This window comes from Ahaetulla prasina, chromosome 1 (assembly GCF_028640845.1).
Source record: "Ahaetulla prasina isolate Xishuangbanna chromosome 1, ASM2864084v1, whole genome shotgun sequence".
NCBI classification, from domain to species: domain Eukaryota; kingdom Metazoa; phylum Chordata; class Lepidosauria; order Squamata; family Colubridae; genus Ahaetulla; species Ahaetulla prasina.
The window spans coordinates 346,683,951-346,807,754 of record NC_080539.1 but is presented as its reverse complement, the minus strand read 5'-3'; the positions used below and the strand labels follow the sequence as shown (position 1 = coordinate 346,807,754).

General features: G+C 39.0%; 3 protein-coding genes across 10 annotated transcripts; 2 read left to right on the top strand and 1 right to left on the bottom strand.

Moving 5' to 3' along the window:
* The first annotated feature begins 7,751 nt into the window (after positions 1–7,751).
* On the top strand, positions 7,752–38,509 carry PCNX4 (pecanex 4). Of its 5 annotated transcripts, none has more exons than XM_058162942.1 (12): positions 7,752–15,207; positions 18,227–18,954; positions 19,144–19,320; positions 20,815–21,326; positions 22,377–22,477; positions 23,435–23,557; positions 24,994–25,357; positions 26,808–26,911; positions 32,484–33,535; positions 33,690–33,755; positions 36,383–36,569; positions 38,244–38,509. In XM_058162942.1, exons 2-12 carry the CDS (start codon positions 18,263–18,265, stop codon positions 38,493–38,495), a joined length of 3,630 nt encoding a protein of 1,209 aa, XP_058018925.1. In that variant the 5' UTR covers positions 7,752–15,207; positions 18,227–18,262; the 3' UTR covers positions 38,496–38,509. The 5 variants fall into 5 exon arrangements, with proteins under 5 accessions (XP_058018925.1, XP_058018926.1, XP_058018924.1 ...); XM_058162943.1 differs by lacking the exon at positions 7,752–15,207 and adding an exon at positions 15,259–15,917 and having other exon boundaries at positions 20,815–21,296; XM_058162941.1 differs by lacking the exon at positions 7,752–15,207 and adding an exon at positions 15,259–15,917.
* Positions 38,510–38,623: 114 nt separating this feature from the next.
* DHRS7 (dehydrogenase/reductase 7) lies at positions 38,624–61,178 on the bottom strand. Its single transcript, XM_058162946.1, has 7 exons — positions 60,950–61,178; positions 48,969–49,121; positions 46,248–46,354; positions 45,630–45,869; positions 42,771–42,893; positions 41,461–41,676; positions 38,624–40,145 (listed from the first exon to the last, which is right to left on the bottom strand). The coding sequence occupies exons 1-7, from the start codon at positions 61,077–61,079 to the stop codon at positions 40,110–40,112; spliced, it is 1,005 nt and encodes a 334-aa protein (XP_058018929.1). The 5' UTR covers positions 61,080–61,178; the 3' UTR covers positions 38,624–40,109.
* Positions 61,179–77,034: 15,856 nt separating this feature from the next.
* PPM1A (protein phosphatase, Mg2+/Mn2+ dependent 1A) lies at positions 77,035–107,659 on the top strand. 4 transcript variants are annotated; one of them, XM_058162938.1, is made up of 7 exons: positions 77,035–77,429; positions 77,854–78,041; positions 93,968–94,818; positions 95,779–95,896; positions 103,235–103,343; positions 104,597–104,654; positions 105,086–107,659. In XM_058162938.1, the coding sequence occupies exons 3-7, from the start codon at positions 93,985–93,987 to the stop codon at positions 105,113–105,115; spliced, it is 1,149 nt and encodes a 382-aa protein (XP_058018921.1). In that variant the 5' UTR covers positions 77,035–77,429; positions 77,854–78,041; positions 93,968–93,984; the 3' UTR covers positions 105,116–107,659. The 4 variants fall into 4 exon arrangements, 3 of the variants coding, with proteins under 3 accessions (XP_058018921.1, XP_058018920.1, XP_058018919.1); XM_058162937.1 differs by lacking the exon at positions 77,854–78,041 and having other exon boundaries at positions 77,037–77,429; XR_009152710.1 differs by lacking the exons at positions 77,035–77,429; positions 77,854–78,041; positions 105,086–107,659 and adding exons at positions 91,952–92,996; positions 97,122–97,159 and having other exon boundaries at positions 104,597–104,636.
* Positions 107,660–123,804: the final 16,145 nt, after the last annotated feature.

The window sequence follows — 123,804 nt, the reverse complement described above, 5'->3', positions numbered from 1 at the left end:
ACCAGATGTCATCCATTCATGCCACATCCTTCGCACATGGTCCTTGAAAGGTTTATTTAAACTGACATCTAGGGGCTGCAATACAGATGTAAGCCCACCTGGAATAACGGCCAAAGTGACTTGAGATGACTTTGCCAATTTTTTTATGTCATCAGATGTGTGGGCTCTGAACATATCCCAAACTAACAGTGATCTTCTAGTCCAGTCCCCACTCCTCAAGCAAGAGATCCTATACTGTTTCAGACAAAGGATTGTCCAGTCTGTTCTTTAAAAACCCTCCAGGAATGAAGTGTCCAATAAGGTTCAAATTGCAAGTACCGGTAGTCCTCAATTTAAGACTGCAATTGAGCCCAAAACATTGTTTTGTTATTTTTCCCTAACCGTGTATGTATCCCCCTGCCCCCCATTTTACGTCAGGCTGCCATCAAAGCGAAGCACGGCTGAATATTATTATTATTATTATTATTATTATTATTATTATTATTATTATTATTATTATTATTATTATTATTATTATTATTATCATTATCATCATCATCATCATCATTATTATTATTATTATTATTATTATCATTATCATTATTATCATTATTATCATCATCATTATTATTATTATTATTATTATCATTATCATTATTATCATTATCATCATCATCATTATTATTATTATTATTATCATTATCATTATTATCATTATCATCATCATTATTATTATTATTATTATTATCATTATCATTATTATCATTATCATCATCATTATTATTATTATTATTATTATCATTATTATTATTATTATTATATGATGATGATGATTTTTTTGCATTGGACAGAGCGAGCTTCAGTTTACCAAACTTTGTATCTTTTAATGAAACGTGTTAGTCTGGAAGGGACTGTTTGAACTCACAAAACACTTGCAACTTTTAGTTCCGTGCTGAGGATTTTTGGAAAGCAGCCCAGCAATATTTATTTATTGCTCGGACTGCTCTTATTTTCACTCCCCCTTTTCTTTTCTTTTCCTTCCCTCCCTCCCTCCTTCTCTGCCTCTCTTTCATCCCCCACCTCCCGGGATCCTTGCGGGTCGAAGGTTCTGCCCTGCCTTACACCAGCCGCCCACCTATGCCAAGGTCTCCCTGGCTCTTCGCTCTCTGTAAGCAGCGGCTCGGCAGCGTCGCCCCCCTCCGCTCCATGGATCGGCTCCTTCCCCAGCACTGAAGGCATCCTTAGGAATACACCTCCACCTCCAGGAAAATAAAAAGAGGCAGAGAAGGTAAATCGCCCGCCCCGTTCGGAAAGGAAGGGGAGAGGACTCCAATGGAAGAAGGAGAGGAGAATTACCAATAACAAACACAAAGCGCTGGGTTAGAGGTGCCTTGTCATGTACAAGGAGATCAGAGAGGGCAACCACCGCGAAACAATAATCACACTCAAACGGGCTGCTTATTTGCCATTTGCTCTGGGTAGAACGGGTTTTTTTAAAAAATTGGTTTGGAGAAGGAAAGCTAATTTGCTGATCTGCGCGAGGGTCGGTTTCTTTTGCCTCCTTCTTCTTCCTCCTCCTTCTTCCCACCCTAGCTTGCAATGCCCCCATCTCCTCCTCCTCCTCCTCCTCCTCTCGGGGAGAAATTGTTTGTTCTTGCCGTATTTCTCCGCTTTCCAAGAGGCTTTTCTTTTCACCTCTTTCTCCCCACCTCCCCAATTTCCATAGGGGAAAAACCCTGGGGAAAACTTGGCAAAAATAAAATAAAATAAAAAGTACTGAGTGCAAATGTTTTTTTTATACTGTAGTTGGAGTTTTCCACGTTTCTTTCACATTCAAGGCAGCATTCTCCCCATCCTCGCTGCTTTTCCAAAACATGCTTTGAAACCTTTGCATTTTATTGGGATGTATTCAGGACAACGCCCCTCCGCCTCCGAGGCGAGAGGAGGCAGTAAGAGGAGGCGAGTGACAAACAAATAAAGAGAGTTCTTCGCTTGAGTCATCACTCTTCCTCGAAAGCCGAAATTGAGTGCGGCGGCAGGGGAGGCCGCCGTGAAGTGCCGGCTGGGGAGCCCGGCTGGCCCCGGAGCCGGCACTTCACGGTGGCCTCCCCACCCACCCACCCCCACTGCCGCTTTGCACTCAATTTCGGAGAGGAGGCGAGGGTGACAACGCCTCACGCCCCCACCGCGGGCAAGAGGAGGACGAGTGAGAGGGGGCGAAATCGCCCTCCGCCTCCGCCATCAAAAGCGGCGGAAGAAACGCCGGAGGCCAGCCGCCGCCAAACGAGCCGGCCGAGCTGGCAAAGCATGCCGGCAGCATTTGCTCGTCCTGCCGGCCCAGCTGTTCCCGAGGGCAAAACCCTCTCCTGGGTCGGTTTCGTAGACTCGAGTATAAGCCGAGGGGGCGTTTTTCAGCACAAAAAACGTGCCGAAAAACTCGGCTTATACTCGAGTATATACGGTATTTGATAAACTTGTTTTTGTTTTATGACTCCTAATTTAATATGGAATTACAATATGTGCTTGTAAATTGATCTATATTTGCTTTTAATCCCAAATTACATATTTGGGAAGTTGCATGTTATTCAGAGTCCACTGACTGGAACAGCCTATAAAACCCTACAAAGATCAAAAAAGCAAATTGAGAAAGGACAAACGCAAGATCACTTTTTATTGCTTGGACAAAAAGTGCAGTATGGTTATAGTTATCAGCACAAAAGGACTAGGGGAGACATGATAGCTGTGTTCCAATATCTCAGGGGCTGCCACAAAGAAGAGGGAGTCGGGCTGTTCTCCAAAGCACCTGAGGGTAGAACAAGAAGCAATGGGTGGAAACTGATCAAAGAAAGAAGCAACTTAGAACTAAGGAGAAATTTCCTGACAGTTAGAACAATTAATAAGTGGAACGACTTGCCTTCAGAAGTTGTGAATGCTCCAACACTGGAAATTTTTAAGAAAATGTTGGATAACCATCTGACTGAGATGGTGTAGGGTTTCCTGCCTGGGCAGGGGGTTGGACTAGAAGGCCTCCAAGGTCCCTTCCAACTCTGATGTTATGTTATGTTAAAAGACTGTATGCTAAAAATTAGAACTATTTTCTATTTTAAAAGTTAGATTTTCTATTACAAGATGGTCCCAAAGCCACCTACATCATTATATGCAGCCACCTGCATATAGACTAATGTAAAATAACTTTCTATTTCATATCTATTATTGCTGCTGACACTGAATGGCTAACACAACCTTTCTGTTGATAAGCTCAATTTTTTTTCAGAGAAAAATATAGCAGAATTGGGTATATTTAATGATCTCAGATACTTTTCTCCAGAATTCCACAAAATTAGCTGCAAAGAACAAGATTGTCTCCATATACAATTCATAATTTTAAAAGTTAAAGAGTGAAAAGTGAAAAACTCTATTGTTTTTGTATTAAAGATGTAACATACATTGTACAGTGGTTTCTCTTCTACATGATGAGCATCAACACCAAAATATTCACATTATAGACGTATGATTCTGTGTGCGTGTGCGCGCTCACATGCACATATTCAACCCTCTTTTCTGTTATTCTTCATCTTTAAAAAAAAACAAGTGTTCTGCTTGGCTTGTAATAACATTATAATGAGGCCACTCTGTACACAAAACTGTCCAATTCTATCCAAGACAATCTTCTAGATTCATCAAGATAGACAATCACCCCTTTCACTCATGCTGTAATAGGAAGAATTTAAGCAATACCTTTTGATTGGAGTTGGACTTAAGAGAGCGGGGAGGGGGGAAAAAACCTGCCATGACTTAGCTGGGAGCCTTATTTGAAATGCAATGAGACTGAGAAAAGGAAAGTGCAATTTCCCTTGTGGGCTTGTGGGAGAAAAGAATGAGGCATTTGTTCCAGTATTCTTAATTGTTTCTGATTGCTGTTTGTGTAGCTCTTTCACTTTTCAAACCTGAAAATCACCTTCAAGTGTTCTACCAGTTCCTTTCATGTGCACTGTCTGTTTTTATATACATACAGCAAATAATTTGCCCATTACAACAGCAGAGGTGTGTTATCTAGCCTTTAAATTTCAGCTTATTTAATTTAAACAGAATTTAAAATAAAAGTGCAAGAGAGTGGGTGGGTGCAAAGTGGTACAGAAAGCACAAGAGGAATTAAGGTGACAGGCTTAACTTGGCAGTAAATGTGCCTTGCCAATTGTTGCCCAGGACTGACTTTGGAGAAGGTAGATGTGAATTTTCCAGTAATGGAGGTACTTAATGATTGCTGCTGAAATTTTAGTTATTGGCCCAGCCTTCCAATGTTCACTGCACAGCAATCATAACCAACATCCAGGATTGTACCCTACATTAAATGGAAGAACAAACCATCAGAGGAGTTGTTCTCATTATATTTAGAACCTGCATATCTGCTTAATATAAGTGCCACACAACCTGACTTTCACTGCTAAAACAAAATACAGTGGGGGGCAATGATGATAGAATCAGACAATTAAAATTAATTAAAATAAATAGAACCCACCAAAAATGTAATTAAAAGAATACATTTTTGTCATTTTCCTGAATACCGGGGAGGAGGGATTATTCTGAAGCCTCAAAGCCACTTACCTGTTCCTATATCCCAAACAAATGACCCTCCAGCAGTTGGGACATCTTCCAAATGTCTAAGTGATCAAGCAACAAACATGGTTAATCTCTCAGGTCCTAAATCATTCAGGGTTTTAAAGACAACAGGCCATCAGTCCATACATTTTGCTATATTTTGCACCAGCTTCACATTCAGGTCACAACCCCATTTTACTTTCTCACTTGCTTTCATATTAGGAGGAGTTTGCCTTACAGGACAAGCAGAAGACTCTGGGTAAGGGAACAGTACCTCTTTTCATTGAAACACACTGCTGAGGAGCACGAATGTAGAGTGAAACATATTCATTGTAATATATAGTAATCAAAGATTGCAAAGAGTTAATCATTTGGCAAGGAATGGTGCAGACTTTTTAAAAGACAAAAGTATAAAGAAAGGAGAATAAATAGACAAAACAGAAAATAACAAGAAATACTGAACTTTAAGAAACATGACAGCAATCCTTATCTTTAATAAGTGTCAAGATTTTAACATAATTTACAAATTCTGTGACAACAATTTAGAGACTCTAATTATCAACTGCAAACCTTACTATTCGCCCCGTGAATTTTCCTCATTTCTTCTAATTGCTGTTTATGTCCCACCACAAGCCTGTGTAAACGAGGCATTACGAACTCTAGCTGACCAAATCATGGAGGCTGAAGCCAAACACCCTGATTCACTGGCCATTGTTTTGGGAGATCTAAACAAGGCAAACTTAAGGAAAGAACTACCAAAATACTTTCAGCATGTCAATTGTCCCACCAGAGGCAAGAATACTCTAGACCACTGCTACACAACACTAAAAGATGCCTATCGGTCTTTACCACGTGCAGCTGTAGGACACTCTGATCATTGCATGATTCACCTTGTACCTGCTTACAGGCAAAGACTTAAAGCCATAAAACCAATAATTAAATCAGTGAAAACCTGGACGGAGGAATCAGAATTAAAGCTACAGGCATGTTTTGACTGCACTGATTGGAATATTTTTAAAGATACCTCTGCAGACCTGGATGAACTCACAGATACTGTAACATCATATGTCAGCTTCTGTGAAGACCTATGTGTACCTACAAGGAACTTGCGAATACACAGTAATAACAAACCTTGGTTTACACCTAAACTTAAGCAGCTACGACATTCCAAAGAGGAAGCCTACAGAAAAGGTGATAAAATGCTGTACAATCAGGCCAGAAATGCACTAACAAGGGAGATAAGAGCAGCAAAAAGAAGCTACTCTGAAAAGCTAAAGAATCAATTTTCAGCAAATGAACCAGCAAACATGTGGAAAACTCTTAAAAATATCACCGGCTATGGCAAACCTCCTTCCCAGGCTGAAGGTAATCAACAACTGGCAGATGACCTGAATGAGTTTTACTGCAGGTTTGAAAGGAAACTACAGCCACCTATCTCCACAACCCCCATCTCAGACACACCAACAACAGCCAAGCCTCCTACAACTGACCCCATTTCATTGGGTTCACAACCCCTAGTGATCACAGAAAAGGAAGTGCAGGACCTATTTCACAGACAAAAGCCAGGAAAAGCTCCAGGCCCAGACAAGATAACTCCTTCTTGCTTAAAAGTCTGTGCTGACCAATTGGCCCCATCTTCACCCATATTTTCAATAAATCACTAGAGATGTGCTATGTTCCTTCTTGCTTCAAACGCTCTACCATCATCCCAGTGCCGAAGAAGCCCACCATCAAGGAACTGAATGACTACAGACCAGTTGCTCTAACATCTGTAGTCATGAAAACCTTTGAAAGGCTAGTGCTTTCCTACCTGAAAACCATCACGAATCCGCTCTTAGACCCCTTGCAATTTGCATACCGAGCAAATAGATCAACAGATGATGCTGTTAATATGGCTCTGCACTACATCCTACAACATCTTGAGTCTCCAAAGACCTATGCAAGGGTCCTTTTTGTAGACTTTAGTTCAGCATTCAATACCATCATTCCAGACATTCTTCTAACTAAGCTAAACCAGCTACAGGTACCGGAACAGACTTGTAAGTGGATCACAAGCTTCCTAACAAACAGGAAGCAGCAGGTGAAGCTAAGCAAGATCACATCAAATACCTGTACAATTAGCACAGGGGCGCCCCAAGGCTGTGTGCTCTCCCCACTTCTCTTCTCTCTGTATACCAATGACTGCATCTCCAATGATCCATTTGTTAAGCTACTGAAGTTCGCAGATGACACAACAGTGATTGGTCTCATTCGAGACAATGACGAATCCGCATATAGGCGAGAGGTCGAGCGACTAGCCTTGTGGTGCAACCAAAACAATCTGGAACTGAACACACTCAAAACCGTAGAAATGGTGGTAGACTTTAGGAAAAACCCTTCCATACTTCCACCTCTCACAATACTTGACAACACAGTATCAACAGTAGAAACCTTCAAATTTCTGGGTTCTATCATATCGCAAGATCTCAAATGGACAGCTAACATCAAAACATCATTAAAAAGGACAACAAAGAATGTTCTTTCTGCGCCAACTCAGTAAGCTCAAACTGCCCAAGGAGCTGCTGATCCAATTCTACAGAGGAATTATTGAGTCTGTCATTTGCACCTCTATAACTGTCTGGTTCGGTTCTGCAACCCAACAAGAAAAACACAGACTTCAGGGGATAATTAGAACTGCAGAAAAATAATTGCTACCAACTTGCCTTCCATTGAGGACCTGTATACTGCACGAATCAAGAAGAGGGCCGTGAAAATATTTGCAGATCCCTCGCATCCTGGACATAAACTGTTTCAACTCCTACCCTCAAAACGACGCTATAGAGCACTGCACACCAGAACAACTAGACACAAGAACAGTTTTTTCCCGAAGGCCATCACTCTGCTAAACAAATAATTCCCTCAACACTGTCAGACTATTTACTGAATCTGCACTACTATTAATCGTTTCATAGTTCCCATCACCAATCTCTTTCTACTTATGACTGTATGACTATAACTTGTTGCTGGCAATCCTTATGATTTATATTGATATATTGATCATCAATTGTGTTGTAAATGTTGTACCTTGATGAACGTATCTTTTCTTTTATGTACACTGAGAGCATATGCACCAAGACAAATTCCTTGTGTGTCCAATCACACTTGGCCAATAAATTCTATTCTATTCTATTCTATTCTATTCTAATGATGCTACTATTAAGCATTAAAATAAGGTATTCTACTAGTAATGCCTACAGGAAGCTTTAATTAAAGGTTGCTAGCTCATGCTAATATATTATATGCAGCTGAATTTATTTGTAATTATTTCTTAAAAGATTCTGCTGTTATAATGCATCCTAAATGAAATGTAGAATAGTGCAAGTTCAGCATTGACCTACAAACTTCTAGACTAGTGTTTCTTGGCCTCAATTACATTAAGTTGAGTGGACTTCAACTTCTAGCAATTCTGGGAGTTAAAGTCCACATTTCTTAAACTACCAGTAAGTAAGGTTGAGAAATGCTGCTCTAGACAAGGAAGTTTAGTTCATAAGAGGGCTATGTCAACAACAGTGTTAAGAATTTAGAACGCCTTCCCAGAAAGCTCTTAAAGCCTTTGGCATTTAATTTTCTATTCAGACAAGCAGTGAATGTTACAGTTTATGCAGTCTCTTTTAGAAACTTGATTTCATCATTTAACTCTTGTTACCTTCTTTTTTAGTTTCTTGAAAATATATTATTGTATTGGTTTTGTAAGCTACCTTCAGTATTTTTATAAGAATAGAATAGAATAGAATAGAATAGAATAGAATAGAATAGAATAGAATAGAATAGAATAGAATTCTTTATTGGCAAGTGTGATTGGCCACACAAAGAATTTGTCTCTGGTCCATAAGCTCTCAGTGTACATACCAAACAAGTGATAAATCATTATCATAATCATAAAATACAATCATAAATCATAAGATACAACACTCAGTTATAGTCATTGGATACTAAATAAGCAATCGACATAAATTGTAAGATACAAACAATATAGTTATAGTCATAAGAAACCAAGAAAATAGGTAATAGAAAGATGAGAAGGATAATAGTGACAGTAGTCCTTGACTTACAACAGTTCATTTAGTGGCCATTCAAAGTTATAACGGCACTGAAAAAAGTCATTTAAGACACAGTAACAACCATTGCAGCATCCCCATGGTCTGTGATCAAAATTCAGACAGTTAGCAACAACAAATATTTCAATTAGCAACAGAAATGTTGGGCTCAATTGTGGTCGTAAGTTGAGGACTATGTGTAATGCAGCCCTGCTAGGTGGTTTGACACCCCAGAGCATAAGACAATGTTGTGGGAAATAGTTGTTTAGCAGAGTGAAGGCATGGGGAGGTGGAACTGTCCTTGAGTCTAATTGTTTTGGTATGCAATGCCCTATAGCATCGTCTTGATGGAGGAAGAAAAACCCAAATATAACTGAAATAATAACTTGCTGTTTGTTATTATTACAGCTTGCAATAAAATTTAAAAAAATATTAAACAAATATATATTAAAAAAGCAAATCCATACAAGTGATACAAAATAATTCCAAAATAAAAAAGATGAGAAGATTTTTAAAACGTTTTTGTTTAGTACCAGAAAACCATCACAGTAAGGACTATCAGCTTCCAAGCGGAGACCTTTTCCAAATTGCTATCCTTCTGATCGCAGGACAACTCAGAAATCAGCTTAGGTATGAAGTATCTATTTTACTCAGTAAAGGCTCTTTTCTAAGTGAAATAGATTCTTCATAACTAAGTTGATTCTTTAGGTAAATACTTACAATGACATAGTCCCAGAGCTTTTGGTCACTAATTGCCATTCAAAATATAAATGGTAACTAGATGGTTAGCCGCATCTTCTTTGTTGCTGGCAAAAAAACTGTATTGTCTACCATACTGAAATGCAAAAAGCTAACATGGGGAAACTAAATAAACCGCATAGTAAACATAGACTCATCCTTTAATGCTTCATTGCCATTGTCCTGTTGTGGTCTCCAGCATCCAAACCAGAATAATATATTCCAAAGGATCTGGCAACTTAAAGTATTACTATGAAAGAACGAATGAATTCTTCATTACAGGTATTCCTTGGTTAATGACAGCAATTGGGATAGGAGTTTCCATCACTACATGAGGTGATTGTAAAGCATGTCATGTGCTTAGTATTTAGTAACAATTATTTGGCATTTCCAGTTGCCATCATTAAGCGAATCCCACACCACTGTTAAATTAGAACCTTACATGGTCGCATTTGGCCACAATCTCCTGCCAGCTTCCCCATTGACTTTGCTTATAGGAAATTGTCAAAAATGTTCCATGCATGGAGTCCTAGGGCAGCACATGGAAAATATTATATCAAACCTGACAGAAGGACTTTGTAGTGTTTGATTAGATTGAAACTCTAGGGCATGACTAAATTCAACTCATTTTGTCTTATTCGGGATTCCTGCTTCAGTAGAATTCAGCTTTCATCACTGCTCATGGATAGATCAGGCTATAAGATCAGCAGTGAAAGAAAGTGAGAAAAGGTGGAACAAGGAGTAATTTGAAAAATATGATTACAGATATTTAATCATTATTCCCATCAGAAACCAAGTGTAAAGGATGTAGGCTAAAGCCATTCACATATAAGAGTTTTGAAAATGGATTTTAAAAGGAGAGAGATAACATTAACCAAACAGAAAAGATTAACAAAATATAGCTATTCTTGCTTTATAAAATCTCTCCTTAAAAGATCATCAGGGTACTGGTAATGAGAGAAAATGAAAATACTGCCAGATTTGCCAGAAAGAAGAAAAAAAGATTGTGGATGAAATGTTAGCATTTGGCCACAAGAGGACACTGGTTTAAATCAAACCTGTAATGGGAAATCTTGCTGAAAAAGAGAACTAACAACAACAAAAAAGAGATTTTGTTACAATAATGATTAAAAATAATCCAGTAACAACAAGCTCTTTTATCAGCTTTCCTTTTGATGAAAACAGCCTTTCCTCCTAATTAAAAAAATCTGCTTTCAGAAATAAAAGATGAGATTAAGACATATTAGTTTGTTGCGTTTTAATACTCTAAGATTACTTCAGTTCTAGTTCTTTTTTTAATTATTTGCTAATGTGGAATGTGGCATTTTGCTGGTTTACTGTGAGTCAAAACAGAAAGATGGGAGAGAGCTGAGAAGAAGCTGAAAACTCCTTTTCAAGTTTGTAAAATAAATGGCAAACTGAAATCAGCATGTGCTATATGAATATTCGTCATAACACAGGGTATATATGAGCCAGTTTGGTATAATGTGAAGGCATCATACTAGTAACTGGGACACTGCAACTTCCAATCCTGCCTTAGGCACAAAGCCAGTTGGGTGACCTTGGACTTTCTCTCAGCCCTAGGAAGGAGGCAATGGCCAATTACTTCTGAAATCTTGCCAAACTGCAGGGACCTGACCAGGCAGAAGTCAACCAAAGATGCCAAAGATGAGCATGTGCATGCACACACCACACACACAACTTTTACAGCACCAAACATCAGCCTCTGAACAGCATGTTGGGCAGGGAAATGAAGAAATATTTTTAAATGGGTGAGAAATTAAGTTAGACATGCAAACATTCTTAAAATAACATTTTCCCTTCACATCTCAATTCATCTCCAAGTTTAAAATAAATTAAGATGTGAGCTCAAAAACCTGAATGCAAAATCTAATGTTTAAACACAGAGTTTTCAAACTAAGAGAGGGTTGAAGGGTGAGGCAAAGGGAGATGGTGGTGGAAGTAGCAGCAACAGGAGGCTTTGTGGCTGGAGATAACAGAGCTAGGAAGACTCTAGGGACAACAGTTGACTCTCATAGACAGCCTCTAGGCTGTAGATTTACACCTTTATCATAAAATAATGTTTTGATATGTGCGTGAAGGCAACCTCTAGCCCTCCAGTTGAGCATGGGTTCATCTACATGTAAACTAAAGTGAATAAGATGTTATATGCTGCAATTCTGTTGCCAGCTCCAATTATATGCAATCTCATCCCAGTCATATTTGTTCATTCATTGAAAATATTGCAAAATGGGGTACTCCAGCTTGCCAGGTAAGGCTTTTAAAAATAGTAGTAATTTAATACTTGTGTATTCAATCCAACTCTCAATGACACTGGACAGCTCAGAACAATTTAAAAAATTACAATAAAACCAATACAACATAAAAGAAAAAATGATGGCAAGTGTGACACATCAAATAGAATGAAATTAGAGGCCTCCCTCTCTTTTGCCAGGATACTTCATTTGTGTCTTTTTTCCCATCTCAACAATCCACCAATATGCCTTGGTCAGTGAAAAATAAGTTGTACTTGAGCTGGTGATAGATTACCTCTTTCAGATATGGTCTTTTTATGCCATTGTTTATTCAGATTATATTTATTACTTGAAATTCTTCTGTGTTTCATTTAATGACAATCATCAAAAGAAAATGTAACAATAGTACCTGACCATGACAAAGGACAGAAGTCAGTGTCTTGCATCCACAGATCATGCCTACCATGCTCCAAAGTAAAGACTAAATTTGATGGTATGTCCATTTACAGGTAATCTTGAGCAGACCAGAATTTTCACTGTAAGTCAGTGGAAAACCCTGCTCAAAACTCACATTTTTCATATATCATTTGACTGTTTGAAGAGAGCTGTTTTGGACTGTAAGGAGTTCAGGGCAGGGATCTAAGTGTTTTTCCTTCCTTTTCCCCCACATTATTATGTAAAGAAAGTCTTCATTGTCGCTCAAAAGAAAAAACATAACTGGACATGAAACAAAACATTGGATTGTTTCCTTCCTTTTCTGCAATCCTTTAGCATGTGATTGCCTCATTTTTAGAAAATCACTTAAGTGTACCTAAAATTATGTTAGCAATACCCCATATACCATATACTTTTGAAGTCATTCAATATGAAGCTCTAGATTAAAAACAACATAACTCATGCTCTTTGATGCAAATGAGGCCAAATTGGGAGCAAAAAGAGAGACTTTAACATTCAGAAATAGGAGATGAATAGCACATGATTAGATGGACATTGCTTGCTCTATTATTAAAAATAAATCAGTTCTTTTGTTCTGATGAACCTTCTGCTCTATTTGCAAGGAATTACATTAGCAACAGAAACTGTAAGAATCTGTCCAAACAAATTAAATAAAGCTAGGCAATAAAATAATAAAGGCCTATTTAAAACCTCATTTGGACAACAGCAAACAAAATCCTGTATTTTTCAGTTATAAGAAGCAGCTAAAAACTAATCACAGCTTTAAACTGTGATTCAGTGTATTAATCCAATTAAATTTTCTGCAGCAGCTAAATTATTTATAGATTTAGAATATGCATACATAATAATCTGTAAACTGTAATCTTGATACTCAGGTAGAAATCAGTATTTCTCAAATTTCCAATGGCAAAGGAACATTATTTTCCAGAAATAATATATGCACATACATTACAATTCGAAGATTGTTTCATGCACTGCAATAGCATATTTCTGGAAAAAAAGCTATATTAATTTTCAGACCATAATTGCTAATTCTGATTGTCACATTTTAAGAACATGTAAAATTGGAGTGAGCCTAAAGAATAAACTGGGAAAAATGATGCATGGAAATTACATTCTTCAAGAAGCAATAGATAAAAGCGGATATTTTTAGCTTGAAGAGAAAAGGAATGCAATAAATTGTTTTCAAATCTATTCATTGGTGACTATATGGCAAGCCAGAGTTGTAGTTGCAAGTACTCTGCCCGAGGTATTTTCAACCTCTAAAATTTTGTAATTCCAAGTAATACTACCAGATCAGGGATGCAAAGATAGCACCACATTTTTCTTGCTTTGTCTTTTTGTTGTCATCCTGTAATCATCTAGATTTTTGCAGCTGACATTCGATAGCCTAATCATGCCCATTTTGTGAGACATGGCTATAGGTATAGTTCTAATTAGATGGAGGCAGCTATCAACATTGGTTCATTTAGAAAGGCAACTGGAGAAGAGCCATCTAGAAGGACAGATAATTTTGCTGCCTTTTTAATTTAGTTGCAGAAGAATCAGTCAGCTGAGGCTGCAGTACAAGCAGGTCATGCAGAAAGACAAACAACCCAAACCTATCTTAACCACTGCTGTATTTCCCATACAATATCACTTGAAAATCATATTGCAATGTATAATATTAATTTGACACATCTAATAAGTACCCTTTAATGAGAGTTAGTGCCAGAACTATTTCCTGGGATGCAATGCTCCAAACTGACCACAAGATGGTACATTTCGCTATACTCTTATGAACTGCATTTTCTTTTGTATATTTCTTTTAAAAAGCTATTTTATTGCCATCTAGTCTTGGAATTTATCCTCTTCCTCTTTGAGTGTTTGCATTTTGAAACTTACCATTTTTAACTTTAAACTTCTGTAACGTATTTTTTAAAAAGTTTGAGTAGGTTCTAGTAAGATTGGTATATTTCCCATAGAAGAAAAGTTCAACTATCTAACCATAAGGTTCCAGTATTGAAACTATTTTGAACTTTTACTTTTTAATTGCCAGTACAGTAAGGCAGACTCAGGGGGACAGTGGAGGATGGGGTGGGGGCTGGCATGCTGTGGTCCATTGCAGGGCTGTCTCATGCACTGGATTTATGAGGTGGATGTTACGTGAAATATGTCCCAGAAAATAGGTAGTGATAGTGGAACTACTACTCCAAAGAAGAAAGCAGGGTTAGAGTTGTGAAGATCCAGAAAAGATGCTGAGATCTACTACCTTCACCCAGTATGAGTTCACCTGTCCAATTGCAATGTGAGATAAATGTGAGATAAGTTACAGAGTGTTTGAGTTTCATTACTGCAGCTAAAGTTGGTGCCCCAGGGAGAAGCAGAGAAATTAAATAAAACTACTGAATCTAAAGCTGAAGAAGCTTCTTGGATGAGAAGCGAAAGGTCTTCAAAGAAAAACCAGAAAAGGCCAGTTGCCTCTTGAAAAAGACCATCACCTGGATGACTTGAGAATCTCCATAGACCTTTTACTGAATCTAAACGGAGCCTAAACTTTTTCACATTAACACACTACGTGCCGCATGACTTTTGTTTACACCGAACTAAAACAAGCACATAAAAGGTGGTGTTCGTGCAGACCCTCTTTATGTAGATTTCTGATAAGATTCAGCGGACAAAGATCCGCAAAACGTCAGAAAATTCCCCACGGGGCAACCTTGCAGGTTGCCGCTCACTTCCTAGGAGTAGAGGCGGCCGGACTCAAGGCTACATACATTTGAGGCGGCATCTGCAGGACCGCAATGCAAGTAGCCTTCAAAGCGCCACGCACAGCCGTCTTCCCGGGGTTCCGGATTTCTGGAATTTCTCCGGGAGGAAAGCGAGCGCCTAAGACCCGGCGAGCCTAAAGGGGAAGAGGCGGCTGAAGGCAGGCAAAGGAGACATTTCCCTGCTCGGCTCTAACCACGTCCTTTCTCCAACTTCCGAGACAACAGGCCATCAAGCCAAACCTCCCACGCCGCTTTCTCGCTCCTGCAGGGGAAGCGGGCAGGCCGGAGCACGGCTGGCCGCGGATGGGCGAGCGGGGGGCACGGCTGCGTTGAGGGGAGGAGGGGAAAACGCAGGTATGTATGGCGCTCGGGACCTCCTTGTTCCTTTCCCGCTCCTCTCTGCAGCCCCGCTTTTATTCCCGCCAGCAAGTAGGGGTGGAGGGAGGGGGAGAAACATGGCGTCGGCCGTGAGGAGAAGCGGGGCGGGCAAGAGCAGTCGCGGGTGCAGCCCAGCCAACCTCGTGAGGCGGCTGAGAGGAAGAGCGGCGCTCGCTGAGGCGACCTGGCTCGCTTTCCCGTCTCCCTAGCAGAAGCTCGGCCTTCTCATTTCTCTCAGGCCGCGCTCGCCTCGCGCCGCTCCACCGCCTCACAAAGCAGCTAGACCGGGGAGGGGGGAGAATGTATGCATGGAGGTGCTCGCTTGTCCCGTCCCCCCCCCCGGCATTTGGCTCTAGCGCAGCCTTGGCATAATAGGCATTTCCCCTCTAGTCGCCGACACCGACGGTATCTTTTTGTGTGTGCGCGCGCGTGCGTGTGCGCGCATTTCTTCATCTGCGTAATTATGCAGCCTCTAGAAAGGAGGGGGTGGGGAAGGGAAGCCTTTTGTTTGTTGTGACTCCTGCAGTTGCCAAGTGAGGAGGGGCGAACCGAGCTGCTCTTTTTTAGCCGGATCGTAGCTGCTGTGTATTTTTAGGCCACTGGCACTTTTTGACCATTTATTATATGTGCCTGAAAGCCTCAGCCAGCCTGCAAGTCGTTGCAACAACTCTGAAATATAAAGACAGGTAAGGTGATCAGTTAGAGCGGTGGATGTGAAAAAACAGAGCGAAGTGGCATTGTCACTTCTGGAATCGGCTCCTCAGAGTTGTGCTTTTAAGGTAGAGTTTGATGTCCCACTGTATAAGCCAGTGATGAAAACAACGAATCACACTTTCTGCATATCTGAATGGCACTGAGGCACACGTCTTCCTATTTTCTGGTTAACTGGCAACAATAAGGCGAGCTATAAACAAAAAGTTGGTTTTGACCAGTTGCTGTATATATTTAGATCTCCACAAACCTTCATATGTAGATATATCCTGATGTATGCTACCAATCTCATAGATGGAAGATGATCTTTGAAGCCTATGCCAGTAGCCCACTTTCTTACTTCAATATAAGTACAAAAGAATTTCATATGTAACTGATTTTGCTGCCTAGACAGTTAATCGTGTTGGTGTTTTTCTGTTCTATTAGATAAATATTTATTTTATATCCCAGCCTTTTTCTCAAAAATGCCTTTATCTTCACCATAAAGGATGGTTAGATTCTGTAAGGTCCATGGCTGAGTGAAGAACTGAAAATATATTAATAGATGTAGTCTGATCTAACAATAAGAATACTTTCCAGATTACAGTAACTCTAAATTTAGTGAGCCTTCTTGTGCCAATATAATGTGATTCAAAAATTTATCTTAAGAAAGAAAACATAACTTTTTTAGATGCCAGATCATGGCTTCAGGGGCACACTTAATCCCTCTAAAGAGTTTTAATACATAGATCTGTTTACAACGCCACTATACATTATACCCTTAAATGTATATAGGAACTCACATTTTAAAAAGTGTCCTCATGTAAGTCTCCCTTCCTGCTGGTTAGAACAGCTCAGGTTAAAATAGCTTTGTTGCTATTGCTTTTGGAAAAAGGAGTCATTTTCAACTGCTTTCCTGACAGGGAGAGCAAATTGATTTTCTTAGTTGATCAGCAGGACAAATTAAATTGGTTAATGCAGGATACTAAGGTGCATTGCAGTGGAGAGCGAGTCAGGATTAGAGATGTGTAAAACATTTTGGAATATTTTGGGCTTCAAACACTCCATCTTGAAACAATTATTTCCAGGTAGATTGTTCTAGCCTTATCAGAATTCCGATACTATTTCAACCCCGTTCAAAAACGGGCCAAAATAGGACCGGAACATTTCCAATAAAGGCACAACAGCTATTTTCAAGCTTGATGATTTCAAATTTCAAACATTTCACACTTCACAAATCAGGATAAGAAACAAGAACCTGTTGGGTCAGTAAACCTCCTAGAAGGTTTGAAAGGCACATTACATGTCCATGAGTGTCATATTGCTGATCCTTGGATCAAGCAGACCATGGAAAATTCATCAGGGAATGAGGTATGGAGTGGGAGATAAATTGTTAAAAGTATGTGTTCCCTTGAGAGTCAGGTTAATATCATACTGGTTTAAATTTATCGTGTTACATGGTATGAAAACCAGTATTCCGAAGAGCATTTATTAAGAAAGTCTTACATTTCTAGTTTCTCTGGGTTTTATAAGATAAATCATATTAAATATTATAGTAGAAAGCTTGGGAATTGCATTTCACTTTTTTACTAACGGGCAATTAAAAACAGGGCTAGAACAAGGTAATAAATTTTATTGAGTAGCTATCTTGATACTTCTTTATGGCTACAGAAAAGGCAGTTCTTGAGAATATATGACACATAATGTAGATTGAAAAAGTAGGCTAAAACATATGAGAAATGGTTGTGGGAACTGGCTATGTCTAGTCTAATGAAAAGGAGGATTGGGGTGACATGATAGCTGTCTTCCAATATTTGATAGCTGTCACTAAGAGGGGGTGAACAATCTACTCTGCAAAGCATATGGGGGAAAGATAAAAATGGAAACATAGCAAAGAGACTGTCAACCTAGAATCTAAAGAGAAATTTCCTGACAGTGAGAACAATTAATAAATGGAATGGCTTGCCTTCAGAGGTTGTGGATGCTCCATCACTAGATCTTTTTAAGAACATATTGGACAGCCATTTGTCCAGAGTATATAAGCTCTCCTGCTTAGGCAACTGGTTGGACTAGAAGACTGCCAAGATCCCTTCCAATTTTATTATTCTGTATTCTTAGATTCAGGACAAAGCAATATAGTAGAGATCATTGGGTTTTGAAAGAATGAATTAACGGAAGCTCTGATGTTTAAAGTGAGGCATGCATGAGTTTTCTAAAAAAAACCACTGCTTTATTGGCAATATTTGAAAAAGTAAACCTTTGGTAAAATTGCTTTCTTTCTTTTTGTGTTCTCTTTCCTTTTTAGAAAAATGATATTCAGCCAAAATTTGAGAAAATAATTATGGGCCCAGATGTGCCTCTATTGAATGACCACAAGCAAGAATTCCTGTTAAAGCGATTTCCACAGACCATTTTGGGTGGACCTCAATTTAAGTTAGGCTACTGTGCACCTTCTTACATCTATTTGAATCAGATTCTTCTCTTCTTGATACCATGGATTCTAGGTGGAATTGGGACACTTCTATATCAGTTAAATGTTCTGCAAGACTATTGCACAGCTGCACTTTCTGGAGGACTAATGCTTGTTGCAGCTATTATTGTTCAAGGAATAAACTTGTATGCCAGGCAAAAAACTGCACCTGTAGAAAGAATACATGTCCACAATATACTAATAGAGGAAGATGAGTGGGAGTTTTCTAGCTGTATAGGTTTAGAGACAATCAAATTTATTATTCCAGGCAAAAAATATATAATTAATATGTTTTTTCACTCACTTGTTGCTGGAGTACTATGTGGCTTAGGAACTTGGTATTTGCTGCCCAGCAGAATTGCCTCTTTGTACGGAGATAATATTGGAACAACCGTGGTGATCTTCATATTTGGATGGTTGACAGTGTGTATTGGAGAATATTCCTTAATTGTTAATACCGCTTCAGAGACGGCTACTTATCAAGCACTGGATACTTATGAAATTGTTCCTCTTATGAGACCATTCTACATTTTTGTCTTCATAGCAGTGGATCTTGCTCATAGGTAAAAAAATAATACAAATATTGATTTGTGCTCTTAAAAGGATCTCAATCTAGCTTTGTAACTGACTTGTTCGATGCACATGGGCTTATTTATAGATAATAAAAAGTAAATTTGTAATACAGTGAAATGTCAGCACAGCCGTATTGAATTTCCGTTCTAGAAATAATATTCTATTCTACTTCCATTTAGATTTGCTGATGTTGCAGCTTTAAAGTTGGTCAATCAGGTTATGCACATCATATTTTTGTCGTTGCCTCTCTTATGGACTTTGGGGATTCTGCCTCCACTGGATGCACTTTTCCTTTGGGGAATGGAACAAGTGCTGGAACTTGGGCTAGGGGGCTCACCTATGTCAAGTAATGTAAGGTAAACATTATTTTGCATAACTTCAGTATTTCCAGATAGTTAAGCATGTTAGCAACAATTTAAGAACCTTGTAGTATCTCAAATGTGAAGATATTTATTCTGGCATAAGTTTTCATGGAATATGACCAGTTCATAGCAGGGGTGAAATGCTACTGATTCGCTCCGGTTCAGGCAAAACGGTAGTAGCGGCATTGTGCAGTTTGGTGAACCAGTAGCGGTGGCGGCGCAATGTTCCATCCACCTGCCTGGACATCATTACTTCCTGGTTTTAACCAGGAAGTAACCTATTTTTGAGTCTCTGCGCATGTGCAGAGGATCTACAATCGGACCTGATGATGGCGCACACACTTCCGGTAGGGAAGGTAAGATTTCACCCCTGGTTCATAATCATATAATTATTAAGAGGCAGAATAATCCATTAGTGAAATCAGGTGAAATTGCCCACATTTTATTTTCTGGTGATTTCAGTAGTTATACTCCACACATACAAATCATTTAATCTCTTATATAAACAGCAGCCTGAATAAACAAAGCAGTTCATTTGTCCGATGAAATTTCCACAAAATATTATTAAAGGTGCTGAGATTCTGTATAAAGCAAAGTAATTTAGTTAGAGAACTTGTATACCAGGGGTGTCAAACTCGTGGGCTGTGGGCCGGATATGTCACGTGCTGGCCCTGCCCCTGCCCAGTTTAGCAAAGGGGGGAAAAGTCCCGATATGTCACGTGACGCCACTGTGATGGTACGAGTTTGACACCCCTGTTATACCTTCTCAGTTAAATGCAAGTATCCTAGCTTGTCTTGAGTCCTGAGTTCTAGACTTAGATTACTTCCTAATAGAACAGTTGAACAGATAAACCAATTATCATGGGAGGTATAAACTTCATCTGAATTGGTTATGTTCATGCAGAATCTGAAAAGTCTTCTATTGCGGATGTTGTAATTTGGATTCTTGTTTGGATAGAGTTATATAGATTTTTTTCCCAATTGTGTAATTTTATGTAGGCTGCTAAAATGTCTTCTAAATACTTTACATATTAAATCTGCAGGCCTTTGCTTAATCTGTATTTTTAGTACTGTATAACATGATGTTACCATATTATATGGTGTGTGTGTGTGTGTGTGTGTGTGTGTGTGTGTGTGTATATATATGTAGATCTTTGGTTATTCGGGTTTTCTTCCGCGTAAAATTGGAAGTGTCTTGGCGATGTTTCGACGAAGTCTCATTCGTCATCTTCAGGCTTCAGCTTCGTACTTCTGGGAGCTAGATTTTGCTCCCAGAAGTACGAAGCTGAAGCCTGAAGATGACGAATGAGACTTCGTCGAAACATCGCCAAGACACTTCCAATTTTACGCGGGAGAAAACCCGAATAATCTCCCTCAGGGACTGACTCTGGGGGGTGGGTGTTAGTTAAGTGGGAAAAAGTTAGTGAAAATAGATGAACTATTTGTACAAATTCTTTCTTTCATATATATTAATTTTTTTTATTACAGACTGCTAGCAATGTTTATCATTTCTTTGGGAACAGCTATTGCATCTTACTTCATCCCTAACACACTTGGTGTGGTTCTATTCATGACTGGATGTGGATTTATACTAAGTCTTAATCTAAATGAGATTGGATTAACCTTCAAATACACTATGATCAGCTTTTTAGCTTCCAGCAAATTTAAAAACACGTCTTCCTATAAAACACAATTTGTGTGGAAGGAATTAATGTTCTATTTCATTGTATTGACTTTTGCTCTTCTGGAAGCTGGCTTATTGCACTTCTTCCTTGGTTTTCAGACATTTTCCAAGACTAGTCTACAAAGTGTTATTAGTTACATATTGATAGTATTGCTTCTTGCTCTATGGATTCTCAGAGAGATTCAAACAGTGTATTTGTTTGGATTGTTCCAAAATCCCTTTTATCCAAAAGACCTAATGACAATGAATGTATCCGGAAGGAAAGAAAAGAACCTCAAGAAAATTGGTATGTTAAGAAAGATTTTACTCACTTTAGGTAAGAAATCTCAGTTTCTTCTTTTATATAAGTACACAAAAAGTAAAATGCATCTTGTGAAATTATGAAATAGGTTTAGAGCAAGGGGAAGGTGGTGGTGATCAGATCAGAAACTGAGTAAAAGCTTGTTTCCAAACTTTAGTTTCTGAAATTGATTTCTTCTCCCACCTTAAAATTTAATAGTTTTAATTTTAATCTAAAATTAAAAGTGGTTATTAGCCTAGGAAAGATTGAAGGTTTGCCTACAAACTTTGATTTTTGGGGGGGATGAACGGGTTATACACCCAGGATTTATCATATGCAAATAGAAGATGTAAATTCTGAGGTAAATTCTGGGAATTATTGGCCATTAGACAATGCTAGTATTATAGTTCATGCAAAAATACAACATTGTTTGAAATATGTTAGATCATCTGACTTCTCATTCATTAACCATGAAAGGAAAAATTGTTACCAAATATGTAACAATATATTGTTCAATTCCTAAAATGTTCTGGTTTCCTCAATCTACCACTTTTCAAAAGTTAGTGATAGAATAACCGTTTGATGTTGTATCAGGTTTGAAGCTAAAATTTATTTGATTTGATAATTTAGATATTACATTTATATTGTGACTCAGTACTGCTTTCTGAAATTAAAGATCCAAGTACTGAAATGATTATGAGACATCTGATTTCTGCAAAGTCCTCTCACAACACTTTAGAATTCTACATGCCAGAAAAAATTTTCAGTATTCCATTTTCCAAAATACTACATTACAAACACTAGAGAGCATCACTTTTATTTATTTGGCCATTTATACATATTCCACTGTTCTCTCAATAAGTGACATTTGTATAAAAAAAAAAGAACATGAGAAAACTTTATAAATTATTTAGTCGTTGCTTCCCTTTTTACCTTGCCAAAGAATTTGAAAGAGAAATCAGAAACAAAATAAAAATCAGAGGATCATACAAAAACTGAATAGAGCTATTTATGCAGTTGAAGGTTTTATACATAGTTCTTTGTATAAGAAAAACATTCTTGTGTCTTTTTCTTTTATAATTTCAGTTTCACCGTTTGCTATGATAGCATTTCTTTCCATAGACAATTCTCTACATCATCTTTCATCCATATATATTTCCATTGGATTTTCAAGAAGCTTTAGAATGGTAAATTTCAAGTATTTTATGCTTTTTATAAGATAACCCAATATCTTGCAATGTAACCACTGAACCTATTAAATAAAAGACAAGAACTCATTCTAATTAGAAATCAGTACTTGATCCCATGAAATCGAAATTGTAGAGAATTTTTTGTGTGTAAATTAGGACCAGTATTAAATTTAGATATCTCTAGTTAAAGGGTTTTGGATAGCATTGCTCAAACATGGCACTTTTTGGCCTCTGACACTAATACAAAAGTAAGGATATGTTTTTAGAATGATTATGTATAGAATCTTAGGATTTGGTAAATATTGATACAATAATATTCCATTAACAACCAAAACTCATTATACTCAGCGAATTACTGTTTTAATTCAGATGCATACCACAGCAAGCAGCCACACATAGGTGAAACCTGGCTGAATTTGAATTCTAGAAAGGGTCATCCTAATTAGTATTTGCCTAGGGAAACCACCTATGATTTTAATGGCTGTTAGTTAGATGGGGAAATTTAAAAGCATACAGGTACCCTTCAGTTAATGAACATTTGTTCAGAAACAGTTCAAAGTTACAACAGTGTTAAGCAAGTAGGCTTACAGCCAGGGCTCAAAGACATGGCCATCACAGTGTCCCCTCAGTCATGTGTTCGCAATTTGGGTGGTTCAGCAACAAGCTCGCAATTATGAGGGTTGTAGCATCTTGCGGCCATTTGATTGTCATTTTTGACTACCACTGCTGGCTTCTCACAACCAAAATTAATGAGGAAATGGCAGGTGGTTGCAATTAGCATACACATATTCCATTGTTTGCTTTGATGCCTGGACTTGCTTGGGATGCAAGATCGTGGAGAGGCCGGTAGGTTTTAGGCAATATTGTTTTATTGTTCTGATAAAACAGAACAATGAGCTTGATCAGTCATGTAAAGTGTATCTTATATCTGTATGATGAAAATACTTGTTTTAGGTGTGGCAAGATACGGAGCATGCTCTGTTGGATATGGTGGTAGTGTCTGCAGTGCAGTTGCTGGTGTTCCCTACTGATCTCTGGTGGAACAAAAGCATTGATACAGGAATTAGACTCTTGCTGGTAAAATGCCTTTATTTATCATTTTACTTATGTAGGTTGAATCCCCATTTGAGAAACAAACTCGAACCAAAGTGATAGGGAACTACACTTACCGGATAAAAAAGTCTATTTTTTAAAAAAAATACAACAGTGGAATGCAGTCCATTAATAAGAGTTGCCTACAGAAGTTGTGGGTGCTCCAACACTGGAGGTTTGTAACAAGAGATTGGAAAACCATTTGTCTGAAATGGTACAGGTAGTTCTCAACTTACAACTACAATTGAGCCCAAAATTTATGTTGCTAAGTGAGAAATTTGCTAAGTGAGTTTTGCCCCGTTTTACGATTTTTCTTGTCACGTTTGTTAAGTGAATCACTGCAGTTGTTAAATTAGTAACATGGTTGTTAAGTGAATTTGGTTTCCCCATGACTTTGCTTGTCAGAAAGTTGTAAAAGGGGATCACATGACTTATGACTGCAACCATCGTAAATATGAGTCAGTTGTCAAGCATTGAATGTAAATCACATAACCATGGGGATACTGCAACGGTCATAAGTGTGAAAAATGATCATAAGTCGCTATTTTTAGTGCCATTGTAACTTCAAATGGTTACTAAATGAGCTATTGTAAGTTGAGGACTACCTGTATAGGTTTTCCTGCTTGAGCAGGGGGGTGGACCAAAAGACCTCCAAGGTCTCTTCCAACTCTGTTATTCTAATTATTTCATTAGCAAATGTAGATTTTGTTGGCTAAATTGGATGATAGATGATTTTCGTCTAGTATCCAAAATAATTTAGTCTTCTCTGGAACAGACTTTGACCTCACACTGCAGGTTATAGGGATAGAAAGGAAGAACAAATCTTATTGCACTAGCCAAAAGACATTAGTATGATGTTGAACTTCATTCAGATTTGAAATAAACGTGAAATAGTAAAATTTTAAGTTGTTGCTGAGAAAAATAAATCTGCCACTCAGTGACAAGGCTTGAATAGTTCAATATATTTGTAATTATTCTGGTATCAGTGAAACTATCCTGTTCTTCATAATCACTTGAGCAAGGCCTCCAATAGATTATTTTTGAAATTGCGCAGATTCATGTAGGTGTGCATAACTGATACAGTTTTGGTCAAATTTTAGAGTATGACCATTCAGATCTTAATTAAACTCTGACATCTGGCATACATTCCGATTTGCCTACTTCAGTTAATCTGGGAAAAGCCTTCTGGTTTTTCAAAAGCAGCCTCACATCATTCTCTATTGGCAAAGTTAATTTCCTCTTTCTACCTTTCCTTCAAAATCAATTCAGATTCTTCAATTGAAGTTCAGAAAACTTGAGTCTGCTTTACTAATAAAAGTTCAGGGTCTTTCATGAATACTCCAAATGCTTTAGAAAAATGAAATCCCATGAAGAAGCATATAAATGAAGGAAATACATTATTGCTATTTCTCTCTTATTAGGTTGGAATTATTCGGAGTCGGCTGTTTCAATTTGTTTCAAAATTGCAATTTGCCATTACTGTTCTCTTGACATCGTGGACAGAAAAAAAACAACGCCGGAAATCCACAGCTACTCTGATTACACTGAACATTGCTTTCTTTCCAATTGTATTGGCCATTATAGTGCTCTCTTCATTGCTTTCTTCTCCCTTGCTATCACTTTTTAGTCTCCCAATATTTTTGATAGGCTTTCCAAGACCAGTCCGAAGCTGGCCAGGACCTGTGGGCATGATGGCCTGCATAGGTCCTGATGCTGTATATTATCAACAGATGATTCCAAGTTTAAGGACAGCATTGCAGTCAGCATTCTCAACAGGCAGGTTAGGTAAGTTAAAACTTGGCTCATGAGACCAGCTGATCAAGTATCCATGAACTTGCCCTCAACTGCAAAGGAATCTGCTGCAAGTTTCTAGACACAGCAGGACTGATTTACAGGCTCTTGTATGATAATCTCATAGATGTAGGAACAGGGGTGGGATTGAGAAATTTCAGCAACCAGTTAGCTGATTGGTTGCTGGGTGGGTGTGGCCATGGAGGCGTGGCCGACTTGGCGTCCTGCAGGAGGCATTCCTCAAGCCTGGGGAGGGCGAAGACTGCCTCCCCTGGGTACCGGAAGCCCTCTGGATGCTGGAAATGGGCCCGTTTCCTGACTTCTGGTACTTCTAGTCTTCTGGTACTTCTAGTCAGCCCGTTTTTCACCCTCCCCAGGCTCCAGAGGCTTTCCTGGAGGTTCCAGGAGGGTGAAAACAGCTTTCCCCAGGCTCCAGAGGCCAGAAATGGGCCTGTTTCCGAATTTCTGGTACTTCCAGTCAGCCCGTTTTTTGCCCTCCCAGGGCCTCCACGCGCACATTGCACTTAATCTGGCATCCAAAATGGGCCACGTGGAGACTCCTGGGAGGGGCGGGGTCAGCCAGTCCTTAGAACAACCCGTTCGGCGAACCAGATTAAAATTAACATCCGGTTCTCCCGAACCAGTCCGAACCGGCTGAGTCCCACCCCTGTGTAGGAAATTATTTGCTGCTATAATAATCTGAGTGAAATTTCAATATCAAAGTGAATGCACTCTTTTTGCTCAGCAGTCCTAAAAAGGCTATTTAATTTTAATGACATAAAGGCAGGTTTCTTGAATTCATTTTTAGGCTATTCTGAAACTCAAGATTTTCAGCTGTGATAGTTTGGGCATGATTGGAAATTTACTAATGACTGATATATCCCTCAGCCATTCAGTTGCTTCAGATTGTGAGATGAGTGACAAATAAATTTAATAATAATGACTACAGGTATATCAAAGAAGAAATTAATGTAACATTATATTAAACACAATAGTGGGTTTTTACTTTAATATATATTTGTAATTAATATTTTGCAGAAAATTGCAAAACTGTATTAAATTCCAGCAGAAATGCCTGAAAATGATATAGTTATCAAAATTTTAACTAATTCTTTTGTCACTGAGATATTTCAGGAATAGCGTTTTTATCATTATAAGGTTCTATTTCTGTTATAAAACTATCACATTTATTACAATTTCTAAGCAGTAAAATACCTGAAAAAATGCAAGCTCTTCTAGCCATGTATCTAGAATTCATATCTATAATAAGCTTCACATAGTGATTTTAAACTGAATCCATAATGCAGTCTAGTTTGTTCATATACCACTTTTCCAACTTGTGTTATTACATTATATAATCAATTTTTATTAAGATGTGGACAGTGTATATCAAAATATCCTTGAGTAAAAGCTAATCCATATTTGGGGATTCTTGTTTCCAAAGGTTTCTGTTCATCTGGATCCCACTATTTGTGCCGATTTCAAGACAGATTAATATGGATCCTTGTTTTAGAAAGAGGCTATACTTACTGTTGTCTCAATATCAAGGCAAGTAGCATTAAAAGCATGTGTTGTTTTGCTGTAGTTCCTTTACATATTAGTAGAAATCACCATACTTCTTAATAGTACAACATGTATATGAACTAGCTTTCTAATATAACTGAAAAGAGTTGAAAATAAAAGCTTATTTGATTCACTTAAAATCAGTTTAATTTTCTGTTAAGTCAAAAACAACAGCCGTTTTCGCTAGTTTCTATTTAAGAGGTTGTTGTATTTTCTGACTACATATACAATACCCTATTATTCTCTCAAATGTCATGTTTAGAAACTAGCCAAATTTGTGTCACCATTGAGTTAGAGAACAATAGTATACCAAAACAAAAAGCCGAGGGTTGGACTAGAAGCCTTCCAAAGTCCCTTCCAACTCTGTTATTCTATTTGTGGTCTTCCATCAAATAAAGTATACCAAACAAATACAGATGGGGTGGTGGGAGAGGGTATCGAGTAAGACAGAGGTGTCAAACTGGTGACCCACCCGGCCGGATGCGTCATTGCAGGCCACACCAACCCTAGTTCTGCATCACAATACGTCACGTGATGGTAATGTGACATGGGGAGTTTGACACCCATGCAGTAAGAGCTTGGATACATGGATGAAAGTTAATCATAATACTGAGGGGTCCTTGGTGGTCTCTCAGCTTCCTTGTTTTCTTGCAGACGTTTCATTACCCTAACTAGGTAACATCATCAGTGCTAGTAAGGAAAGCTATTTGCTATCAGTTTACATTCTGGTCTGCCTTTCTGTGTGGGTGGGAGTGATCGTAGAGATTCTTTGATAACTGATGGCTCTTTGGCAGTTCCTTAATTGGGATATTGCTTATTTGATTGTTGGTTTGAAATAAACCTTGGAGTTAATCTATGCTGATCTGAGTGCTGATTACTGGTGGAGAGGTGCTGGAGTCTGGTTGATTGTCTCTTTTGCATAGTCTAAAGATATAGTTAGTGTCTATGTGTCTATTGATGGCTGATTTGTCAGAATGCCAGGCTCCTAGAAATTCCCTGGCATTATAACCAATCATAATACTCCATGCTGCAGTCTTTTACACTTTTATTGTTCCTTCCTCCAAATACTTGTTGCTTTCTCACTTTATCTGTAATAATCACAAAGAGGAATTTCTGAGAAAGTAACTGGTCCAATGTGCTTCATAGCTACGAAAGAATTCCTGTCTGAATATTCTCTTATGCTCCAATCATTCCAGTCTGGTAACACTTTATAGCTATGATGTGGTTACAATTGCCTATCTAGCAATTATCACTATATTCCACCGCTCATCTATACTTTTAATTGTTGGTACTATATAATAATATAGAATTGTGGTATATTTTTATTCTTAGAAAGTAAAGGATAATAGATTTAGTTTAGGGGTACAAACTAATTCTGCAATTTCTGACTTCTTTGTGTAGGGTAAGAAAATTCTTATTTAATAACCTTTGTACTATTATCTAACCTTTACTTATTTATTTATTTATTTAATCAAATTTTTATACCGCCCTATCTCCCAAAGGACTCAGGGCGGTTTACAGCCAGATAAAAATACAGAAATCATACACAATAAAAACTAATTAAAAAACTTATTTAAATAGGCCAAAATTTAAAATTACAATTAAAATGATCAAACCCCATTACCTAAAATTAATAATTAACCCCAGTTAAAATTAAATAAAACTTTTTAAACTTTTAGTCCAGTCCCTCTTGGATAAATAAATGCGTTTTCAGCTCACAGCGAAACGTCCGAAGATCAGGCGCTTGGCGTAAACCAGGGGGAAGTTCGTTCCAAAGCGTAGGAGCTCCCACAGAGAAGGCCCTGCCCCTGGGGGCCGCCAGCCGACATTGTTTGGCGGACGGCACCCTGAGAAGACCCTCTCTGTGTGAGCGTACGGGTCGGTGGGAGGCATGAGGTGACAGCAGGCGGTCCCGTAAGTACCCGGGCCCTAAGCCATAGAGCGCTTTAAAGGTGGTAACCAAAATCTTAAAGCGCACCCTAAAGACCACAGGAAGCCAGTGCAGACTGCGTAGTAGTGGTGTTACATGGGAGCAACGAGTGGCTCCCGTTACTACCCGCGCAGCTGCATTCTGGACTAGCTGCAGCCTCCGGGTGCACTTCAAGGGGAGCCCCATGTAGAGAGCATTGCAATAGTCCAAACGAGATGTAACCAGAGCGTGAGTGACCGTGCATAAGGCATCCCGGTCAAGGAAGGGGCGCAACTGGCGGACCAAGCGTACTTGGTAAAAGGCCCTCCTGGAGAAGGCCGCCAGATGATCATCGAACGACAGCCGCCCATCCAGGAGGACACCCAAGTTGTGCACCCTTTCCATTGGGGCCAATAACTCGCCCCCAACAGTCAGCCGCGGTTGCAGCTGACTGTACTGGGGTGCCGGCATCCACAGCCACTCCGTCTTGGAGGGATTGAGCTTGAGTCTGTTTCTCCCCATCCAGACCCGTACGGCTTCCAAGCACCGGGACAGCACTTCGACGGCTTCATTGGGGTGGTCCGGGGTGGAAAAGTACAGCTGAGTGTCATCAGTGTACAGATGGTAACTCACCCCGAAACCATTGATGACCTCACCCAGCGGCTTCATATAGATGTTGAACAGGAGAGGTGAGAGAATCGACCCCTGAGGCACCCCACACGTAAGGCGCCTCGCGGACGATCTCTGCCCCCCTGTCAACACCATCTGTGACTGGTCAGAGAGATAGGAGGAGAACCACCGATAAACGGTGCCTCCCACTCCCAAACTCTCCAACCGGTGCAGCAAGATACCATGGTCGATGGTATCGAAAGCCGCTGAGAGATCTAATAGGACCAGGGCAGAGGAACAACCCCTATCCCTGGCCCTCCAGAGGTCATCCACCAACGCGACCAAAGCTGTCTCCGTACTATGACCGGGCCGGAAGCCGGACTGGAATGGGTCTAGATAGATAGCTTCATCCAGGTACTGGGGAAGCTGCCATGCAACTACACTCTCTACAACCTTCGCGACAAAGCGAAGGTTGGAGACTGGACGGTAATTCCCCAAAATAGCTGGGTCCAGGGAGGGCTTCTTGAGGAGGGGTCTCACCACCGCCTCTTTCAAGGCAGCGGGGAAAACCCCTTCCATCAATGAAGCATTTATAATTCCCCGGAGCCAGCCTCGTGTCACCTCCTGAGTAGCCAGTACTAACCAGGAGGGACACGGGTCCAGTAAACATGTAGTTGCATGTAACCTCCCCAGCAGCCTGTCCACATCCTCGAGAGCCACAGAATCAAACTCATCCCAAACAACCTCAACAAGACACGACTCCGTCATCTCGCCTGGAACATCGCAATTTTGGTCCAGACTATCCCGAAGCTGAACGATTTTATCGTATAGATAACTGTTAAACTCCTCAGCACATCCCTGTAAGGGGTCATCCCGTCCCTCCTGATGAAGGAGGGAACGGGCCACCCGAAACAAGGCGGCCGGGCGGTTATCTGCCGATGCAATGAGGGTGGAAACGTAAGAACGTTTCGCCTCCCTCATTGCCACTAGGTAGGTCTTAGTAAAAGACCTCACTAGTGTCCAATCAGCCTCGGAACGGCTAGACCTCCAGGTGCTCTCTAGGCGTTTTCTCTTGCGTTTCATCTCCCTCAGCTCGTCGGAAAACCAAGGAGCCAATTGAATCTACGCTGGGTCAGAGGCCGCAAAGGCACGACATGGTCCAGAGCCCCAGCCGCGGCCCGTTCCCAGGCCGCAACTAGTTCTTCAGCTGTGCCGTGGGCAAGATCCTCGGGAAACGGCCCAAGCTCCGTCCGGAACCTCTCAGGGTCTATCAGGCGCCTGGGACGGAACCAACGCATTGGCTCCGTCTCCCTGCAGTGGTGAGCAGCGGTCCGAAAGTCTAGGCGAAGGAGAAAATGATCTGACCATGACACCGGTTCCATCACTAAATCTCCTAATTCCAGATCATTAAACCATTGTCCAGAGATAAAAATCAAGTCTAGTGCGCCTCCCCCAGTATGTGTAGGGCCATCATTTACTTGAACCAGGTCCAAGGCCGTCATGGAAGCCTGGAACTCCTGAACCACCGTTGATGACAAGCCGGCCGATGGCAAGTTGAAATCCCCCATGACCAAAAGTCTGGGGATCTCAACCGCCATCCCGGCAAGCACCTCTAGTAGCTTAGGCAGGGCTGTAGTCACGCAGCAAGGAGCCAGGTACGCGATCAACAGACCCATCTGATTCCTATGGCCCCACTTCACAAGGAGGGATTCACAACCAGCTATCTGAGGCACAGTGGACTCCCTCGGCTCTAGGCTCTCTTTAATCACAACCGCCACCCCCCCACCCCTACCTTGGGCCCTCGGCTGATGGAATGCATGGAAACCTGGAGGGCACAGCTCAACCAGGGGTACACCCCCCTCTGTGCCCAACCAGGTCTCCGTAATGCCCGCAAAGTCCGCGGACTCCCTCTGAATAAGATCACAAATCAAGGGAGCCTTATTAGCCATGGACCGGGCATTGCACAACATCAGTCGAAGACCCAAGCCCTGAGGATCCTGACCATCCGGGGAACGAGTAAGGACTTGGAGAAATGGAGGAAAGCAAGATAAAAAAGAGGGGGGGGAATTTTTTTTATTTTTCCTTCTCCACTACTTCCAGCTTGACTTTCCTTCTGTGTTATATAAAATGAAGGAATTGGATATGGGGCTAATTACAAAATGTCATTGTTTGTTTTTAGCACTTTTAATTCCATTTCTCTAGTAAAAATGTCACAGATACAATTAATCAAACGCATCTTGAAAGTCATCTCGGGTAACAAAAGCAAGAATATTATCTAACATTAAAGATTCTCATAATTGTCCCGTGTAAGTTGATACTGAGGTATTTTGTAAAGTTGTACACACTCTGAAAATGATTAAGTATCATTTAAACTTCACTTTATTTTTAATTCTAAGCAAATTCCGTAGAACAGCGGCACCTTTTTGCAAGTTTAAACCAAATCCTAAAAAGGTTGGACGATTTTAATCACTAGCACAGAGGAACTGTTTTTGTACAAGGTTGGAATGCTTTTTTTTAATTGTTTTTAAATTATGCACCACCTTAGGTATCACCATGTGATAATCATAGTACAAATCTAAACCCTTGCTCTGGGTTTAAATGGGAAACAAAGAAAGAAATAGAAAAGGAGCATCATGTTTTAATATGGCTTATATTATGTCAAACTTGCCGCCCATGGGCCGAATGTGTCATGCATTGTCCACACCCATGCCCGGTTTAGCAAACGGGGAAAAAGTCTCGATATATCACGTGATGCCACCATGACGACACGAGTTTGACACCCCTGGTTTATATGGTTAGCATTGATGATCTTTTCTCCTCCCTCTTCTTCCACGTTGTTTTCATTCTTCTAATTCCAGATTGTTTTACTAACCAAATCAAGAAGTGTTGTAAATAGTATTATCCTCAACATTATGATTTGGTATGGGTCAGTAAATTGGTATGCATTCAACCTATATCTGAAGCATTGTGCTGCTAGGTGTCTATAAAAGTATTTGAAACATCTTGGGTGTTGGTGTGTTTTTTTCCCTTTTAATCCAGGGTTTAGAGTTGCAGGAAACCTCCTGTCATACTGCTGAAGCTCACAGAGTTGATGATATCTTTGCGACGGCCTTTGAACATCAGGAACATAAGATGTTCTCCTTCAACCCTCATTTTGGAAATATTTTAACACCTTGTGCTGTTCTTCCTGTAAAACTCTACTCAGATGCCAGAAATACCTTATCTGGAATAATTGATTCCCCTGAAAATCGGAAGCAGTTGAAAGAAGACTTCCTAAAAGTACTCTTATGGATGCTAATCCAGTATTGTTATAAGAAATCAAAAACACCTAGACCTCTTGAAAAGATATCTAAACCACAACAGGAGTATTCTTCAGCAGGACCGTCTGAAGTTTTAAATAAGGCAGTAGAAAGACCAGATTCATGGAAAGATGAAGATGGACTCAGTGTGGAATCTACAGAAGAGTGGACTGATGACAGCAATCTCTTTGATGATGAACCTAGCAAAAAAACATTAAAAACAAATGTCCCAGTACCACAAGATGGTTCCCCAAGACCTTTCTATTCTCTTCCAGGCTCAGTAGAAATACATACCACAAATGATGAAGTACTTGAAGTAGCCAGTGTGAATAAACTCTATAAAACTGTTGTTCTTGGTCTTCCTGTTGTAGATGTTGGAAAACACTGGGGAAATATGGGTTCATCCCCTATTAAATTCAGTAACTTCTATTCTGAGTTGTTAAGCATTCCTGAAGAATGGAGAACTGCACCATTATCAGCTGCCAAATTAAATCAGATGAAGCAGAAGTTTCCAATAGAGTGGTATCATTTTTTACTTGGCCAGCTAGACCTATTTCATTTGAAAGAAAATCCTTCGAATTTACTCAAAGATCTTTTTAAAGACACTGCTTTGAAGGATTTGTATGTCCAGAGTGCCTTATCCTGTTATATTGCAATGTTTGGATTAGATGATACTATTGTTTCTCCTGGTCATATTTTCAGAGCCTACAATGGAAACCTTCCATGGTCAATCTGTTTGGACTGGTTAATAGGAAAACAAGAGTTATATCAATTAACACTAAAAACATTCAGGTAATTAATTTTTTTGCCATGTATGTGTATACATTTGAACTAGACTGTGTTGTTTCTGTTTGTCACATAATATATGTGAGTATATATATATAATATTTATTTATTTATTTTGTCATGTTTATTTTTTTTATTTTTATTTTTTTTATTGGCCAAGTGTGATTGGACACACAAAGAATTTGTCTTGGTGCATATGCTCTCAAGAAAAGATACGTTCATCAAGGTACAACATTTACAACACAATTGATGGTCAATATATCAATATAAATCATAAGGATTGCCAGCAACAAGTTATAGTCATACAGTCATAAATGGAAAGAGATTGGTGATGGGAACTATGAGAAGATTAATAGTAGTGCAGATTCAGTAAATAGTTTGACAGTGTTGATGGAATTATTTGTTTAGCAGAGTGATGGCCTTCGGGAAAAAACTGTTCTTGTGTCTAGTTGTTCTGGTGTGCAGTGCTCTATAGCGTCGTTTTGAGGGTAGGAGTTGAAACAGTTTATGTCCAGGATGCGAGGGGTCTGTAAATATTTTCACGGCCCTCTTGATTCGTGCAGTATACAGGTCCTCAATGGAAGGCAGGTTGGTAGCAATTATTTTTTCTGCAGTTCTAATTATCCTCTGAAGTCTGTGTTTTTCTTGTTGGGTTGCAGAACCGAACCAGACAGTTATAGAGGTGCAAATGACAGACTCAATAATTCCTCTGTAGAACTGAATCAGCAGCTCCTTGGGCAGTTTGAGCTTACTGAGTTGGCGCAGAAAGAACATTCTTTGTTGTCCTTTTTTAATGATGTTTTTGATGTTAGCTGTCCATTTTAGATCTTGCGATATGATAGAACCTAGAAATTTGAAGGTTTCTACTGTTGATACTGTGTTGTCTAGTATTGTGAGAGGTGGAAGTATGGAAGGGTTTCTTATGTTGTGTATATTGGAGGTGGTGACCCTTTGAGAGCTGTATGCAACAAAATTTCATTTTAATGTATGCCGATTAGTGTACATTTAAAGTGACAAAGTAGTTATTCTAAGTCTAAAATATGAATAATATTCTGGATACAAATATTCTGAATATAAATATTATTCTAATTTAAGATACGAATAATATTCTGGCTATAAAACAAATATGTGCGTTATATATATAGTCATATAAAAGCAACACAAGTCAAATTTGTCTCTCAGTGCCTTCATGGACACAACTATGCCATTTACAGTTTCTCACTCCTAGTATTCTTGGATGTCCCCCATCCACATGCTAATCAAAATCATTCTCATCCCTGGTAAGCATCTAAGCCTAGGCAAGGCCAGCTAGATCATGCCAGCTGAAGAAACATATATCCTACATATGATTTGGGAGCGAGGTGTTTCTGAATCATGGTCTGAAGCTGTCCCTGTTAGTTTGTCAGAGGCCAAAGGGGTAAAGATGAGAAGGCACATCCCAAAAAGTGTCCATGTGTATACATAGCATTTCTGTGCTAATAAAGTCTCCCAGGCAAGATTTTGATTTTGAAGGATGTACTTTTTAATACAGCAGCCTTGTGGGATGGACGGTGTAGTATTTCAGGTACATATTCTTTGTAAAAGCCCTACAGGTAGAATAGAAAGGGGCATTCTGAAAATGCTATTGTTCATTAAGTCAAAGAAAGTAAACTCTCAAAAACTTCAGAACAGGAGAGAGAGCAGTATCACATACTAAAAATAGTATTGGTGAATTTTTAAAATAACTACTCTAAGGGATTCATTTTTATAATACTGTAGCAGAAGTGCTATTGCTTTGTAATGAAATCTCACTAATGTGTTCCTGAAATTCTCAGTGACAAAGCTTTCTTATATTCTTGTGGCAAGAAAATAAATGTATTGCATAAGAGTCAAGTCGTTTCTTATGCACAAACACAGTTAGGAGGCAGATCATTGTGTTATGTGACACCCAGTGCAATATATAAACATCAGCAGATGCATAGATGTGGATTGTTTGCCCAGTGAAATTCAACGAAAGATTATAAAATATAACTTTTAAATTATGCGCAAGAATCACTTGGCAATTGACTGCTTTACTCATCTACTCCAGAGGCTATTGCTGTCCAGACCACTTGGTTTGAAATAATGGTAGATGTATGTACCTCCTGACAACATTCACTTTGTGCAAGTGTTCAATGACAGAGGAATTGTTGAGATGTCTTTTCGGTGTGAAATTGCTAGAAAATTGTTCATGTTCAAAGCAATTTTAAATTTTGCTTTGATTAGCAAATAAGATGCCATGCCCAACCAGATGAATATGTGCTGCCTGATAAATGCTTAATGAAAATGTAGAGCTAAGTCAACATATTAGAAGGATATCTGATTCACATATTGCACTAAGTTATGGCAGTCAGCTAAGCTGTAATTAGTGAGCTTCCATATCATGCTAATCCATGCGCTATAATTTACAAACCTCTGTACCTTCAATTTGCTAAAGGCAAATCAACAAATCTGATTCTAGCTTAGTCTGAAGTTATCAGCATTTGAAATTACTGGCCAAATAAAGACAAACATTTATCATTATAAGACTAAAAATAGGAATTCTTGGGAAGTTATGATCTTAATATTGAGAAATTGGATTTGAATTAACTGAGTAATAGATTGGAGGCTGTATGACTGCCTTCATAATGCTTGCAATGTATGCTCCGAAACATATACCAGTAAGATAGAGATGTTATCTGTCAGATTGATGAATTATCTATCAAGTTGGTAGCTAAACCTAATACTGTAGGTCTGGCAACCACTTATATATTGTTACAGCGGCTATTCTCCTCTATCTCTAGAATTATTCTCATTTTTTTCGTTATATATTTCTTTGTGTTGTGTATTTATCAGATATACAGTGAAGCTTATGGTTGATAAAGCAAGCCTGGGTCCAGTTGAAGACTTTCAAGAGCTGCTAAACTACCTTGAAGAATATGAAAATGACTGGTATATTGGTTTAGTGTCCGAAAAGGAATGGCCACAAGCTGTTTTACAAGAAATGCCGTACCTTTTTTCTTTGGGGCATGACCCAAATATGGTAAGAGATTCCTAACTTTTAAGTGGATTTTTCACTAATATGCCACTTATTCCATTCTTAAATTTAATGGCAATACTTACGTATGTTTTCTTTTGTTCTTTGTCAAGTAATTGTCAAGCTGGTGTTGTGATCCTAGCCCTTGTATTAGTATAGCACAAGGAAGCCTTCAGGGAACGGTGGCACAGTTTATTAATTAATGTTTTAATTATGGATTTAGATGGCAAAGCTAAATATTAATGAAGAATTTGTTTCTGGAAAAGTCTGCAAAAAATTAGTTTATTAATATCAGTGCCTTAACAAAACAGTTTAAGACCTGTTTCATTAAACATTTATCTAGTAATTAAGATATCCACAGCTGATTGTGACATTCCTTCCAGTGGGAATCCTGTTAGAGAAAACCTGTACTTTTGTGTCACTTCCAGACTTTGGAATTTGTCTTCCAAACTTTGGAATTTGTCTTCCAAATTTGTCTTTGTAGTTGATATCCACTTGCTTTGATTTCAGAAAATATATTATGTTTTAGATGCCTTTTTAGGGTTTAAGGTTTCATTGTATGAATATTTTCCAGTCAATTCCTGTACTTGATCTTTTAAAAGAGAGATGCACATTTTTTTTCTTGGCTGAGGACTTTGTATTTTGGAGAGATGTATTTTTGTATTTTATTTTTTAAAGTGGGATCATGACATAATTAAAATTACAACTTGATAACCATTTTTAGAGATCTGTAGGGTGCCCCATTTCTGTGTGTGGTCTGGAGCTTCAGACTGATTATCTCTTTGATAAAAGCATGTAACAATAATTTGAGAGCAAAGAATAAAATGACTGACATAGTAGGTATGCATCCAAAGGGGAAAAAAGTTTGAAGAGTAACACAAAATCTTACAGAGGCTCACCAGCTTCCCTACTGAAGACTTAGACAATACCCAGTTTTAGTGCCTTTTAGAACATCATCAGGGTAGGAGCCATGCAGATTTCCAAGGGGATGCAATACAGGTAGTCCTCAACTTATGACCACAATTGAGCCCAAAATTTATGCTGCTAAGTGAGAAATTTGTTAAGTGAATTTTGCCCCATTTTACAACTTTTCCTGCCACATTTGTTAAGAGAAACACTGCTGTTGTTAAATTAGTAACACAGTTGTTAAGTGAATCTGGCTTCCCCATTGATTTTGCTTGTCAGGTCACAAAAGATGATCACATGACCTTGGGACATAGCAACGGTCATAAATATGAACTAAGCATGTGAATTTTTATCATGTTTATCATGGGGATGCTGCAATGCGTGTGAAAAATGGTCGTTAAATCATTTTTTCAGTGCTGTTGTAACTTTGAATGGTCACTAAGCAAACTGTTGTAAGTCAAGGACTACTCTGTACTGTGACCTAGAAAACACACATCCAAGGTGTCACTAGATGACTGTTTTTTTAATAGAAGCATCAACTGAGTGCTGAATTGTACTGGGTGGAATTCAGGGTGTTTTTCCATCAACTCATACATTAAAAGAAACGCAATTTAAATTGGTTATATTTTCTGTGGATCTAGACCAACCATATCTTGATCTTGTTATTTCATAATATCCATGGCCCGGATTTTTCTTACTGAAAAAAAATAAAATCTGACTTCTCTGCAGTGTTCAAAGATAAGGTGACTTTTTGTACTTATCTTTATTTTCCAGGGAGTTTATACTGGCAGGATACTCACGCTTCAGGAATTCCTAGTACAAGTGGGAAAACTGAATGATGAAGCTGTCAGAGGACAATGGGGGAACCTCTCCTGGGAGCTGCTATATGCCACAAATGATGATGAGGAACGCTACAGCATCCAAGCACACCCCGTACTCCTGAGGAACCTGACCATACAAGCAGCAGATCCTCCCCTTGGCTATCCTGTTTATACCTCCGAACCTCTTCATCTGACTTTCTTGTAGTTCCCAGAATGAAACCACTTCATTCCTTCACTGAAAACTGGGTGAAATGAGGGCACTTCTTTGGAGAGCGATTTTGAGCACATGCCTTTCAGCATCAGGTGACAATGGGAGAAGACTTAATGCAGGCAATAAGATAATTATGCATTTTAATGTTGTACATTATATACATTTTTATATAAAATCCCCCAAATCATTACCAATACTGTATTGACAAGTCCCTTCCACAGGGGTATAAGTTTATACACCTTAAACAATATGTAAGTATTTTACTATAAGCCAGAGTCTATATCTATTATTGCTTTAGCATGTTTATTTTTTTTTTATTTGCAAAATCATAACATTTATATTATGAAAGGGATACTTGAAAAATATTTAATGTCTGTTCAATTTTGAAAAAAAACATAGGTTAAGAATTACAAATTGAATATTAGGGGAAAGAAATTTCCTGGTTCAATAAGATGGAAGTTTCCAGCATCATTGGACAGCCACAAACACAGAGACTTGTAACCATGGTCCTACTTATAAACAAATCCTGCCTATTTACTAATGAAAAAAATGGAGGTCAACAGAAGTTGTGAGGATACACAAAAAAGCAGAAAGCCAAGTCACAATGGGAAACAAATATACGACCTGACAGATCAGCCATGAGGTTTGGGGTTGTCAGGGGCCTGACCAAGCAGATTTGCCATCCTAAGGCTATACTGCTTGCAGGAGAGGTACTATAAAATCTGTATTTAGTGTCTTGTCACAGTGACAAAGCATTTTGTTCATCTACAGTTAGTAGAAATGTAAATCATACAGTATAACTCCAAGAATCAACGCTGGCATTTTAGTACTTCACTGCTGAGTTGGAAATTAGCAGATGGAAGTTTTAATTCTCCCAAGTTATGAAGCTATCTTATGAAAAATTGTAATTGAGCATGATTTTGAGAGATTTACTAAAGTAGTATTTTCAAAACTATGGCTCAGCTCATATATTATAAAAAGCTATTTACTAAGAGAGCAGGATCATCATGGTGGTTGACTCAAATGTGGCTGGATCTTATTTGTGTCCCTTTGCCATTCATTTTCCCATCCCATCCCTCTCTTGACTGGCGCCAAAAATGTTGCTGTTTTTGCATTTTGCATGAAAGAGGGGTTTAATTGGATAAAATAAGCACTACAGAGGCTTAAGGCATCCATGGAACTCCTGAAAATGGATCCTGGCCAATTCACTTTAGGAATACAGTCCCTGGCATATTATGAAAAGTGTGTGGATCTGAAGCCAATGAAAGTTGCACATTCCTACAGTAGGTCATATCCAAATCTTGTTATAGGCTAGTGTTATATAAACCCAGCCAGTATTTGAGGAGATAGGTTGGGAGAAAGACAGATTTGAATCATCATCTTGGTATATATTTTGAAAAGCCAACAAGTGAATGAACTTTCTTTGGGTAGCCATCTCATGCTGCAAAGCTAGAAGCTTTATACAGGTACATCCATCTTGTTGCACATTTTTGCATCATTTTTTGCCAAAGGATTTGCAAAAAAAACCCATAAACTTTTCAAGCAGAGGTTCCTCTCTTTTCCTTATGCTGGTTGATGTTTGGAGGAATGCTCAGTTGTTCCTTTTCCTTATGAAGACTTTTTGTAATAAGAAACATCAGCATCCTGTAAGAAACAATACAAGCTACTTAGGGAAGGAATGCTTCGATTACATGCATATAACTTGTATGCAGAAATCAGGAAAAGCAAAAAATAAGTTCCATTAACATACAATTCCCACTCAGCTATTCACTTTAAAACAACATAAAACTGTGATAACGTATAATCCATACTAAACTAGTGACGTTTAGCTACTCCAATACAATACACCGTCTAGGACTACATTTTTTTTAACATTTGAATATGAAATGTTGAATCTGAAGCATTTTAGTAAATAAAACATTTGTGTCTGGAATGAAAGCATGCTAAAAATCCTGTGGTGGAAGGATCACATCTGGTTTTAATGCCCTATTTGACATGATAAGCTATGGACTTGACTTTGGAAATTTCCAGAACACACATTGAGGCAACTAAAAAAAACCCTGGGGAATCTGGTTTGCCTCGATTCTGCAGTTGTATTATAGAAAGCATTCACCTTTTGTTTACATCAGAAAGTGGCAATATTTTCCTTTACACTTTGAAATGCCTCCCCCAATAGAGTTGAAAGGGGGAAAATCACTGAAAATCAGGCAGCAAATTTTAATAAATAACTTCTGGCTGAGTGTTCAACAAACCATAATAATAATTTTAGTTCTTGGGAAGAACTCAGTACAAATAATGGGAAGACTGATGGTCTGACCTGTAATAGAGCTGCTGATTATATTCTCCTGTCTCTCATCCACAGCGAAAAGAAAAGTGAAACCTCACCACTACTGGGAAGTCGGGAAATCTCTGGCTCCATATTAGATAGCCAAAAATGTGGTCTGATCTCTTTTACAGATTTAAGGGGAAAACTGCCTAAGGACACAAGAGGCTAAGTCTACCCCACAAACCCTCAACTATTTCAAAAATTAGATTAACTGAATCCCAGTCCCAAGCATTGTTAAAATGCAGTCCTAAAATGCAGTAGAAACCTTTTGTGTTTGGCTTCCCATTAATGTCCAGCCCAAAGCAAACAGGCAGGTATATTATATCATGCAGGTATTGGAATTGCAGGAACAAATAAAAGTATGAACAAAATAGAAATGGAATTTAAAATCAAGGTAGCAGACACAACTGCAATTAAAGTGCATAGTTTTTAACTATGGGTGTCCATGCTAAAAAATAGAGCTGGAGTCTCCTAAAGGTTATTTAGAGCCAAAATATCAATTTCTTGCAAGGGGACTTAAATCTGGAGATATAAATTTGGCATTTTGCGTAACATGCTACCTTCTCAGATCAGCCAATTTAGTAGGTTTAAATGATACCAGGAGAGGAAAAAGATTCTATTTGAAGAACATACCACTCCACTCTTGAAGTTCTCTATCCGCTTCTTTCCCATGCGGTTCAATAGCCACCATGCCCAGGTGGGCGCATACTGCCACATGTAACATACTGCCAAGTAGGGATGGTCACTGATCCAGGCTTCCTTCACATCATTAGCCATGCTAACCAGGGTTAAGCGAGCACACCGTTCAGTTGTCATTTTGTGAGTTTGGTCCCCAACATTTTCATTAATCTGGTAATGGGGTGGGTACACAATAGAAAATGAGACAAAATCAGAATGTGCAACAAGTGTGGCTTACTAGGCAAATTAATCTCTGTGCCCCTCCTTTAAAAAATTAGCTGCTTGACGTTACAGAACTTCTAATGAGGAATGCCTCCTCCCCTTTGCCATCATAAGGAAAAACTAAAACTCAAAATCAGAACAGGACCAACAAAAAATTTCAAGTTACACATTAGGAGTAGATACTGTATACTGCTAGAGAATGCCAGTGCACCATTGGTTCAATTAAATGCCATGGGCATCCCTTTCCTGTTAAACAGCATTTAACAGTGCACGTGTCTCTAGGCAGATAAAGTAATGGTCTTAGCAAATAATTTCAATCACAAGTTAGGGGCCCAGTCTTGTCTTATCTTGAACTGTCATCAGCAATCACAGAACAGGGCAATAATTTAACCAGAGCACATTTCATTCTTAACTATCAGTCCAGAGTTCATTGTTCTTTTAAGTCATTTCAACCAGTTTGGTCTAGTGCAGGGGTATCAAACTCAAAGCCTGAATCCAGCCTGCAGGGTGCTTAGATCTGGCCCGCGGGCCAACCCTGAAAACATTGAAGGACCGGTCCCCTGTGTCTCTGCCAGCAAAAATGGAACTTGGGAGCCCTCCCGAGCTCTTTTGGCTGTGACAGCCTCCTGCAGCCCCCTGCCAGTAAAAATGGAGCTCGGGAGGACCGCACGCAGACCTCCCGAGTTCCATTTTCACTGGCAGAGGGCTGCAAGAGGCCATCGCAGCCAAAAACAGAGACTCGAGTGACGTTGAGCTGGCCACACCCACCTTGGCCACACCCACCTGCCCACCCCACCCACCCCCCGAGGTCAAACACAACCCTAATGCAGCCCTCAATGAAATCGAGTTTGACACCCCTGGTCTAGTGGTTATGGCTCCAGTCTAGAAACCAGGAGACTGAGAGGTCTAGTCCCACTTTCAGCATGAAACCACACAGGGCCATTGAGGGGAAAATAGGAGAAGGAAGAAGGAGCACTAGGTATGTTCACCACCTTGAATTATTTGTAAAAATAATAAAGGGGAGCTAATAAATAAATTCCTACCTTGGAAATTTCTTCAGTAAAGACATTTTGGATGATCTGTGACTGGACAGGCCCTGGACAGATATTGATTACACTTATCTCAGGATAATCAACAAGCTCAGGCCGAAGAGAGTTGAAGAAACCCTAAGAAAGAAACGCAGTAACTTTATTAGAAGGGTCTCCACAACCACGAACAGAGTAAACTATCATATGCCTCAAAGATTGTTAAGTGCGTACAGATGCAATTATCAACACAACCTACAATATTACAAAGCATTTGTTATCTAGCTTCAAGGTTTCAGTATGGGATCCATAATACCATTTAAGATGGATTGTTATAGAAGCTTATCTCTGTTTTACCTATTTGGCTTCTCCATTTTTGTCTATTTTATTTGCTGGGTAATTAATGACTGTGCTAAAACTGATCTACACATGTAAAAAAAACCCATGTACTTTTCTGAACCCCATGCTGTGGATCTTGATACTAAGTACCAATATCACCCAAGCTAGAAAAAAAAATGAGTGTTGGTTGTACTAGATTTGATGTAGGGTTGCCATAATTAAACTACAAAAATCCAAGTATCCACTAGCAAAACAAAGACAATTTTCTATATTTCTTTGCTGGTACCTCATAGTCATTCAATCCGGTTGCAACTCAGATATAGCAACCCCATTCAGGAACCACCAGTTGCTAATCATTACAGAAACCCACATTATTACAGTCACTGAATTCTGGTCAAATTTAATTGAGAGGGAAACACAACTAGTACTTCAATCTACTCAACCCAGCATTTTAAAAATACGTTGTAGTACCTTTACTGGATTTCTGACACAGATATCCAGACTACAAAGTTATGCTATCAGACCTGTCTCGCTGGGCTTGGGGGCCTCACAGGCATCCTGCCATAAAAAGAAGGGGGGAGGATAAAAGGGTAATATAGCTTTGTGTATACGTGATAGGAAATCTAGAGGGGGAATGACAGGTGAGAAGGACCAGAGCAGCCACATCCCACAGCCAGGCACCCTGAGAAATGCAGATTACACACACACACCCGACACCTCAGAGTTCTCAAAACATCTTGGTGAGCTCTGGTTGGCTGGAAACAGACTGGTCACAGAGGCAGTGATGGGTTGGGGGCAAACCAGGTGCCATACTAGGCCTTAGGTTTCCAGACGCTGCCACCAGGGGTGAAATGCTACCGGATCAGGTGAGTAGGTAGTGAAGACGGGCTGGTTTGCCAAACCGGGAATAATGGCTGGCTGGCCACACCCCCGAACCGATCCATAGCCCACAGTCCTGCCATGCTTGCCTGCCTTCCACACTGTCTTCCTGGTGTCCCGGTGGCCAGCTTGCAAAGGCAGGAAAGCGGAAGCCTGCGTGGAAGGCAGTGGTAAAGCGGTGGTGGTGGGGAGCTTATTCCCTTCCCCAAAGCTTGACTGCCTTACACCCTGCCTTCCCAGCGGTCCCCCTGGCCCCTTGCCTTCCCCTCCACTTTGCGTCCCCCTGCCTGCATCCAGCCCATGACAGGGGACACTTTCTTCCTTCTGCAGCAGCGCTGTTCTGTCCCCTCTCGGCCTCAGCCACACAAGCTGGCTAAATGAGCCAGTAATTGAATTCACGGCTGCTATCAGTCCTGGCAGGGAATCTGCAGCTGCCTGCCAAAGTCTCCCTTTTATCTTGGGATTGCCAGGCAACCAGGAAGTCAGCAGTCCAGGCCGAATGTTCAGCTCAATTCCCCAAGAGTCAAAGAGTTCAGCTCACTTCTCCCCAAGGCAAATAATTCAGCTCAATTTTTGCTTGTCATGGAGCAGAAGAGCAGCCAGTGCTGCTTTTATACTCTGTGGGATGTGGCTCCTTGACTTCCTAGGCCTGCCCCACCCCTGCTTCTGTTCTTCCTGCCTCTCTTGCCTACGAAACCTAGGGTCCAGCCAGGCCTGATTGCCATCAGCCGGGTCTGGGTCTGCCATCAGCCTGGGGGGGAAGAGTCAGGGGACGGAGACCTCATTATCTCCTCTACCTGGCCTGCCTCTGGCTCCTGGAGATAAGCCAGGGAAGCCGGTGCTCCAGAGGTAAGCCCTGATGGCCCTTCCCCCTCACTTTCCGAGTTACTTTCTGGCAGGGGGCCCGGCTTGGGGACGCAGACACAACAGGCGCTGCTCAAACCAGGTAGGTGTGTGTTTGTGTGTATGAGTGAAAGAAAGAAAGACAGACATGAATGACATCATGTTGGCCTCGCCCATCCAGTCACACGCCCACCAGGCCACACCCACAAAACCAGTAGCAAAAAAGGTTAGATTTCACCCCTGGGGCAAACCTACACCATATTTTTTGTATCCAGAGAGTGTGGTAATTTCAGAGCTGGCTTGACTTTACTGCAACTAACACCCTTAGTAAAAGAACCCTCTGCTTTAACTAAATGGAGTCGAAGGTTTTTATTTCCTAAGGGATCAGTTCGGGACAGATTTGACATATACAAAAATAAACAAATGTCACAACTTTTGGTTTCTGTTTGAATTTCATAATACGAACAACTGACCAGATATATTGCTCAAGGTGATATACTTTATTGTTGTTGATTAGCCCACAGGACTAATATGAACTGCCCAGATATAATTGCAACATAGTCCAGGGGAAGCAGAATTAATGCTGGGGTCTCTTTCTTAGCCAAATCTTTGTGGCCTAGCAAGCCTTAATATTAGTACAGGGCCTTTCAAACATCAAGTTCTCTACATAATCGTAAAACAGCCTTCCTTCCTGGCATCCTGCAAATATCATGGAATTGCAGTTTCACGAATGCTAGTTGGGGAACTTCTGGGAGTTGCACTCCCAACACATTCTGGGAACTTCACTTGACCAAAGCAGCTGGAAAAGAGACTTACCTGCAAAGCATGTTTGCTGGCACAATACCCAGTGGCTAAGGGAGCTCCCATGACACCCATGACGCTGCTCATCGTGACAATCTTTCCCTGTTTCCTTTGGATCATGTGATCCAGGACAAATTTAGTTAACGAGACAGTGCCCAGATAGTTGAGTTCCATTATAGCGTTATAAACATTAATACTTGTATCTATGAAAAGAGAACGCTGAGAACGTCCACCGTTGTTCACCAAAACGTCAACCTTTTGTAAGAAAGAAAATGAAGGAGAAATTAGTTATACAATGGCTTCTTGTCAGCATCAAGAACTGAAGTGACTATGGAGTCAGAACGCAGACAGACCTCAAATAACTGTTTGAATTTCTGAAGCACCAGCTCATTATGCACTTTCAACATCATTGTCTGGGATATATTATAGGGCTTCTTACATATATCTGCATTTTCATGCTCCCTCTTGGCTACATTGAATCCTTTTAAAAAGGGTAATTGTATTCCACACAAAAGCAAATGATCCTGCCATGCCAGGTTTCATCCCAATATTCATTCATTCATTCATTCATTCATTCTCTCTCTCCCTCCCTCCCTCCCTCCCTCCCTCCCTCCCTCCCAAAATGAAACTTACCCTCCCAAAATGCTGAAGGACTGTCTTTGTGGCAGATTCATGGAATCCCCTGTCAGTCAAATCAAGTGGCAAAATCAGGATATCTTTATCACTTAGGCTGCTGATCTCTAAAGGGAAAATGGTAAAAACAAAATGTCTTGTAGAAACAATGGATCTTCCCTCCATCCCACCCCGTAAACACAACTCAACATGCAGAAAGGGGCACCCAAAGTCCTCTTCTCCTCCCTCTGCTTTAATATTCAATTTTTCCACACACTTCTGAACCTTCATGATCTGATGGGCATCATTTGGCCAGTAAGTGCTTCTTTGGAATTCTTTTAAGTTTGTCATTCGTGACTCTATTTAGTCCACTTATTTGCTATTGGCTCTGTTTTCCAATTTTATTCTATCTAAATGAACAGTCTCTCCAATGACTTGTCTTGCACAGGGCCCCCAATATTTAAGCTCAAGTTTCAATATTTGTGTTCCAGCGAACACCCCTTTGGTATTGCATGATTTGTACTTCTTGCAACTCAAGATATTCCCACGCGCCTTTATAAAACATCATTCCCTTTGAGCTACTGTTGGCCCCCACCCTCTTGCTTTTCCAAAAGGCCCTATAAGTATGGCTTTGTAAGAGGACCTCCACAAACAGAGACGGAGCCAATCAAGTGGCAGATTTGATTGTATTGTTGCTACCATGGATGGTGGAGATAGTTTTTATTATATGATGGATTTTTTTAAAAAAATGTAACCTTCATGGAATCGCCTATATGTTGAGTTGGACGGTTATATACATTTCTTTAATAAATAACAAATAAGTTTTCTCCAACATCATAGTTTAAAAGTGCAGCTTTCACAGCGTTATGTTGCAACTTGGAAATCATGCCCTTGATAATTTGTACCTTTTTGTTAGTATAATTCTTTCCCCCTAACTAATATGCCAAGTTAGCATAGTACATATTGTTACAGGGGCCCTCGGGGATTTAATTCAAATATATGTTTCAGCCCTTCCGTACATGCTGTCTGTTAAATCAGGATTGAGAAACCTGCATTGCTCAGATTGATTGCATGTGACCCTTGGCCTATTTTTAAAACTACTTTGCAGAAATGGATTCTGAAACACAACAAGGGATTTGTCCCTTCCCTGCTACTTGGGAGGAACTGCCTAGTGTCAGAAAACAGAAAAGATGGCATCTGAGATAGAATATGGGTGTGTGATCACTTTTGGCTCTTGGCCAGGCCCCTGAGGGACGTGCTTCTCTCGGTGAAAAACGTAACTGCTTTCCCTTAAAAAAAATATTCAGAAGGCGAATACAATTTCTGGAGCTGCTTTTCTCACCCTATTTCCCAACAAGGGTCTTGTGAGCTGAGGATAGGAACAACTGCAGTCCCAACATGTCTGAAGGGCATGAGGTTGGGGAAATGTTCCCTTTTCTGCACAGCTTCATATAGCCCCCACTCATCTATGAGCAGAATATAAGAGTAAGGGGAGTTTCTGCAACCTCTTCATATTGTAAATTTAAGCAAGGTAAGGAAAGCAGACAGAACTGGATTTCAGTAATTCTTTACTGGCAGTGCGTGAGCTGTGTCTGTGTGTATGCATGCATGGGAAGCAAAGGGTGTGAATATATAGGTCCACTCTGTAGCATATGCCTGGGAGGGAGGAGGGAGGGGTGGGGTGTCTTAGAATGGAAAAATCGTGAAGGAGCTGCTGCGTGCTCACTTCTCCTATATCAGGGGTCTGCAAACTTGGCTCTTTTAAGACGTTTGGACTTCAATTCCTAGAGTTCAACTCTGGGAGTTGAAGTCCACAAGTCTTAAAAGAGCCAAGTTTGCAGGCCCCTATCCTATATGGATGATCAGAGGATTTGGGTTTTTTTCTCCATAGCCAGATCCATCCCATTTTTGGAACTGAACTGAGTTTCTCCTTACACACCAAATGTCTTCCCATGTTGCTCAGTTTTCAGAGTTATCACATGGGCACACTGAGTTGGGAAAAAAAACCAGAAAGTATTCTCACAAGCTCTTTGGTAAATCTAAGATAGGAAAAGTATCCAGGTCATTCCCTTGGTTTATTATTTGTATACTCCTTTTAATTATTAGGATATCAGCAACATTAGAATTCAAGTCATGGATTACATATGATGGCATCTGTTAATGATTAAATCACCTGCCATAAGTCAAACAAAGGTAATTAATCCGGCGTCTTTCTGGAGCTGAGCAAATTTGTTTTGCGAGAAAGCTTTCCTCTCTGCTCCACTTGGCTATATATCAAGAAAGGGAAGGAAACCTGGATAAGCTATAGAAACCTATGCAACCGCAGCCTAGCTCAACCAGCCTAAGGCCCAAACAATATCGGGATGACAAAACAATCTTATTGACAATTAGCTGTCCATGGATAATTCAATTTTTCCTAATCTTGTCAGCATGATACCTCCTGTAATTGCCAGGTTTAATTAGCACCAGTATCAAAATGGTTTGCTATTGCTTCCTTCCAGAATATTTCTTATTTTCTTTCTTACTGCCTTGGTTTTTGGATAGCATCCCAACCGAATACTAGACCAGTTTATTTAACCAGGCAAGGTCAGGCAGATGCTACAGAAACCTAACTGGAATTAGAACAGCTCTTTATAAATATGCCAAAAGGGGCACACTAATTTTTGTTCTGTAATTTTATTTGCAATTCTTGCAACCTAGTTAAGGAAAAATGGATACACAAACTTCTAGAATCGCCCCTACCAAGGCACTTCTTTTTCACCCTCTCCAATTCGTTTTCTCTTCTTGCTGACAACACAAGCCATGAGCCAATCTTGGCCAGTTGGTAGGCCAACTCTTCTCCAATTCCACTGGAGGCACCAGTCACCCAGACAACTTTCCTAGGTAGCTCCTTTTCTGGGGAAGAAAAAAAAACACCAAAACAGATGATAAGAATAGGTGTCAAGCACAGGACATTAGGAGTCCAGGCAGTACAAGTGAATATAGGTTTATTACATGCTAATGCTCTCCACAAGAATATGAATTACTAATGGTCAAAGCAAATTGGTAGTAGGTAAGAGTCAATGGAATTCAAGGTGGGCTAGACTTGGATCTCTTGCGGGCATGAAGGGACTCAAGACTAATGACATGTTTGACCCCTCCCTCAGGCCCCACAAGGTCATGATGTAGGTCATCTCCTACACCAGGTGTTCAATAGCAACTTTCATGAATATGTACATATCTGCATACAAGACACTATTTACGTATTTAAATCCATATATCTGGCCATCCATTTCACGAATGCAACTCTATTTATTTATTTTATTTATTTATTTATTATATTTGTATACCGCCCTTCTCCCGAAGGACTCAGGGCGGTTCACAGCCAGTAAAAGACAAAATACATATAATACAAATTAAAAACTATATAAAAAACTGATTCGATTAATGGCCTAAAATTTTTTATACAATTAAAACCCCGTTTAAAACCCCTAATTCAAAACCCCGGTTTAAAACTATGTTCAAGCTAGTCCTGCATGTCGAAACAACAGCGTCTTCAGCTCACGGCGAAAGGTCCGGAGGTCGGGGAGTTGATGAAGCCCCGGAGGCAGCTCATTCCAAAGGGCAGGAGCCCCCACAGAGAAGGCCCTCCCCCTGGAGGTCGCCAGCCGACATTGTTTGGCTGACGGTATCCGGAGGAGGCCCTCTCTGTGAGAGTGCACTGGTCGGTGTGAGGCTACTGGTGGCAGTAGGCGGTCCCGTAAATACCCCGGTCCTAAGCCATGGAGCGCTTTGAAGGTGATAACAAGCACCTTGAATTGGACCCGGAAGATCACTGGGAGCCAGTGCAGACTGCGCAGGAGCGGTGTCACACGGGAGCCACGAGGTGCTCCATCTATCACCTGCGCAGCCGCATTCTGGACCAGTTGAAGCCTTCGGGTACCCCTCAAGGGGAGCCCCATGTAGAGAGCGTTGCAGTAGTCTATGTTCCTAACAAAATTTTTAAAATACAATATAAATGTTAGACCAAAGACAGCAGTATCTTCAGACATTTGAAGACTAATAAATGTATTACATCATACTTTTTTCTGATTAAACTCCACAAAACCTCAACCATCATAAATAGATTTCAGTTCAAAGGGTCAACGCTCTTTCTTGTCTTGAACTTACTCAGAGGCTGGCACAACAAGAGGCCAGTTCAATATTAGGCAGCAGAAGAAAGTGTCTTACGCAAACAATCAAACTACAAGGTGGTTTACAGAAAGCAATTCTTCCTAGGGACGTCATTGGCTTTAACGGTGTACCATTGGCCCAAACATAAATCCCCAAGGACTTTGTTGTGTCAACAGAAAGAACCCATTTTCAAAATGAGCAGGCAAACACAGCAAACAAGAAAGTCTGCCAAATATCTATCTACATCTTTAGCTACAGTTTACTAGACATGTATATGCTCTGGAATACATAGCTTTATTCTGAAAACAGAAGGCCTAGCTGGAGTTTTCACAGCACATAACCATGAAAATCTTGTTTTTGCTTTTGCTCTATACAGGATATAATGAAGATAAACTTCGTTTTAAGCAAAGATAGAAACACAAGGAAGGTTATGCTGGATCAAGCCACAGATCTATTCCAAAGTTTCCCACAATGGTGATTAAATGCCAATGGGAAACCCCCATGAATTCCATGAATGAAATAGAATTCTGATATTCGTAATGATCGAGATACCGAAGTTAATATATTACTATTTAACTACAGGTATCATTTATTAATTAAATTTCTATGCACCCATTTCAGTGATACAGCAACTCTGGGAGGCTTACAATAAAATCTAAAAAAAAAAGTGCTAGAATAGAATAGAATAGAATAGAATAGAATAGAATAGAATAGAATAGAATAGAATAGAATAGAATAGAATAGAATAGCCTGATTCCCTTACCTCCCTTGTACTTGGCTTACAACCAGTTGCTTAGTGACCATTTAAAGTTCGGACAGACAAACACACCCCTGCCAAAATGGTATTTATGAATCAGTTTTCCGATGACCACACACAGCCCCTCTCCCCCGTGGTCATATGATACAGTTCAAGTGCTTGGCAACCAGCCTGCATTTATGGCCCTTTGCAGGATCCTGCAATCACATGGCTGCAATTTAACACATTTTCATTGAAAATCCGCATTTACTTCTGTTTTTTGCAAAAATGCTCCATAGTAAAAAATGAGTTCACTTAATGACCATGGCATTTACTTAACAACTGTGGATTCACTTAATAACTACGTATGCTGATTCACAATCACCATAAAAAATGTTATAGAATCAGGTTGATTACATGATGATCCATGACTTATTACCCTAATAGGCAGGCTCCATTATGGTAATAATTCAAGGATTACTTGTAATCTTCTCCTAATCTTTGAAAGGAAGACTACCACAACGTATTTTGGTAAGAAATCCCATGAACTAAATATTAGATGAAATACTTTATTTTGTCTAGAATTCCCACCTTTCAGTTCCTTTGAATAACTCCGCATTCTGGTGTCATGAAATGAATAAATATCTGCTTATTCATTTCAAATTGTGCACCCTTTTTCAAAATTGTGTTAGCTGTTACTTTTTTTTTTTCCTCAATAAAGATCTTTATTCATATTGTACAGGAGTTATTCTAGGCTCTGATCATTCTGCTTCCCCTCTCTTATACTGTTTAGAACCGTAAAAAAATCCCCCTTTTTAGAGAAACTGATCAAAACTGTAAACAGTCTATAAATTGAAGCCTTTTTAGCTATGCCAGGCTGCGAATGTTAAAACCCTGACAGCATGGCCAAACTCCAATACATCTGGAAAACACCACATTGAAGACGATTGCTGTATAAAAGTGTATAAATCCATTTTTTGTTGTTGTTGCTCAGTACAGCTAACAGATGGAAATAGTTTACATAAGAGCAAAATATATTGGGCATCTGTTCTAGCATTTTGTGACACATGGGGTTAATTGAATGCATTTGGAAACTCACTGGGGGGTGGTAACTCCTTTCCACTATCGCCTGTCAGCAACCAGTGTGGAATGGTATCTTTGACACAGAAGATAATACAGTACACAGTCATTAATACAGCAACCACTGATAATCTGAAGCTCCAGGAAAGTACTGTTTTCAGTCTCCTTTTCACCTCAATCTAAAGTGACTGCCATTACTATAACTCTGATAAGGAATTTCACAATTTAACTGCATGCTGGGTAGAAAAAGAAGACAAATGTTCTTCTGCTGACTCTGGATCTCTTTGTGGTCCTTGTTAGTGGTTGAGCACAAGTTCTAGACTCTACAAAACATAAAACTGTAAGGACTGTATTTGTCTTTTATTATGCTGCAATCTGCCATCTTGAATACATTCAGTGCTGAAATCCTAACACAGTGAGAAAACAAATCCTTCCTCTTCATATTATTCATGGTCACACACAACTATTTGTTTATTAGATTTGGTAAGGCTGCCCAACTCCAAAAAGACTCCTTACAATATTTCCAATGCATAAATTACAACACAGCCAAAACCAGAAGGTTGCAGAGACAAAAACAGCACTCTCAGCTTTTACGATTCAAAAAGGGTTCCACCATAGCCACTCTAACCCCAGGCCTGGGAATAAGGCCACGTATTAAGAGACTTCCAGAATGTTGAAGAGTGGGAGCCATGTGTACCTTTGGGATTTGGGTGCTATTCCAGAGGGCCAGAGCAATGACAGACAAGGCATGGTTCCTTGGTCTAACACAGGGGTCTGCAAACTTGGCTCTTTTAAGACTTGTGGACTTCAACTCGCAGAGTTCCTCAGCCAGCAAAGCTCTGTGAGTTGCAGTCCACAAGTCTTAAAAGAGCCAAGTTTGCAGACCCCTGGTCTAATAGAAAGACTTTAATTAAGCAGACCTGGAGTGCACCCTTCTCTACTTAAATGCAATGGATAGGCAGAAACAATGGGAGAATCTCAATTCCCAAATCAGAGCCAACCAAAGCAGAATTAAGTGGGATAATTTCTTCTCATGATCTCCAAAGTAGATTTGATTTGGTGTACCTTAGATCTGCTTGTTATTTCTCTGCAATCATATCATACTCCTGGTTCATATTCGGTTTGCTTTCAGTTACTATTTCAAGATCTTTATCACAAGTACTATATCAAGCTAGGTACAGTAAAAGGTGAAGGTAAAGATTCCCTTCGCACATATGTGCCAGTCGTTCCCGACTCTAGGGGGCGGTGCTCATCTCCGTTTCAAAGCCGAAGAGTCAGCACTGTGATTCTTTATACCTATTTCTCCAACTTATACAGACATTTCTGAATATTACTCCTGTCTTATAGCTACCCTACCTAATATTGCAATGTTAATAATTATCCTTCCATTTTTTTCATCCAAAACATTAATGAAAATATTTATTATACAGTAGGGAATTTGAACTGACTCTCCTTTAAATTTCCCAGAAAATTATGTTTATTCACTTATTTCAGCTCTTTCTTTGCTTCAAATGTTTTAGCAATGTTAAGATCAACACTGTGATACAGTTCTTGGTATTGACAACTCAGCATTTTATATAACACACAGCACTATTTAATTAATAACAGGAGGAAATGAGTTGTACTTCTCTTCCTGGAATTTGATCACAGAAATCTCTGGTAGTTTGTTGTGATGGTGTTAGTTATATTTTTCTAGATAAAATCCCTAGCATTTGACCCAGTGTGCACCACCTCAGGTGCATATTTAGCTGTGGCTAAATAACTCTCCTTGTATTGTTAAAAGTAATGATACCTTCTAGTTCAATTAGATTTCTGTGGCTACATTCTTCCAGTTTTCTTGGCAGAGTTACAGCAAGTTTATTTATCAAATTTATATGGTCTGTCACATCATAAAAAATTACTCTGGGCTGCGTACAGCACCGAATAACAATCTATAAATATATCAAGTAGTATGAAGATTAAGTAGTTTAATTGTCTTCCAGGTGATTTGATTAATGTGGCCTTTAACCATCAATTAGGAGTTTCAATCATTAGCATTAGTGACTTTTGTTATTCTTGCCATGTTTTATTCTTTTATTAGTTATTATAATTTCTTTGTTTTGATTGTTGTGAGTCACCCAGATCATCCTTACTTGAAGGAAGATATTATTAGACTGCCCTCTTACAAAAAAAAAATGTTCCTCCTGAAGCCAAGCCAGCAGCGTTCTTAGAGCTTTCCAAAAGTTAATTTTAAAAAATGAATTGTTCTGGAGGCGTTTGGGGATCGATGAGTGAAGTCCTTCTGTTCCTTGTATTTCTGGTATTGATTGGGTTTTTCTAGCATCTGTTCCATTGGCTGCAAGGTCTCCTAGGATTGCCTGCTTCGTACAGCAAAGTTTGTCAATGCATGGTGAGATCGGGGATTTTGTTTTTCAGCTACCTTGTCACAAGACTGGGCATGATTTGGGTTGATCCAAGATCCCACAGCTTGCTTTTGTGTCTAATGGAAAGAATCTGAGCCTTTTCCACTGTTTTGATTTTAATTCTTCTTTTTTTTTTTTTACTATTTTTACTGTTATAAACCATCAGGAGTCAATAGATGTACTGTACATATCATGATATTTAAAGAAAATATATAATATGATATATAAATAGAATAAAATGCCAATTAATTGTTTCTTGGGTCCAGGTTACCTGAGAGAATGTCTCCTTGTATATGATTCCCTCTTGTTTACTGAACTAATCTGTGTTTGCTCATATTTGCCCCATCTAGCCATCTCTGCGGAGCTTAATGAAAATGATGACTACTGCTTTTAGGGGGGGGGAAAATATTTTGAATGTTTTAGTTGAAGATTATAAATGTAATTCTTATCTTAATAATTCCAGTTCCAACATCACTTTTGTCTTTTTTGAGATAATAGGTGAAATTATTTTTTAAAGATCTACTGAGGGCCCCTTTCATTTGTTATAGCTTACCTACAGTTTTACATGTTAAAATAATCTTGAAACCTGCCATAGAATATTTTAATGGAAGGTAATATGCAAAATGTTAATAAATCAAATGCTGATTTCAGCTTATCGGCTTTATGGATTGTACAGATGTTTTTCTCATCCATGAGGGTTTATTTTTTTCCATTTGTATGTTACAGCACTGAATTCATTTATCAATGTTAACAGCTTTCCATGAAGGACTGGATAGACGGTTAATATGGCCGACAGGTATCAATCCATCCACCATATTCTGCCAATCAGAACAATAAGCTTGTCCTCATAAGATATCAACACCAGTCACACTGACTGATGACATTCTGACTCTGACATTCTCCTCAAGTGTTGCATCACTTGAGGAAAATGTTTCTAAGGCAATAATTCTTGTGCTATGCAGGTAAGAGTAACAAAGCATATGATTCAATTGCAGAGACATGTGCAATTGCAAATAAAGGAAGAGTAAACCACAACTTAATGGAAATTGTTTCTTCATCTTGAAAGTATTCCTTGTGATCAGCAGGGCAGTCTCATATTATTTCAGTATAACCATTTAATATTCACTTTAGAGCATCATCTTTTAAATAAATAAAACAGCGGTGTATCAACACAATACTGAAAACAAGAAAAGTATAGGAAATAACAAGGAAAGCAAAACCTAACCGGAAAAAAAAATTCAGAAATTAATATACAGTATCTAACCAAACTATAAATACATCTCTAAGAAAATATAGATTTTTCAAAATAGCCATTCTTAATATTTCTATTAAAAAAGAGTTTTCTATAGATACTGATATCCTAGAAGGAATTATTGTGTTAATGAAACTAAGAATTTATTTATTAAATTTATATATCACCTATCTCACTGTCAAGGGACTCTGATATAAAAGCCTTTCTCTTTCTAAAATCCTAAAGGAAAGGGAAAAGTAATAAGATTGCTCATTTATCAACAAAGCCACTATGGGACATTTTTTTGGTTTGGTTTGAAGTGTTCCATGAATTCAACCAATTCTTATTGTTGAGCAAACAAAGCTCAATGAATTGAAATATTATTGCTAATCTTAAAGCAGACATGTGTTTGAAATCCTTGATGAATAGAATAGAATAGAATTTTTTATTGGCCAAGTGTGATTGGACACACAAGGAATTTGTCTTGGTGCATATGCTCTCAGTGTACATAAAAGAAAAGATACGTTCATCAAGGTACAACATTTACAACACAATTGATGGTCAATATATCAATATAAATCATAAGGATTGCCAGCAACAAATTATAGTCATACAGTCATAAATGGAAAGAGATTGGTGATGGGAACTATGAGAAGATTAATAGTAGTGCAGATTCAGTAAATAGTTTGACAGTGTTGATGGAATTATTTGTTTAGCAGAGTGATGGCCTTCGGGAAAAAACTGTTCTTGTGTCTAGTTGTTCTGGTGTGCAGTGCTTTATAGCGTCGTTTTGAGGGTAGGAGTTGAAACAGTTTATGTCCAGGATGCGAGGGGTCTGTAAATATTTTCACGGCCCTCTTCTTGATTTGTGCAGTATACAGGTCCTCAATGGAAGGCAGGTTGGTAGCAATTATTTTTTCTGCAGTTCTAATTATCCTCTGAAGTCTGTGTTTTTCTTGTTGGGTTGCAGAACCGAACCAGACAGTTATAGAGGTGCAAATGACAGACTCAATAATTCCTCTGTAGCACTGAATCAGCAGCTCCTTGGTGTTGTGTCTCGTCCGATCTCACCACCACAGCCGGGGTCTGCTTATCTGCTTCCGAATGCTGAAGAATGTCCTAGCATGCCTCCCGGCCCCAGCCCTGGCTCCATGCCTAGACAGGCTGAAGAAGAGCAAGTATCTCCAGCCCCCAGCTCTGGCTCCATGCCCAGGCAAACGGAGCAACTAGACCCCTCCCCCTCCTCCACAGCATGTGAGCCTGAGGAAGGTCAATTACCAACAGCTGCCAATTGGAGTGACCCTCGCTTCAGAAGAATTGATAGGTGGCGGCGTCAGAAGGAAGGGAGGGGCAGGCCTGGATAAGTGCTGAGTCATGGAGCCACACCCCATGGCCTATATAAAGGATCTGCTTTCTGGCAGTCTCTGAGTCAGGCAAAGTCTAAACATATCTTGCTGAAGTCACTTTCTGGTCTCCTGCCTGCCTTGAGGACTTTGCTAGGACTTTGGCAGAGCTGCAGAGGCACACCTGATTCGGATTTCCCTGACCCGGCCATCAGCGGAGGAGTGGGACACGACACTTGGGCAGTTTGAGCTTACTGAGTTGGCGCAGAAAGAACATTCTTTGTTGTCCTTTTTTAATGATGTTTTTGATGTTAGCTGTCCATTTTAGATCTTGCGATATGATAGAACCTAGAAATTTGAAGGTTTCTACTGTTGATACTGTGTTGTCTAGTATTGTGAGAGGTGGAAGTATGGAAGGGTTTCTCCTAAAGTCTACCACCATTTCTACGGTTTTGAGTGTGTTCAGTTCCAGATTGTTTTGGTTGCACCACAAGGCTAGTCGTTCGACCTCTCATCTATATGCGGATTCGTCATTGTCTCGAATGAGACCAATCACTGTTGTGTCATCTGCGAACTTCAGTAGCTTAACAGATGGATCATTGGAGATGCAGTCATTGGTATACAGAGAGAAGAGAAGTGGGGAGAGCACACAGCCTTGGGGGGCCCCTGTGCTAATTGTACAGGTATTTGATGTGATCTTGCTTAGCTTCACCTGCTGCTTCCTGTTTGTTAGGAAGCTTGTGATCCACTTACAAGTCTGTTCCGGTACCTGTAGCTGGTTTAGCTTAGTTAGAAGAATGTCTGGAATGATGGTATTGAATGCTGAACTAAAGTCTACAAAAAGGACCCTTGCATAGGTCTTTGGAGACTCAAGATGCTGTAGGATGTAGTGCAGAGCCATATTAACAGCAGCATCTGTTGATCTGTTTGCTCGGTATGCAAATTGCAAGGGGTCTAACCCTACATCATCATCATCATCATTATATACTTTATTCATTAAATATGAAACTCAGTCAACTGAAACTCATTATTATTATTATTATTATTACTACTACTACTATTACTACTATACTACATTACTATATTACTATTACTACTACTACTATACTACTATATTACTATAGCCTCTGGGCAGCTTACAGTTTAAAACAAAGCAATGGTACAAAAAAGATGCTGTACAATATAAAATACACAAAATTTAGCATCTGTTTGAAGAACATACAATCTGTCTATATGAAACAATTTCAAATCTACCCTTAACATTAACACCCACACAAAGATTTTGTCTTTCAAATGCTTCGGGCAAAAACTCATAATTGCACTAAGAATAACTGCTTCTAGATTCCTGCCTTTAATCAGCAATTTGTTCATGCACACAACTATATACAGAATAAATAGCAATGCAATTATTTAATCTTTTTAGAAAATAAAAAAAAATATCCAATTACTGCTCAGTTTCTTTACTATATAATCAAACAATTAAGATACAATTGTGCAAACTTTTTATATTTTTTCAGTATCAGGGTATGGATTTTAATTTGGCTGGGAATTCAGTTAAATAACTTGAGAGTCCAGAAACTGAAGTAGGATAAGCTTAGAAACTTTGTTATAAATTTAGGTGGTTTAGAAAGACAGTGCTGGGCAGACAGCAGTCTTTCAGTATCTGTCACACAGAACAAGAGGTGGACTTATTCCCTACAACTAGAAGAGATTCAGGTTACACATCAGGAAGAACTTCCTGATAATAAAAGCTGTCAACCAGTGGAACAGGCTGCCAACTGAAATGTTAAGTTCTCCTTTGCTCAAGATCCTCAAGTACTGTATATAATTGGCCAGAGATGGTCTAATGAATCATTCACCGAGCAAGAATTAAACAATATGACTTCCAATATTCCTTCTGATTTTATAATTCTCTTTCAAGAGTTTGGCTTTTTTTTTTTAAATATAATTACTTTAGTAAAAGATCTATATGGTATTAATAAATGTATCAGTAGATCCTGTACTGCAGCTAAATCTAACTAAAGCTTAAACAAACGGATATTAGAAGCAACCCTCCATTTAATCCAATGAAGCTTAATTTACGAACATTACAATCCTCCATTTAATCCAATGAAGCAATATACAAAATCATGTTCACAAGACTTGGCTTTATATAAAAGCTAGTGCCATCATCCTAGAAAATGAACTGTGTATCTGTGAGTGTGTACATTTGTGCTTTAATATCCAATATAAAAGTAGACTCAATCTACCAGATGAATTGTTGGTTCTATTTCTCTTTTGTTAGGTGTTGTTACAGGAAGTAGGTAAACCCTATCAGACTATGTGTAGTGACACTCTGTTCTTAGGTTAACAGAATGTAGGTCTTGTAAACCTGAAATTTTGTACTACCTTGTTTTAAGTAGGTCCCTGCTTAAAATTAGGTACAAAATTCTAGGCTTACAAAACTTCTATTTCCTTTACCTAAAAGCAGAGTATCACTACACATATAGTCTAATGCAAAAGCAACAACAGGCTTGCTTGCTTGAGACTTAAGCTACTGCTTAGCTCTGAACATACACTTAATTCAAGAGTTTGTGAATAGCCTTAAAAAAAATCCTTTCCCACAAACTCCTGGATTTCTCCTTTCCCATGAGTGTTTCCCTGCCTCAAAATGCAGGGGAGAGGTGAGCCCTTTTTATGATTGGTAAATAGATGGATTGTAGAACCTCTGCAATCCACTAGCATCCAGCTGGAAATCAGACATGGGCCTGATCAACCACTTCTGTCCAGTTTCCACAAATAAATGGGTTCAAAGGACAGTTTCAAAATATGGTAAATACAGCTTTGTGTTCTAGCAACCAAGCTAAAAGCCTGGTCATATTTACTTGGGATTAGGAAGCAATGCCTAAAAACATATTCTGATGAGTAATACTACATGGCTTGCACACACCCTAGTCAGAACCTGGAGATCTCCAAGAGTGGTGACTGTAGTTACAGTAGCTTCCATATCTGCAGCCAGCATAGCCAGTGCTCGATTGACTACCAGCTTTGGGCTACAAACTCCAGATGACAGTGAGAGCCTGCAAACATCCTACAGTCTGACATTTTGTAGCCCAGATCTGGCAGCCCCAGGCTTCACTTAGGGTTATTTGAACTGTGTTACTTTTTCGTATCACTTTTTCTCCAGAAAATCCCAGAACAGTTTGGAAGAGAATAAAAAAAAAGTTTGCTCAAATGCTCAAAAGCATAAAACAAAATTCATTTGGAATAGTAAAATAGTTTTTCTTTTTAAAAAAAGTGGGGGGGGGGGGAAGCAGCAAACTAAACTAAACTAAACTAAACTATAATTTGGCCACGTGGTCCGAAAAATGCTTGGGTAAATAAAGCCGTTTTCAAATACTCAGAAACTGTAATCCCAACATCTGGCAGATTCCAAATGCACAACGCTTAAAATTTTAACAAATCTCGCAGCATCCCCGTAATTTCCACGGGCAGTTAACCACCGGCTGTGCGGGAGATCGCGCTGCGCGCTTGTCGGGTTTGCTTGGCGCGGGGAGAACTCTCGCATTTTGTCCGGACTGTGAAGCTGCCGCTTCCTCCTTTGTCCACTTCTTTATTTTTTAAACCCCTTTTGCTAACTGTCGTAATCGAGGGGCCGCGCGCAGCCCCGGAGAACTTGTGCCACGTCCCCGCGCGGGAGAAATTGAGGGAGGAAGCCGCAAACTCCAAGCAGATTGAAGCAAAAAAGTTAGGCGCCTCCGCCACAGAGAGAGAGAGAAGAAATTCCGCTGGTGACTTACCGGGCTTCTTGCCCCACCATTCTGCCCACTGCACGGTGAGATCGCTGTCAGCTCGGATCCAGCGTAGGATCTGCAAGATTAGGTAGGCTATGAAGCTCCCCACCGCAATGCACTGAAGGCAGATCTCCATTTGCGCGCAGAGAAGACGAGACGAGGCTAAGGAGAGCCCCTTCTTATAAGCAGCAGGCTGAGCTCTTCGCCCGCTGTCCCAAGCAGGGAGTGGCCGCTGGGTACAGGCGGGCCCTTTGCCCGGGGTAGAATGGCTTTTGCGGGGGGTGGAGTTTCTTCTCCCCGCCTCCCCTCATCATGTGGCCTTTGCAGTCCCCACCACTTGGTTTGCAAGAGTTTAATCACAATTGTTTGCAAAGTTTTGCAAAAAGAGAGAGGGTAGCCGGCTTGGGCTCTGGAGGGCAGAGAGGTTTAGGGTGGGGACGTTTCTGGCAATGGAGACGGGTTGCTTCCCTGCTAGAAATGGCAACCAGGAGGTCAGCCAGTAGATAGAAAGATGTTCCTGTGAAAACGTGGGAATGAAAGCTGCCAAGGGAGAGGAGTCCCTGATGACAGGCTTTTGTGCCCAGGAACAATGGTGAGCTGAGAATAAGATACAGTAGCCAAATTACAGAGTGAAAGAATGGAGTGGTTTGTTCCTGTGGCAGAGACACACAGCTAAGTTAAAAAGGGTGGATGTGAGCATTCATTAAATATCATCTTGGCCTCCTCTTTTGCCTTTAACTCCTCCTTAAATAGAATAGTTTCCATCACATAAACCACCTGCTCTGAAAAGTGCTGTCTTCTGTACAGCAACTTTTTACATGCATAGGAATTTATTTATTTATTTATTTATTTTATTTACTTGATTTTTATACCGCCCTTCTCCCGAAGGACTCAGGGCGGTGTACAGGCAAAATAAAAACAGACAAGACAATATACAGTATAAAATGCAAGATTAAAAAACTTATTATAATTAGCCTAAAAATTTAAAATGTATAGAAAACTAAAACCCCATTAAAATTAATAATAAAAATTATAAAATCAATAAAATTTAAGCCAGCCCCGCGCGAATGAAAAGATGTGTCTTCAGTTCGCGGCGAAAGGTTCGAAGGTCAGGTATTTGGCGTAAACCTGGGGGAAGTTCGTTCCAGAGTGTGGGAGCCCCCACAGAGAAGGACCTTCCCCTGGGGGCCGCCAGCCGACATTGCTTGGCGGACGGCACCCTGAGAAGTCCCTCTCTGTGAGAGCGTACGGGTTGGTGGGAGGCATGTGGTAACAGCAGGCGGTCCCGTAAGTACCCAGGCCCTAAGCCATGGAGCGCTTTAAAGGTCATAACCAAAACCTTAAAGTGCACCCGAAAGGCCACAGGTAGCCAGTGCAGTCTGCGCAGGAGCGGTGTTACATGGGAGCTACGCGAAGCTCCCTCTATACCCGCGCAGCTGCATTCTGGACTAACTGAAGCCTTCGAGTGCACCTCAAGGGGAGCCCCATGTAGAGAGCATTACAATAATCCAAGCGAGAGGTAACGAGTGCGTGAGTGACTGTGCACAAGGCATCCGGATCAAGGAAGAGGCGCAACTGCTGAACCAGGCGAACCTGGTGGAAGGCACCCCTGGAGACGGCCGTCAAATGGTCTTCAAACGACAGCCGCTCATCCAGGAGGACACCTAAGTTGCGCACCCTATCCTTTGGGGCCAATAACTCGCCTCCAACAGTCAGCTGCAGCTGCAGCTGACTGAATCGAGATGCCGGCATCCACAGCCACTCCGTCTTGGAGGGATTGAGCTTGAGCCTGTTTCTCCCCATCCAGACCCATACGGCTTCCAAACACCGGGACAGCACTTCAACAACTTCATTGGGGTGGCCTGGGGTGGAGAAGTACAGCTGAGTGTCATCAGCGTACTGATGGTACCTCACCCCGAAGCCACTGATGATCTCACCCAACGGCTTCATATAGATGTTGAACAGAAGGGGCGAGAGAATCGACCCCTGCGGCACCCCACAAGTGAGGCCCCTCGCGGCCGACCTCTGCCCCCCTGTCAACACCGTCTGCGACCGGTCGGAGAGATAGGAGGAGAACCACCGATGAACGGTGCCTCCCACTCCCAATCCCCCCAGCCGGCACAGCAAGATACCATGGTTGATGGTATCAAAAGCCACTGAGAGGTCTAATAGGAATAGAATAGAATAGAATGATAAACAGAGTTGTCAATTTTACTGCTACATTTGCCCTCTTACAATTTTTTCACCCTGTTTCTCTTTCTTTTTTCTTTTCTTTCCCAACTTCCCTCTTCTCCTGGCCTTTGTTTTTTTCCCCAGAACGAAAAAAATACTTTGTCCGCATTTCTCTTTCTTTTGTCATGTTTCCATTTCTGGCGCTTCTTCTTATCTTTCCTATGTGTCAACGTTCGTAAAGGCATCTATTTCTCCCAATACCTACTTTTAATTGGTACTGTATTTAGCAGATACACGTAGTCCTCAACTTAAGACCACAATGAAGGCCAAAATTTCTGTTCCTAAGCAAGACAGTTAAGTGAGTTTTGCCACGTTTTATGATCTTTCCTGCCACAGTTCTTAAGTGAATCGCTGCAATTGTGAGTAACATGATTGTTCAGTGAATCTGGCTTCCCCATTGGCTTTGCTTGTCAGGTCACAAAAGGTGATCACATGACTCAGGGACACTGCAACCGCCATAAATATGAGTCAGTTGCCAAGCATCTGAATTTTGATCACGTAACTATGGGGATCCTGCAATGGTCATAAGGGTGAAAAATGGTTATAAGCTGCTGTAACTTCATACAGTGACTAAACGAACTATTGTAAACCAAGGATTACCTATAAACTCAGGAGAGGGACGATCACATATCTGAAGAGAAACTGCACTTATTCTAGCATTACATATTTGTTCACAGAGGCTGCAATCTAATAAAACCCTGATATAGATTCCACTCCTAAATATTTTATAAACTCAACTTGCATATTTACTGCAACAATTACAATGCATGCAAATGTTAAAAAGACTGTACATGTAGTCATAAACTTATGACCAGTTGCTTAACAACTGTTTAAGGTTACAATATTCCCATCCAAAAGTTACTTGTGACCCAGATCAGAAGTTCTGATGCCCCCCCCCCCCCCGGATAGTTATGTGATCACATTTTGAGTGCTCTGCAACCAGGCTGCATTTATGGCTATTTGCAATATCCCATGATCACATGACTGTGACTCATGAGATTTTTTTTTTGCTGGAAACCAGTGTTTATTTCTGGTTCCTGGCAACAAATGGCCATTATCGACAATGGGTTCGCATAATGACTGCAACGTTTGCTTAACAACTACAGTATGTGCTTTACAAACACCACGCTCACTTAAGTGTTTGAAAAGCAGACACTTAATATTGCAAAATTATGCCAGTCATGTGGGTGCTTCAACTTACAACTATAACGGAATGGAAATTCCAGGCTCCATTACAGTCATAAATCAAAGATTATTAAATTTGAGAATAACAAATATAACATATTTGGGAAAAATACAATGTCAAATTTAACTTGGTTGATCATGAGAAGAGTTAAATTAAGTCAATACTGATTGGTACCCAGGAACTCCCCCCAGACATCACTGTAAACCAAAACGAAACCCCTAACCTTCTTGGAAGGAAGCAGTAAATTCTGTAGTGTTGCTAAAATAAATTATTGGGTTCAGTTGACTCAATTCTGAATAGATACACACTGTAAATTATGTTACTTTTTTTCCCCAGATCTGCGATTTGGAAGGAAGTCACCTACATAAGTATAGGAAAAGTTGTTGAAAGTTAATTTATTTCCATCTATTGATTCTTGTTCTTTCTTTGGGAGCTTCGGAAGGTCATTCTACATCATGTTCCATGTTACAGCCCTTCAAATATTGAAGATCACTCATGTCTCCCCTCATCCTTCTCTTTAGACTAAACATATCCCGTTCCTTTAACCATTCTTCAAGCTCCTCACCATCTTTGTTGCTTTCTCTGCACTCCTTCCAGTTCCTCAGCATCCTCCTTGTAATGTGGTGAGCAGAATTGGATACAGTATTCCAGAAGTGGTTTGACCAATGCAGTATGAATCGGACTCATTTCATATGATCTCAGCACTATTACCTCTGCTGACACAGTCCAAGACTATATTAGCTTTTTGGCAGCTATGGTACACAGCTGGGTCATATATAATATCTGGCCTAGTAGGATGCCCAAATTCTTTTCATAAGTGCTCACAAGTATTATTGAGCCAGACACCACCTATATTTTTCCTACCTAAGTACAGAACCCTCCATTTTTTATAACCAAACTGTATTTTGTGGGCTAAGATTCAGTGTTCAAGCTTATAAAGATCTTTCAAACACTGAGACTGTCTTCTGAAGTGGCTTACTCCCACAGCTCCAGCTTTATGTTGTAGGCAAACTTAATGAGCATCTCTTCTACCCCTTCCTCTTAAGTTATTTATGAAAATGTTGAAGAGCATTAATTCATAGCAATAGCACTTAGATTTATATACTGCTTCATAGTGCTTTTACAGCCCTCTCTAAGCTGTTTACAGAGTCAGCATATTGCCCCCAATAGTCTGGGTCCTCATTTTACTGACCTCGGAAGGCTGGAAGGCTGAGTCAACCTTGAGCCGGTGAGATTTGAACTGCCGAACTGCAGCTAGCAGTCAGATGAAGTAGCTTGCAGTGCTGCACTCTAACCACTGCGCCACCTCGGCTCTTATGATAGAACATTCTCATATCCCACTAGATACTTCCCTCTGTTGTTTCTTCAGTTCCTGGCCTTATCATTCCATTGTATTCTGCCAATCCCATGATGGCTCAGTGGTTAGAATGCAGTATTGATGGCTAATTCTGCTGACTGCCAGCAGTTTGATCCTTACTGGCTTAAGTTTGACTTAAGTGTTCCATTCTTCCGAGGTTGGTAAAAAGAGGACCCACATTATTGGAGAAAATATGCTGACTCTGTAAACAACTTAGAGAGGGCTGTAAAAGCACTATGAAGCAGTATATAAATCTAAGTGCTACTGCTGTTGCTGTTGCTAGAATAGGACAGTATCCGATTCAGTCATGCTTACTGTTCTTAAATTTTCTTAAGAACATACACAGTAGCTGGCTAGATCAGATCTGTGTTTGATCTAATCCAGGAGTCTCTTCTGATTCAACCAACTGCACAAGGAGGCCCACTAGTTACTCAACGGTAGCCTTCACAGGTCACACCGACATCAAGTGTAAGAGCAACTGATTCCCTTGACTTGCATGAATTGGTCCAATCCTTTTCTGAAGCCACCCATGCCGGTAGTCAGCATCCACTTCTGATCTTCTTGCTTCTCTGGGTTACATGCTTTCCCTTGTGTCATATATAATATTTTGCAAATAGGTCATGGCTTAATTTAAAGATGGTATGCTGAATACCTTGCTTGTCCTTCAACCTGCCTGTTTAGCTATTATGAACTGTTTATCTACACTGAAATATTTTCTAAAGCAATTAATAAATGCAAAATGTCCAGGGGACATATTTCACAACAAACTAAATGGATCAAAATGTAAATGAAAGAGCCAAAAATAAATAAAGTCTCCTCTTCCAGTGGAGAAAAAGAAGATGAGGCCAGGGTGTGATTTATAACCTCTAAGTTATTACTCTAAAGAGGATTTTAATGCTATCAAGCATTTACTTAAAGAATTTAAATGGGACCTGAAATTGAGATGGAAATTATCTTTTATTGTATTTATTTGTTAAATTTGTTTGCCATCCATCTTGCCACAAGTTTTAGTTCAATAAAAGATTTAGCAAGTATGCCTGAGAAAATCAATAAACAGTTTAAAGCAGGGGTAGTCAACCTTTTTATACCTACCGCCCACTTTTGTATCTCTGTTAGTAGTAAAATTTTCTAACCGCCCACTGGTTCCACAGTAATGTGCTGACTATCATCATCTGCGCATGCCTCTCGCACATCATGAATTAGGTTTGGGGGTGGGGCACCGGCTACCAGCTCTGCTTGTCTGTTACAGCTGGGTGGTGTGGGGGGAGATGCGCAAGCTATTCTGGGACGACGCTCTTTTGTTTGCGGTCGCACTATAGCGCCATTTAGTTTCACTTACGTAACGTGAACTAAACTTATGTGCGGAGATACAAATAGTATATTTTCAGAAATTTAAATTGTCATGGGGAATTTTATGAAAACCTAATGAAAATGTTTTTAAATAATGCTATGAAATTTTTTTCAAAAGTCAATTAAATTAAAAAAAAGGAAAGTGTTTCAGTATCAGACAAAACCCAGACCGCCCACCATGAAAGCTGGAATGCCCACTAGTGGGCGATAGGGACCAAGTTGACTACCACTGGTTTAAAGATTTGTGAAACAGGACTTTGGGGGGAGTATGTCAAACTAAAACTGGCTTAACAAAAGCAAAGTCAATAACTGTAGCTAAGACCAAGAAACCGGCAGGTAGACTAGTTCCTTGGAACCTTTCTGGATGGGAGAAGATGGGAGATTGCCACATGTGCTCCTGATAGCTGCTCCGTGCAAGAGACGGCAGGACAACTGTTTTCTGTCGATTTAAACACAAGAAGGCAAGATTAGCTCATTACCATGGAGATTTTTAAAAGATTAATTTTGGGGGGAAAAACCACACCCTTTTCTAATCACTTTCGGCTCATTAACTACTTCTAAGTTATTAAAGAGAAGACATTTGGAATGATAAGCTTCAAAATGTTGGGTGATCAGCCTTCAATCCTGTCTGAAAAAATGTTTAATCATAAAGTTAAGAATGTAGAGAATCAGAAATAAACAGCAACAAACTAAATAAAATTTGGTCTTAGAAAGTTATACATTGAGTTTATTTGGACATGGAGTGCAAATAAAATTGGAATATTGTAGCTTTTGCAATAGAACTTTAGAATCAATTCTAAATTATAGAGGGCTGTAAAGCACTATGAAGCGGTATGTAAGTAAGTGCTATTGCTAAAGGACAAACAGCTTTTTGTGGGAAATAAGATTTTGTTTTGATTTTTACAAGATATAACAAATATAAGCAATTTCATGATTTCAAAAACTGGACACTAGAGGGGACTAAAGTTTTTAGGTAGAGCAAAGCTTTACCAGTCTGTAATATGTTGCAAAATGTTATGAGCAATAAAAATGCTGAAGGAGACTTTTGAAAATGGGAATCAGGAAATAACCACAATAGCAACTTAGTCAGTAATGATGTCTACTTCTGTGGATAAATTATATCCAAAAGTTGTCATTGAAGAAATGACAGGCATAGAACAAATTTAGGAAGCAGCAGGTGAAGCTAAGCAGAATCACATCAGATACCTGTACAATTAGCACAGCGCCCCCACAAGGCTGTGTGCTCTCCCCACTTCTCTTCTCTCTGTATACCAATGACTGCATCTCTAATATAGATAGAATATAGAATATAGAATTTTATTGGCCAAGTGTGATTGGACACACAAGGAATTTGTCTTGGTGCATATGCTCTCAGTGTACATAAAAGAAAAGATACGTTCATCAAGGTACAACATTTACAACACAATTGATGATCAATATATCAATATAAATCATAAGGATTGTCAGCAACAAGTTATAGTCATACAGTCATAAGTGGAAAGAGATTGGTGATGGGAACTATGAAACGATTAATAGTAGTGCAGATTCAGTAAATAGTCTGACAGTGTTGAGGGAATTATTTGTTTAGCAGAGTGATGGCCTTCGGGAAAAAACTGTTCTTGTGTCTAGTTGTTCTGGTGTGCAGTGCTCTATAGCGTCGTTTTGAGGGTAGGAGTTGAAACAGTTTATGTCCAGGATGCGAGGGATCTGCAAATATTTTCACGGCCCTCTTCTTGATTCGTGCAGTATACAGGTCCTCAATGGAAGGCAAGTTGGTAGCAATTATTTTTTCTGCAGTTCTAATTATCCTCTGAAGTCTGTGTTTTTCTTGTTGGGTTGCAGAACCGAACCAGACAGTTATAGAGGTGCAAATGACAGACTCAATAATTCCTCTGTAGAATTGGATCAGCAGCTCCTTGGGCAGTTTGAGCTTACTGAGTTGGCGCAGAAAGAACATTCTTTGTTGTCCTTTTTAATGATGTTTTGATGTTAGCTGTCCATTTGAGATCTTGCGATATGATAGAACCCAGAAATTTGAAGGTTTCTACTGTTGATACTGTGTTGTCAAGTATTGTGAGAGGTGGAAGTATGGAAGGGTTTTCCTAAAGTCTACCACCATTTCTACGGTTTTGAGTGTGTTCAGTTCCAGATTGTTTTGGTTGCACCACAAGGCTAGTCGTTCGACCTCTCGTCTATATGCGGATTCGTCATTGTCTCGAATGAGACCAATCACTGTTGTGTCATCTGCGAACTTCAGTAGCTTAACTGATGGATCATTGGAGATGCAGTCATTGGTATACAGAGAGAAGAGAAGTGGGGAGAGCACACAGCCTTGGGGGCCCCTGTGCTAATTGTACAGGTATTTGATGTGATCTTGCTTAGCTTCACCTGCTGCTTCCTGTTTGTTAGGAAGCTTGTGATCCACTTACAAGTCTGTTCCGGTACCTGTAGCTGGTTTAGCTTAGTTAGAAGAATGTCTGGAATGATGGTATTGAATGCTGAACTAAAGTCTACAAAAAGGACCCTTGCATAGGTCTTTGGAGACTCAAGATGTTGTAGGATGTAGTGCAGAGCCATATTAACAGCATCATCTGTTGATCTATTTGCTCGGTATGCAAATTGCAAGGGGTCTAAGAGCGGATTCGTGATGGTTTTCAGGTAGGAAAGCACTAGCCTTTCAAAGGTTTTCATGACTACAGATGTTAGAGCAACTGGTCTGTAGTCATTCAGTTCCTTGATGGTGGGCTTCTTCGGCACTGGGATGATGGTAGAGCGTTTGAAGCAAGAAGGAACATAGCACATCTCTAGTGATTTATTGAAAATATGGGTGAAGATGGGGGCCAATTGGTCAGCACAGACTTTTAAGCAAGAAGGAGTTATCTTGTCTGGGCCTGGAGCTTTTCCTGGCTTTTGTCTGTGAAATAGGTCCTGCACTTCCTTTTCTGTGATCACTAGGGGTTGTGAACCCAATGAAATGGGGTCGGTTGTAGGAGGCTTGGCTGTTGTTGGTGTGTCTGAGATGGGGGTTGTGGAGATAGGTGGCTGTAGTTTCCTTTCAAACCTGCAGTAAAACTCATTCAGGTCATCTGCCAGTTGTTGATTACCTTCAGCCTGGGAAGGAGGTTTGCCATAGCCGGTGATATTTTTAAGAGTTTTCCACATGTTTGCTGGTTCATTTGCTGAAAATTGATTCTTTAGCTTTTCAGAGTAGCTTCTTTTTGCTGCTCTTATCTCCCTTGTTAGTGCATTTCTGGCCTGATTGTACAGCATTTTGATCCATCTGTTAAACTACTGAAGTTTGCAGATGATACAACAGTGATCGGTCTCATTTGAGATAATGATGAATCCGCATACAGACGGGAGGTTGAACAACTAGCCTCGTGGTGCAACCGGAACAATCTGGAAATGAACATACTTAAAACCGTAGAAATGGTGGTAGACTTTAGGAGAAACCCTTCCATACTTCCACCTCTTACAATACTAGGCGACACAGTATCAACAGTAGAGACCTTCAAATTTCTAGGTTCTACCATATCGCAAGATCTAAAATGGATAGCTAACATCAAAAACGTCATCAAAAAAGCACAATAAAGAATGTTCTTTCTGCCACCAACTCAGAAAGCTCACAGTGCCCAAGGAGCTGCTGATCCAGTTCTACAGAAGAATTATTGAGTCTGTCATCTGCATCTCTATAACTGTCTGGTTTGGTTCTGCAATCCAACAAGACAGACACAGACTTCAAAGGATAATTAGAACTGCAGAAATAAAAATTGCTACCAATCTGCCTTCCAGGGGCTGTGAAAATATTTACAGACCCCTCACATCCTGGGTATAAACTGTTTCAACTCCTACCCTCAAAATGATGCTATAGAGCACTGCACACCAGAACAACTAGACACAAGAACAGTTTTTTCCTGAACGCCGTCACTGTGCTAAACAACTAATTCCCTCAACACTGTCAAACTATTTACTAAATCTGCACTACTATTAATCTTCTCATCATTCCCATCACCCATCTCTTTCCACTTACGACTGTATGACTGTAACTTTGTTGCTTGTATCCTTATGATTTATATTGATATTGCTTCCTGATTGCTTATTTGTACCCTATGACTATCATTAAGTGTTGTACTTTAGAATTCTTGATGAACGTATCTTTTCTTTTATGTACACTAAGAGCTTATGCACCAAGACAAATTCCTTGTGTGTCCAATCACACATGGCCAATAAAAAAATATATTCTATTCTATTCTAGCTGACAAAATAGTGACGATATTGAAAGTAGATTTACTAGTGACAGGCCAAGTGAACAACTTAAAAAGGGTCACTGATCTACAAAAGAAACCAGCTGAGATTTTACAATTTAAAAAGGAAATACCAATGAAAACACAAAGAGAGTGACCTGGATATTTTTTTTTTCTTATTGGATTTACAAGAAAGGTTATTAAAGCCTTGAAGAGCTTGGAATAAAGGCAGAATGAAGGCAAATCAAATCCTATGATAATATTTGAATTAAATTAAAGTTTGTTAACAAGTAAAGGGAAGGAATATAAAGAGCCAGTTCGGTATAGTGGTTAAGGTATTGGCCTAAAAACCAGGAGATTGTGAGCATGAAGGCTGGTTAGATGACTTTGGGCCAGTCACTCTCTTGCAGCCCAACCCACCTCACAGAGCAGTTGTGGGGAAAGGAGGAGGAGGAAGGAGTATTATGTATGTTTGCCACTTTGAGTTACTTATAAAAGAGGGATGGGTTAAAAGGTTTCGGCTAACCACTTCGGCTAACCTGTTGTACACCTTCTGCTGACACCAGGAATGAAAAGATGTTTTATAGATTTGTTTATGAATAAGATATAGAATAAATGTTAAGAATAAATGTCTATAATATCAAAGGGGACGAAAAGCAATTTAATTTGTTAATACTTGTTGTGATAAAGGTTAGAAGTAACTTCTTTATTTCTTTTCTCTTAATTATATCTTTTTTCCCTTCCTTCTTTTTTCTTGTAATTTTATTTCTTTCTATTCTTTTTATTTCTAAGTTCAGTTTATATTTTTATATGTATTTGTATATGTATATACAAGACTCCTCAAAGAAAATATCAGATATCTGTCACACAGCAAACTAGGCCTACGATTTAAGTCCTAAAAATGCTATGGATATAGGTACTCCTTAACTTACAATCACAATTGAGCCCAAAATTTCCGCTGCTAAGCAAGGCAATTGTGAACTGAATTTTGCCCCATTTTACAACATTTTTTGCAACAGTTGTTGCATGTGAATCATGTGGTTGTAAAGTGAACCTGGCTTCCCACATTGACTTTGATTGTTGGAAGCTGGTTGGGATGGTTATAAATGGTGATCACATGACCCTGGGCCACTGCAGTTGTTATAAATACATGCCTGTTGCCAGGTGCCCAAATGTTTATCATGTGAGCATGGGTATGCTACAATGGTTGTGTGAAAATCAATCATAAGTCGCTTTTTTCAACGCCATTGTAATTTTGAATGGTCACTAAACAAATGGTTGCAAGTCAAGGTCTACCTGCATTAAAATATCTCTGGCAGATATTGAAAATAACAGACAAAGAAACCTCTGCATAAGAACCATCAGTGAAAAGGCCAGGAATGATGACATGATAGATCAGTGATGGTGAACCTTTTCAGCACCAAGTGCCCAAACCAGAATGTGCATGCATGTGCATGCATGTGTGCGCGCTGGAATGTTGGAAACCTGAAAACCAGCTGGAGGGTGCACTGTTCAGCTGGTTTTTGGGTTTCCGCATGAGCATGCACGTTGACACTGGAAACCCAAAGACCAGCTGGAAGGCACTCGCATGCCTGTTTTTTGGCCCGTTTTGGAGCTGTTTCCATTTTCAGGGCTGTTTTCAGGCCTAAAAATGGCCCAAAAACGGCCTGAAAATGGCCCAGAAAAGAGTCGGAAAACAGCCCCAAAATGCCTGGAAATGGCCCCACAAACGGCCTGGGTTTTGGCCATTTTCAGGCCATTTCCTAGTGCTCCAGTGGCCACGAAGAAGAGCTGGCCGCACCAGAAACCAGAAGAGCAGCTGGTGACTGCACACATGCCCACAGAGGGGGCTCTGCGTGCCACCTCTGGCACGCATGCCATAGGTTCGCCATCATGGTGATAAGATTATGAAGTAGTGCAATGAAATTTAATGATCTTTTCCTAGATCTACATCTGTGTGAAACGGACGTGGTTACATGCACATAGAATTCAAATGTAGGCTTGCAGAGTTTAAACCACAAGGAAGTTGCAAGCTGAAGGAAATAAACTGGGCAGGAGACAAGTTTTGTTTTTTTAAGTCATCAGGAAGCTTCAGACAAATGGTTATCCAACATCTTCTTAAAAACTTCCAATGTTGGAGCATTTATTTATTTATTATTTATTTATTTTATTAAATTTTTATACCGCCCTTCTCCCGAAGGACTCAGGGCGGTGTACAGCCAAAGTAAAAACAAAGATATATACAGTTTAAAACAACAATTAAAAAGAGCAAATTTTAAAGGCCGATTATTAAAATTTAAATTAAAAAGTTAATTTACAACTTCTGGAGGCAAGTTGTTCCACTGATTAATTGTTCTGTCAGGAAATTTCTTCTTAGCTCTAAGTTGCTTCTCTCCTTGATTAGTTTACACGCATTGCTCCTTGTCCTGCCCTCAAAACAAAAAATTCAATCCTCTCCAAACCAAGGTTTGCTAGAAATATTTGATGGCCACAATAGGAAATTACAAAGTAAAGCAGCCTTTAAGTTTTACATGCTATATAGCAGCCATATTACTTGTTGTAGAACAGTGGAAAGATCCAGATATTTCAGTACAGTAGATAGATGGCATGGGAAGATCTGGCTTTATGTGAAAATGTCTTTGACAAAATCTACCGCATGACAATTCCAGTAGTGAAGTGTTGCTTTATAAGGAATGATGGAATTTTAAAAACCGATAAATAGTAACCTAAAGATAGTTTGTATCAAACTTTATAGGCCTATTAAAATTCAAATAAAATTTACATACAAAGTATATAATTTGTCTTTGTCTTTAATTTCTTTAGTTTATTATGTGTTACTGCTTTTCTGTGCTTCTTAACATTGCTTGCCATGAAGGGGAAAAGAATGAAGGAAAGTTAAGTATTTAGGTAGGTGGCTATGAAGTCCTGTACATCTGGAGATGGAGAAATTATGTTTTATCTTACTGACTGTTGGCTTCCCTTCTTTAATATGCTCAGATTAGTTTTGAGGATATGCCTCATCAGTTATGTGCCTATACTGGCCTTTCTTTCTGCAAAAAGCCACTGATTTGGTGTGCCATGCAGTTCTAGAGTCATGGCACACTAAAAAACCAGAGGCGTAAGGCAGCAAGCAACTCCAGAACCACAATTCTGGCTCTACTTGCCATGTTTCAGCAATGTACTTCTGAGTGTGCCACAGCTCTGGAACTGCTAGAAACCCAAGCTGTGGCATGTCAAGCAGCACCTGAGTTGCATCTTACTAAGAAGTCCATGAATAGTGGCACAGCAAGCAGCCCTTGAGCCATGGCAGAGCAAGAAATGCCTGCTTAGGAGCCTATATCCTCCCGCACCCCCCTGCTTGGGTGAGTCAATCAATCTCATCTTTGCCTCTGTCACTGCAGGACCAGAGCCTAGAGTCGTTCTTGCACCCTAACCTGATGTCTCTCCCTGCAGAATGTTTCTGCAATGCCTCCTTATGCATGGCCAGGATGGGTGAGCCCAGTGCAGGAGAAAGGCAGGCAAAGATGACAAAAAGCCTGGGACGAGGGAATGATCATAAATATAGGTAGGCTCAATTTTTTATCATTTGACAAGGATGCTGCATGTTAAATTTGAATGACAAGTATTTTTTTAGTACCATCATAAATTTGAAGTCGCTGAATGAACGGACATTAAGCAAAATCTACCTGTATTCCTAACATCCTCCTAGCCCATATGTAGTAATTCAGATGAGAATATATATGTTGTATTTTTTTTTTTTGCAGATTTGTTGACAAGTTCTTTATGCAGTTATAAGAGTGATAGTAAATCACCAGAGTTTAATAAGGATAACAATATTCTGGACCAGGCATGAGATCCAATGCTTGACAGTCCTGTTTTAGATTCAGTGTTGTATTGGCCATTTATCTTGGAGAAGCTACAATGGCCCTAAGAAAATTTGATTGGATGTTTTCTATTTGAATTCCATACTGTACTTAGGGGTGTCAAACTGGCGGCCCATGGGTCGGATGCATCATGTGCAGGCCATGCCCACCCCAGCTCCACAAAGGAAAAATCATCTTGAAATGTCATGTGATGGCAACATGATACCGCAAGTTTGACAGCCGTGCTGTACATGCATCAATTGTGCAATTGCTTTGCCCAGAAAGTGCTTAGGTGCAGTCAGGCAAGTGTCCTGTGTCCTTGGTCCTGTACCAATAAGATGGGCTTGGTGATCCTTTCTGCTTTTGAAACAACATAGCCAGTTTGGGCTGTAATTTTTCTATTATTTTGAAATACAAAGCTATTTATATTGTTTAACTTGTTCAGCTGTGTTATCTTTAATTGACCATTTGTATTTCTGTCTTAAATTTAAGAAAATTAAATTTTTGGTTTTTATCATAATTAATAGTTACTAATCTTTATAATAGCTTGACAGTTTTCAGTCCATGCTTCAGGCCAACTTTGTGTGGGGGAATATTAATACATCATCTACATACACGAACACTGGGAATCTTCTATCAGCTGGTTTAGGGGCACGAATGAAATATTTTAATTAAAGAATGCATATAAATAAATATTGAACCACGATAAGACTAATATATTGTACAACCCTGTTTCACACCTCTGGGGATGTCTTGATGTAATTAGCAAGCTCCCCCTGCTGACTGATCTGATTCTTTTCCTGTTAGCTTCTTGGCCTTTTGGCTAAAATGAAGCGTCAAACATGGACCGTAAAGGTTCCTATCTAAACTCCGCCAGCTTCCAGACCTCCGAACCTTCCGTCGCGAGCTTAAAACACACCTATTTATCTGCGCGGGACTGGACTAGTTTTTTAAATTTTCTAATTTTAAATTTTTAAATTTTATAGGGGTTTTAATTGGTTTTAATATCTATATTATTTTAATAATCAGGCTTTTTGAATATGTTTTCTTAATGGTTTTCTTAATTTGTATATATATGCTGTTTTATTTGCCTGTGAACCGCCCTGAGTCCTTCGGGAGATAGGGCGGTATATAAATTTGAATAAATAAATAAATAAATAAATAAATAAATAAACAGCAAATTCCCGGGCGCTGTTTTCGTTGTGCGAAGCCGGCGTAACAGCTTTAATAATGGAAATGATGAGGCCGATGGCCCCGGATCTCATTCATGCTCTCCCCGACCTACTTTTTCCTCAGTCCTGAAAAGCTGCAGGCCCAGGAAGAAATCGGGGTGACGTCATAGCAATCACTCAAAGATCGCCTCCTCCCAATCCACCCCGCATCAGCTCTTCCTCCTTCCTCCCGTCGACCTCAGCATCCGGGTTCTCAATGCGTTATATCAAAGTAGGCGTAAGAATAAGAGTAAGAATAGTAGAAACGATTAATAGTTGAGTTTTACCCGCCAGAGAGAGAGAGAGAGAGAGAGACAGAGAGAGAGAGAGAGAGACTGAGACTCGACTGCCAGGCGGAGGACGCCTCCTCTACGCTTAGAGGAACATCAAAGAAACGTTACGGCTTCCGCGCGCACCGCCAATTCGAGGGCGTTCGGCCGCCGACGCATGCGCACCAAAACCAAATCCGAGCTCGCTCCCGGTCTCCTCCAAGTCTCTGCACCCCCCCCCGCACCGCCAGCCGCGCGCGCGCGGGAGGGAGGGTGTCTCCGCTGCGCTTGCGCCATCTTCGCTCTCTTGTTAGTCCGCCTGCCTAGAGGAGCTGTAGAGCAGAGCCGAACAGCGCGGGGCGGGTGGGGGAGGGCGGGAGCAGGAGGAGAAGAAGAAGGAGGAAAAAGAAGCGGGGTGTCGTGGGAGGCTGAGCTTGCAGGCAGCCGGGAGGAGGACTCCGCCGCCGCCGCGACAAGGGGAGGCTGCGGGGAGGGGGAGAGAGAAGCTGGAGGAAGAGTGAAGGAGGCGGCCAGGCAGGCAGGAGAGATGAGCGCTCGGTTCCTTAGGAGCAACGAGGAGGAGCAGCAGGAACAGCCCCAGCCTCTGCGGCCGTGGTTGTCGTCGTCGTCGCCGTCTCTGCCGTGCGAATGAACTGAGGCACAGGCGCCTTCGCCGGCTCGGCTCGGCCCGGCCTACTCCAGTGCTATCCTTCCGACCCCACAGACCGCCCCTTCTGATAGCCGCCTCTCCTCCTGCCTCGCCTGGGCTGAAAGGTAAGCCGCTGCGGTGGCAGAGGTCGCGTCAAGGCCTGGCAGAGAGAAGGTAGAGGCCGCCGCCGCCGCCGCCGCCGCCTGGGAACTCGGGGCCTAGAAGCGAGAGAAGCGAGAGCGACGACCTGCTTGTAACATGTGGGGGATAATCCCAGAAAGATCGCCCCTATCTCGTTAACCTAGCTGGCGTTGAGGAGAGAAGGGGGTTGATGGGCGGCTTCACTAAGGGAATTTGATACGTCAGGGCAGCTTACACTGCTTGTGGGGGCGGAGGGGAGATGGTGCCGGCGGCTTCTCTTTCTCCCCTGTAGAATCGTATTATATTATTGTTCACCTTGATTGCGTTGTTGTTGCTCGTTAATCATTGGATTGATACTGTTTGGAACCGCGCGTTGCATTGTCATTGATGATTTATCGCTCTGTGCAGCCTGTAATAAAAGTCATCAACTAAAAGACGCTACCTTCGAGGCCCAGGTAAGGGCAGCCGGCAGGAAAAGATGAAGTTTTAGGGAATAAGTGACAGAGGTGGAACATGCGTGCCTTCAGTTTTGGGTGGCTTTCTGCTTCGGTCCCACCCCTTCCTGCCTGCATTTGAAAGAGAAAAGTATATAATTGGTAAGGCCTGCTAGGGTGATCTGAAATGAAAATTCTGAAATCTGGTCCTCAGGCATTAGCTTGGTTAAGATGACAAAAATGTACAAACTACTGCTCAGTGTATGTGTGAAATATATGTATGTAAACTTTACCTATATTAAAAACCACAGATCCAGAATATATTTTGAAATGTGTAGAGGTATAATAGGTGGAAAGCAGCTTTGCAGATACCATTATTTGCATATATTTTTTTTAAACGTGTGTAGGAGGCAGTGCTTTAGACATATACATATATTTCTATATAAAAGAAATATATGTATATGTCTAAAGCACATTTTAGCAATATTCAAATGTGGTACATCTTGCAAAAGTTATAAATGCATTCAAAGGCTGGTTCGTTTAGAAGAAAAGCCGGTTCCATTTTAGTATAAAACATTTCCAGCTACACTTTGTATGCTAATTGTTTCTGATGTTTTCCATACATGTGTTGTAGAAAGTTCTTAAATGAGTTTAGACTCCTTTTGTTTTGGATCTGATTTCTCTGTGTTCATTGTTCTTGTCAATTCAGTCCAGTGATGACGTAGCATGATGTTGTTTCTTTCTCTGGAGAAACAGAAGTGGGCGAAGAACTCATTGTCTGCTAAGCTTTATTAAGCATGATTAAAAGGATACTTTCCCCTCCTGCTGCAAGTGTTCTGTCAGTCAGACAGATATGACTGTTTATAAGATTCTATAGGATATGACTGTTTAGAAGATTCCATATCTTTTATGTACACTGAGAGCATATGCACCAAGACAAATGCCTTTTGTGGCCAATCAAAATTCTATTCTATTCTATTCTATTCTATTCTATTCTATTCTATTCTATTCCTTATATCCTTATAAGATAAGATTTGTGCTTGATCCAATTTGATGAGTAAATTCAAACATACAATATTTATAAAGCAATGTACCTTAATCGTTACCCAAACTTAATCGTTACCATACACTAACTACATAGCTATTACTGGTCCTTTTTTTAAAAATGGGAAGGAGAAATGTCTAAAACAAACAAAAATGGAAATAAATTTCCTTTTTATGATATTTGGCATAGTCAATAGAGGCTGTAGGCACTATTATTTTCAGGTGACTGAATATGCTCAATGGGATGTAGATACATTGTAATTCTTTAAAGCCTTCAAGATACTCTTGTTTTAGAAGTAATTTTGCAATTTAAGATACTGTACATGTTACTGTGGCTTGGTGTAGTCTCTGCTAATGTAATCTGTATTTTTTAATATGGTATGGCATAGTGGTATGTAGATGTGTGGTAATTTATTCTTTAGAAGTCTGCCAGGTAGTCTTGTTTTAAGTACCCTGTTTTCCCCCCCAAAATAAGAGATCCCCTGATAATAAGCCCAATTGGGCTTTTGAGCGCATGGCAATAAGGCCAAGCACTTATTTCAGTGTTCAAAAAAATATAAGACAGGGTCTTATTTTTGGGGAAACACAGTATAATTCTGTAATTTAGGATACATGTTGTTGTGTTACACGTTACTTTATCTTGGTCTACCTAATATAATCATTTTAGTCAACTTTTATACTAGTACAGCCCATGCATGCATTTAATTTATATTGTGTCCAAGTAGCTTTTAGCATTGAAGAGAAAGAAGACATATTGGCACCCTGAGGTATAGAGGTATTGCTTCATCTTCTCATCCCTGGATTTGATTATATGTAGTTCCTATAGCTTAAATATTGTCTTAGCTTTAAAACTGGAAGATTTTTTTGGAAAAGTTGAGATAGCTGGAGTGCTGAATGATGAAGTTTTCCTTTTCTACACCTTGATTATATAATCTACACACTTCTGGTGCGGATAATTTAAAATAAAGAGTTTTAATTTTTTTATAGCAGAGTAAGCTTCAGAATGAATTTTCATATCAGGGTATATAGGCTTGTAGTAGAAAGTATTTTAACTTGTTTTTAAGCTGTTTTAAGCTATGCTTTAATTCATGTATTTATATGGTTTTATTATGTTGTAAACCACCCAGAGTCACTTAGATATAGAGATTAAATAAATAAAATATTAATTTATGTGCTGTTTGTTGAAAAAATTCCAGATGGCTTACAATATATTTTATTCAATTCATATTGCTCACCCATCTCACCATGACTCTGGGTGGCAAGCAGAATTTAAAAAAAACACTATAAAATATAAAATTTGGGCAGCAGAGAAACAACAACTCAAATTGCTAAGACTACTGAAAATCAGGTCCCTATGCACACTTGGTACCCCAGGCTCAGGCACAGAACCAAGTCGTTAGGGCCCTACGAAAGGCCAGCAATGTCAAATCTCTGGAAGGCAAATTAAATAAATATATTAAGGCACTTATCATGATATATCAGATTAAAAAAATAAAATTGTATCACTTCTAATTTGGTAAATCTAGTAATTTGGATTACTTCTAATCCAAATGTTTTCTGTATGACAACTGCCTTTACCATTTTCCTACAGAACAAAAGGGTGGGGTTTGACCTGATCTCATGGGCCTGCTCTTGGCATGGGAAGAGGGGGGTGCAACATCTGAATTCATTTTTCAGATCTCAGCTTCCCCCATGGGAAGCATCATTTCTCTCAGAACTAGTAGGTTGGGTATAGTGTTTTTGGAAAAGTTGTAAACATGGCAAGAGAGCCAATTTGATGTAATGGTTAAAGGTGTAGGACTAGAATCCAGGAGACTGTAAATTCTAGCCCTCTTTTAGGCATGAAAATTACTTTGATGATTTTGAGACAGCCACTCACTCCCAGCTCAACCCATGAGAATGTTGGTAAAAAAGCAGAAGCATTATGTATTTTATTTTGAAGTGCACAAAATAAAAATGGAATACTAGTACTGATGTTAGCAAGAGGCCAAGCTGTATGAAGCTTTCCCTCATCAGCACTTTGAATCAGGCCTGGAAGCTTATTAGCAGCCTGTATAGCTCTGGCAAAATAAGTGTTATACCAACTAGTGCTGGTCAGCATGCTGAACAGCAGCTGCCTTTTGTGTCAAGTACAGCTCCCATAAAAGCAGCTTACAATAATCTAACTAATAGATATAACATTGGCAAGTTTTCAGCAAGTAGCAGGTTGAAGTAATTATTGTTTTACTTGCAGATTAATGTTATAGGTCTGTGAAAGAATAATATACTGTTTATTGTGGAATGACTGTAAATATTAATATTTATGGTTGAAAAATAGTATCTATTTTAGAAAGTAGTTGGCTTATATCATGCTTTAATCTTCTGTACAAAAACATTTTTCTTAACATATTTGTTAAAAGTTAACAAGTAATCGGATTTATTTATTTAAACAACTTGTTTCCCGAAGGGATTATTTATTAAAATAGTAACACAATTGTGACTTAGTATTTTGTTGTCAAGTTCTAAGAATGAAGATTTTAAAGCTCTAGAGTCTTGGCTATCTAGAGGCTGGGGAAAAAGAACAGTTGTTAGCTTTCTTTCCATTCACTTAACAAACTGTAAATAGTAGGAATAACTTTTTGAAAGCATAATCTGGAGAAAATGGCTTATATGGCAACATAATAAGCTAATAATTTTACTCTGGAACTGGTTTCCCCCCCAAAAAAAGCCAGATAAGAGCAATATTTATATGTGCAGTTGATGAAGGCTAATTCTAAGCATGGCAGAATAGCATTTTCTACCCAATGGAGCAGGATTGTCTTTAATGCCGTATCACCTCTGAAAAATTCAACTTCCACCCTTTAAAATCATGCATGATTTTCATAACCTATTATAAAACAATTTGGCAATCAAGATTTGCTAATTTTACTCTATAAAATAGAAGTAATATAAAGTATCCTAATAGTTGATACGTAAAGAATGGTTTACTTTCTTTAACTTCTCACTATACTCAGAATGGAAAAAAGTTCCCATTAAACAGATGAGGAATTGAGGTTGAGACTAATGATTTCCTTAAAAGCAGCATACATTAAACTTTCAATGTAATGTATTAATTTGGGAGGGTGTTTGTTAAAGCAGAATGTCAGTTAAACCGGCATGGAATTTTACACATATGTGAAATTGGAATGAGATTGTTTGCATTTGTAAAACCCTTAACCAGTGGTGAAATTCAATTTTTTTTACTACTAGTTCTGTGGGCGTGTCTTGGTGGGCATGGTGTTGTTTGGTGGGTGTGGCAGGGGAAGGATACTGCAAAATCTCCATTCCCACCTCACTTCAGGAGAGGGATACTGCAAAATCCCTATTCCCTCCTGGGTGAAGGATATGCAAAATCTCCATTCCAGGGGTGAAATGCTCCCGGTTCGGACCGGCTCACCCGATCCGGTAGCGATGGCGGCTGGTGGTTCGGAGAAACGGTAGCAAAAATCCCTGGCCCCGCCTCCTGCCCCACACCATCATCAGAGGTTTTGTTTTTTTTTACTTTTAAAAGCAGTTTTTCTTCAGCTGAAAACATGCCTTTAAAAGTTAAAAAAAAAAGCCTTTGATGATCCCATGGCTCAGCTGGGATCGTCAGAGCCTTTAAACTCTTTTAACAACCTTCGGCCAAAGAGGTTGTAAAAAAAAAGGTTTTAAAAGGCTCCTCTGGCGATCCCAGCTGAGTTCCTCATCACCAGAACCTTAAAAAACATGTTTTCTACAAGAGCTTGTAGAAAAAATCCTTTTAAGAGATTCTGGGCTGATGAGGGAACTTCAGCTGGGATCGTCAGAGGAGCCTTTTAAAATCTTTTTTTCCTCTGGCGATCCCAGATGAGTTTCCTGATCATTACAGGCTTTTAAAATCATTTTTTAACAACCTCTTACAACAGTCCCTTCCCATGCCCACCCAATCCCCCCTCCTCACTTACCTATAATTACTGCTCCTTTCAGGCTGGCTAAGCCATGCTTTACTTCAGCTACTGTAATCAGTTGCATCAGCTAGCAACTGACTCTGCCTGCCTAAAATCCATCTCCTCGTGAGCAACTCAATCTGCCTGCTTTGCAGGCTGAGGAACTCTGGGAGTTAAAGTCCACAAACCTTAAAGTTACTAAGGCTGGAGACCTCTGATCTAAATAAATAAATAAATAAAATAATAAAATAAAATATTTGTGCAGCTTTCTGAGATTTGGTGTGTTTCTGTAATGTTTCACTCTAACTACACAAACACACAAAATCTCACAAAGCTGTATGTGGCATTTGGTGTATGTATGTGTGTGTGAGTCAGTTGTGTTGTGTTGTGTGTGTTAAAATGTGAAAGTGAGGTTTCTGCTTGTTGCAGGGGCCATTTTGGGTGAAGTGCAGTTGTGTGTGAGTCAGTTGTGTTGTGTTTGTTGCGTTGTGTGTGTGTAAAGTGTGAAAGTTGGTTTTTGAGTTCTTTGTGGCTGTGTGAGGTTCCTGCTTGTTTCAGGGCCATTTTGGGTGAAGTGCAGCTGTTTTTACATTGTGTGTGAGTCAGTTGTGTTGTGTTGTGTGTGTGTAAAGTGTGAAAGTTGCTTTTTGGTACCTCTTATTGTTTTGTATACTTTGTTTATTATTTTATTATCTATTGTTATTGACCACACCCACCCAGTCATCTGACCACCAAGCCACACCCACCAATTAAGCCACACCCAAAGAACTGGTACGGAAAATTTTTAGATTTCACCCCTGCTCCATTCCCACCCTACTCTGGGGCCAGCCAGAGGTGGTATTTGCCAGTTCTCCAAACTACTCAAAATTTCCGCTACTGATTCTCCAGAACCTGCTGAATTTCACCCCTGCCCTTAACAATATGGATTCTGTAGTTTACACTGGAAGTCTAGTAGTTGAACTCCATTATACTAGGAGATTAATGATTTTATCAGATCTAAAATCAACACTCTCCCTATTTACCAACTTTTGTTCAAACTTTGATTTATTCAGGCTTTCATATAGTTTTCTAGACATGCATCTAGATCAGGAGTGTCAAACTCAAGGCCCATGGGCTGGATCTAGCCTGCAGGGTGCTTAGAACTGGCCCACAGGGCCCTGGAAACAGCAAAGCACTGGCCCACAGTGCCTCTGCCACCAAAAACGGAGCCCTGACAGAGGGTTGCAGGAGGCCATTGCAGCAAAAACAGAGCTCAGGGGCCCTTTTTCGCTGGCAGAGCGCTACCCCCACCACAGGAGCTCACAACATGAGTGACATCGAACTGGCCACGCCCACCCCAGCACTCCCAAGGTCAAACAGTCCTGATGCGACTCTCAATGAAATGGAGTTTGGCACCCCTGACCTAGACCATTCATCTGACTGTAACTCTCTTATATTAAAAAATGTCTAACAGAATAGATTTTTAGAACAAAATAAGGTTTGTGGCACTTTAAATTTGACTTTGGCTGTATAAGCAATTTGGCTGGATGAATTATCTCAGAAATAATATAGGGAAAGAGTAGGATCTGTTCTCATCTGGTTTTAGGTTATGGAGATTTATCTGTTCACACAAGTAGCATAAAGCACTGGAGTCAGGTGCTTTAATTCTTTTATTTATATCTTGTTATTTGAGATAATCAGTGACAGTTTCAAATCCTATGGGAGGTAAGGATTTTCACTTCTAACCATAATCTTTAAGATTTACTGACAAGTTAGCAGCTAATGCTAAGCTGTACTTATCCATGATGTGTGTCCTAGACAACATGGAATACCATCTCTGGCAGCTGGATTCACCTTTCTCTGTCTAATTTCTCAGCCATTTTTGTTGTGAGTTGTGAGGAATCATTTTTTGCTTCATAAAAATAAATATCCATGGTGTCCAATCAGGTTGCGGTTAAGTGCTGGATGTGGAAATCCTAATCTTTCTCTCACTCCTTTGCTTCATCGAAGAGCTTTGTAATATAGGGTGAAAAATGGAATTAGAGATGCTGTCACAGAAATAGTTTTACTTTTCAGCCATTCTTAATTACCTATGGTACATGCTCAGAGGAAGAGATAACTTTGAATCATGTCCAGATGACATACCAATTAAGTTAGGATAACTTAAAAACAACTTAGAATTTTCGATTGGGCCAACCAGATTAATGTTTTTCAGTAATAAGATCAAACTTCTACCGGTAGTCCTCAACTTATGATTGGTCATTTGGTGTCCATTCAAAGTTACAATGGACTTATAACCTGGTTGTTTGCAACCTGGTTCTGAAGTTCTAATGGCTGTGCCACCCCTGAGGTCACATGACTGCATGTCAGGCGCTCGATAATCAGCCCACATTTATGGACATTTGAAGTACCCCCTCAGTCACATGACCTCTTTATATGACAGTTTTGCTGAAAAAGAGCATTTACTTCCAGTGTTCTGTGATACCAGCGCATAGCAAACCATTGGTTCACTTAAAAACCAGCAGCATTTGCTTAATGACTACCATACAAATGATTGTGAAATCAGATCAGTCACATGGGTCACCCGATTTATGACCATCAGGACTTACGACCATGATGGGCAGACTCAATTACAGTCATAAGTCAAGAACTTACATGTATTATAGGTAGTGATAATGAAACAACTGCATGGTTTCTGTGTCACTTTATGTTTTGAGCTTGAAACATTTCAAAATCGCTTTAAATCAATCTTAATTTACATTAAGCAGACATTTTGAATGTAAAGGTATTTTTATACTGCTACTGAACAATATTGCTATAATGGCCTATGGAAACACTGGAGTCAGCCACTGAACTATTTATTCTCTCAACACTTTTTAAGACATCTGGTTCCCTGAACTATATGAACTCATAAAACCTTTCTATCTTAGCATTGTATATCAGAGAATCATAGAAAACCTATTTCAGTTTATTTTATGGATTATACCTGTAATGTTAATATATAGTATCTATAGTTACTATAGTTTAAATAGTTGGAATGGCTTGCAGTCTTGAAGTATAAATGAACAAACAAACAAATAAACCACACAGAAAAAAAACTATGTGACAAATCATGAAGCCAGTTCTCTGTAGTTCTACACACATAATTATTGTTTAATATAGCAAAACTCATCTGCGTGCTCCCATGCTTGTTGGACTACACATGGATGTTTTTATGCTATTTATAGTGTATCAAATTGTTATCTAAAAGGGTTTTAATTAGTATTTTAATATTGGAAACAAACTCTAAAATCATTCTAATATTTCTTACTATGTTGTATATACTGAGTAGTTTAAAAAAATGAAAATTTTAGTGATGCAAAGATATCTTGCTCAATAGGCACTAAAGAATGGAATCATACTGTGTAAATGAGTGGTGTTGATTTGTTACACTATATTACGCTTAATTTGTAATCTAATCCTTATTTATCAAATCTCTACACTATCCATCTCACCTAAATTACACTGAGCAGCTTGTAACATAATAACATAATATAATAATGTGACTAAAAGCACAGTTAAGAATTTTAAAGAATCAGTTTTCATACGTTAAAACTAACAAATCAAATTTAAGAACAAAGTTAAAAGGTTAACAAGGTGGAGGAAGTACCCTCAAGCCACCAGCCATTCCCAGGATTGCATAACATTCTTAGACACTCATTATAATTGGCAGACCAGTGTCTTAACCCTCTTCACAAAAGCAAGAAGAGTGGGGCTTGCCTCACCTCTGAAGATAAGATGTTCCAAAGAGTATAGAAGATCCTCTTCCTAGATCTCACCAATTGAAATTCTTTCATGACCTCCCTGTCTGAGCAGCTGGGGCAATTACAACAAGACAGCTCCTCGGATAACCTGATCTAATGCCTTGAAGGGCTTTAAATGTGATAACTACCATGTTGAATTGACCAGAAGCAAACGGACATGCAATGCAACTTATGTAACAGAGGTGTTACATGCCTAGGGGCACCCCAAACTCCTTGCACAATTGCATTCTGTACCAGTTTCAGCTTCTGGATACTCTTAAAGGGAAACCCCATGTAGAGCAGCCTAAATTGCAGTTCCCACTCAATTCATTGTTCTGTAGCAATGTTACTGTGTAATACTATAGTAACATATAAATCAATAGCGCATTCCTTGTCTATATGAAAATTAGAGTCTGTTCATTATCTTCATACAGTATTTCAGTTACTTCATAATATCAGTATAATGACTCTACATATTTAGTAAAATGTTCATTGGCTATAAATTGCAAGATTATGCATAGCTCATACCAGGTATAAGAAGTGTTTTATGCCTCCAGATGGCATTATATTACAGCTCCATAAGTTCTGGACTCCTTAATTAATAGCGTGGATTGGTTAGATTTGAATGACCATTTTTGGGGACCAAGATTAGAAAATATTGTATTAAGCTCTAAAATTGCAAAAGGGGATCACATGACCCTGGGACACTGCAACCATCACAAATGTGAGTCGGTTGCCAAGCATCTGAATTTGGATCAGATGAGCATGGAGATGCTTCAAAGGTCATAAGTGTGAAAAACGATTATTTCATTTTTTTCAGTGCCGTTGTAACGTTGAATGGTCACTAAATGAACTGTTGTAAGTCAAGGACTACCTGTATGGCCACCCAGCTCAAATAAATGACTCTAAGAAGACTGATTTATAGGCTCCAACAGATACTTCACCCTCCAAATCCAGAAAGATAACTATGTCTAAAGACTTTGGGAAAGTCATGTCGGATCAGAGACAATCTGATTTCTAATGGGATGGTGCTTCATAGAGTAGGCACTGCAATAAAAAGGGCTTTCTTCCTGGATCCCACCAGAAAGCAATTTTTAATGAATGGGACCATAACATGCTTCTCCTCTTGGGACATGTGGACATGACTGGGGAAAGGCAATCTTGCAAATAACCTTATATCATTGATTGTTTCCCAATATTAGTGGGGGTTTGGGTCTCAGTTTGAAGCAAGTCTAACATGAAGCATTTGTATTTGCTTTTCAGTAGCATTCATAATATAGCAATTCCTGCTTCCAGAGTAATAACTGGCCCCAGGTTCTAATTCTGGTAACTTTCACAACTATGAGATGTTCTAAATTATGTACCATACATTTTGGAGTATAAGACACCCCCCCCCCAAAAAAGAGGGTGGAAATGTTGGTGCGTCTTATACACCGAATACAGCCATTTTTGGCCTCCTGAAACCCCTTGTGCCCCGTTTTTGTGAAAAACATTTTTGTCTTCCCAAACCCACCACGTGTCGCATTTTTGTCCTTCCCGACCCCCAGGAGCACTCTGCGGGCTTCCCAAATCTTCTGCGCATCCCGTTTTTCGCAAAAACAGCATGTGCAGAGGATTTGGGAGGCCTGCAGAGTGCTCCTGGGGGCCGGGAAGGGCAAAAATGTTTTTTTCTTGTTTATCTCTTCGAAATCTTGGTGCGTCTTATAGTCCAAAAAATACGGTAGTTGTTATTAGAGGGTTATTGTAACTGGAAGATCACATCTCCATAATTTGGTTTCAGTACAGTTTATGTTCAAAAAAAGAAAGCTCCAAGAAAGGATTCCAGTTTATACAGCTTTGTAAATCACCTTGCATATGAACTTGGATGGCTTTTGTGGAATATCCATCAGTTTTCTTGGCATGGTGCTAAAGTGATTTGCCATTGCCTTCTGGAACGATATTTTACTTTCCTGTGTAACCAGTTATACTGGACTCCATGTTGGTCTTCCATGCAAGTACAAACAAACACCAGCTCTATTTAATTTTTTAGAGAAGCTAATTTTAATTTTATTTCTTCTTCAAATTATGGATGAATGGAGTTCAGTAATCTTTCTTGCCTTTTAATGTTTTTTTGTATAATGGCTTACAGATGCAGAAAATTTCACACTAGTTCAGTAACAGTTGTTTGAACTTCAAAATTAGGTAGTTACATTTGTTTTCTTTAGTTATAGTGATTATAGAATTTCAGGGATAGAATTCATTGTTTTGTGGCATAGTTGCTGCAGTAATTTAAAAGGATCTTATTGGATCGGATTATCATGAAGATTAAAAATAAATAAATTGTTCCATCAAGAAAGTAGTGAAGAGCCCTTCTTGCATATTGGGGCTTTCCAAATTCTTCCAGCCACTGAAGTTTTCAGAATAGCATTCCTTGGGAGATGAATTCACTGTCAATGGCAACATGAATTGGGGAATTCATGCTCTTCCTTCAGGGTAAGGAAGTGCCACTCAGTTCATACAAGGTAAATTATTCTAATCCTGTTTATAAGTCAAGCATGAAAAAAACCATTGTAGGGGTTTTCAAATAATTTTAAAACTGCTATTAAAAATATTGAGAAATATTGTTTATCAGTGGAATATAAGTATATAACAGATTATATATTATAGAATATTAGAATCAGTAATAGCTTTCCTTGCTCATTTGTTCCTAGTAAAGGCATACTTGAAATGATCGTCTGTACTGTATATGCTCAGTATAATACCAACCAGTGAGTTAATCTTCTGTAATTCTTACTTAAGATGAGATTTCCTAAGTTAATTGTGAAATGTGAAAAAATACAAAACATTAGTTGACTCGAAATATCAAATATTACTTGATTTGAAAATAAATATACACACACATGCATGTATATTGTAGTTTCACTCTTTAAAATAGTGTTATTTTTGAGTTGCACTTGATTTTGATTTGTTCTGTAAAAGTAGGTGGTGGCCTCTTTAGTTTTTTCTTAATTTTTCTGATTTAAATATTTATTTTACAATCACCATTTGTCATTTTTAATAAGTATAGATGTTATCCTTTCCCCATTATTATTATTTTTTTATTCATTGGGTCTTTATCAGCATTGACAATTAAGCATTGACAGTTATCCTACTTTTTGGAGTATAAGACACACTTCCCACCCCCAAAAAAGTGGATGAAAATTGTGATGCATCTTATAAACCAAATGTTGCTGAAGCCCCCCCCCCCACTTTGGCCATTTTCGGCCTCCATGCATTGCATCTTCAGCCTCCACACACCCCATTTTAGACCTGTTGTAGGCTGCGGGGATCACCACAGCACATCACTGCCGATCACCTCCGTGCGTTGCGTTTTCAGCCTGCGCATGTTGTGTTTTCAGCCTCCGCATACCCCATTTTTTGCTTCTGTGGGTCGCATTTTTGGCCAGTTTCAGGTGGCAGGGATCGGCGGCAGCAATCCCCACCACCTGGAACCAGCCAAAATTGTGACGCACGGAGGCCAAAAATGGGGTGTCCAGAGGCTAAAAACGCAATGCGCAGAACCCGAAAATGCGACGCGCGGAAGCCGTGATCGGCGGCAATGTGCTGTGGTGATCCAGCTGCAGCCTGGAACAGCTGATTGGCGGTATTCCGGGAAGCCAATCCAACTGCCAATCAGCTGTTCGTGCTAAATCAGGCTGCGATAATGTGCTGAAGCTGACCAGGCTGTTTGCTGTAAGGACTACCAGATGAATACCAATGGATGCTGGTAGGCAGAGGCAGAATTTTTTTTTCTTGTTTTCCTTCCCAAAAACTAATGTGCGTCTTTTTTTTTTTGTTTACATTTATATCCCGCCCTTCTCCGAAGACTCAGGGCGGCTTACAGTGTATAAGGCAATAGTCTCATTCTATTTGTATATTTTTACAAAGTCAACTTATTGCCCCCCCAACAATCTGGGTCCTCATTTTACCTACCTTATAAAGGATGGAAGGCTGAGTCAACCTTGGGCCGGGCTTGAACCTGCAGTAATTGCAGGCTACTGTGTTCTAATAACAGGCTCTAACAGCCTGAGCTATTCCGGCCCTATATCCGGTCTTATACTACGGAGTGTCTTTTACTCCAAAAAATATGGTAATTCCCATTTTTGTGTTCTAGCTTCCTTTGTATTAATAAAGCGAAATATTAACAAGCACTAATATTAACAAATATTAATAAACACAAGTTGAATAAGTAATAATTTCAGAATAAATGCCTGCAGGAGGAGGAGAATTTAGAATGGTCCCTTAGGTTTGGACAGATTTAAATCTACTTTGTCTCTTAAACATCTTCCTCCCACCAATTAAAAATACAAAATAAATTCATAAAGATGATTCCATCTACTCTGTGCCTGACAGAAGAAATGCCTTTCATAGGGGATATGGTTTTAACTCCTGTTGACCTTGGCAGGGAAAAGGATTTATGTGAAAATCTAAGGAATAAAGTACTCCATAAACTTCCATTGTATATTCTCTGAACTAAAAATATCCTACTGGAAATTGATGAAAGAGAATTACATCCCCCTCCCGAGAAACAAAAAAACCCTGTTACCATTTTCAAGTTCCAAACAAATCAGAGGTCGGCTTGATTTAGGGCACTGACATTGCATTGATATCTAAGGCACCATATCACAAGAATACAGTAGTGATTATAAATAAAGCATTTAATTCTACAACTAATTTGACTAAATAGATATCTGTTCTATATCTAGTTTCCTAGAGGCAATTTACTTTGTGCTAGTGGTTCATGTTAATTTACAGTCTTTTTTATGTACTGAAATAAATCTATATTCTCTATTCTCAGTTGAGTCCAAACATATGTTATAGTTATATTCTGTCCAGCTTTTCTCTCGTCTTCAACAATTTTCTTCCCTACAAACGTTTTTTCCCAAAGCTACTATCACCTCAAGCCTCACTGGACTATATAAAGTTTTTGATTGTTTTAGCTTCCATGTACATGATTTTTCACTTCTTTACATTTATCTATCCTATTTGAAGAGAGATTACAGTAACTCTTCCTGCCCCTTTTTGTTACTATACCTTTTAATTAAACTTGGTTACTCCTAAATTAAGATGGATTTATGTATACTTTAAAAAGTGCATGTTTTTTCAAAAATCTCAGTTTATATTCTATCATTATGAGGACTGTTTATTTATATTCCTTTTTGTTCAGGGGTGTCCAAACTTGGCAACTTTAAGACCTGTGTTCTTCAACTCCCAGAATTCCTCACCCAGCAAAGCTGGCTGAGGAATTCTGGGAGTTAAAGTCCACAAGTCTTAAAAGTTGCCAAGTTTGGACACTCCTGTTTTTGTTTAACTGGATGCTCTCCTGAAAGAGCACCTCTCCTCTTAAACCTGCCCTCTAAGGTGACTTCGATGGTAAAGTTGTTACAAAACTTTTGAAGGTAAACAGTGACTAAATCATATTTTCATTTTGCTTACAGTGTTTTGTGCAGTCAAACTGTTCATGAGATTGTGGTTAAGGAAATGTGCCTTACCAAATTTATAACTAGGGCTTCTTTTGTTAATGTGTTTTACCCATGATATAACATGGATGAAAATGAATAGTCTTTGCCACTAGAGAGATAATGAAAAATGTTCATTAGACTACAAGTCATTTTGCACAGAAAGTTAGAAAGTTTTTAATTGATAATGAAATCATAACATGCAGTATACTATATATTGTTGAATATATTTGACACAGTATGTTAATAATAAAATTATTTAAATGAAGAATGTCCTGCTATAGATAGCAGGAATACTTGCATAAATAACACAGTTTACAAATTATTTCCTGGGGCTGGTTAATGATCAAATGACTCAATGCAGGATTATATTCCTTAAAAATAATATTTTAGCCATAATGTATGTTTTGAAGCAAATAACATTTCAATTCTTGGAAATATTGATTTTTTTTAAAAAAATTGGTGTAATATTAAAAAAAAAAAGTATTACGGCACTTTTTATGAATGTTTTTAAGGTTCCTAGGGTTAATTAATAATGTCTCATAACCCTATATGGGGCTTCTTAGAGATGGAGCTCGTATGACTGCAAATTAGCTTTTTACTTCAGCTTTTTTTACTTACAGCTTTTAATACTGTTTTGATATTATTCTAGATTGTGTTTTTATATGATGTTAGCCATCTGGTGTCACTCTAACAAAATGGGCAGTGTTACATATCCAAGTTTTTCTCTAGAATGACCTGCTTATGAGGTAGCATAAGTAAGTGATCAGTAAGTGATGTTCCAGAGTCACTGAGGGAACTTCCCAGATCATTGGCCCAGCATCTTAACTGCTAAAGCATCATTCATGTGTCACATTGGCTCCAATCTTCAGTACCATCTACTAGAATATCTACACTACGAGTGTAGAGGTAAATCTGTTTTGTGGATCAGATTAAGTCTCCTACATAACCTGCTAGGCTGGATAATGCCAATTGCTAGCCTTTGAAAAGGGATGTGTTTTGCTTTAATCTAGTATGAATTTCTGGTTGAAAAAAACAAACCTTTCTATAGGAAATCACATTTGCATTTCTTATAGAAGTTTTTTCTTTCTGAAATTTATAGAAATAGATGAAAGTGCCAGAGGGAGGCTATAAAAACCAGAGTTTTTTATTTTTATTTATATATTTTATTTTTATTTACTGTAATACTATTACAGTATTGGCCTGGTATTAGAATAGATTGTCTTCCCAAGTCTAGCATTCTCCCATCTCTCATCATTATTGTCTGTCTGTTAATGGTTGCTGGCAATTACAGGCCAGAATACAGAAGAAGGCTGAATTAGATCACTGAGGCCTTGTAAAGTCTGTGATAATTTGACTTTTCTTTCCAGGTGCGAATATTCAGGCACATTAATGATCCATAAGGTCTTACTATGTGGATACCATGTTTGATCTCATTGAATCTGGATTTGTGTTTTACTATACAAATATCTGAAAATATTATAGTTCAGTGCAACAAAGGATTCAAGGACCATTGTTTATTTCTGAATAGTTTGAACTGTGGTTTGCTTCGTTTATATTAACTGCAAATATTTTGTTAAAAGACACATAAATAAAATACTTCTCATGCATAGTAACAGTTTAAATATTTGTATAAATATACAGAGCATGCCTAAGACAAAAGTCTATAAATCCGCAAAAGCAAAATAGTTGCGCTTCAGCTGATATTGTGTGATTCAACATAATGGACTAGGACTATAGGACTACAGTTCCATTTTGAGAATCTTTTTTCTTTGATAAATGAACCTATGCTAAATTATTAACTCACTCTGTCTCTCTTTCTCTCTCTCTCTCTCTCTCTGTCTAATGACAGTTAACAGCAGATACTTTTATATCCACAGATTTAAAAGAATACATCATGGGAGCTTTTCTAGACAAGCCAAAGATGGAGAAGCACAATGCCCAAGGGCAGGGCAATGGACTACGCTATGGGTTAAGTAGCATGCAAGGTTGGCGAGTTGAGATGGAAGATGCACATACAGCTGTGATTGGCCTGCCAAATGGACTTGATGGATGGTCTTTTTTTGCTGTGTATGATGGACATGCTGGATCCCAAGTTGCCAAATACTGCTGTGAGCATTTATTAGATCACATCACAAGCAATCATGATTTTAAAGGATGCGGTGCTTCACCATCTGTGGAAAGTGTAAAGACTGGAATCAGAACAGGGTTTCTGCAGATTGATGAACAAATGAGGCTACTCTCAGAAAAAAAACATGGTGCAGACAGAAGCGGGTCAACAGCTGTGGGAGTCTTGATTTCTCCCCAACACACTTATTTTATCAACTGTGGAGATTCTAGAGGTTTACTTTGTAGAAACACAAAGGTTTATTTCTTTACACAGGATCATAAACCAAATAATCCACTGGAGAAGGAACGTATACAAAATGCAGGTGGTTCAGTAATGATTCAGCGTGTGAATGGATCTCTGGCTGTGTCTAGAGCGCTTGGGGACTTTGATTACAAATGCGTTCATGGGAAAGGCCCCACAGAGCAGCTTGTCTCTCCAGAACCTGAAGTATATGAAATTGAGAGATCAGAAGAAGACGATCAGTTCATCATATTGGCTTGTGATGGTATCTGGGATGTTATGGGAAATGAAGAGCTGTGTGAATTTGTCAGATCAAGGCTTGAAGTCACTGATGATCTTGAAAGAGTTTGTAATGAGATAGTAGACACCTGCTTGTACAAGGTAGCCAGAAATTCTGAAGGAAAAGCACTTTTATTATATTAGAAGTTTTACATGGGGGGGGGGTTTAAAAATCTATATATGCTTTATATAATCTTGGAAAGAGTTCCTTTGTGGCACATGTGGAATTTAGAAAACGGTACTTTGCCAACTAATAACTTGGTCTTATTATTTTTATTCTGTGTTATTAAGACCATACAATGCCAATAATGTGTATGCTTAAAACTACACTTACTTTGTTAACATAATGTTGAATTTGCATTGTATTTTGTATATTTTTACAATGTAGAAAATGGGTAGTTAATTTATAGAGCCAATTTGAACATTACTTTTTATTTTATTTTGTAATGTTTCACAACATCTTTTTTTTTAATGGTGCAAAGGTCTTGGAATTCTGAATCAATTCAGTTCATTTACTGTTTTTTTTTAATCTAACAGCCTTGGGAAGCTACAACTTTAGGCTGAGGATTGCTGGTGTATGCAGCAATTTTTAATTTCTATGTTGGGCTGAATTTCACTATTTGCTTTGGTGTTGTTGTTTTTTTAAATCATCTATGAGATATATGATGGAGAGCTTGAGTTGAAATATTAACTTAATAATTAGAAGGATCCTGGTTTGAATTTCATCCAAGGAAAAGAATTGATCTTAAATCAGGCTTCTTCTAATTATTAAGCCAGTTATAAACAAGTGAATAAATTACCTTAATAATCATCAGGGACAGTTTATGTCTTAAGTTTAAAAATCAGATAGGTATATCTATAGTCTCCTAACTATAAATTAGGTTGAAATGAATTTTTATGTGAAATCAAATACCATAGAACAGTGTTCTCGTTCATATCTCAATCAAACTACCCTTTTCTTCCATACTATAAATATGGAGACACAACTGATAGACTTACAAATAGTATGCTTTGAAATGTTAAAAAAAAAAATTTGAAACTTATTCTTCCTTCCCTTTTCAGGGTAGCCGAGACAACATGAGTGTGATACTGATCTGTTTTCCAAATGCGCCAAAGGTATTACCGGACGCAGTGAAGAGAGAGACAGAGTTGGACAAGTTCCTGGAAAGCAGAGTAGAAGGTGGCTCTTTAAGAAAAAAATAAGTAATTTAATTTTAAACAAAACCTGAACAGCCAAGTTGTAAATATTTGTTTGTTTTTTCAATTTAATCCTTAAGTGCCGTGGGATATTTATGACACATATCACTTAAAGGTACTTTTGTTGCCTTTTGTTACATGTGTAGGTCTATCCTATTAAAATATGTGTCCTTGACTGTTCTGTTTACAATAGAGGAAAACATAGATACAACATTTTTGTCAGAACCATTATCAGCAATAAATTTATGTTCCAAACAATTTCTAATTGATATTAAAAGAGCATTTAGCTATCTTGATAGAATTACATTTAACAGAATACTCATTAAATATATGTATCAGTATCTGTTACAGATGTGTAATAATTACAAGACAAGCATAGTCGTAGTCTTGTAACTTGTTATTAATACAATTTTGTACAATGGAATTCAAAAACTATTTTGGTTTAAATCATGCATTAAAAGATGCATGTCAATCTCTTATATAGCGCCGTTGAATATGTGTGGTGCAATCCTGTGCTTTTAAACGTGGATGTTAAGTATGTTCACAAGTAAGCTTTTATTCATATCACTAGTTGTAAAGAATACTAATATGGACAAATACACATTTCTCAAAAAAATGAAATTAGATTAAATCAGAATTCATCATAGCTTTGAAATAGTTGTAATGGCCAAATTATATTACATTCAATTTATATGAATGTAAATTGAAGGTGATTTAATTATACCTTAAGCCATGGAATTACGAGTATGACTAGTAGGAGATTTTGTCTGCTTTATTGACCTTGAGTTAAACATTTCATGCATTTTTTTTATGTTATAAAAGCTAACTCTGTCAGTTATAAGCCTATCGATTAATGTTTGAGATCTTAAAATTCTCTTAGCGAAGTACCAATAAGTCAGTGTGTGCTGCAGTGGCTAGGAGACTAAGGTAGAAATCAGGAAACTTCTGGTTCCTGTCTCATCTTTATAATTACCTCATTAGATGGCTCAGGCAAAACACACTTTGTTGAATCTCTCCCTCCCATTTTCAAGAGGGGAACATAATACTGATATATCTGACATAAAAATTGCATTAAGATAATGTTTATGAAGTGTTTTAAACCCCTGAAGGCACTATGTGATAGTATTAAATGTAATATTCAAAGCACATGAACGTTACACTGGAGGAAATTCAGATAGTGATTGCTAATACTGCATTTTTTTCTACAGAATCACGGTCTTTGCTTATACGATATATTGCAAGCATAGTAAGTGAATGTAATTAATAAGAGTGGAAAGAAGTATTATGTAGTGACAACCTAGTGAAGTTGTGTCTTATGATAAAGTCTATATATTATCTGGATAATAGCAATAGTACTTAGACTTATATACCGCTTCACAGTGCTTTACAGCCCTCTCTGGTTTACAGTGTCAGCATATCGCCCCCAACAGTCTGAGTCCTCATTTTACTGACCCCGGAAGGATGGAAAGCTAAGTCAACCTTGAGCTGGTGAAAGTTGAACTGCTGAACTGCTGGCAGCCGGTAGTCAGCAGAAATAGCTGCTAGTATGCACTAAGTGGCATTCTAACCACTGCGCCACAACAAGCAGACATTGCACAGTTTTCATTACCTTGAGATAAAATTATGTTCAATGTCTGCAATCCAAGAGTTCCCCATCATTTAAACCACCTTCCAAGTGAAGACCTTATTCTTCCTAAAAGAAAATTGCTTCTTAAGTTTAGAGGATTGATTTTGACATGCAAATACTTCAAACAATATGATTTAGCTAGTAAACTGCTTCGGTATATGTTTGGGTGAACTTTATTCACTTTGCCCTTCATCTGTCACAGGAGCCCATCAAGTTCTTGTGGAATCCTTGATTTCAATGGAGCACATTTCGACAAACCCTGAGTTATATCATATATTTTCTACCCCCCTCTCCCCCTTCCCCACCCTCCCCCCCCCGGCACACACGCAGATCCCAAAAAGACAACACAAGCATTTTGCAGTGTTTTGAAGTTTCCTGTATAGTCTTCCACAAAGCATCCAATTACTCCTTGAATTTGCTCTGAGTTCAAAAGTAGTTTGATGGATTTCAAAAGGGATAACTGTGCCAAAGAAAACTGTTTGTAAATTACAGGCAGTATTGCCTGGTTTCTAACTTTAGGAGTCTTGAAGAGCAATTTAGATTATAATTGTTTTTGAACTGGGAATGGTTAAAATTTTAAATATGTACTAAATCGGGGTATTGGCCCCTCTTGGTCTATTAAAAATAATTATTCTGGTTAATAGCTATGTTCTCTTTTGCACAATTCTTGGAAATACAGAACTGTTCGGTACAAGAAATGATACAGCTGCTGACTCATCCAGTTATATGCTTAATATACGATTTCTATTAAGATTCTAGAAAAGGCGAACATTAAAATTTAAAATCACTACATTTAACACGCACACACATATGCACACACATACATGTGTGTTCTAATTGAAGTAAAATTGAAGCTTTTAACATTTAATAAGAAGAAAATGAGCAATAAAATTAGATGTAGTCTTTTTTTCAGGATGAACAAACTTCAAAAAAAGTAAACTTTAGGATTCATATTTTTTGAAAAGCTGCTTTGTTGACTGAGTTACAATACTATAATATATAATATATTATAAATTATGTCTTTATCTGTGTTCTGATCCATTTTATATTTATTTTGAAAACATTTAATTATAGTTATGTAACAGAGTATTTATGACACTCAAACTTTAATACTAAGTGTGGTTCCTTAAAATTGTATTTCAAAATGTTCTTCTGATATGATAGATACTAGGACTAGCCTAATAAAATTAAGTCCCTCAAATACAGCTGAGATTGCAGGCCTCAAGGAGATTTTCTTAGTGCAAATTTTCAGTTTAGTGGAATTCTCACCTGTAATATTTCAGGGGTTACCTGGAAAATTTCACTATTTAAACATGTCTTTGTTTCATAGATGGTTATTGACTTAAGTATGCTGTAATACCCATCTTCAGTAAAACACTATATAGAGAGATTTCCTCTTACTGAGAAAAAAGTATAAGAAGATTTCTGGATACCAGAAAGTTCCTTATCTCTCACATTTGTAAAAATAAAATATTTCCCAACCCTTTTTTAAAAAGTACAGTGCCCATTTAGTTATGGTAGTGTGAATTGCACTTCCAAGCTCCATCTGTCCTTCAGTTACGTTTTTTCTACATTTGGGAAAGTATTTTAAGTTAACAAAAAGCAGCTGCAAGTTACTATAAAACCAAGGCCAATAAATTGGTTACATTTATGCCATAAATTATTTGTGATTGTTCATATTTCTATTTAGTTCAAATGTATTTTAATGGAGAATGTATTTCAAATGTACTACAGCTTTAGGTTCTGGAACTGTGTAGTTTAGGTAAATTGAAATCCCTTTATTTTTGTACAAAAGATAACATAGCATTAGCATGGTGTAGCCAATACCAGATGTTCACAATTCACAATAAAATACTTTATAAAACAATTTTGAGATCTTTGTTCTTTATTTTGTGTTCAGTAGTAGAAATTTTTGCTTTAAAAAGTTGGTGAAATTAAAATTCTGGCCCTACAGTTTCACCTGTATATTTTCACAAATATACAAGTAGTCCTTGGCTTATGACCACAATTGAGCCCAAAATTTCTGTTGCTAAACAAGACAGTTGTTAAGTGAGTTTTGCTTCATTTTATGATCTTTCTTGCCACAGTTATTAAGTTAATCACTGCAGTTGTGTAAATTAGTAACACAGTTGTAACTTGAATTTGGCTTCCCCATTGACTTTGCTTGTCAGAAGGTCACAAAAGGTGATCACATGCCCCCAAACACTGCAACCGTCATAAACATAAACTAGTTGCCAAACGTCAGAATTTTGATTATGTAACCATGGGGATGCTGCAATGATCATAAGTATGGAAGACGATCATAAGTCAACTTTCCGTGCTGTTATAATTTTATAAAGTCACTAAACAAATGGTTGTAAATTGAGGACTATCTGTACTCACTCCCATTTGTCTCACAATACATCCAGAATCCAAAAAGTTAATTAGTTACTCTCACCCCCACCTCCAAAAGAGTAGTTTCTTATGCCACAACAATTGACTTTAAAAACTTAATGTCGAGGTCGGTTGTTCTTTGGGAGAGGAAGTCCAGTGATTTCATTGCATTAGCATAAATCCCTTGAATGTAGCCTTATAAGCTCTTCAATTCTTGGCCATTGTGAAATATTGCTATTTTTAGATTGTAGAGAATTATTATAAAGTTATATAACTACTTAGATTTTCTAGCATGCTTCCTGTTGTTGCTATCTATTAGCCTACAGATGAGGCTAGAATATTTTTAAAAAGTTACTGTCACATACTTCAGAATTATTTCATCAATTGTGTTCTTGTTTTCAGATTTCAAATTTTATATAGATCAAGATTATGAAATTATTTCTTATTTTATTTTGAGTGGAATGTTGACATATATCTGGGAAACCATGGACCATAAGAACTTAATATACTATGGCTTGGTTAAATATGTTGATTTGAAGCTATCCCACAATTACTAATAAAAACCCATTTGGTATTATTGATTGTCCATAGTTACACGCAAAAGCGTGCGCACTCCGGGACTGATTGCATGTCTCTGTGACTCTCTGTATTAAATATAATTTCTTTGAAGAAATTTGAATGTATATGTACTAATGTACAATTGTTTACAATAAGAAAACCGTTATTATGGCAGATAGAGAGATTTGGACACCCAGTTGATTTACTTCTAGATTTCTTTATTATAAAATTGTTAGTAAGGCCCATAAAGGTGATTGACTCATTTGGGCTGCTGATAGCCAAGCAAAGTTAATTCCATTGGACATTATAACCTTTCAGAAGATATAAATAATTTTCTCTCTACTTTTAATATTTGAGCATTTGAAAATAAAGACAGTTTACTCTTACAAAATAGAAGATGGTTGCTGTGTAAAAAATAAAAAAAATCCCTCTAACTCAGTATTTCTCATACTTGGCAACTTTTAAGATGTTAAAATGGCTGCTTAGGAAATTCTGGGAATTGAAGCCTGTCCATCTTAAAGCCGACTTTAAAAAACACCATTCTAAATGTTTCTAGCTAACAATTTCAACTGCCAGATACATGGTTAACAAATAGAAGTTACGTGAAGCATTTGAAGTGAAAGCAGAATCAACAGAGCTTGCAAACAATTGCTGAAAAGTGAAGCTGCCATTTGAATAGTTTTCCACAGGTCCACTGAACAGTGTTGCTAATACAATTGTGATCTGCATGGGAGAGTTGTCAGGTGAAAATACTTTCTTTGCATGCATCACATAAATTGCAGTTCAAAGCATGCAAAAGATCAGTGTGAAATATTTTTGAGCAAAGTGCTGTGGATTGATTAAACTGAAACACAACTCTTCTGCCACAGTAACAGTTTTGGAGAAAAAAGTATTTGTGGGGGGTGGGGTGGGGACACCTTGCCATCCATTAAGCACAGCAGTTGCTTTGTTATGTTTTTAAGTTGAATGGATATAAGTAGCACAGGAAATACTATGCAAATAAAAGCAACAATGGGTTTAAGTAAAAAGCAAAATATTGCAGAAGAAAATGTCCCAGTTAATGAACAAATTGAACCTGAAAAGATATTGGATAGGTCAACATCAGCGATCTAAAATATACCTACAAATCAACCATGACAATACTTACAGGAAAGAATGCTAAAGATTTTGATAAGGACTTCACAGTCCCCAGACTTGAATATTATTGAAAATTTCAAGAGAGATTTCAAAGATGCAGTGTGTGCTAAGAGACCTGAGGAATTTATTAAAATTTTTCAAGGAACAGTGGGAAGAAACTGCAGAAACAAAAATAAGCTAATTACAAAAAAAGGTTTAGAAGCAGTTATTTTTTGCCAAAGGGAATGTCCAAATTTCTTCTCTTACTACTTACTTTTTTCTTATTTTATAAACAATTGAACATGAATATTGCATACACATTCATATTTGTAGAAACGTTTCATGCAATTATCACAAATCAAAGTAAATATTCACAAATAAAAATTGTAATCTTTTTAATGGTTTGTACAGGTAGTCCTGAACTTATTATTGTAATTGAGCCTGGAACTATGGTTGTAAGTTGAAGCATCATGTGACTGCACCCAATTATTTTAAACATTTTTGTAACGGTTATTATTAAATGCATCCATTTTCCCCAATGAGCGTTTTGTTATCAGAAACCAGAATGCCAGAAAACAGCAAAAGATGTAGCAATTGCAGTCATGTGCAAATTGATTATAAAGAAGAACTGATTTCCAAGCACCCAAAATGTGTTCCTATGACCACAGGAGTGTGTGTGAGGCCATTGTAATTTTGAAATGTGTCATAAGTAGCTCTGGGGTGGCCCATCATAACTGGATAGTCATTAAGTAACTAATCGTAAGTCAAGGACTGCCCACAGACTTGCATATATCTATAAGAGAGCATGTGTGTGTGTATCCAGTTAAGGAATATCTAATAGGTAATCTTGGAAATACCTTGAACTGACATCTTAGAGGACTAGCCACCATGTAATAGAAACATTACTGGTAAAAAAAAACATTTTTAAAATTATTTTTTAATAATTTTTCTTGATTTTCTGAATATTGAAGTAGAAGAGCAAAAATTATTTTAGATTAGTTATTAATATTCTAAAAACTAGATATCTATGAAATGTGCAGCTTTGATTATTCACAGAAAGTAGATTGTTATAGGTCTTAGGGTTCAAATATTGTTTAAACTGTGTTAAGGGTGTTGTAATTAAACAGTATAGGAATTTGAGTTTGGTGTAACTTTCATTATTTTACAATTCTTTTTTTCCAAGTTAGTATGCATTGAACTGTATGATATATTTTTTTTGTATTTTAGTTAATTAAACAAAGGCTATAGTTTATAAAACAATCCCAATCACGCCGGAATTTGAATTTTATTGATTAAAAATGCTAATTGAATGTATCAGTAAAGAAGTTCTCTCTTTCCTTCTGGTAATTCCAAACATCAACATGTCAGTATTCAGGGGTGCTAGAATACTTATATTTTTATGTAATGAATTAATAAATACATTACAAACTTCTATCTATTTCTGAATGAAAGATAAACAGAATCAAGGATATTCTGAAATTCCGTAAGTTGCATTTCTGCTCAAATTTGCTAGGGTAAAATCATGATAAAGTCATGAAAAAGGCAAAACTTCTGAAACCTTGAACTTTCTTTGATTAAACTAAATGTTGCAATGTTTTCTAATTGTGATTGAACTGAATTTACAAGAAGATAACTTCTGATTCCCAGAGATCATAAAGAAGCAGGGTGAAGGAGTACCAGACTTAGTCCACGTCATGCGCACATTGCAAACAGAGAGCATCCCAAATCTTCCACCCGGGGGTGAATTGGCGAGCAAGTAAGTTTGCACCAGTATAAATATGCTTTTGAGTTTAAATAAGGTATACCTTTCATAAAACCTGCCTTAAGAGTGGTAAATATTTTCAATAACATGCATCAATAGTCACAGTCTCTTTCAACTGTTAATACAAATGATGAAACAGGCGAAATTAATATAGATTGCAAAATGTTTCATGCTCAGAATGCATCCTTAAAGATGTATATTATGTATGTATATTATGTATGTATATTAAAGAAAAAATGTATAAATATTTTTTTTAAATGCATCCTTTTGAGTTTGAAATTAGCATGAAATAATTGTTTTGAGTATGAAGACAGAGTGTTTCAAGTATTTTGAGTGTGTTCGAAACTTGAAGCAATATATTTCTAATTTGAAGCAGGTTTCTTTCAAAGTTAAAGTATCTTCCCAAAGCTCAAAATGACCTCTCTCTTTCTTTGTTTTTACTTGAAATGGAGTTTTGAAACTGAAATAGGTTGTGTTGTTTTAAAAGGGATTGAATTCAGATCATTATAAACTTTCCTGCTCTGTTGCATACTAAATGCTAAAAATAAAAGACATCAGTGCCAGTTAATTAACTGATTTTTAAAGAGGCATCCTAATATTTAAATATGTTTGTTATTTAGTGATTTAATAATGTTAACATTCAATTTATTAATGCTCTTATTTCAAATAAAATGGATTAATGGCATTAATCCATTAATGGATTAATTTCAAATAAAATGGATTAATGGCTTCCAAGATTTTATTGTATAGGGAATATAACTTTAAAAGATACATTCAGCTTCATGTGTAGTTTACATCAAAACTTGGTATGAAGTTAAAATATTGCCAACCAGACAATTAGTAAAACCTTTGGCATTATATGACCTGACTTGGTTATATGTTCATTTCTGAGTTCAGATAGTGTGTTGCATGAAGATAATTTAATGTCCTCTTAATTAAGCTAGTTTGTTTGATCCTCCCATTATTTTAGATTACCAAATAGCTCCACAGTTTCTTTTTCTTTCTTTTTTTAAGGTCATGTTCTTATTTTATTTTAATACTCTGGAATTTTTGATGTCATCTTGAATTTCATTTGGCTTAAATATTGTATGTAATTTGTTAACAAAACTAGACATACTGGTAATGATAATGATCAAGGGCATCTTTTACAATATTTCTATTTAAAAACTCTTTAAAATCATATTTGAATGCTAGGAATTACTGTCCTTTAAATTTTCTTTTATTTTGTTTTTTCTTTATCGATTTAGACGGAGTGTGATTGAAGCCATTTATAACAGATTGAATCCTTATCGGAATGATGAAGCTGTGAGTATTGGCACCACCTAGCAGGTTTTCCTTATTAATTCTGACTGAAAAATTACTTGTCAGCCTTTAATTTTACTTTGCTAGTATAAATTGTATTCACTAAAATATTCTTTTCACTATGCATAAACTTAATAAAGTGATAAACTGAAATACCTTGGAAGATTTTATTGCTTTTAAGTTAAATGATCAGCCATAATTCCCTGACAGAAATCATGGTGTGCTTTGAAGTTAGTTATTTAAGGGTGATGTTTGCTCTCAATAACTTTCTCTCGTGTTTTGTTAAATTTATAATTTGTCCCAGAGTACAGAAAGGAAAATCAAAATCCTAAAATTATGGACATATCTACTACCCTTTTCAGTCTGGATTATCCAGAAATTGCTGTAATTTTGGGCGCTCCAGACTTTAAAGGGTTTGTTCTCTTTTCTTAAAGGACTCTGCAACAACTGATGATATGTGGTAAAATGCCATCTAAGCTGTGGAATTAGCACCGATTCTCCTAATGGAAAAACTCACCCAACCAACAATGATCCTTCTTAGCATCCATTTCATACATGCTTGAAGGGAAGTGATGTTGGTATTAGTGAATACATCAGAAAGCAGCAGTTCAACACTTATCCCAGGAATAATCTTGTTTGTGTGTGTGAAGCAAACTTCTGTAAAAGTGATACTGAAATTATGATGCTGTAAATTGGACTCCAAGCAATTTTATGTTGTATGATTTTGTTTTGTAAAGTGCAGTTGTGGTTGTCCAGAATGCTTATTTCATAATGAGCTGTTTTACATCGTAAATGAAAGGCTTGGTTCGTTGTTTAAATGCAACAGTACTCTAGCTCTTTCTATTTGTTTTTGTGGTTCTGGATTGCTGGGAGTAGCAACCTAGCCAGCAAAATACTCAGGAGGTGCATGAAAATTTTGTAAAGGAAATTTGATATAAAAGCAGATTATTGTAACTGTAGTATGGAAAATAACTGGAACACAGTTAATTTTCCTTCAGACTTTAATTGTTTTTTTATCTTAAAATTATGGCAGATCTAAAAGTCCCACTGAAATATGTGAAAGATTTCAGCAAAAGAAGAAAAGTTCACCAACTTTACAAGATGGCTATTAAATAGATCATGGGAGCTAAAAACTTTGATGAATTGCACCTTTTTTTAGAGAAAACTTTTACCTTCGATTAAGTATCAATTATGTTAAGAGATGGTATCTTTCTATATTTAGTAGGAGCATGCACCATTTTATTAGCCTGATTGGCTGGATTGGCTGCTGTTCCAAGTAAAAATTCTTTTAATTCCATTTTATCAATAAAGCTTGATTTAACAAGAAATTTAACAATAAATGTGTAACTCTTTCTCTTTCCTTTTGTCTTCTGAAATGTTCATAAATAAAGTGTCATGTTGATAAATATTTTTATTAAACAGTTGCCCATTTATGAAATGGGAAAAACTCTTGACTGTGCCCGAGGCACAAATGGAGTTTATTTTCTAATTAGTGGGCATAATATGCTTTGAGAAACAGAATGATCTTGTTACATGAGTTTTATTTCAAGATTTTAGTTTGATAGCATTCTATGAGCATAGTGTATACTTGCTTCTTAACGAAAATTAATTTGTCAGAGAGCCTGACAATCTTATTTTGACTGAACAGTAGGTGTGATTTGAAGTGCATAGATTCAGAATATTTAATCATTTAATTTGCTTTTTAAAAAAAGATGAAATAATAAAACTAATTTGACTTGAATTTTCCTCTACTGAAAACAATATAAATTGATTATGTGTTTGCAGAACTACTGTTTTATGCACCTTGTATTTTTGTTTTTTTTTTCAGTTGAGGGTTTTGCATGATCATTATGTATTTCTTTAAACTTTCAGCCAACTGAAGCCCCTCCAAAGGAAAATCAACAAAATATATAAATAGATAGTAACAATGTAGCTAGCGTTTTTTAAAAGGTGTAAAACATACCTTTTTATAGGAAGCAATGTACAACTCACATGTTTATATCCCTCTTTCCCTAATTTCCAGATATACATTTGTTTGTATATAGAGCCTTAAAACTATTGCAGTTAGGAAATGTTAAAAGAAGTAATGTCTAAGGATTGTTATTATAATCGCAAATATTTTATTTCTCTTGTTTGGTTGTTTAATATCACTGTATTTAGTTTCTACCCCTTTGAAGCATGAATGAAGAAAACATAAGCACTATTTGTATTTATAAATTTAGAGCAGCTTTAGGTAAAGCAGCAGTCCCTCATCCTACCTACATTAAATGCTTAAAATACAGTTTTGTTGAGTTCAGGCAATAAAATGGTTACGTATAACTTCGTATACACCTAATTAAGAGGCTATATTTGAAGTACTAATCAATTAACAAAAATGGATTGGTTTAGAGTTAGAAACAGAACTCAGATCATTATTTTTTGTGTATATTGAAGCATACACGTATGTAAAGGTGGCAAAAATCAGATCAGAAAAGTTTTTAAAATTCTCAAATGGAAAGCCATATGATTAATATTATTAATTGTAATAATAGCACATGTTTAAAATTCGGTGTTGGTGCAACGTCTTAAAGATGAGAACAGTTATTCTGCTATTGCTTACCATCGTTCTTAAAAGTATGAATTGGACGGAAAAGAGGTACAACAGTTGTACATTGACCTACCTATGTTTGGCTCTTTAATGGGGTCAAGGCACTGTGTTACTAGGCTTTATTAATACACGGCAATTTTACATATTAATCAAAGTGAAATTAAATATAACCCATGAATTACAAATTTTAGTAAGGATGCTTATTCTTGTTCACCAAACTGCAAAAAATAAAACCTTGTGTGTGGTTTTTTTTTTTTTTTTTCATTTTTGCAACTTTTTTAAATGCTAGAAATGTCTGAACACCTCAGGGGCGGTCCAGCATAGTTTAAAGAATTGTGTGCTACAGTATTTATTTCCCTAGCCAGAGGTGAAAGAGTGGATGCCTGTCTGCTGATGAAATAAAATAAAACAATGGTCCCAACTTTTGCCTTTTCTTTCTATGCATGTTTTTCTCTATACAGTATTTTTCACAGCATTAAATTTCTGGTATAGTTTAAATGGAGACTTTTGAGAACTGATAAATTTAAGATAATTTAAGGCAATTCTGTATTAAGTACTCTTAAACAATGCTACTCCATCATTTCTTATTTTTGGGGACAAGGGCGTGTTTGAATTTGTTTTACAAAAGTCATAAATAATAAAGTATGATTTGGTTCCACACTATTAAGTACCCCCACATTTCTCCTTATCCAAGCATATTCCAAGGAGCATACTTCTAAGGAAACTGAACCAGGAATGGAGACCTTTCTTCCTCATTGGGTCATTTGCAAACTTCCCTGGTTTTTCATGATTGCCCTCAAATGAAACAAGGATTGGAGGGGTGCAGCCTTTTCTTTAACTCGGTATTTCTGGTTATTTCAGCAGGTGTCAGCACTCTGCTGAGGTGGCTCACTGTCTGTAAATGGGAGGCAGGGAAGTGTAATAAATGAAGTTAGACATTCTGTGAAATAGTTTGTTTTTCTTTTTTCCCATGGGAAAAAAGAAAACCTGTAACTTTCCATCAACATATTCCTGGCAAAAATCATATAAGAAAAGCAGATCATATGTCTTGTCATGTCAAGGGATACAAAAGCTATAACAAAAACTACAAAAATATCACCACAAATGTCCATTTCATCCACCACTGAAGAGAGATCTCCTCGAACAACTAGCCCAGGTTTGGGGAAACAACCAACTTGATGCCCAGCTCCAAACCAAGGACTGACCTCCCTCAATATCTCAATTGTTAAATAGGAGGGGTGACAGCATCAAACCCTGAGGCCATTTACAAGCCTTGAGGCTTGGGATTGATCTCTTCTCCCATTAATATTGAATGGAACCAGCTGCACTGAAGGGAATCATCAGATCATCTTCTCTCCACTGACCCTGATTTCAGTCTGGAAGCATACCAGTGTTGCTGATTTTGAAAGTTGCTGAGGGATCCAGAGGATCCAATGGAGGCATTATTCTCATTCTCTTCCTACCAGAAGTCATTGATGCAGTATCAATACTACGTCTTGTACTGAAATCCAACTGAAAAGAGTCCATATAATCTGTTTCATCCAGAAAGGTTTGGAAAACTGGATGAACATTATCTAGGACTTCGTCAACTTCCGGACCTCCGAACCTTTCGTCGCGAGCTTAAAACACACTTATTCATCTGCGCAGGACTGGATTAGATTTTAAAGTTATTGGTTTTAAGGGGTTTTTTACTATTTATATTGTTTTTAACAATTTGGCAATAGAATAAGTTTTTTAATCGTTGTTTTTTAATCTGTATTTATATGTATTTTAATTGCCTGTGAACCGCCCTGAGTCCTTAGGGAGATAGGGCGGTATATAAATATGAAAAATAAAAATAAATAATAGGCAAAATTACTAGATTGGTATAGAACACCAAAGAGATGCTAGAGATGTTGCATACCTTTGTCTCAATAAAGTATTGTGACAGCCTTGTGTGATATTTTTGTAGACAAGATGGACTGATGGGTAAATCATAGATTCATGACGGGCTGAACAAACATTTCATAAAGGGCTCTGCACCGACATGGAGGAGGAAATTGAATTGTATCCTCAAGGTTCCATCTTTTATCTCATTCTATTCAACGTTTTGATAATGCTGCCCAAATGCTGCCTAGAATGGAAAGGAGGCTTTTTAAAGTTTCAGATTTTACCAAGCTAGGGTGATTAGAGAACAAAATTACAATTCAAAATGATCTCAACAAGTATGCATATTAAACCATACTCAACTGTATGATGTTCCATGATGCCTAGTCAGGCAAATGGTTACGGAAAATCATACACATAGATACAATATTATGAAAATGTAACTTGACAACAGTGTATGTAAAGAAGAGCAAGGAAAACTACTGGATATCAGCTAAACATAAGTAAGCCATTTGATGCTGCAGCTAAAAGTGAAGTGTCAATTTAGGAGTGCATTGAAAGTCGCATTATATGCTGACTAAAGAGATACTAGTTTCATTGTATCCTGCGGTAGTTAGACTGAATTTGGAATACTGGGTCTAGTTCTGGGCACCAGATTTCAAAAAAAACCCCAAAAACATGATAAATCTGGAGAAGGTTCAGAGAACTACAACAGAGTTGGGATGTCTGAAAATCAAATCTTGTGAGCAAAACATTGGGTACATTTAGCTTATAGAAGGAAGACTAAGGGATGATACAAAACTATAAATACCCAAAATGTTTTTACATACAAGAAGGTCTCTCTTGAAACAGTAGGGCAGGGTTCGGTGGGTTTTAACATGAAGGAAAGTTCATGTATTCCACTCCAAAAGTGGTCTCTGGATAATAAAAATAGTTAAGCAATGGAACCATCTGCCTGGAATAGTAGTGGGACACCCTGTTTCTGAGTGGTTTAAATGGGAAGTGAATGGCCATCTGCCAGCAATAGGCAGAAATAGTTTAGAATCATAATTGGAAAGGCCATCTGGATCATCAGTTCAGGCTAATGCTCCATGCAGGGATCCAAATTTAGAACTTCCAAAATAAAAGGCTATCTAGTCTCTGCTTGAATGCATCCAATGAAAGGGACATGCCATCTTGATATTTAGTTTCATTATCAAATTGCTCTTCAATTGGAATCTGCCTTCCAGTTACTTAAAACTATTATTCTATGTCCTGCATTCAGAAATGAGAACCAACCCTGGCCTTTTATGTGACATCCATTCAGGTATTTACAAGAGTGCTCTCATATTCTCCTCAATTGACTTTTCTCAAGGCTGAAATAAGCAGCTCCTTTCATGTCTCTTTGTAAATTTCAAGTCTTTTAATCACCCTCATCACCCTTTTCTGAACTTGTTTTCACTCTCTAAAATGTGATGCCAAGAATTAGATAATAGTGCTTGAACTGGGATCTTGTCAGAACAGACTGAAATGAAATGAAATTATTAATTCTTACAAATTGGAAATTATTCTTCTATTTATATGGTATTTGTCCTTTTTGCAGTTATCAGCCTTCTGGCTCATGTTCAATTTTCATGCAATTTCTATTCCAAGATCGTTTTCACAAGTTGTATTGGGTTTTATCTGTTTTCCCAAAGGTGCTTTTTCAAGAGAACTGGACTCAAAGAAAATCCAGAAAATCCAGTTGCCTCTTGGAAAAAGCATCTCTGGGACAACCATGACCTGGATGACTGAGAATCTCCATAGACATTTTATCTGTTTATTTGATTTTTATTGTTTTTAGATTGTTACTGAGTTTTAACTCTTGTGTTGTACAGCCCAGACTCCTGTATTTATGAGAGGGGTGGCTACATAAGTTAGAACCATTGAGGACAGGTTCATGAGCCACCTTCAGCAAAAGGAGGAGGAGGAATGTCAGCTATTCCTCATCTTTATATAGATGGACAGTTGTCCTTATTGCACAGATCCATCTTCTCCCATCTGGCTTTGGGATTGTATTTCCTTGAACCTCCAAGCCAGAGAAAGTTAGGATAAATGAACCCTATCTCTTCCCTTCAAGTTCTTCCTGGGCTAGAAATAGAAATCTAGGATTAGGCTAACTAAAGTGTGTTTTTAGTACATTGATTAGAAAAGGGCAATTTTTTGTGCCAGCCAGTTGCACCAAACGATTGAGTTCTAGTATTTAGGTGAGAAATAGAAAACGGCACTTCATTCCTTCTTCCATACCACACATAATTTCAGACTTTTCTGTCATCTTTGTCCTCAAACACTTATTTTCTGCATTATAAAGATACCTATGGCCACCCTAACTAAATGCCCTTGCCTTCTAGCTCACAGGAACCAACACTGGGTGCCATGTCTCACTTAAATACAACATGCATTTAACTTCTCTCTCCTAACAGTAAAGAACCTATTTCTACCTGCAGTCATGTTTATTCATCCTAACAGTGGGGGGTTTGCATGGAAAGGGGGCGATCCTTATCCCAAGCATAGGTAGAAGCTAAATCATGTGTTGGTACCTATCATTATCTGATTGTTTTGTATCAGGTTAAGCAGAGTGCATTTCAACAGTTAATCGCACACTTGGGCAAACCCACTAGACAGATAGAAACCTGGCTTTCTGTCAGGTTTCCCTCCATTAAAATTATTGTCATTGTTGCTACTTATTTATTTATTGATTAGTTAAAATCACCTGGGGAAGTAAAAGGGAGGGGGATTGAGGCAAGGAAGTGCAAAATCCTTTGTGGGCCAGCCACATTCCATTTACCTTCCCTTTGTGCCTGTTTTCTGGCGGAGATAATGTGACAGCAAGCATCTGGAGACTTCCACAAAGAAGTGTTGAGGATGAGCCCTGATTATATGGATCTGGCACAAGTTGAATGGAACTGTTGCACCTGGTGCTGTTAATTGCATGCTTGAAAAAGTTGGTATGAAAGAAGGGGAAATCAATGTTTTAAAGATGGACAAAAAGCTAGGTGCTTACTTTGGAATGCAGTGTAGCAACATCTGATGCAGCCAGAGAACAAAGATGCTGTCAAAGGAAGCGGTGTTCCTCACAATTTGCCATCTTCGCTTTTCTTTCTCATCCCTCCTCTTGATTTTTTTTACAGACTGCTTTAATAAAGATTTGTTTAAAAAAAACCTAACACCTTAGAGATTTAGCTTTCCTTACATTTTTTGGTAACTATAGTATTAATTTTTTCTAGACAGCCATTTTTATTTATATTCTACAATTGAGAGGTGAACTGCCTTTAGCATTTTCTTTTTAAAATGTTGAACATTTTCCAGATACTGACTGAATTCTTGAATAGTTGTCAAGGATTTGATTTCTAATTCATGTAATGTTTAATATTATAGGTTGGCCTAGAATAATGATGTAACGTTGATTTCCATTTGTAGTTTTTGGCATTCGATAGATTTACTGTAATTCTACAAGACAATTTTTGACTGCTGACAGTTCAAGAGATTTCAATCTAGAGGCTTAGATGTTTAAAATATTCTAATTTTAAATTGAAAAAAATTGTTCAAGCCAAAATGCAAGTCTAAAATTTAAAATTTAATAATTGTAGAATAGGAAAGATGGACAGGTTTTAAAAATTAACAATATTTAACTGTTATTAGAAGGCTATGCGACTGCCAGGGAGTCAGTTCTGAGGAAAGGTGTCATAATACAGTAAGTTTTATCCACAATTGACAACAGATACAAGGTTGGAAAAATACAAGGTTTTCTGTCACCAACCAGCAAGTTCATTGCTTCACTCTGTAAATTTATAATCAATTAATCAAAGGAATAAAAATAACAAGTGGAACATCAGTAAGTATAACTCTTTTGGGGAACTATAAGTGAATGCAAAAAGTTATCTGTGCCAAAATAGCACATTCTCTATATGTGGTCTGTCTCAAAAACATTGTGAAGTAACTCAGACAATCATTTTTGAAATCCTGTGACATCTGCAGCCACAGCAAACTAGAGACATCAAGATTATGATGCACCATAGGTTCCATTATAGACCTAAGAACAGCCAAGGCTGGTTCATTGACAGAGCAAGTATCAAAGGAAAAGACTAGTGAACGTGCTCAGGGGAAGATGGGAACAAGACAAAAACAGTTCAGGGACTAATCTCACACTGGCTTTCCTGCTTAGAAGAAATAAGGCACTAACTCAAGAATTTGGCTTTAGGACAAGATGAAGTGGGACAATAGTGAAGCCTTCCCCAATGGTGAACCCTCTGGGCCCAGGGCAAAGTTCCAAAGTTTCCAAAGTTCTCAGCCACCAAGGCCATTACAAGCTGCATTCTGGAGTTGTGTTCTAGCACATCTGAAGAGCACCAGAATAGGAAAGAATACACCAAGATGTGTAAACCAGCTAATTGAAGAGGAATTAAACAGTGCAACAATTTCTTAATTTGAATTTGTCAAATTTCGCCTAATAAACTCTGCTGAAGAACTCTTGACTCAGCAAATTTCTTCAATTCTTTTCTATCTCCATCTCCTCTTCCCTCTACCTTTGAAACCTTTAACACCATAAAACTTTCTAACAGAGATAATCCTCCACTTACCACCACAATTGAGCCCAAAGTTTATGTGGCTAAGTGAGACATTTTGTTAAATGAGTTTTGCCCCATTTTTACAACTTTTTTTTTTGCCCCATTTGTAAAGAATCGCTGCAGTTGTGAAATCAGGAATACCTTTGTTAAGTGAATCTGGCTTTCCCGTTGACTTTGCTTGTCAGAAGGTTACAAAAGGTGATTGTAGTAGGGCCCCAGGACACTGTAACTGTCCTAAATATGAACCACTTGTCAAGCATCTGAGGGTAGATCACATGATCATGGGGATGCTGCAATGATCCTAAGTGTGAAAAATGGTCATAGGGCACTATTTTCAGTGCCGTTGTAACTTCAAATGTTCACTAAATGAACTGTTGTAAGTCAAGGACTACCTGCAATGGAAAGAAAGAAAGAAAGAAAGCTCACAAAAAGCTTTCCATTCTGCTGTTTTTCAATAATGTGGAGTGCCAGAGACATCAGCATGTCTTCCTGACCTTCTATTCGTGCCCCTCTGCCTCCATGTTATGATCTAGTTCTTGTCATGCTCAATTACTCTGTGTAGTCATGAAGGTGACACTAACGCAAACCCACAGCATCCGGCTTTGATCTCCTGGAGGCAAGATATCTAATGTCAGTAGGGCACAATCCCATTCACATTCAGAGGGATGCATTAAATCTTTTTACTTGGAGGGTTGTCAACAAAAGCCAAGCTGCCTGCTATCAGAAGCACTGAGCGTTGCTCAGTCTCTCCGAAGTTTTTAGTACGTGTATTGATACAGAAGGGATTGTTACTAAACCTCCAAGGCATCTGTGTTGAGGTCAGGAACTGCTGAGTTGTTTTTTTAAACAGTCATCAGAAGAACAAAATCAAGAGCCTCCTCGGTCTCCATTTAAAAATAATGGGTGGGATTTGCCTGTGTTCATTATATTGTATTACTTTTATGTGCTTGTTTTCCTAATGCGCCTGGGAGGTCCTTGGCTCCATATATCCCCTCAAATAATGCCAGTGTGACTAAATGCCAGTGCAACTGCAGAGCTAATGAAAAGGAAAGGGAATTTTCTGTTATGCAACCCAGCCATCTGAAAAGGAAAATAATGCAGAGGTGAGTGATTTCTGCCTTCTGAGATTTCCTGCTAATCTCAGTATAGCCTCACCTGTGTCTTAAAGCCTTAACAGTAAACTGAACTGGAAGAGCGTGTGTATGCTGACTTCTTGTTAGGCCTGATGGGAAAATGCAATTGATACCTGTGCAAATCATATTGGTAACAAGATGGAGGAAAGAGTGGTACTATCAAAGGGACATTCACCAGATTTAGTCCTAACTAAATGTATATTGGAATGTATAATTCAGTTTCAGTTATCTGTGGACAAGAAGATGTCCTCTACTGCCTATGGACTTTCACTCTCTACTTGGTTTTGTCTATGCAACTTAATCAGGCCACTGATCTGGCTAATTCAAGACTGTCTGCACAATATGTGAGGGTTTCGTAGAAAGGTGTTTCTCAAGCCTATCCTAAGACTGTTGAATTTAAAGCAAGGATTGTACACTGGCCTAAGAAGACCAGAAGGAGAGATAGGAGCAAAGAGAGATTGTTCGTGTTTTTTACTTGTCACTCATTCTGTACTTGGAGGCAGCTGATTTACATCTCTGAGGAGGAGCAGGTTTTTCTGCGGTTCAGCAGGTGATCCTCTCCTGAATTATTGGCTAGACAGGGGACTTCCTGATGCTGGGATTCAGCTGGAATCCATCCAGGGAAGAAATCCAGCAGGTTCTGACAGGTTCTGGAGAACCGGTAGCGGAAATTTTGAGCAGTTCTGGTCCCAGAGTGGGGTGGGAATGGAGATTTTGCAATATTCTTCCCCTGCCACGCCTACCATGCCACGCCCACCAACTCATGCTATGCCCAACAAGCCACACCCACAGAACCAGTAGAAAAAAAATTGGATTTCATTGTTACCTTAAGCTCATATCTCTGGGCTGCCTTTGGAACAAGTGAAAAGATTTCCATGACCCAAGGATATTTTCCAAGTTATTCCACCTATATTTATGATTTTAGCAAATCCTGGGAAATTCATATATATGCAAAGACCAGGCATTGCATGCAGACCTCTGGTGAGAGCATGCCTCTTAGGGAGAAGTCCACAGTCTACACAAAACAAGAAGGAACCATGTGATGATTTTAGTTTAGAAACTAAACTAAAGTTTAGTTCCCTGAGGATCTGGCCCACGGCACGACTGAGGAACTAGTTGCGGCCTGGGAGCGGGCCGCGGCTGGGGCCTTGGACCGTGTCGTGCCTTTGCGACCTCTGACCCGGCACAGATCTCGTTTGGCCCCTTGGTTCTCCGAGGGGCTGAAACGCCAGAGAAGACGTCTAGAGAGCACCTGGAGGTCCAGCCGTTCCGAAGCTGATCGGACACTAGTTAGGTCCTATTCTAGGACCTACCTAGTGGCAATGAGGGAGGCGAGGCGCTCATATGCCTCCACCCTCATTGCGTCGGCAGATAACCGCCCGCCCGCCCTGTTTCGGGTGACCCGCTCCCTCCTTCATCAGGAGGTGCGGGATGACCCGTTGCAGGGACGTGCTGAGGAGTTTTGTGGTTATCTATACGATAAAATCGCTCAGCTCCGGGATGGTCTGGACCGAAATTGGGATGATCCAAGCGAGGGAGAGGAGACACGTCTTGTTGAGTCCATTTGGGATGAGTTTGACCCTGTGGCTCCCGAGGACGTGGACAGGTTGTTGGGGAGACTTCACGCCACTACATGTTTACTGGACCCGTGTCCTTCCTGGCTGGTACTGGCCACTCAGGAGGTGACACGAGGCTGGCTCCAGGAGATTATCAACGCTTCTTGGTTGGAAGGGTTTTCCTGCCGCCTTGAAAGAGGCGGTGGTGAGACCCTCCTCAAGAAGCCTCCTGGACCCAGCTATTTTGGGTAATTATCGTCCAGTCTCCAACCTTCGCTTTGTTGCGAAGGTTGTAGAGAGTGCTGTGGCGACAGCTACCCCAATACCTGGATGAAGCCGTCTATCTAGACCCGTTCCAGTCCAGCTTCCGACCCGGTACAGCACGGAGACAGCTTTGGTCGCATTGGTGGATGATCTCTGGAGGGCCAGGGACAGGGCTATTCCTCTGCCCTGGTCCTATTAGATCTCTCAGCGGCTTTTGATACCATCGACCATGGTATCCTGCTGCGCCGGTTGGGGAGTGGGAGGCACCGTGTATCGGTGGTTCTCCTCCTATCTCTCTGACCGGTCGCAGACGGTGTTGACAGGGGGCAGAGGTCGACCGCAGGGACCTCACTTGTGGGGTGCCGCGGGGTCGATTCTCTCGCCTTCTGTTCAACATCTATATGAAGCCGTTGGGTGAGATCATCAGTGGCTTTGGGGTGAGATACCAGCTGTACGCTGATGACACCCAGCTGTACTTCTCCACCCCAGGCCACCCCAATGAAGCTGTTGAAGTGCTGTCCCGGTGTGTGGAAGCCGTACGGGTCTGGATGGGGAGAAACAGGCTCAAGCTTAATCCCTCCAAGATGGAGTGGCTGTGGATGCTGGCACCCCGATTCAGTCAGCTGCAGCCGCGGCTGACTGTTGGAGGCGAGTTATTGGCCCCAAAGGATAGGGTGCGCAACTTAGGTGTCCTCCTGGATGAACGGCTGTCGTTTGAAGATCATTTGACGGCCGTCTCCAGGGGGGCCTTCCACCAGGTTCGCCTGGTTCGGCAGTTGCGCCCCTTCCTTGATCGGGATGCCTTGTGCACGGTCACTCATGCGCTCGTTACCTCTCGCTTGGATTATTGTAATGCTCTCTACATGGGGCTCCCCTTGAAGTGCACTCGGAGGCTTCAGTTAGTCCAGAATGCAGCTGCGCGGGTGATAGAAGGAGCTCCGCGTAGCTCCCATATAACACCGCTCCTGCGCAGACTGCACTGGCTACCTGTGGCCTTTCGAGTGCACTTTAAGGTGTTGGTTACTACCTTTAAAGCGCTCCATGGCTTAGGGCCTGGGTACTTACGGGACCGCCTGCTGTTACCACATGCCTCCCACCGACCCGTACGCTCTCACTGAGAGGGACTTCTCAGGGTGCCGTCCGCCAAGCAATGTCGGCTGGCGGCCCCCAGGGGAAGGTCCTTCTCTGTGGGGGCTCCCACCCTCTGGAACGAACTTCCCCCGGGTTTACGCCAAATACCTGACCTTTGGACATTCCGTCGCGAACTGAAGACACATCTTTTTATTCGCGCGGGGCTGGCTTAAATTGATTTTAACAAATTTTTAAATTCTTAGAAATTAATTTTAAATGGGGTTTTTTAGCTTATTATATATTTTACTTCTCAGGCCAATTTTAAAATAAGTTTTTTAACTGCATTTTAAATTTGTATATTGTACCGTCTGTTTTATTCTTGCCTGTACACCGCCCTGAGTCCTTCGGGAGAAGGGCGGTATAGAAATCAAATAAATAAATAAATAAATAAATAAATAAATAAATAAATAAATAAATAATATATTACTTTTGTTTGAGACAGGACTGGATTCCTACTCACATTAGCAATAATGTTTAGGCCACCTGGAAGAACGATAAGTTTTGTTTTTCCAGAAATAAAGGCACAGCCAATTTAAAGCTTCCTTCCTTCCTTCCTTCCTTCCTTCCTTCCTTCCTTCCTTCCTTCCTTCCTTCCTTCCTTCCTTCCTTCCTTCCTTTTTTGCCATCCATCTCACCGAAAGCAACTCTGGGCAGTGCACAACAGATTTTAAAAAAATTGTTATGTGCAATTGATATGATATTAATAGATATCCCAAAACCAAAAGATGCAAACCATAAGGAAAAGGAGCATAAAAATGATCATCTCAATGGAGCCATCTGTGTAAGTTTCCAGTTGTCTGAGAGTCGAGGGCCTTGAGTGATGCTTTTTGGAATATCAAAAAGGAGGGGATAATTTTCCATAATATGGGCACCATTGCAGAAAAAGACACACCTCCTAGGACCCATGAAATGAAGTTTCCTAGCCAATGGTACCTGCAAGTGGCTTACTTTATCAGATCAAGTGAAGTGGGCTGAAGTAACCAAGGAGAGTTGGTCCCTCAGATAGTCCCACCCCCCTGCCAAGAAGGACTTTAAAGATTAAAACCAGCACATTGAATTAGACCCAGAAGCAAACTGGCAACTTCATGGCACAGAGGTATAATATGAACTGTTCTGGAAGTACACATAACTCTGTGTGCTGCTGCATTCTATAACAGCTGATTCTCTTTGAGGGCAGCCCTATGTAGAGCATATTGCAGTAGTCCAGTCTGGAGGTGACCATGTAACGAGTGATTGTAAGTAGGGTCTGTTGATCCAGGAATGGGAGCAAAAGACAAAGCCATGACTGCCACCTGTTCCTCAAGCAGGAGTCGTGAGTCTAGGAGGACCTCCAGATTGTGCACTTAGTCTGTCTGAGGTAATACAATCCAGGGGTGCTATTCAGCAGGTTCTGTAGAACCGGCAGCAGAAATTTTGAGTAGTTCAGAGAACCGGCAAATATCACCTCTGGCTGACCCCAGCATGGGGTGGGAATGGAGATTTTGTAATAACTTTCCCTCAGGAGTGGGGAGGGAATGGGAATTTTGCAGTATCCTTCCCCTGCCACGCCCACCAAGCCATGCCCACCAAGCCAGACCTGCAGAACTGGTAGTAAAAAAATTTGAATTCCACCATTGATACAATCCCATCCAAGCCCCAGATACTTTTTCAAAATGCAACTAGACTTCCCTTTTTTTTCCTTGAAGACATTTCGTTTCTCATCCAAGAAGCTTCTTCAGTTCCGAAGAAATGAATTGTTATTGTTAAGTGAATTTGCTCTATTTTACAACTTTTCTTGCCTCGGCTGTTAAGTGAATCACTACAGTTGTTGTTAGTACCATGCTTGTTAAGTGAATCTGGCTTGCCCATTGACTCTGCTTGTGAGAAGGTCGCAAAATGTGATCACATGACCCTGGAACACTGCAACGGTTATAAATACAAGTCAGTTGCTAAGCATATGAATTTTGATTATGTGACCATGGGGATGTGTATAGTCGTAAGTGCAAAAAACGGTCATAAGTCACTTTTTCCAGTGCCATTCTAACTTTGAACAGTCACTAAATGAACTGTTCGTAAATCAAGCACTACCTATAAGCTCTCTTGTCAGATTGATGGGTTTTATTAAGGCAGGAGCTCAGTTGGAAATATTTTTGTTCAAAGGCTGCATTTAACAGATAAATATTGTTAGCATAAGATTTAGGACTATAAGATCAATGGAAGTGTGCTATAAAGTGTAAGTTTCTCAAAAATGACACTAAGCGCAAATAAAAGCCATTACACCTTGGTAAATAGCGCAGCAACCATGAAGGCAATTCAACAATTGTACATTTCTATATTCAAAGAATAACTATTGAATATTAAATTATGATGCTTCTGTGTTCCCCTTTCTATAGCTTTGATTTCGACATCATCTCTGGAAACAGTGGCTGCTTTTGTGTAATCAGGGATTCTGATTCACAGGGAGGCACCATCAATAGTGATTATTTCCATCTCAGCTGCCCCATTGTAGAAGTTGAGCCTGACACACTTTGTTGCCCAGGATCTGAGGTGCTTTGGCAGCCGAGGCAGAAAAGTTACATCTTCTAGTTGTGTAGTTGACTCTGCAACAATATAGTTGTAGAAATAAAGCACATGGTTGAAATTAGTGTTTTTCAAACTTGGCAACTTTTAAGATGTGTGGACTTCAACTCCCAGAATTCCGCAGCCAGCCAAGGTTTTTGGGAATTGAAGCCCACACATCTTAAAGTTGCTAAGTTTGAAAAAAACTGGTTTAGATGGGGAAAAAAATCCATTTAGAGTTTGGAAAACTCAAGTGTAAGAATGTTGCTACCAATCCAAATAGACAGGAGTGGACTAGACAAGAGTACAAGAGTAAAAGCAACTCCCTTGGTTCTTCCACTTCATAATTCAATGTAGGAAGAAGATGGAGGCCAAGCTGTAATTTTGATCATTTTTTATCCACAGACTTAAACTGTATAGACCAGGGGTTGGCAACTCTGGAGCCACATGCAGCTCTTTCAGCCCTCTGCTGCAGCTCCCTGTCAGCTGATCGTACCACTGGCTGGCCCCGCCCTGCCCTCCCCATCACTCCTCACCTGGCCTGAGAAGGTAAAGGCGAAGGTGGGGAATGGGGACTCACTCCATATTCCAAAGTGGGAGCGAAGCATGCTTGTACTTGCCTTTGTGCAGCAACAGTATTCCGCTTTTGTTGTGGTACATTTGCACTCAAGGCAGCCCTCACCTCCTGCCACTTCAGGCTTGGAGCTGTTGCTACCTCCATGGCCTGCCTGCTGCTCTCACAGCAGCTTGCGCAGCATAGTGAAATTTAGCTGCTCTTCACAATGGGGGAGATGGGGTCCCTTCCTCCTCCTAGAGCCAATTATGATGCGGAACCACAATGCAACCCTGCCCCACTCTCTGGCAAGAGAGAGAGAAAGAGAGAGAGAGAGGTGAACATCACCCCGAGGCCGGGTGTGGCAAGAGGTGGCTGGGAGGGGAGGGGTGAGGTGGAGCCAGGTGGGGCAAATAATTTAACAAGTCTGCCCTAATGACTACCTGGGTAGATATGGCTGGGGGTGTGTCATGTGACCGGGTGGCAGTGAGTGATGTCGAGTCAGCCACGCCCATCCAATCACTCTGGTTGTTAAATTATTGGCTCATGGTGTTTTCTGTGGGTAACGGGTCCAAATGGCTCCTTGAGTGTTTAAGGTTGCAGACCTCTGGTACAGATTGTACTTTTGTCTTATATTCTGGAACACTTTATGATAAGAAGGAACTCATAATAACAGAAAGGACCTAGTATTTTCAATGCTGCAGTTGGGCAGGAGTTTTCCATTTTCAACCCTCTCCTTGTGAAGAAGACATCAAGTTCTACAGTCACCTCAGGAGAAAGTAATTCCATGGATTCATGAACTGAAATAGGTGCCTTAGGGGAAGGAAACTATCAAAATGGCAGCCATGACTACATAATTGCTGTGCTTTTAGATAGCTGTTGGGACTCTTTTTTTTTAAAATTTCATCCTCCCACAGTCCACAGATTTCCTGGGCTTAAGGCAAAAATATTGTATGTTTGAGGACTGTCCAAGTTAGAGGTTGAGGGGTTCAAGGCAAAGATCAAGCTTGCTTACACGTTTGTTCCAACAGAACGATGTGGCTTTTCTCTGCAATACAGCTACAATAATTTTGATGAGACTGATCGAAGGAATCAAGTGAACATTTCAGAAAGCCACTGAATTAAAAAAAAAAACTTCTTTAAATCTTGAGCGTTTTTCTTTAAAAAATTGAATATTGGAAAGAATAAATATACATGGAAATTGACAGTCATCATAGATTATGTTATACAACCGGTTTAGGTAGTACTATTTTAGAGAGCCTCTTGACACCTTCACTCCATGCTTTGAAGCATAATTTTTCCACATAGTTCAATCAGAGGACAATACTAAAAACCTCCTTTGGGACTGCAAAAATTCCCAGCTTTGCAAGCCTCAAGGAACACAAGAAATTTGGGGAATGCTTCATCTATTGTAAAATGTCTATAAAGGTCTCCTTTCTACAGTGGTGACTTATGAAAATGGGTGGAACTTTAATCACATGATCATGGTCACCAACTATATTGTGGACATCTTTGTATTTTTAGGTGGCATGACCTTGATATGCCTTGTGCTGCATCGATCTCCTACAACTGGTTATAGTGACAAATAAATTTGCAGTTGAACACTAGGAGGCTCCAGTACCTCATCTAAGGGTCAACTGAAACTGCAGGTTGAGAATATTTCCTTTGTAAAAACAAATGGGCAAACTTTGTAGCCAGAGAACTGGAGAAATGGATGTCAACCTAACAAATTTCCTGGGACTTTTTGAGTAGCTTTGCAGAAATCTAACAAAATGAAACTCAATGTAGAAAAAAGTGAAGTTTTACACTTAAGCAGGAAAAACCAAAAGCACATATACAGATTAGGTGAAACCTGTCTTAAGAGCAGTAACTGTGAGAGGGATTTTGGTGTCTTAGTGGACCATCAATCAAATGTGAATCAGCAGTGTGTGATGGCAGCCAAAAAAGCCAATGCAATTCTGATTTGCATTAACAGAAGGATTGAATCAAGATCAAGTGAGGTACTAATACCACTCTATAAAGCCTTAGTAAGGCCACACCTAGAATACTATAAAAAAGATGTTGAGACTCTAGAAAAAGTGCAGAGAAGAGCAACAAAGATTGGGGGACTGGAGGCTAAAACATATGATTGCAAGAACTGGGCATGGCTAGTCTAGTGAAGAGAAAGACCAGGGGAGGCATGATTTCCAAAAACACCACACTACTAACCAGAGCATATAAAACATTTGCTAGACCAATTCTAGAATACAGCTCGCCTGTTTGGAACCCTCACCACATCTCTGACATCAATACAATTGAACGTGTCCAGAAATATTTTACAAGAAGAGTTCTCCATTCCTCTGAAAACAACAAAATACCTTATCCCACCAGACTTGAAATCCTAGGCTTAGAAAACTTGGAACTCTGTCGCCTATGACAAGACCTAAGTTTAACTCACAGAATCATCTATTGTAATGTCCTTCCTGTTAAAGACTACTTCAGCTTCAATTGCAATAATACAAGGGCAACCAATAGATTTAAACTTAATGTCAACCGCTTTAATCTAGATTGCAGAAAATATGACTTCTGTAACAGAATCATCAGTGCTTGGAATACTTTACCTGACTCTGTGGTCTCTTCCCATAATCCTAAAATCTTCAACCAAAAACTGTCTACTATTGACTTCACCCCATTCCTAAGGGGACCATAAGGGGCGTGCATAAGTGCACAAAATGTGCCTACCGTTCCTGTCCTATTGTTTTTCTTTTCTTCTTCCTATATACATATATGCTTATACCTCCTTATATTTACCCATATATGTGTTTATATATTATATAATCTTTTTGTATGATACCTACATATATTGTTATGACAAAATAAATAAATAAAATAAATAAATTTGAGGTGTTATCACAGAGAGGAGGGGGTTCACCTATTTTCCAAAGTCCAGACAAGGAACA

Bases quoted from the DNA above. Each gene is read 5' to 3' on its own strand.
- PCNX4 (XM_058162942.1), top strand. From the start codon at position 18,263: ATGGGCCCAGATGTGCCTCTATTGAATGACCACAAGCAAGAATTCCTG. The intron at 18,955-19,143 runs GTAAAAAAATAA...ACTTCCATTTAG, and splicing joins GCAGTGGATCTTGCTCATAG to ATTTGCTGATGTTGCAGCTT. The intron at 21,327-22,376 runs GTAAGAAATCTC...TTATAATTTCAG, and splicing joins AAAGATTTTACTCACTTTAG to TTTCACCGTTTGCTATGATA.
- DHRS7 (XM_058162946.1), bottom strand. From the start codon at position 61,079: ATGGAGATCTGCCTTCAGTGCATTGCGGTGGGGAGCTTCATAGCCTAC. The intron at 46,355-48,968 runs GTAGGGGCGATT...TTTTCCCTTTAG, and splicing joins GGTGAAAAAGAAGTGCCTTG to AGATCAGCAGCCTAAGTGAT. The intron at 42,894-45,629 runs GTAAGTCTCTTT...TTTCTTTCTTAG, and splicing joins CCAGCAAACATGCTTTGCAG to GGTTTCTTCAACTCTCTTCG.
- PPM1A (XM_058162936.1), top strand. From the start codon at position 92,933: ATGTGTCACATTGGCTCCAATCTTCAGTACCATCTACTAGAATATCTA. The intron at 94,819-95,778 runs GTAGCCAGAAAT...TTCCCTTTTCAG, and splicing joins TAGACACCTGCTTGTACAAG to GGTAGCCGAGACAACATGAG. The intron at 103,344-104,596 runs GTAAGTTTGCAC...TTATCGATTTAG, and splicing joins GGGGGTGAATTGGCGAGCAA to ACGGAGTGTGATTGAAGCCA.